Raw genomic sequence first — 124,750 nt, 5'->3', positions numbered from 1 at the left:
ATCATAGAAAAAGCAAGAGAGTTCCAGAAAAAAATTTGCTTCTGCTTTATTGACTATGCCAAAGCCTTTGACTATGTGGATCACAACAAACTGGAAATTTTGGGGGAATACCAGACCACCTCACCTGCCTCCTGAGAAATCTGTATGCAAGTCAAGAAGCAATAGTTAGAGCTAGACATGAAATTGTTAGGGGAAGCACACTGATTGAAACCGCCCACCCTGGCCAGGCACCCTAGTAACCATTTACATGAGTTGTTTTATGACAGGAGATCCTGATAAGGAATATGGAAGTAATAAGCCACCACCAACTGAAAGAGTTCGGGAAAGGTCGAAAGGAGACACTGCGTGTCTGTCCACTTCCCAGAAACCCTCTCGCTAGCATCCATCTTGGCTGAGTGATGCGTGCGCCACCAGGAAAGACTCTGAATTAGAATGATTGGCCAAAGACCACCCAGAAACTAATCCCATCACTATAAAACCGGAGACTGCGAGCCATGCGGCAGAGCAGTTCTCTTGGGTTTCCTTACCCTATTGCTCTCCACCCGGGTGCCCTTGCCCAATAAAATCTCTTGCTTTGTCAACACATGTGTCTCTTCAGACAATTCATTTCCGAGTGTTAGACAAGAGCCCAGTTTCGGGCCCTGGAAGGTGTCCCCTTCCTGCAACAAAACTACAGACTGGTTCCAAATTGGGAAAAGAGTACGTCAAGGCTGTATAGTGTCACCCTGCTTATTTAACTTCTATGCAGAGTACATTATGTGAAATTCTGGGCTGGATGAAGCACAAGCTGGAATAAAAATTGCTGGGAGAAATATCAATAACCTCAGATATGCAGATGACACCACCCTTATGGCAGAAAGTAAAGAACCAAAGAACCTCTTGATGAAAGTGAAAGAGGAGAGTGAAAGAGTTGAATTGAAACTCATCATTCAGAAAACTAAGATCATGGCACCTGGTCCCATCACTTCTTGGCAAATAGATGGGGAAACAATGGAAATAATGAGAGACTTTGTTTTTGGGGTTCCAAAATCACTGCAGATGGTGACTGCAGTCATGAAATGAAAAGACGCTTGCTCCTTGGAAGAAAAGCTATGACCAACCTAGACAACATATTCAAAAGCAGAGACATTACTTTGCCAACAAAGGTCCATTTAGTCAAAGCTACGGTTTTTCCAGTAGTCATGTATGGATGTGAGAGTTGGACTGTGAAGAAAACTGAGTGCCGAAAAATTGATTCTTTTGAACTGTGGTGTTGGAGAAGACTCTTGAGAGTCCCTTGGACTGCAAGGAGATCCAACCAGTCCATCCTAAAGGAGACCAGTCCTGGATGTTCATTGAAAGGACTGTTACTGAAACTGAAGCTCTGATACTTTGGGTACCTCATGCGAAGAACTGACTCACTGGGAAAGACTCTGATGCTGGGAAAGTTTGAAGGCTGGAGGAAAAGGGGATGACAGAGGATGAGATGGTTGGATGGCATCACCACCTCCATGAACATGAGTTAGAGTAAGCTCTGGGAGTTGGTGATGGACAGGGAAGCCAAGCCTGGTGTGATGCAGTCCATTGGGTAGCAAAGAGTTGGACTCAACTGAGCGACTGAACTGACTGACTGATCTTTTTGAGAAAAAGCCTCTTCCAGGTACAGCCTAAATGGGCATTGGTGAATGCATTCACTTATTCATTCATTTAGATGAGTTTATCAGGGAAGTGTTTTCTAAGACTGATATTTGAACAGAGACCTAGTGAATTCAAAAGAACAAGCCAATTTAAAATCTAAAGGAAGAGGGTACAAGACAGAAAGGGCGAGTGTAGCAGCCCTCAGATGGTAACATGCATAGTGTAGTCTAGGAATGGCCGATCCCAGGGTGGCTGGAGCCCATTGAGTCACGCTGAATGTGGCAGAGACAGGGCAGCTGGGTAGGGAGCAATGGGGAGAGAGGGACAGAGTCCTCAGGAGCAGATTCCTCCTGACATCCTTTCATCCACCTCTCATCCTCTGGATGAGAATCTACCAGCCAGGCGGAAGTTATCAAACCCAGTGAAACTGAGCCAAAGCAGGGGTCACCCTAGGGTGGCTACTTGAAGGGGGAGGAGACAGGGATGTTGTGAGTAGGGGGTAGGGACAACACAGACCCCTTAATCACAGGTATAGAGCATCTGTTTAGCTTTCTGTCTGTTTATACTTTTGGCTTCACACTAATCAGGGAGCTTTTATCTGAAGGATTAGACCAATGCATTCTGAATTTGGTGGTTATTATGCAGGGAAAGAAACTTTCTCTACTCTCTTAGGTTCATTAAGTAGGACATGCTAATTAAACTGATAAAAGACTGGTTAACAGGAAAAAAGAGTTTGTTTCATATGCATAAGAGTAGTTGGTGCCTTAAATGGTTAAAAGTTTATATACCTAACTTAGTAGGGAGGGCGAGAGAAGGCTTTTATGGGAAAAGCCCAATAGATTTCTTGAGGGAAGCCCAGTGGGTTTTTAGGAGAACAGGTGAGAGATAAGAAGGTTGTGGTAATGCTTGTCTACATGGGGATGCACAGTATTTCTGTCTTCTTAAGGGTCATTAAGTGGATTTATGGTATCCTCATTGCCTAGAAATTGCTGCTTTTAGTCAGATAAGGAAAGCTGGGGAAAGGTTTTTTTCTGCATCTGTTGAGTTTCAGATGTCTTCAGCTTAAAGTCACCTTTACATCCAGAAAGGATCCCCACATTTTCTAAAGTATATCTCATGGTATCTTGTACCTATTGTTCAAACAAGAAAAGTACACGTATGATTGACAGATAAAACCAGCGCTCAGTGATTAGAGGGCTGAGCAGAGAATACTTGCATTTCTATGTCCTCCGAGGACTGCTGGACAAGGAAATAGCAATCCACCCCAGTATTCTGGCCTGGAGAATTCCAAAGACAGAGGAGCCTGGTGGGCAGCAGTCCACGGGATCACATAGAGGCGCACACGACTGAGTGACTAACACTTCCCAGGACTGGAATCTGAGCTCCCAGGACTCACCCCTGGAGCGAAGAAGCAGATGGCCTGCCCCTTAGCCTGCAGGGGAGCCTTTAGCTCATAGACCCCACCTCAGCTCAGTGTCTACAGCCCCTCTCACAGCACCAGCCAGCCTCCTGGACACTGGTCCCGTCACAGGACCACCAGCAAGGCCCAGGGCTACAGATAACTTCCTCTTCCTCTCTTCCCACAGCCTCCATCACCCCACCCCTTACTCCCCGCCCCCAAGCCTAAATCCTGGCCTGTTTGTTTTCATTTCTTTTTGGCTGCTCTAGGTCTTCGTTGCTGCACGTGGGCTTTCTCCTGTTGAGGTGAGGGTGCGGGGCTGCCCTCCACTTGCGGTGCTCAGGCTTCTCATTGTGGTGGCCTCTCTCGTTGTGGAGCAGCGGCTCATCTAATATGACTGGTGTACTTTGAAGAAGAGGCACTTAGGACCCAGACACAAAAAGGAAAGACGAGGAAAAGACAGGGTCCATCTGCAAGTCAGGAAGAGAGGCCTCAGAAGAAAGCAACCCTGGGACTGGCAGCCTCCCAAACTGTGAGACTGGACGGCAAGAAGATCCAACCAGTCCACTCTAAAGGAGATCAGACATGGGTGTTCATTGGAAGGACTGATGCTGAAGCTGAAGCTCCAATACTTTGGCCACCTGATGCGAAGAGCTGACCTATTGGAAAAGACCCTGATGCTGGTATTGCAAGAAAGGGGACCCCTTCCAGGGCCTGAAAGTGGGTGTTTGTCTAACACTCGGAAATGGATTGTCCAAGGAGACACCTGTGCTGCCAAAGCAAGACATTTTATTAGTAAGGGCTCCTGGGCAGAGAGCATTAGGGTAAGGGAACCCAGGAGAACCGGTCTGCCATGTGGCTGAGTCTTGGGTTTTCTGGTGATTAGTTTCCAGTTGTCTTTAGTTAATCATTCTGATTCAGAGTCCTTCCTGGTGGTGCACATCTTGTTCAGTCAGGATGGATGCCAGCAAGGATTCTGGGAGGTAGTTGGACATGTGGTGTCTCCTTTTGATATTTCCTGAATTCTTTCAGTTGGCGGTGGCTTATTAGTTCAGAGTTCCTTACCAGGACCTCCCATCATAAAACAACTCATGCAAATGGTTACTGTGGTGCCTGGCCAGGGTGCGCGGTTTCTGTCAGTGTGCTTCCCCTAACACTGGGAAAGATAGAGGTAGGAGAAAGGGACGACAGAGGATGAGATGGCTGGATATCATCACCGACTCAATGGACATGAGTTTGAGCAAGCTCCAGGAGACAGTGAAGGACGGGGAAGCCTGGCATGCCGCAGTCCATGGGGTTGCAGAGTCGACATGACTTAGCAACTAAGTAACAACAACCGTGAGATGATAAATTTACATTGTTTAAGTTGCCTAGTCTGCGGTACTTTGTTATGGCCGCCCTAGCAAACTAAGGCAGGCCCCTACATACCCCTCTAACTCCACCTTCTCTACAAACTCCCTTTTGTCAGTTTCCAGAACTTGCCTTGCTCCCTCCCACCATGTACCATGTACAAAAGCTGTACCAAGCCAATCCCAACCTTCTCTCTCCTGCTCATTCCCACCACTGAAGTGCAATACTAACTTTCCCAGCATCCCTTGCAGTAAGTGATGGCCATATGATTGTTCATGGGTGCGTAGTTGCTCAGTCGTGTCTGACTCTGTGACTCCATGGACTGTAGCCCACCAGTTCCTCTGTCCATGGGATTTCCCAGGTAAGAACACTGGAGTGGGTTATCATTTCCTCTTCCAGGGTGGATTTTCCTGACCCAGGGATCAAACCCACATCTCCTGCATTTCCTGCATTGGCAGGCAGATTCTTTACCACTGAGCCACCTGGGAAGCCCAGTCATATGACCAGCTCTGGCCAATGAGCTGTGAGGGGAAGGATGTGAGCAGCCCTGTTGCAAAGATGTCCTGGGTTTTCTGGAGAAGTGACAGCCTTCTGTTTGGTCCTCTCTGCCTCCTGACTTTGAAAACCATCCTGGTGTTTAGAGCTAGACCCACAAGAGACCCAGTTGGAGCACAAGAAGTAACATACAGAAGATGGTGGAACAGAGAGCAGAAAAGCCTAAAAGACAGACTGCAGCAGCTAGACCAGTGCCAGCAGACACCAACTCCATATTTCCTGTTGTGGGAAAAAATAAAATGGTTTAAGCCACTGGCAGTCAGATATTCCATTTCTAACCAATGTATGACATGAGGCTTTGCACATGCTGTTCCCTGTTTCTGGAATGTTAGTCCCTTCTCTCCCCCACCTCAGCTCAAGTATCACTTTCTTGGGGAAATGTTCTGTAAGCTCCTGACCAAGTCCAGCCCCTCTGATCCACTTTCACCCTCCAATTCCCTGTCCTTCATAACACCCATTATGATGGCAACAGTAGGTGTGTTTGTATGTAATTATTTGAATGTCGGTCTTACCCTCAAAATCTCTTGAGAGCGTGACTGTATTTATATTTGTTCACTGTTGTACCTCTAGTATCTATCACTCAGTATGTGTAGAATGAATGAATGAATGAGAGTCAACAAGATGCAATCCCAGAGCATGCATTCACTCAAACTAGAGCGGTGTGAGGCACATCATTGCCATTCATGAATATGTATCTAATGAGTGAATGAATGAGTGAATGAATGGGAGAAACAAAGGCTAAAAGAAACAGCACCTGATTTCTAGGAGTTTAGAACTCACCCCAAAGCAGGACGTTTTACTGGGAATGTGCAGCCCTAGAGGCATCTGCAAGATGCTTCATGAATCAGAGGGGCAGCCTTGATACCAGACTGCTGAGAGCAGGGTTAGCAGTGGCAGATGCTGCCTGGGCTGAGTTTTGAGTGAGCTGAGTCAGATGGCAGACACAGGCGCGGAGCTCAGGGATGAGCTGGTGGAGGAGGAAGCTGCGAGGAGTTCCGCATTCACTTTTGGAGGCTGCAGCCAGCTTGCGGGGAGGTGGGGAGGACACGGAGGGGTCGGACATGGTCCTGCAGGCAGTGGGGAGCCCCCCACCCTGGAGCCTGGCGCTGGTGGACAGATCACAGTCTAGCAGTGGGAGAAATGAACCTCTGAGTCCTGCAGCTGTTAACATTCACAGTGGGTTCCTACCCTTTTAACTGGATGGTTCCGAGTCCCAGGCAGTTTTCTCCATACAGGCTGTCCCAGAAAACAGATTAACCCTGTTACTGAGGGAAACAGGGCCTGACCATTCATCAGGGACTCTGGACTTCCCTGCAGTTTCTCTTCCCCAGGCCAGACCAGAAGGCCAGGTCTCTTTAAAATCCACAGGGACCATGCTGACTCCAGTTTTCCATGCATTCACCCTCAGGGGTTATCTCCTACCTTAAAAAAAAAAAAAACCCTACTATATATAAAGTAGATAACTGACAAAGACCTTCTATATAACACAGGGAACTATACTGAATACTTTGTAATAACCTATAAGGGAAAAGAGTCTGAAGAAAAAATAGATACATGTATGTATAACTGAGTCACTTTGCTGTACACCTGAAACTAACAACACTGTAAATCCACTATTCTTCAATAATATTAATATATATATATAGCTCCTACTGAAAAAAAATCCCAGGTATCTTTTGTATGTTTGTTTTAATATTTATTTATTTTATTTGGCTACGTGGGATCTTATTTGCGGCATGTGGGGTCTTTAGCTGTGGCGTGTGAACTCTTAGTTGCGGCATTAGGGATTTCATTCTCTGACCAGGGATGGAACTCAGGACCTTGCACTGGGAGCTTGGAGTCTTAGCCAACGGACAACCTGGGAAGTTCTCCTTCTCTACTGTTTATACCCAGGCCTTTTCAGCCCCCGTAATTGCTGTGCCTCCAGCCACTGCTCTTATAGCCTATTCTCTGACCACAACCTGTATCTCCCCTTCAAAATTCTCAGTTCTGGGATTTCAGGGACAATAATCCTTTGAGCCTGAGACCCACCCCACTCCCCACAAAAATGCCATTTGTTGAAAAATCTTCTTGCTAGGTGATCAGTTATTGCTGTTTAGTTGTGTCTGACTCTTTTGCAACCCCATGGACTAAAGCCCACCAGGCTCCTCTGGCCATGGGATTTTCCAGGCAAGAATACTGGAGTGAGTTGCCATTTTCTTCTCTACTGCTTATCAGATCCTCCCCTAAATCAATGAAGGGCTGCAGTCTTTAAATAGAAAGCTGTCTGATTCCTTTTGATTATAATCTGGTAGAGGGGATTCTGGTTCCAACACTGCATTTGAATTGCAAGAATGTGTGGTGTCCTTCGACAGATGAATGGATAAAACAGAACGAGTTTTAAATTCCCTGGCAGTCCAGTGGTTAGGACTCCACACTTTGACTGCTGGAGACACCAGTTCCATTCCTGGTCCGGGAACCAATACGATGGAGCAAATATGATTCAGCTTTATTTTTTAATTTTTTAAAAAATATTAATTTATTTATGTGGTGACATTGGGTCTTAGTTGCAGCACTTGGACTCTCTAGCTCCTTGGAATGTGGGATCTTAGTTTCCCGACCAGGGATCGAACCCGCATTCCCTGCATTGCAAGGCAGATTCTTAACCGCTGGACCACAGGGAAGTCCCTGATTCAGCTTTAAAATAGGATGGAATTCTGACAAATCTCCAACATGAATGTACATTGACATTATGCTAAGTGAAATGAACCAGTCACAAAAGGACAAATACCGCATGATTCCGCATATATGAGCTACCTAGACTAGTCAGATTCATACAGACAAAGTGGAGAATAGATGCTGTAGGACTGGGGGAAGGGAGGAGAGGGGAACTGGGAGAATGGGCACCAGTTTTCAGTTGAGGATGGTGAGAAGGTTCGGGGGATGAAGGATGGTCACGGTTCCACAGCAATGTGAATATGTCCACCACTGGGAGCTCTACGCTCAGGAATGGCTAAGATGCTGGTTTTATATTCTGTGCAATTTTAAGTATTTTTAAAATGTTGTTTTTGTTTATTACTTTTGGGTGTGCTGGATCTTTGTTGTTCTGCAGGCTTTTCTCTAGCTGAGGAAATCAGACGATTCTCATCGCAGTGGCTGTTGCAGAGCCAGGGCTCTAGGGCACTCGGGCTCCAGTAGTTGCAGCAAATGGGCTCAGTAGTTGAGACTCCTGGGCTCTAGAGCCCAGGCTCAGTAGTTGTGGCACATGGGCTTAGCTACTCTGTGGCATGTGCGATCTTTCCAGCCCAGGGATTGAACCCACATCTCCTGTATTGGTAGGAGGATTCTTTACCACTGAGCCACCAGGGAAGGCCCTGTTTTGTGTAATTTAATACATTAAGAAATTAAAAACTATGAATGGGTTTAGGAGTATTTGGAACAAACAACACACACAGTTGCACGCCTATTCTGTGCAAAGCCCTGTGTAAGTCAGACCTGCACAGGAGCCCGGTGTGCTCAGCCAGAAGACAGACTTCACTGCAGAGAGGATGCAGCCGGTGCACCGCAGGCAGCTACGAAACACGGAGGTGCAGGACTATAAATAGCTGCTGAGAATAGCCGAGGCATGCCCTGACTTCCAGATCAGCTCAGCTGTTCACTGTCTGGGAGATGCCAGCACTCCCCGCCTGTTCACTGCCTGGGAGACACTTGTGTTTCCTCCTCCTCACGCCCCCACCTGTCCTGCCATGGTCCCCAGGTCCCCCTCCCTCTTGCATCTTCCCAATGGCCCCATTAGCTGAAAACCCTGGGGTCCTGCCTTGACCAGGCTTCTAGGCCACTTTTCTGGGTTGCAGCTGCAGGCATTGCAGCAGACAGTCAAGTCTGGGGTCAGAAGGGACCTCTTCACCTACTTTACAGGTGGTGAGTCTGAGGGCCAGGAGGTGAGGAGCTGTCCCCCAAGATCCACAGTCAGCTGGAGACAGAGCTGGGGGAAGATGCTCTCTGCCTCCCTCCTTCCAAACCTCACTGCCCCTTGGGTGCCAGGGCCTCCCCAGGGGACAGGCCAGGATCTGGAACGGTGGCTGAAAGTAATCTCTTTCTTTCCCCAGGTGAGGCTAGGACTCTCAGTTTGCCAGTGAGAAGTCCATCTATTCTCCCGGCCCCTACCCCAAACTAGTGCACAGATGTCTATGTGTGTGCGCGCTCAGTCGTGTCCGACTCTTTGCGGCCCCATGGACTGTAGCCCGCCAGGCTCCTCTGCCCATGGGATTTTCCAGGCAAAAATACTGAAGGGGGTTGACATTTCCTCCTCCAGAGGGTCTTCCTGACTCCTGGGTCGAATCTGCGTCTCTTGACTCTCCTGCGTCTCTTTTCTGCCAGCGCCACCTGTCCATTTAGAATTGAAGGCAGTTGAGAACGAATAGATGCGGGCAGGGTTCTCCGCCCTTCTGCCCCCTCTCCTCCAAAAAGCAGGGCACACATTTCCTTTGTGAAGTCTAGGAAGAGGGTGCAACTCGTATTCCGGAGATGGAAAGGTCAGCGTGGACATGAGTCTGCACAACCAGATCTTATAACAGAACCCCATCTGTCATCAGTTTCCCGCATGCATTTCCTAGTCATTTCTCTACAGTTTATCATCCCTTGAACCCCAAGCCTTGTTTCCTTTGTTACAATGGCATATGGACCCCGAGTCTCACCATTTCTCTGATTTTCACTTACTTTTTGTGAACTTCCATGCACATAAATATCAACAAAAATTGAGTGCCTTTTATCCTGTCAACCTGCCTTTTGCAAGTCTAATTCACAGGCCTTAAGAGTGTAGAGAAAGTTTTTCCTCCAACAAAACACACACCCAGACACCCATATCAAGAGGTAGAATATTATCATGTTCGAAAAGTCCAGTCCTGCGTGCCTCTGGTTTTTGCTTTTCTTTCAGGTGCCCTGGCTTAGTTGCTCTGAGGCATGCAAGATCTTCCTGGACCAGGGATCGAACCCATGTCTCCTGCATTGGCAGGCGGATTCTTTACCACTGAACCACCAGGGAAGCCTGATTTTTTTTAAAGTTAATTTATATTGGAGTGTATTAATAGATAATGTTGTGTTAATTTCAGATGTACAGCAAAGTGAATCAGTTAGACATATATCCCTTCTTTTAAAGATTCTTTTCCCATTATAGGCCATTACAGAGTATTGAGTAGACTTCCTATTTTTTTTGAAGCTATCTTTAAAAAAATATTTATTTAGTGCTGGATCGCTCTCTTTTTTTAAAATAATATTTATTTATTTGGCTGTGCTGGGTGTTAGTTGCTCTGTGGACTTTTCTCTAGTTGCAGAAAGTAGGGCTACTCTAATTGTAGTGCATGGGCTTCTCATTGCCATGGTTTCTCTTGTTTTGGAGTGCAGGCTCTAGAGCGTTTGGGCATCAGCAGTTGTGGTGTACAGGCTTAGTTGCCACATGGCATGTAGGATCTTCCTGGACTGGGGATCGAACCCATGTCTCCTGCATTGGCAAGTGGGTTCTTTACCACTGAGCCACCAAGGAAGCCTGGCTGTGCTGGATCTTAGTCAGGGCATGTAGGATCTAGTTCTCTTACCAGGGATTGAACTGGAGGCTCCCCTACACTGGGAGCGTTGAGTCGTAGCCACTGGACCACCAGGGAAGCGCCTAGCTACCTATTTTACATTTAGTAGCATGTATGTGTCAATTCCAAGCTCCAGTTTATCCCCTCTCCATCCTGTGTGCCTCTTCTGTAACGCATCCTGATGCTAAGCAAATCATTCTCCTGAATCTTGTGTTAATCTTTCCTTTGGTTTTCTTTACATTTGTTTTTACCTACACATGGATTCCTAAATAGTACATTACTAGGTTTGCCTGTTTTAAAATTCTATTTAAGTGGAATCTAACTCATATCCTCTGTTTCTTGCTGCTTTATCTTGTGTTTGTGAGATTACTCTATATTGATGCACGTGGCATAGTTCATAGGTTTTTCATTGTTGCATTTGAGGGCTTCCCTGGTAGCTCAGACGATAAAGTGTCTGCCTGCAATGTGGGAGACCGGGGTTCGATCCCTGGGTCAGGAAGATCCCCTGGAGAAGGGAAAGGCTACCCACTCCCAGTCTTCTGGCCTGGAGAATTCCATGGACTGTAGAGTCCATGGGGTCGCAAAGAGCTGGACACGGCTAAGCGACTTTCACTTTCACCGTTGCATAGTGTCCCATTGCGTGGTCAGCCCATTTTACAGCTGGTGAACGTTTCATTGCCTGCAGTTTTTGCCTATTACAAATGATGTTGCTCTGAATATTCCTGTACATGTCTTTCGATGCACACGTGCATGCTTAGGAGTGGGCTTCCCGGGTGGCTCGGTGGTAAAGAATCTGCCTGCCAATGCCGGAGTTGGGGGTTCAGTCCTGGGTCTGCAAGATCCCCTAGAGAAGGAAATGGCAACCCATTCCAGTATTCTTGTCTAGAAATCCCATGGACAAGAGGAGCCTGGTGGGTTACAGTCCTTGGGGTCGCAAAGAGTCAGACACGACTTAGTGACTAAACAACAGTAGTGCTTAGGAGCGGAATCACTGGGTCGTTGGTAATCCATTACTTGGTCAGTTTTTCAGTGTCGATACTATTTAGTCCTGTCATATCCTGCTGCTCCACATTCTTACATTTAAAACTGTATATCCCAGAGGAACTGAATGCTCTCAAGTCCCTGTTCTTACTCCAGGCTATGGCCCAAGCTGCTGCCCTCAGCAGTTTAAAAAAGATGTAATCTTTCTCAAGTGATCAAAGTGTTCTGGAGTTAAACAGTGCTGATAGTTGTACAACTTCGTGACTGTGCTAAAAACCACCAAACTCTGTACTTGAAAAGGGCAAATGGTACAGAGTGTGAAGTGAGTTACATTTCGATTAAATAAATTGTCTGACTTGAACTTTTGATCATCTGTGAGGTTGGCAATGGTAACATGTAGTGGTTTGAATGCTTTTTTTTCTGATTAAAATTGTATTTGAAAACTTTCATCTGTTTATAGAACATTTGTGCTTCCACTTCTTTTGCCTATTTATGCTTATATTTAGCCTGTTTTTCTGCTAGATTGTTTGCCTTTTCTTATTGATTCCTAAGGGCTATTTATATATTTTAGGTCCTAATCCTTTACTGATTATGTGTACGTGAGCTCAGTCGCTCAGTGGTGTCTGACTCTTTGCGACCCCATGGTTTGTGGCCTGCCAGGCTCCTCTGTCCATAGGATTTCCCAGACAAGAATACTGAAGTGGGTTGCCATGCCCTCTCCTTCAGGGGATCTTCCCAACCCAGGGATCAAACTATTACAAAGTCTCTTATATCTTTTTCTTTGGCAGGCAGGTTCTTTACCACTAGTGCCACCTGGGAAGTCCCCTCAGCCACAAAAGAATGAAACAAGGCCATTTGCAGCAACATCAGATCAGATCAGATCAGTCACTCAGTCATGACTCTTTGCGACCCCATGAATTGCAGCACGCCAGGCCTCCCTGTCCATCACCAACTCCTGGAGTTCACTCAGACTCACGTCCATTGAGTCAGTGATGCCATCCAGCCATCTCATCCTCTGTCGTCCCCTTCTCCGCTTGCCCCCAATCCCTCCCAGCATCAGAGTCTTTTCCAATGAGTCAACTCTTCGCATGAGGTGGCCAAAGTACTGGAGTTTCAGCTTCAGCATCATTCCTTCCAAAGAAATCCCAGGGCTGATCTCCTTCAGAATGGACTGGCTGGATCTCCTTGCAGTCCAAGGGACTCTCAAGAGTCTTCTCCAACACCACAGTTCAGAAGCATCAATTCTTCGGTGCTCAGCCTTCTTCACAGTCCAACTCTCACATCCATACATGACCACAGGAAAAACCATAGCCTTGACTAGACAAACCTTTGTTGGCAAAGTAATGTCTCTGCTTTTCAATATGCTCTCTAGGTTGGTCATAACTTTCCTTCTAAGGAGTAAGCGTCTTTTAATTTCATGGCTGCAGTCACCATCTGCAGTGATTTTGGAGCCCCCAAAAATAAAGTCTGACACTGTTTCCACTGTTTCCCCATCTATTTCCCATGAAGTGATGGGACCGGATGCCATGATCTTCGTTTTCTGAATGTTGAGCTTGAAGCCAACTTTTTCACTCTCCACTTTCACCTTCATCAAGAGGCTTTTGAGTTCTTCTTCACTTTCTGCCATAAGGGTGGTGTCATCTGCATATCTGAGGTTATTGATATTTCTCCCGGCAATCTTGATTCCAGCTTGTGTTTCTTCCAGTCCAGCATTTCTCATGATGTACTCTGCATGTAAGTTAAATAAGCAGGGTGACAATATACAGCTTTGACGTACTCCTTTTCCTATTTGGAACCAGTCTGTTGTTCCATGTCCAGTTCTAACTGTTACTTCCTGACCTGCACAGAGGTTTCTCAAGAGTCAGGTCAGGTGGTCTGGTATTCCCATCTCTTTCAGAATTTTCCACAGTTTATTGTGATCCACACAGTCAAAGGCTGTGGCATAGTCAATAAAGCAGAAATAGATGTTTTTCTGGAACTCTCTTGCTTTTTCCATGATCCAGCGGATGTGGGCAATTTGATCTCTGGTTCCTCTGCCTTTTCTAAAACCAGCTTGAACATCAGGAAGTTCACGGTTCACGTATTGCCTTTTCATTATAGGGCACTGGAATGCAAAAGTAGGAAGTCAGGGGTACCTACAGTAGCAGCAAATTACAGATCAGGTGGTCTGGTATTCCCATCTCTTTCAGAATTTTCCACAGTTTATTGTGATCCACACATACATGGATTTAAAGATTATCATAAATGAAGTAAGTCAGACAGAGAAAGACAAATGTGGTATCATATGTTAATGCATATACGTGGCATCTAGGAAAATGGTACAGACGAACATATTTGCAGGACAGGAATAGATACAGACGCAGAGGATGCGCCTGTGGACACGGGTGGGGAAGGGGAGGGCGGGACGAACTGGGAGATGAGGATCTACGTGTATACACTGTGCTGTGCTGTGCTTAGCAGATTCTTTGCAACCGCATGGACTGTAGACCACCAGACACCTCTGTCCATGGGGATTCTCCAGGCAAGAACACTGGAGGGTTCATAGATACACTATTATGTGTAAAATAGATAGCTAGCGGGAAGCCGCTGTGTGACCCAGGGAGCCCAGCCCAGTGTTCTGTGACAACCTGAAGGGCTGGGGTAGGGGTGTGGGAGGGAGCTCGAGAGGGAGGCGACACAGATACATGTTCGGCTGATTCCCATTGTGCAGCACAAACTCACTCAGTGTTGTAAAGCAATTATGCTGCAGTAAAAAGTATAAAACAGCGAGGGGCCCGCGCAAGTGTGGGGTGTGGTCCGGGACAGCATGTTCGAGCTGTTTCAGGTTTTGTTTCAGGGCCAAGATTCAGTGAACGATCTGAAGTCTGGATCCAGCCAGTTGATGAGTCTGAGAGGAGGATCCATTCGAGAGACTGCTGGGAGTTTGGTGTGCAGAACACTCAGTAAAGCAGGAGCGAAGGGTCGGAGGAGATGAGTCTATTAGCTGTTGTAGTGAAAATATGCTTCTCTTTCTCTCTCTTTTTAAATTTGTTTTTGGCCTCTCTGCCCAGCCTGTGGCTTGTGTGTTCTTAGTTCCCCTACCAGGGGTTGAACCTGGGTCCTCTGCAGTGGAAGTGCCAAGTCCTAACCATTGGCCCCCCAGGGAATCCTGAAAACAAGCCTAATGAGCAGCGTATGAGGGGACTGTTAGTAAGACTTTGTGGTAATTATGTTATTGGTCACAGGAGTTGCTGTGGCAGTAGCCACCCTGCTACCAGAGCCAAACCCTAAGAAGGTGGAGGAGGGGTTCTCTCTCCTGATGGTGGGGTGTGAGCAGTGCTGTTTCTAATTTCTGCAGCCCCTTGGGTCCTGTAACCTGGGGTGGCTGTAGGCTCAGCTTACCCCATACACCAAGCTTACTCTCCTTTGTCCCCCAATGGCTTATGTCATCTTTTACTTTCATTGAAATATAGTTCACATACTACAAAGTTCACTTTTTTTGGGGTCTTATTTATTTTAAATGAAACAAAGATGAATCTTTTAAATGATTAAAGTGTACACTCCGGGGACTTCCCTGGTGATCCAGTGGTTAAGACTTTGCACTTCGAATGCAGGGGGCACACGTTCCATCCTTGCTCGGGGAACTAAGACCCTTCAAGCTGCAAGCTGCAGCCTAACAATAAATAAATAGTAAAATTAAGGGTACAATCCAGTGGTTTGTAATACAGTCGCAAAGTTGCTGTGACTCTATTAGTTGTGTAACCATCACCACTGTCTAATTCCAAAACATTCTCTCATCACTTCAAGAGCTCGCACCTCTCTTCACCTGCTGTGGGCAGCAGCTTGGGTGATGCTGCAGCGGAGGAGCAGGGCTTCGGGAGGGCTCAGACCCTCTCCCACACTCGACTTCAAGTGAGGAGGTTTCAGGGCTGCCTTGAAGGTCGTCGGCGTCTGTATGGGGCACCCAGGCAAGCTGTGGGGATTCAGACTGGCAGGTGTGGGTGCTGGGAAGCTGCTTGGTGAGGCAGGCATGATGGAGACCAGGGTGGGATGGCAATGTCCCCGGGGGGCGGTGACATTCAGGACAGACCCGCCCACCCCCACCAATGACATCTTCCCCCCTCCCCCAGCACTGGTCTCAGCTCTGGAATCCACACTTGTGGGGTCATAGCTTAAGGGTCAGCGGTTGAAAATGCCTTGTGGGGGTGACTCCCCAAACAGTTATCACCACAGCCTGATTCTCTGAGAGAGCTTATCTTTGGGCCGAGGGAAGGTGGAGCTCTGAGGCTGAGAAAGGAAGGAGGAGGGACTGCCATCTAGAAAGCAGAGGAAGGAGGGAATATCAAGCGTTAGCAAAATTCTGCTGGGCCACGCAGACCACATGCGCTTGGTCTTGTCCTCAGCCTCCATTTGTTATCCCCACACCTCTGAGGAATTAAAGGGCTCCTTCACCACCTCCTGGATCAGTCCTGCAATGGTAAGAACTCAAAGTTTAAGAAGAACATATATTACTTTCCTGGGCTTCCTAGGTGGCTCAGTGGTAAAGAATCTATCTGCCTGCCAGGCAGGAGACACAGATTCAATCCCTGGGTCAGGAAGATCCCCTGGAGAAGGAAATGGCAACCCAGTCCAGTATTCTTGCCTGGAAAATCCCACGGACAGAGGAGCCCGGTGGGCTACAGTTTGTGGGGTCACAAAACAGTCAGACACGGCTTAGCGACTAAATATTAACAACAACAGTATTTCTTTCCCACGGAGACTTAGAAAGTGTTCCCAGGATCAGTGTCTGGAGAGTGAAAGGAAACAATTACATAGAGGAAGAAGTTGGTGTTTATCCTGTAGAAATACGGTGTGGACGATACATGTGTGTGTGCTCAGTCATGTCTGACTCTGCAATTCTATGGACTGTAGCCAGCTAGGCTCTTTTGTCCATGGAATTTCCCAGGCAGGAATACTGGAGTGGGTTGCTATTTCCTTCTCCAGCGGATCTTCCCGACCCAGGGATCAAACCTGCATCTCTTGCATCTCCTGCATTGGCAGGCAGATTCTTTACCACGGCAACGCCTGGGAAGCCCTTGGATAATATATTTGTTGTTGTTTAGTGGCTCAGTCATGTTTGACTGTTTGTGACCCCATGGACTGTAGCCCACCAGGCTCCTCTGTCCATGGGATTTCCTAGGCAAGAATACTGGAGTGGGTTGCCATTTCCTTCTCCTCTTCCCAACTCAGGGATTGAACCCAGGTCTTCTGCATTAGCAGGCGGATTCTTTACCATTGAGGTTAATTTAATTGCACAGAATATAAATGCATTGCAAAGTTATTGCTATGGGCTTTTTAATTGTTTTTCTAAGACAGCAGGCACATGACATAAAATCTGATAGTTTAATCACTTTTAAGTTTACAGTTCAGTAGCGTTAAGTACATTCACATCATTGTGCAATCATCACCTGCTTTCTGTTTTTAAAGAGCAACGTTTTGATGTGGCTAGAAAGTGCGTGACAGAGACCATCCTCCTTGGTATGGCAGGGCCCTTACCCTCCCCATACCCCCAGAAGGCAAATGTCCCCATCTTGAGAGAGGGGGCTTTCGACAGCCATCTGCTTCCACAGCTCCACCTCCACACAAAGTGAGGCTTGACCAGCCTTGCGGGGTCATTTGGGTGGATGGAGCCAAGGATGCGGAGCCCACAGACCCCACGCTGCTGGGAAGGCACCGACCCCTGACCCTGTGAGTCACCCTAGCTTGGCTGACCCTGGCTTGGCCTTGGCAGGGCTGCATGCCACCTCAGCTCCCACCCAGAGCTTTCCCAGGCTGGATAAACCAGGGCAGAGAGGGGAGAAAAGCGTCCTCAGCCTGGGAACCACTGGGGCTCCGGTCGCCCAGGGCAGCTGTCAGCTGGCCAGGCCCTGCCCTTCTTAGGACCCACGTCAGCTGCCCCCTGGCTTGTCGGGTCTGCTGCCACCCAGAGCCCCTTCGGATAAGAAGCCCTTTCACACCTGTCCAGGGGCCACGACAGCAAAGGGTGGGTCCGCCTGAATCTGCCAGAAAAACAACTCGGCCCACATTCCGCCCATGCAGGTCAGGGAATTAGCTCCGTGGCAGGAAGGACAACCTGTGGTGAGGTTTGGTTGCAGGACTACTGAACTGTGGGCTCTCAGGATTATGGTCAGGCGAGGAGGGGTGAGGTTGAGGGCAAGGAGACTCAGAGGGGCAGGTAGGGAGCCTAGAGTTGATCAAAGGTGAGACGGCTCCCTGGCCCCGTGTCAGGGAGGTTGGCAGCAGGCCTCTGCTCACTGTAGCCTGGAATAAGTTACAGGCTGGCAGCGCAACCCCATGCAACAGCTGGGTGGGGGTGAGGCGTGGCTGCTGGACAAGCCAGGGAGGGAAGTTAATTGGCCTTGACAGGCGCCAGCAGTTAAGCGGCCCTTCTCACCTGCCTATTGCTCTCCTTACTAACCTTTGCTCGGCCAGGAATCTCCCCTTCCTCCTCTGCCTGTTCCAGCCCGTCCCAAGCAGCCAAGTCTGAACTCTTAGCTCATGTCAACCCCCCTGAACTCTGAGCTGAGGCTCCAGCTTCCGCCCGCCCTGCCCTCCTCTGAGTTCACTCCCGCAGCCATCTCTCCTCAGGATTTTGGCGGGGGGAGGGTCTAACCTGTACCGCGGTGGGTTTGCTTTTAAGCCTAGGCAAGGTGATTAATGTGCATGCTGTCGTGTCCGACTCTTTGCGACCCCATGGACTGCAGCCTATCAGGCTCCTCTGTCCTTGGGGTTCTCCAGGCATGAATACTGGAGTGGGTTGCCATTTCCTTCTCCAGAGGATCTTCCCGACCCAGGGATCGAACCTGGGTCTCCTGCATTGACAGGTGGATTCTTTACCACTGCACCCCCCACCCCCCAAAAGAAACACAACCTGAATTTACCAGGTCTGTGGACTCTTGTAAGCTTTCGTCAATATTTTTGTTCTTTAAAGCATTTCAGCTCTTATGTAATACTGAACTTGGGCCATGTGTGCAAAAGTCTTAATTTCAAAACTTGGCCCTAAGATTACTGTCAGTGAAACTTACAGGATAATTTACATATAAGGGAGGAGATTGGGTCACCTGAAGAAGTGAGTCATCTAAGACAGAGACCTGTTAAGTACTTGAAGATATTTGGGAAACTTGCAGCCATTCAAGGGCTCTAGGGCTTTAGTCCCAGATAAGTCAAGGTGGATTCCAGGCATCTGTACTTAATATCCCAGGTGGATCTGATGCAGGTGATGCCAATCACCCCTGAGAAACATGGGGTCCCCTCAGAGGTGTGGCTGGAAGGTGATGGATATAGTTAAGAAAGCTGGGATCTGTCTGAAGAAAGGGAGGGAACATAGGAAAAGCCGGCACCCCTCATATCTTGTGGGCAGGAGTATAAAATCCTGTAACCTCTATGGAAAACACTTTGATAGTGCTTCAAAAATTTAAATGTAGATACTAACCTATGACTTGGCGATTCCATTTGTAGGTATATACTTGAAGACATTGAAAACAGGTACTCAAACCAATGGGTTTCCCAGGTGGCTCCGTGGTAAGGAATCTGCCTGCCAGTGCAGTGGAATTCCATCCTGGGTCAGGAAGATCCCCTGGAAGAGGAAATGACAATCCACTCCAGTATTCTTCTCTGGAGAATCCCACAGACAGGGCAGCCTGGAGGGCTTCAGTCCACGGGATTACACAGTCAGACACAAATGAGCACGAACAACTCAGTCCACTATTCAAACAAACACATGCGTGCGTGTGCATTAAGTTGCTTCAGTCGTGTCCGACTCTGCAACCCTATGGACTGTAGCCTGCCAGGCTCCTCTATGGAATTCTCCAGGCCAAAATACTGGAGTGGGTTGCCAAGCCCTCCTCCAGGGGGTCTTCCTGACCCAGGGATTAAAACTGTGTCTCTTACATCTCCTGCATTGGCAGGCAGGTTCTTTACCAGTACCACCACCACTAGCTGGGAAGCCCAAATACATGAACACATGTTTGTTGCGGAACTATTCACAATAGCCAAAAGGTGGAAAAAACCCAAGTATTCATTGAGTGATGAATGGACTTCTGTGTTACGTGAATTTCCCCCCAATAAAATAAAACAAAGGAAAAAAAATGGAGGGCGGGGTGGGGGCAGGGGAAATGTCCAGGGGAACAGATGCGCTGTGAGACAGGGAAGTCTGTTGGGCTCCCCTCCCCTCCTGGGGAGATATCCCTGCAGACTCTCCAACACCTTTGCTCTGCTTTCCTACTCACCAAGCAACCTTCTGATTATTAATGTGGTCTCCTAGGAGCTTGGTGCTGTGCTGAAAACAAGATATCTGAGCTACGGGAAGTGGCTGATACAGTCAGGAGCAGGCTGACGTCTCCTGATGAAGTACTCCTTTGACTTGGAGGAGTACCCATGCATCTCTGCTGAGCTTGCTGCCTGCGACAGAGTCAGTACAGTCCCACCTTAATACTACTGGGGTAATTGTTGCTTTGGTCAGCAAACATTTACTGAGAGATGACTCTGTGCCAGGCACTGATTTTAGGCTCTGGGAATTCAGCATTGAACGTGATGGACACAGTCCCTTCCCTCATGATGCTTACATTCAAGTGATCAAATAACACACATGATGAACTGAACACGTGTGCATGCATGCATGCATGCAAAGTTGCTTCAGTCGCGTCTAACTCTGCGAGAGCCCATGGACTGCAGCCCACCAGGCTCCTCTGTCCATGGGCTTCTCCAGACAAGAACACTGGAGTGGGTTGCCAAGCCTTCCTCCAGGGGGTCTTCCTGACTCGGGGATTAAAACTGTGTCTCTTACATCTCCTGCATTGGCAGGTGGGTTCTTTACCACTACTGCTACCTGGCAAGCCCGCACTGAACATAGTAATGGGCAAAAAGAAATAATAAATAGCAGATCTTCTCATTGTTCTCGGTCTGCGTGAGAAAATGTTTGTGTGATAATTTCTAAGAACTCACTTTCCCTTGTCTCAGCAGTGGTGACAGCTGCCTTCTCTTTCAGATGCCCTATCTCCGGCCAGTTACCAAGACATGCCAACCCAACCACACCTGCTCCCACTCATCCCTTCCCTTGCCCACCAGTGTCTCGGATAGTCTACAGCAATGAAACCCACCCAGAAGTCCTGCTCCAATTGGTTTTCATGACCATGTGATTGACCCTGAATTGAAACACGATAATGGAATGCTTCTAAATACACATTCTTCTTGGAAAATGTATGAAGTTTTTTTCTTAATTTTTTTAATGGAATCAGAGGACTTGGTTCTTGGACAGACTGTTGGTGTGAGGTAAGACGAAAAGGTTGAGTGGCCATGTTCTAACACACCCATGCTTCTTGGTCACACTTGGTTTCTAAACCCAAATAGCGTTGTCCATCCAAGGTCTGCCCTGGACTGTGAGCAGGGAATCACAACCCTATTTTTTCCTCTGGTTTCTGATGCTCCCCATCCTCAGTTACCACTTTGCAAAGTGAAGGCCCTTCCTTAGCTGACTTAGTTTAAACTTATGCAGAGGAGGGTGGGAGGGATGTGGGTAAGGTGAGCTGCACCCGGTGATGTTCTGCTCTTGGGCTGGGCCCACGGATGTGGTTCTTTGTGGAAGTCTGTCAGGCTGTGTAGGCATGATCTGAGCACTCTTCTGTAGATATATTTACTTCAAGCAAAAATGAAAATAGGGGCTTCCCTGGCGGCTCAGTGGTAAAGAATCCACCTACCAATGCAGGAGACACAGACGGGTTTGATCCCTGGTCTGGGAAGATCCCACAGGCCATGGAGCAACTAAACCTGTGTACCACAGCTACTGAGCCTGTGCTCCAGAGTCCATGCTCTGTGACAAGAGAAGCCGCCACAACAAGAAGCCTGCGCACTGCAGCTAGAGCGTAGTCCCTGCTCGCCACAACCGGAGAAAAGTCCGCGCAGCAACAAAGACCCAGGACAGCCAAAAATAAGTAAATAAATAACCTTTAAAATAGAAAACAAGGCATAGGTACTAAGAAACTTTTACAAAGATGCTTTTCTCAATGCTTTTTATGATATTAAAAATTGGAAATATCTTACATTCATGAGAGGATTGGTAAAATAACGTTTATCATATCTGCAAAACAGAATATTACATAGCCACTAGAAATGTTGACAAAAGTGTATATTTATTCACTGAGAGGTGTTGAGTAAACAATATAATATGAAATAAGTTATAAAAGAAAGTATATTTCAAAATATTAAGGAAGTGATCATCTTTGGGCAGAATATTGGTGTTAATGAAGTTAACTAATCTGAGGCACTTGTTACAAATTCCTGAGTCCCCACACCCAGAGATTCTCTTTCAGTCTTCCCCAACCCCCAACTATACATATCTATAAAATTAAATAAATAAATTTTCACTCAGTTGTGTCCGACTCTTTGTGACCCCGTGGACTGTAGCCTACCAGGCTCCTCTGTCCATGGGATTCTCCAGGCAAGAATATTGGAATGGTTTGCCATTTCCTTTTCCAAGGGATCTTCCGGACCCAGGGATTGAACCCAGGTCTCCCACATTGCAGGCAGACGCTTTACCCTCTGAGCCACCAGGGAAGCCCTACATATCTGTATATATATACATATCTATACACCTAGGTAATTGTTATGTTCCTATCCTTTTGGGGGGGCCTTGGACCCCTTTCAGAATCTGATGTAAACTATGGATTCTTGCCCCCAAAACAAATGGACACACCAAATCTTGGATACAATTTGGTGGACCATGACTTTAGTTAAGAACCCCTAGTATGGGGTGAGAGGCCGACCTCTCCTCGTTTTCCTCTCGTTCTTATTTTTTCTCGGAAGACTCTTTGCTCCCATCTCCTTAAAGGTCAAGAACCTCTGCCGGGCAGCCCAGGCCCCAGGGTCATAGCACATTCCTTTTGTGTGTTTTTGTAGGGTTCCCGGTGCCACCCAGAGGAAACCCACCTGGTGGGATGCCAGGCAGCGGGCTGGCCACGGGGCGGCCCCGAGGCCTGCTTTGAGAGCGTGCCTGTATCACCGGTGCAGGACAGCGCCCCCCGGAGTGCAGCCTTCTCCGAACCTCCTGCCTCCTCCCCTCTGGCTATATGAGTCTGAGGAAGCCATCCCCAAAGTTTTGATGCTCCTTTTTTTCTAACTTTGTATTTTGTATTGGGGTATAGCCAATTAACAAAGATGTGACAGCTTCAGGTGAGCAGTGAAGGGACTCAGCCATGCATAAACATGCAGCCATTCTCCCCCAAACTCCCCTCCCATCCAGGCTGCCACATAACACTGAGCAGCGTTCTCTGTGCTGTACAGTAGGTCCTTCTTGGTTATCCACTTTAAATATAGCAGTTTGTACACGTCTGTCTCCAACTCCCTAACTGTCCCTTCCCCCCAGCCTCTCCCCCACCTCTCCCAGCAACCACAGGTTTGGTCTCTAAGTCTGTGAGTCTCTTTCTGTTTTGTAAGTTCATTCGAATCGTGTATGTACCCAACATTGATGCTTCTTCTTGATGACAACAGAAGTCCCTCCATTCATCCTACATGTGTAGCGTGTACGACTTTACCTGTGCTGCTCTGGGCCCTACACGGAGATGAGAAAATCTCCTGCAGTAAAACAGTAATGGGGTCCAGGCCGTGGCTTGTGGTCTTTAAGGTGAGCAGCATTGTAAACTTTAGGGCCCTAAGAATATTTTATTAACATCTTACGAAGAGAGAGCCTCTTTTTGCGTGTACCTGTAAAAGTCGTGGACTCCTGGGCAGGGGCGGGCTCTGTGGCCTCTGAGGGGAAAAGAGGCCGTCCGGGAGAATCAGGACCGTTTGGGACCAGAGGCGGCGACATGACGACAAGCGGGCTCGGCCAGCAGGTGGCGTCACCGGCCGGGCTGAAAGAGCCGTTCATCCCAGGAAACCAAATCCTGCTGCTGTCCCCTGTCCTCCTTTCCAGCACGGACCTCACTCCACTACCTGCGATCCTTTCCCCGAGAGGACTCCCGCCCTGACACCCGCAGCATGGGGTCTGCATTGCCCACGGGTGTCACCATGGTGCTTCTCCCTTGACCCCCCAACCTGTCCTCAGTTCTGCCCCGGGGAGCATCTCGGTTCCAAGTTCCTGGGGGCCGCTCCTTCCGTCTCCTCCTCTTGGCTCCAGGGTGAGCTGCCAGGCAGGATGAACCCGGGAAAGGTTCATGACACAGGGCAGGACAGCTGTCTTAGCCTTGGCGTAATAACAAGAAAACCCAAACACTTTTCTTCTTCTTTTTTAATAGCTAAGATTAAAAAAAAAAAAAACACCCCAAATCCAACAACCCAAAACAATCCCTTTGAATGTGCCTGGTCCCAGGTCCCATTTCCAGTGCTGTTCTGAGTAAGCTGCCTCCCGGCAGCTCTGGGATCCTGTTCTTGGGGACAGCGCAGGGATGAGCAGAAACCATCCAGGCCTTTTTCCAGCACCTGGGACAACCAAGGACCGACTTCTCAGGGAGACCACCAGGACTGTTTTTAAGACATGTGGTTGCCCTGGGAGGAAGTTTTCCCTGGAGTCTGGGTTGAGGGCTATTTCTTGTGGAGAAACTTCATTTTATTGCCTAAAAAAAGAAAATGAGAACATTGCACCAGGCAGACGGAGGAGCCGAGTTAAAATCGTGCCCTTTTCACACCAGCTGTGGTGGGGACAACTGGGGCTCCCACACCGCCCCGAGCTTCACCCCAGGGCCCAGGAGAAGTTGGGGGCCTTCCCCTTCCTGGGCGCCCCCTGCACTCGTGCCTCCCCTGTGAGCAGGGGTCTTTTGAAGGGAAGACTGTCAGAGCTGCAGACTTTCAGTTGCTTCTGAAATGGTGACACAGGAAGCACGGACTGTCACGCCTCCCTGGGAGCCCAGCCTTGCAGGAGGCCGGCGGTCCCTTCCCAGGCACCGGCCCCCTGGGTGAGGCTCCAAGAAGGACCCCCACAGGTCCTCTGAGGCGCTGGCCTCACCGGGGCCTGCTCCCTCCCTCTCTCATGCTTTTTGCTTTCTTCTCCTCCTCCATTTCCTAGCAAGGGCCTGTTTTGGCTGGTTAAATTGCAGTCCTTGCTGAAATTTTTACATTTCCACTTTTCAGGGTCATCTGGAGACTGGCCCAGGTCTCTACTGTCAGGCCCCCTTCTCTGGTTCCACTCATCATACTTCTAAGCCCCACTCCCCAAGACTGAAGATGTGGGGGGTAAGAGTGAAAGAAGAGCAACATAGCCAGGGCCCAGGAGGGCAGGGAGAGGGCCGTGTGTCCTTAGCTTCCGCTCCGAGGACAGGGCAGAACAGGAGGGTGGTACGATGCCAACTGGGCCCAGTGGGCGCAGGCCTCAGAGTTCAGTGTCATGAGCCCCGGCCCCGGTGGCAGGAACTGGCCAAGACCCCGTGGCCCCGGGGGCTGCTGCCGGGAACCCAGACCCCTGGGCCTCACCTAGTCCCTTCAGGAACTTGTTGACACCGCTGTGTTCTCCGCTGGGAAGTGTTTCCAGGTACTCCTGGGCTCGGACCTCAAATAGACCTGTTGATGAGAGAAATCCCAACCGCTTTAGCTCCTTCTCTTGGTGCTTCTGCATGTGTTCGTTTCCTTACTGCCGCAAACAAGAGAAACCTTGCTGCTGAGACGGAGCTGCTCTATAAACATGCTCTGAATCGTTTAGAGTTAAAAGGTTTTTTTCCTGACCTTATAATTGCCCAGCCTCGTGCAGTAACTGTTTTTGGAAAGCTGTAAAGCTAGCTCGTGGGTGAAGTCCTATTTTTCCTCGACGAACACCTTCCAAGCGCCTGCACTGTTAGGCCCCTGGTTTCAGAGAAGAACCAGGTGGTCCTGGCCCTTCCCTTCTCCTTGAGATCTCCTGTAAGAGGGCCCCTGGCAAGTGGCCTGCCTCCTGGGAGCCCGGCTGCCGTCTAGGGACTCAGGAGGGCGGAGTGGGCAGGTCACCTCAGCAGGCAGGGACCTTCAGTTCTCACCCAGGGCTGGAGCCTCAGGCTACTGTCATCATCTCCCCCTGATCTTCTATCAGACAGTGATCCGTGGGTGTACCCGGCAGGTCTTCAAGTGAATTCTTTCATCAGGAGTTGTGTGCCTCCTCCTAGGCTCTAATCCACCTTCTTTTGTCTCTCTGGATACCCTCATCAGAATCATCTGAAGTATGACAGTCCCCCTTTCTGCAATGCACAGAGCTCTGGGGGTGTGGAGCTTTGCTGCCTTAGCTCAGGGTCTGCAATTGCGGGACCAGAGGATACCCAGGCCTGGGCCAGCTGCTCCCGCATCCCCGACCCTCATCACTGGGTGGCCTCTCCTCAGGGTTAATCATCTATCTCTCTGGTCCTCTGGCCTAGCTCCCACCTGGGGCAGCCTTTCCTGATATTTCTAGCTTTCAGATTCCCCAAACGACTTCAAGAGCATGGAAGAAAGAGACAGAAACGGTTTCATCCTCTTCCGCACACTTCCTGGTCCTGATCTCTAGAGGCGTGATGGAACCCAGCAACAAGGACAGGGACACTGAGGGAGACAAGGAGAACCTGAGGAGCAGGGGACGGGGTGGGTGAGTGTGTGTGTGTGTGAGGACAGAGGGCCCTCGGGCTCCCCAGGCTGGGGGGAGTCTCTGCTGTCCTCCTTCCCCACGGCCAACCCGCTGGGCGTCGGTGGCAGCACATGGAGCAAAGGGTGCGGGCCAGCCTCTCCTCCTCTGTCCAGCCCCAGGGCCCAGGGGAGAGGGGGAGGAAGGAGGGCAGAAGGGACAAGAGGAAATGGAGGAGAGACGCCACAGAGAGAGGAGGGAAAGGGTGTCCCTAAGAGTCTGGTCAAGCTGGGGAGACGAGGACAGAGGAGAACTCGCACGGGAACTGGGAGTGGGGCTCTGGGCGTGGGGAGGAGAGGGAAAGCGACACCCGAGGAGACGGCAAGGCCCCCGACCTTTGGCGTCCTGCCGGCGCAGCTCTCGCTCCTGGATGAAGCCCCGGAACGTCTGGGTCTCCATGAAGACCTCCAGGAACCGGCGGAGGCTCTTGGAAGAGACGGCTTTGCGGAAGGCCTCTCGCTGCAGCTGCAGGGTCCTCTCCTCGCGCTCGCCTGCCGTCAGGAACAGCGAGTAGTGGCCCACGATCTCCACGAAGAAGCGGACAAAGGCTTCAGACACCACCTCGTTCAAGGGGCTGGACTCAGGGCCTGAGCAGAGCAGGGGAGGACCAGGACCGCTGAGGGCGGAGGCAGAGCCTCTGGGATGAGTCAGTCAGAAAAGACAAGGATGCTATTCCAGGTTCCTGCAAGGCCGACTGTGATGATCCATGAAAGAGGTTCCCCACAGTGAGCCTGTCATTTCTTTCCTACCTTTAAACAGATTTTTTAGAGCTAAACTGGGGGTGGGGTGGGAAAGGTTTTTCCTACAACTCGCTGCTGAAGGGGATGAGCGCCAGCCTCTCTCCTGGTGCACCTCGCTGCCCATTTTCCGACTGAACCCCGTGTCAAGTGGACATGCCCATAGTTCACTGCTCCCTGACTCCAAGGACGGAGGCAGGGGTGCAGTCTGGGAGGTGGTTGAGCATTTACCTCGCTTGCCATCTGGGGGCCCATCATCCTGCTCACTAGCCAGGTCATTCCTCTGCTCCAGAATGTGTTCCAGGGCTACCTGAAGCTTCCGGGGCAGAATGGAGTCCTCATCGTCCATCTGTAAAACAGAAAAAACGGGAGTCATTGTCCCAGCATTTCCCGGGACGGTGGCTGCACCCTGGCCAGATGTACACAGCGGATTCTTCAGGGCAGGCCCGGCACGGTTCCTGGTTTAGTGGAGAGACGCAACTTCGAACCAGAGGCTTGAATCTTGATTCCACTCTTAACAAGCTACAGGAGCCTCAGCTTCCCCATTTGGTAAAACGGGTTACCTCACTGTGAAGATTAAATGCAACAAATAAGATGGCGATGAATGAAACTGAAGAAGATATAAAATAAATGGAAAGATATTCTGTGTTCATGGATTGAAAGAATAAATAGTTAAAACGGCCATGCTACTCAAAGCCATCTATAGATTCCATGCAAATTCCTATGAAAATTCTAATGATGTTTTTCACAGAAATAGAAAAAAAAAATCCTAAAATGTGTATGGAACCATAAAAGACTGAACAGCCAAAACAATCTTAGAAAAGAAGAACAAAGCCAGAGGCATCCTAATTCCTGATTTCAAACTTTATCATGGAACTATAGTAATCAAGACAGTATGGGTGTTATTGTTATTCAGTCGCTCAGTCCTGTCCAAGGCTTTGCATCCCCATGGACTGTGGCACGCCAGGCTTCCCTGTCCTCCCCTACCCTCTCCTGGAGCTTGCTCAAACTCACGTCCATTGAGTTGGTAATGCTATCTAACCATCTTATCCTCTGTTGTCCTTTTCTCCTTCTGCCTTCAGTCTTTCCCAGCATCAACTGGCATAAAAACAGAAACACAGACGAACAGTGGAGGACAGGGAGGCCTGGCGTGCTATAGTCCATGAGGCCGCAAAGAGCTGGACACGACTGAGCGACTGAACAACAATAAGATAAACAGAACAGAATCGAGAGGCCAGAAATAAACCCATTCATATACAGTCAATTAACACTTGACAAGGGAGCTGAATATTCAAGGGGAAAAGGGTGGTTGCTTAACCTAAATGGTACTGGAAAAACTAGACATACATATACGAAGGAATGAAACTGAACCCCTATCTTGTACCTCTCCCCCAGATTATGTGGATTTAAAAAAAATGGATCACAGACTTAAATGAAGACCAGAAACTGTAAAACTGCTGGAAGAAAATACAGGTGAAAAGCTATTTGACACTGATCTTGGCAACGATTTTTGGGGATATGACACCAAAAGCACAAGCCACAAAAGCAAGAATTAACAAGTCGGAGTCCACACTGAAAAGCTCCTGCACAGTAAAATGATGTCATCAAAACAGAAAGGCAGCCTCCAAAATGGGAGAAAGTAAGTACACACGCACATACGTATATACGCACGATGGAATAGTATTCAGCCACATAAGAAAGACATACCGCTTTTGTGACTACACTGACAGACCTTGAAGACATAATGCTAAGTGAGGGAGACCAGACAGCAAAAAATAAATCCTGTACGTTCTCACTTATATGTGGAATCTAAAATACTGAACTCAAAAAATTAATTAAAAAACTCAACTCATAAAAACAGAGTAGAGAGGTGGTTACCAGGGGTGAGGGGTGAGGAAAAGGGCAAATGTTGGTCAAAGGGCACAAATTTCCAGCTAGAAAATGAGTAAATTCTGAGGCATCTAATGTCTAGTTTGGTGACTATAGCTCAAGTATACTTAAAAGTTATTGAGAGAGTAAATCTTAAGTGCTATCCCCCCATACACAGGTAATTATGTGAGGGGATGGAAGGGTTAACTAATTGTATTGTGGTTCTAATTTCTCAACGTATATCAACTCATCATGTTGTACGTCTTAAATTTAAATATGTTATATGTCAATAATAGCTCAGTAAGGCTGGGAGGAATTAAATGCAACACAATTAACTTGAGAAAGTTCCCTGCACCTAAGTGGCTACTCAGTAGTTTCCCAATGCTCCACCCCGCAAGGTGGCTAATTCTTATCAAGGGGCTTTGGTCAGGGCAGATGACCAGTATGATTGAAAGCTGGCTTTATGATCTGGGTCTCAGAGCCGGAGGGCAGTGGGGATGGGCCTACCCAGAGGGCCCTTGGAAAGTGAAAGTAGATGGAGCTAATAATAAAGAACAGCATTATCATGCATAACTTTTCAGTAGCCACTCCAAGTTTATTTATTTGGCCATGCCACGGAGCACGTGGGTTCCCTCACCAGGGACTGAACTGCACCCAACCCTCATTCTCTGATAATGAAAGTAGTTTATGATCATTATAAAAAATGTATGAAAATATCAAAATAATCTAAAATTGCTCATTATCTGTCTCCTTTTCAGTCTCCCACTCTAAGACAACCAGAATTGATGTTTTGATGAGTTTTCCTTTCTATCTTTCTATATATGTGTATTTTCCCCCTCATTTCTATCCTTTAAAAAGCAAGATCAGCAAAGTAGTGTATATAATTTTTATCCTGATTTTTCCACTTTGTATTATATCATGAAATTTGTTGTCAAATATTTAAAGGCATGTTGAAAAAGGTTAAGTGTCTACAGTTATAACCTATATAAAGATTCTATCAGCAAACCATTTTGTGACAGAGCCCATGGGAATCAATCCTTTGTCCAAACCCCTCTTCTTTGGCCCCTGCCTTCTGTCCTGTCCTCAGTCAAGCCCTGGCCGGGGACTGCCCCTGCCTGCTGGCCTGCTTTGGGATTCCAGGCCCACCACAGAGCTGGAAAGGCGAGCTCTAAACATCAAAGAGGTGCAAACAGAGCAAGCAGTGGTTGAAGCTGGGTTGCTTCTTACTCACCTGCCTGAGGAACCGATTGTTGACGAGGTCGACCACCAGGACCTATGAGGTGAGGAAAAGGGACTGTTACTGTTAGCAGGGAGGGCTTCCAGCATATCGAAACGGACTGTTAACCTTCTTTCTTTCTTGGCACCCAGGGAGGCAGCCGGGTGGGGGTGGAGTAGGCCAATTGTGGTTTCCTGACATTGCCACTGAAGCCACAGATGATGAAGGGGGAGGCGGGGAAAAAGCTTTCCAGACATGCATGCTTTCAACACTGTAACCGCAAGCTAGGATACGAGTGGGCCAAAAGCTGGACTTCCTGCCCTGTTCCTGGACTGGCTAAGGCAGAGCTGCTCCAACTGTTTTTTAGCATGTGGGTCACTGAGTCAGAGAGGCTAGAGCCCCAGCTTGTTCCCATTCCACTGGATTCTGCCACCCCCGCCAGGCCTCCCCCTCCTACCTCCCAGTTACCCACTTAGTCTTGTCATTTCTCTTAATGGGATAAAAGGGGAGAGACCCAGAGGACTGGACCCAACGAGACAGTAAGCCAAGCTGCAGGTGCTGGGCTCCCACGAGTCAAGGCTTTCAGGTAAAGCACTTTCGTCCTCCTTCCTCAGAGTGAGGCTGAGACCCGGGGCCACAACTAGGGAGAGGCAAGTGAAGGGACCAGGGCACAAAACTTGGGAAGGCGGCCACTCACGGGATCACACGGTGTGGACCGCTGGCTATGACAGAGGACGAGCACGGGGGCCTGTGTGCCCACCGTCTTTCCACGACAGCAGGAACCACGGGCTCTAACACAGGAGCTGGGAGCTGAGAGGGGCTGTCCTTCCTTCTCATACCCTCTCCTGGGGGGGTGAACTGAGCCATCTGCAGGCTTACAGTGCACCCAGGAAAACCCTCTGCAGTTCACAAACACACACTCAAAGACCTGAGTCTGCTGGTTAATCTTTAACAGGACTGCAGGACCACCTGGGCAATTAGAGGCACTGCATTTCGGGACACCGGGAGGGTTCAGGCCTGGCTGTTCTGTGCAGCATCACTTAGTCCCCACGGTTCTGCTCTGACTGCTGGAAGCTCTCAGTACTGGAGACAGAAACCATTTAGAGGAAGGGGCTGGGACTCAATAATCACAGAGACGCTAAGCAGGGCTTTTCTCATTTGGATCCAGAACTCAATCCCTGAACACATTTAGCTTATTGCCTTTTTAGCTGATACAAAAAACGACCTACTTATAGGAACACAGTCCTTCTCAAGACTTTGTTATTGGCCCAAAGATGATTTCCAGTTACCATTAGCTCTTTGTGTGCTTTCTTCCCATGACAGAGGGGTGGATGGGGGAAGGGTAGGGCAGATGGCTCTTTACTGACTAGGTGTATTAAAATCGAGTAAATCGTTGGTTGGGCTCCCCTGGTGGCTCAGAGGTAAAGAATCCACCTGCCAATGCAGGAGACACAGCTTTCTATCCACGGAAGATGGAAGATCCCCTGGAGAAGGAAATGGCAGCCCACTCCAGTATCCTTGCCTGGGAAATCCCATGGACAGTGGTCTGTGGGGTCGCAAAGAGTGGGACACGACTCAACAACAGCAACAAATTGTTGACTGCAGCCTTTCTCAATGGGTGTCCATGGCTGTAGGTACATTTAGAGGGGAGACTGAGTCTGCAGTCAAGAGGTTCTGCTGAAGGTGACTTGGCAGGAGGGTGCTGACTCACAAAGCCGTGGGGTCCCGCTGCTCCCCTGACCCTGCCTGCTGGCAGAGCCACAGGCAGCCCCTTCCCCCTACCCTGGCCCCGACAGGGAGCTCACCTCCTCCAGCGGCAGCTCCCTGAGCAGCGGCAGCGAGCTGGTGAGCAGCCCGATGAGGAAGGGCGTTGGCGAGCACACGATGTCGATCATGGCGGGCGGCAGCACGGGGATGTAGGTGTGCTGCCAGGTGAAGGGGTAGATGGCCGCCACCATCGCATGGCAGCACGTGGACAGGGTGCTGCGGCGGGGAGAGAGGGGAGGAAGGGCCGCTTCAGGAGGGTGGGCCGCCTCCACGAAGACGCCAGAGAGAAGGGTTCACAAGCCAGCCACACCTCCCCCAGCCACAGAGAAGCCCCAGACAACCAAAGCCTCTTTTGCATGGGTGCTCCTTCTCTTAGTGAAGAGGCTTTGGATTGGAGCCCACGTTCTCTCCGCCAAGTGTGAACACCTAGGTGTGGTCAGGGGAGACAGGGTGCGTCCTTCAGTGTTCAGGGGCAGCCGTCCGCTCCAAATGGCTTGGTTGCGTAAAAGCGAAATTCACATACTTCTTGTCCAGAATTCAAAACACAGAAAAATAACAACGTTGAGAGACAGACTCAGTCTCTCTTAAAGCAGGATGATCACAGTGTAGCCTTGTACTGGTGAAAGCTGAGCCTGACAACTGTGTGGGATTCACAAGGCTTTGCTCCGTGCCGGCATTTGTGCTCGGTTTGTGGAGTGAACGGGTGGATTACCTGGGAGCATCGCTTTTATGTCATTTCTGCGGAGCTGCAGCACAGTGATGACTGGCGGCTTCCGAGATGAGTGAGAGCAGACTTTCTCTTCTTCCTTGAAATCGCTTCTTATCACTAAGTGAGCCTGCTCCCAGCCGTTCCCCTCTCCTCTCATCCTGATATGCTGTTTCTAAAATGCTATGGGGTTGGAAGCTCTAGAAGCTTGTTAGAAGTGTCTAATGCAAGAGTAAACCAAAGTGAGGGCCCAGTGGATTCGCCCAAGAGTATACCGGGTCATCTTCGGTTCCCTGTAACCAGCACTGCATCTGTTAGGACACCTTCTGAATGTTCGCCCTGGTTCTCAGCTGTGCTCTGTTCACGTCAAGCTGCAAGGAAGCTGAGTTCTGGATGGATGAATGCGTCTTTACTGCATTCCCATGATGCCACACACCTATAATCTCGTTGCCATAAAACTTTCCTGAGCCCATCAAAAAAATCACTTAGCTCTGGTTTACTTAAGAAGAAAAGAAATGGACTAAAAGATACTGGCTAGCAAGTGAACTCAGCCAGGCAGAACGAGACATGTACTGTATGATTCCAGTTACACGAGGGACTTAGAATCAGCAAATGCATCGAGACAGAGTAGAAGGGAAGTTAGCAGGGGCTGGAGGAAGGGAGAGGGGCACACTGTTGCTTAAAGAGGACAGAATTACAGTTGAGATGATGAAAAAGCTCTGGAAATGGAGAGCAGTGATGGCTGCAAACACTGCGAATGTGCTAAATGCCCCTGAATTCAACACTTAAAAGATTATTAAAATGGTAACATTTATGGTTATGTATATTTTACTGCAATAAAAAAGCAATCCTCCCCAAATCATTTAGATTCCTCTGAATCTAGTAAGTTCCTCTGAATCTAGCACCCCCTGAGACGTCCTTAACATATGCACTAGCCCTTGTTTTGATCCTGCTTCCATTTGGGGGCTCCTAACCTAATAAGTGAAAGTGAAAGTCGCTCAGTTGTGTCCGACTCTTGGCGAACCCATGGACTATACAGTCCGTGGAATTCTCCAGGCCAGAATACTGGAGCCAGTAGCTGTTCCCTTCTCCAGGGGATCTACCCAACCCAGGGATCGAACCCAGGTCTCCCGCATTACAGGCGAATTCTTTACCAGTTAAGCCACTAAGGAAGCCAAACCTAATAACAGCCATGTTGAATCTTGTCCATTTACCAGTATGTCTCCTGACCTTCCTGTTCTCTCTCTTAGCAAATAATCAATCTCTTGACACTCACTGGAGTCATGAGATACCTCTCAGTAGTGGAGCAGCCACATATTTCATCGATACCTGGTCTTACGTTTTCTTTCAAATGATCACCCTCAAAATGAGAAAGATGCTACCCCAATATTTTGTTTGTTATCACTATAATGCCTCTTTATTAGCTGAGTAAGGGTGAGACAGACTAAAGTTTGGACTTATACCAAGAGAGCAACATCAATAATTCAGCCAGCAGTGGGCAGTGAAGTGACTTCTGCCTTTTAAAAGATCTTCTTGAACACCATCTAGCAACTGAACAACAGACACCTCTCAATAGCACTCTGAGGTTGTAACTATTATTATTAGTAACTACTAATGGCTTCTTTCTACAACTGAAATATTAGGTTACACTATAAAAATATTAGCAAATGTAGTTTTTAAACCTGTAAGTAAACCCTATCCATTATGTTAAATTAAATCCTAAGGCATTCAGACATGACACACACTTTTTTTTTCCATTCTGTAAATCATTGTTTTCTCTCTGGATTCAATAAAGATAAAGACTTAAAAATTGTCTTGAAAAGCATAGGAGCTTTATTTTTTAAGGCATCACTTTCTACCAGATAAGTCAAGAATGTTGATACTTTTAGTGAATTGCTGATCATTTACGTTTAATTTGCTTGATCTATAGATCACTGAATGGGCTGAATTTACTTTGTTCTAAAACTTTGAAGTTTTAGGACTAAGCTGTATTTGTGTGTGGCCAGTCTACAAAGCTGATCTGCTCAAGGACTATGGGTCATAACTTAGAAAACTAGAAGGACATCATAATATGAACAAGAATAGTTGTGTGTAGAGCAAGTTTTTGCAGACTATAATTTGCACCCTATTGGGGGTCCTGAAATAATTTCAAAAACAACTGAAACAATTTCAAAAATAATTTCAAAAACAACAAAAAGAATGTAATAGAAAATAAGAGAGTATGATGCATTTTTTCCCAACTGTAAATAACTATATGTATGTATTATGTGGGGTGTATATTAGGTCTGAATATAAAATGTATTTCTAATTGTGGACTGTAGTAAAAAGGCTTGGAAGCCAATGATTTTGACTAAAGAGTTGGGGGTGAGGTGCAGTGGGGAATGGGTAGAAAGAGATGGTTGAGCTGGAATTTTGTTATGTTACACCTTTTACTGGGATGTTGGCTTTCATTTCCAAGTGGCTAGTGGGAGTTCTTTAAAAGAGACCCTAAGAAGGAATTTCCTGAAGTAAGCCTTGTGTATGAAATCCACCTCTTTTTTTTTTTTTAGCACATTTGTTATTAAGCTCCTAAACATCACTTGGAGAAAGAATGGATCATGCAGTGGTGTAGGTCGTGGACTCTGTCATCCATGGTCCCTTCAGCAAGTTTCTGAAATCCTCGCTTTTCAGTCATGGGCTCCCCAAGTGACACTGGTGGTGAAGAACCTGCCTACCAATGCAAGAGACGTAAGAGACTTGGGTTCATCCCCTGAGGTGGGAAGATCCCCTGGAGGAGAGCCTGGCAACCCATTCCATTATTCTTGCCTGTAGAATCTCATGGACAGAGGAGCCTGACCGGCCGCAGTCCATAGGATCACAAAGAATCGGACACGACTGAAGCAAGTTAGCACTTTAGTCAAGTCACTAAAGGAGAATAAAAATGCAGCACTCATGTTTAAGACTGCATTTACATTTCAGAGGTGTGGTTTAAGCATTTCTGACTCCGGGGAAGTTACAGAAGCACAGAATTTTAGACCTGGAAGCGATTTTAGAGCTCCGGGAGATGGTGAAGGACAGGGAAGCCTGGCGTGCTGCAGTCCACAGGGTCACAAAGAGTTGGGTGCTCCTGAGCAACTGAACAACAGTGAACCCCAGGCAAAAAGAAGTTAAAGTAACTTCTGCATTCAGGGTGAGGGCAGGGTGGGGAGCGAGGAGTCCTGCAGGTGGGAGAAGGTAGAGAGACACAGACTGAGGAATGCAGGCATGAAGAAGCACAGCCAGAAGCCTTGGGGTTTTTCTTGATTACTGCAATAGAAAAACAAGTCTGGGGACTTCCCCAAAGGTCCAGTGGTTAAGGCTTTGAGCTTCCAATGCAGGGGGTATGGGTTCAATCCCTGGTCAGGGAACTAACATCTCGCATGCCATGTAGCACGACTAAAAAACCCCAAATAAAAAGTTTTTTTCAAAGTCCAATTAAAAATTAAAGAAAGAAAAAGAAATCTGTGTAACTTTCTTTTTTTACCAATTCAGAGAAATGGCCTCCTGCCCGTTTGCCTTCTCTTGGCCTCAGCCCTGGAGGGAGCAGGTCTGCAGGGAGTCTCCCCTTCTTTCCACTGCTGCTGTGCTTTGTGTCTCTGGCTGAAGCCCAGGGGTCTCGGAGCGGGGGTGGGGGTGGGGGGCAGGGTGTGTGGCTCAGCTGCAGTGAGTGTGAACCAGCTGGGTGGGGAAGGTAGCTGGAACAAGTAGAGAACACGACGATAAGCAATGGCAGCACTAGATACACAGGGCAGGTAAAGAAATGTCACGGAAAGAAGAAATGCATCCATTTAACTGGAACGCAGGGAGCTGAGGGGCACCGGGACTCAGTCTGCTGTTGTCGTTTAGTCGCTAAGTCGCGTACTCAGTCTCGATGGGGACAAATGACAACTCAACGTGTCACCTGTCGGCCATGTAGGTTGGTACTACCATTGTTGATTCTGCTAACAAGTGTTTTTTGTTTGTTTGCTTTTTAAACAGTCTGATCGCTGTTGCAGCCGGGTCCCCATGTTTCCCACCTGGTTTCCACTGCCACCTTGTTAGCTGGCACCTGTCAGGGCGTCAGGAGCCACCCGAGAGGCGGGGGTTCTGGCAGTGTCGCATCCCTCTTGTTCTCCAGCTCCCTCCAATATTCTAAAACAAAATTCTGCCTCTTGAAACACTAGAAGGACAGGTCAGATTCTGCAAATAATACATCAAGTGGCAGCTGTTCCTTCCAAATAAATGGTAGAAGAGGGGCTTCCCTGGTGGTCCAGTGGTTAAGAATCCCCCTTGCAATGCAAAGCACACCAGTTTGACCCCTGGTCTGGGAAGATCCTTCATGCCACAGAGCAACTAAGCCTGTGGGCCACCCACAACTACCAAGCCTGTGCTGTAGAGCCGAGAGCCGCAACTACTGAAGCCCGTGTGCCCTAGAGCCCATGCTCTGCAACAAGAGAAGCCACTGCGATGAGAGGCCTGCACACCATGAGAGAGTAGCCTCCGTTTGCTGCAACTAGAGAAAACCTCCGTGTAACAACGAAGACCCACCTCACCCCCAAAATTAGTGAATCTTAAAAAAAATGGTGCAAGAGAAAAGAAGGGATTATTCTGAGTGTAGCTTGTTGAGATTTTATTCCCTGACCCATAAAGGCTAGAGGAGCTTCCATGGGGGTGGGCACTGCTAGGGCTGGTGGTTTCTTAGGAACATGCAAAGTACAGTCTACAGTTCTAGGGATGCTAAGGATGACTGTTCAGGCTCGCTTGCCACTTAATGTGGAGCCTTCTGAGCATCTGCTGGTTGGAGGAGAGGCAGTGTTTTTGAAGGAAGTTCTAGCAGGGAGCCCTGGCAGCTGGCTCGCATTACAGTGGGGGTGGAGGAAAGGAATGCTGGCCCCCCACAGCTGTGATCAATTTGCACAAAAGCGAGGGAGGGAGGAGATGCCCCAGTGGGAGGTTGGCTGGGCCACAAGGTTAAAAGATGGGCACAGGGGAGAAGGGTCAGATCCCAGAATGCTTTGCTACTTGGTGGTGGTTCCTGAGGGTTGAAGCATTAGTCCAGAGACACCAGGATACACTTGTGAGCACTCAGATTCTCCTGGAGAAGACGCTTCCATTCTGGCTGCTACAAAGCCCTGTGTCGTATGTGTTGTTGTTGTTTAATCGCTCAGTCGTGTCTGACTTTCAATTCCATGGACTACAGCAGGCCAGGGTTTCCTGTCCTTCACCATCTCCGGAGTTTGCTCAAGCTCACGTCCATTGAGTCAGTGATGCCATCCAACCATCTCATCCTCTGTCGTCCCCTTCTCCTCATGCCCTCAATCTTTCCCAGCATCAGGGTCCTAGCCCAATTTGCAGTTAGTTATTACTATGCTCAGCAGCCTCCCAATTCACCTAGCAACCAGAAAGAGTCAAGCGCAGAGCTTTCTCTAAGATGCTACCAGAAAAGTGAAGGATGAGTTTCCAGAGTTGGAGAGACCCCAGGAGTTTGCAGGGTGAGTCCATCAGCATCCTTTAGGATTCCAGGCAAAGCATGTCTCCCTTTGTGTGTGATTCCCAGGAACCAGAGCCAGCGGTGACTCTGATGTGGTCTGGTGCCTGCTGAGACCTAGTGGGAGGTGGCTGCCATGTTTCCATTACTGTACTTTCAGACCCTGCAGAAATGTGTCACTGAGTTAAAAAAGAACCCAGGCTGGACCTCAACAAAACTGGGTTTGCTACACTCTGTGTGATCTCAGGTAAAGCTCTTCTCCAGGCCTCAGCTTCCTCATCTGTAACATAAGGAAAGTGGGCGTTCCAGCTTTAAAGTGCCAACCACGAACTATGAGAGAGAGAGAGAAAGCCAGGAACTGTAAGTAGGAGCCAGGAGCTGAAAATGACTGACACTGAAAAAAACCCAGGCCTGGAGGGTAATTCTAGAGCTCACTGATGGAGACAGGGCAGAAAAGCAATGGTGACATCTCATTCCAAGGAATTAGGGGATATAACGTTGGAGAGTTTTTAAGTTGCCCCGGAAAGGACTACGCTTAGAGCCAGCACAGCCTGGAGGGACCTGGCCCCAGAAGAGAGCTGGAGTATGCTATATCCGAGATTCTGCTGGTGATGGGTTTGGAGTCAAAGACAATTTGTGGCTATGCTATTGTCTAAACCTTGCTTCAAAGTTATCTTGGTGTTCATAGGCAAAAAAAAAAAAAAAAAGGTAGTTAATACTTCATGTATAATCAGTCTGATGGCATTTTCCCAGCACTCTGCCGAACTAAACATAGGTGTCTCCTTGTTGGCTTCTTGAGGACCTCTGAAGTAGTACTCTAGGTGTCGGACCACCAAGATGGCGGCTACCCACACTCCCAAGTAGTCCTTGGCAAGCTCACTTGCCTGGAGAGGGTGTGCCACAAACCCAACCTTCTTCTGAAACACCATGGTGCAACTGATTGAGACAGGATACGGGGCCCCATTTAAACCTACAGAAACAGATTAAAAATGAACTAAAAGGAGCACACAACAAGATGAAGATGCACAGCTACACAGGGACTTATCTGTGTAGTCAACTGACGTTGAGGCCAAGACTCAAGCTCTACTATTTGTCCAGATTTGACCACCGAATCCCACTTGTCATTCACTAGAAGTCTGTCGTTTAGCTTCTGGTGTGAACGCACTACGGACAGATAAGTAACTTTCTCGAATATTAAAAACCGTCGTCCTGCCTAAAACTTTTACACAAATTGTTTATGTGCAGCTCTGACTCTCTTATTCAGCCTAGTGTGTAGATTTGGCCAAAACCTTGGGAACTGAAATTAATAAATGAAAAAACAAAATGTTTATCATCAGAGAAATGAAGAAAGGGGTATAGGGAAATATTTATTTAGGTTGTTATGACAACAGAACAAGTGATCACAACATTCTTTCTTTCCCATCTGCTAAACTTTGGCTTGACAGAGCCTTAAGGAACACTCAACGTCCACCGTAAAGATGAAACGGAGCAAGAATGTTATTCTAAATTTGATAGATTTTTGGCTCCACTTAAAACCCTTTTCTAACTCATACAATATTTGCCACAACTCCCAGCTATTTCCTCTCGCAGTGGGCAGACGCACTTGCAACGATGAGGAAATGAATTGTGTGGCGGGGGAGGGTGCTGGTGGCAGTGACCACAGGCCTCCGGCAGGCCAATGTTCACCCTGGGATGTCATGGGGCCACTCACTGAGTCTGCAGTGGGCCCTGTTCTCATGCCCTGCTCCATGGCCTTGAGAAGATGGGGGGCTACAGAAGGGAACCTGGAGCAGCCTACTTCTACTTCCAGCTGAGCAGGGCTAGAAATCAGGGCATGTGCAGCCCATAGAGAGCAAGTGGTGCCCACTGATGAGGATGAAAGCATGGGCTGAACTTAGGCTGAAGGCTTTCTTCAGAGGCTTTTCCAGGTCAGACGACTTGCAGCCAGCCACTGGTTTGTCATGGCCTAGCTGAAGAGTCGGACATGACTGAGAGACTTCCCTTTCACTTTTCACTTTCATGCCTTGGAGAAGGAAATGGCAACCCACTCCAGTGTTCTTGCCTGGAGAATCCCAGGGACAGCGGAGCCTGGTGGGCTGCCGTCTATGGGGTCGCACAGAGTCGGACACAACCGAAGCGACTTAGCAGCAGCAGCAGCAGCTGAAGAATGCTTCAATTCCCTAGAGCTATTTTCCCATAAATCAGAAGTAGGTGGTGGCTGACTCCTCTCAGAGGAACCCCTTAGGTGGAACAGGCTGGAGAAGAGAAGATGGGTTCCGGCTTTCTCACTCAGTAACTTCACACGCACTGTGTTCTCTGGAGGCGTTTCTGTGCTCTGATCATTAGCTAGGTCCCTATTTCACAGGTGAGCCAGACTTCCTGTGTGGGCTCTCTGTTAGGGGAGGGGGCAAGTCTGAGGGTCAGAGAGACCCCCAAAGAGGAGGCTGCGCTGAGGCCCCCTCAGAAGAAAGCACTTAAAGCTGCAAGAGGAGGTACAGATGGTGCCCTGACTTCTGAGCACAGGCTAGAGCAGAGGCCTGGGAGTCCTGGGAGAGTGGATCTGTAACATGGGGTGTATTTATTTATCTTCAACCCAGATAAGGTTAAGCGGGGTGTTAGAAGGGCACTCACAGTTAGTTACCTCAGCACCTCACCATCCTGAAGCACATACGTTTAGAATCACTCTCAGGAAATGCTATCCAGATGGTTTCTACTGAACCAGACCCCCTGGGCGAGGAGTGGGCCATGTGAGGGTGGGATCCCAGAGCATCTGAGCTGGAGGGATCCCATGGGAATCACACAGCTGGGCAGAGGAGGCAGTTGTCCCCTGGGACACAGGATGCCTGAGACGGATGAGTCCTGGGTCAGGAATGGGGGAAGGGTACTTCAGCAGGTCCGGGACCAAGATTGCTGGGTGGGCAGACACCAAGGGGTGTGGCAGACACCTGGGGCACCCCAGCCCATGGACTCAGAGGTCAGAGCTGGGAGAGACTCTGGAGGTTCCCTCAGCCACCTGCCTCAAGGGGGTCCTGGCTAGAAGGGTGGGTGGGGTGGGTGGGGTAGATGGGCCCAGGAGAGGAAAGCACAGATGTCTGAGCTTCCTCAGGAGACAATTCTGGCTGGACTGCCAAGCACGTTGTGATGGCACGTTTTTAAAAAGACTGTCCCTATGTATCTGTATAGACAGACAGCCTCACAGATACTCCTCTATTCCACCCAGACCATGGCGGCCTGCTCGCCTCCTCGTCTTCTCTGGAGCCAGCTACCCCTGTCTGATCCCAGCTCTCCCACTGACCCTTTCCTTGAGCAAAGTGACTTCACTTCTGTGTGGTTCTTAGTCTCCCGCTAACAGAACTGAACTGATGGAGCTCTCGGGAGGCTGAGAGAATGGAGGAGCTCAGCCCAGGGCAGCTCGCCGGTTCCCTACCTCAGGGCTCAGCTGTTGCTGTTCTCATCAGGTTTATGCACACTGTGCTTTCTGCCTCAGCGCTCTCAGGGCCTTTCTTTCTTTCCTCGCTTCTTCAGATCTGCACTTAACTAGTGTTGGCTGAAAAGCAAATTTATTGAGCAAGAGAGAGAACACTTGAAGCCATTTGTAATGGGACAATCACAGGCTACTTCTGGGGACAATGAGACACCAGAGCCCTAGCAATTCAGAGCTCTGAGTGGCTGGGCATGGAGAAGCCCTTGTTTCCTAAATGAGGAGACCCAGGGCCAGCAGCTGAGGACGTTCAGGCCTCCTCGCTGTCTGGGAAGGCCCCTCCCGTGGGATGAGAGCTGGACGTGCCAGCCTGAATGTTGTAAAGGGTCTGCAGTGTAATTTCGGTATTTCATACACGCATGCGAGCACATGCACACGCTGGCTCTGGACCCAAAGAGGGCACCCAAGTTATCCACATCCCTGCCCCGCTACCCAACAAAAATCCTACCTCCTCAGTGCCCCGTGGCTGGCAGCTGCTGCAAAAGAAAACAGCCAGCGGGCAGTAAGAGCCTTATGGCAAGAACAGCGTCCTGCAGCCACGGCTGGCATTTTACCCTCTTGTGGGTGTTTGCTGCTCCGAGAGACTAAATCTCTCAGGGCAGAGTGCCAGGCACCCTGGGAGGCGGGGTGATGACAGAAACCCCAAAGTCCCTCCAATCAGACCACCGCAGTGACTTGTCTCCTGCCAGGGCAGGAGGGGAGGGGGCTGGGAGGACTGAGCAGTACTCGGCAGTGGGAAGGCCCCATGCTCAGGGAGGGGTTCCTTTCATTGTCTCTCATGACAACAGCTCTGTGTGAGTCCCACCTGTCAACCCAGAAGTCTCTCCAGGGACAAGGTGGAGTGGTCAAGTCCTTCCCCAGAGGTCTCTGTCCTAAGCCCTTCCCGGTGTCTCGGCACCCAAAGCCTCTGACATATGCCCGCTGCTGCCCTGCAGGGATGCCTCTGTCTTTGATGCGGCTCCCTCCCTTTCTGTTCCCACTGTCTCCTTTCATTGTCCCTTTGTGAGAAAAATAAATGATATTATCCCTTCTCCTCCCCCCCGAAGAAAGCCTGGGTTAGAGCGGAGGGCCACGGGCCCTGGTCCCCTGCTCCTCTTGAGTCACGTTCGTCTTCTTAGATATTTGGGCAGGCTGGACCCTTCCTGAGCCTGACATCTTTAAACCAGAAGCAAGCGGCCCTTGGGACTATTTGCCCCATCTCCACTCCCTGGAGGGCCTTCCACTCCTGACCTGGGTCTTTCAGAGACCCATCACTTTCCCCTCCTCCCAAGGAAAGCCTGAGAATCCGACAACTAAAAAAAAATGGTGGAGAGTGGGGGATGGTGGGGCTTCCAGAGAATACAGAGTCACTAGAGCACTGGTGAAATCTGATCCTGGTCATGCAAGGGTTATTCCTCATCCTCAGCTTGCAGGCCCCCACCTTGAGAACTCTCTGGTCCGAATCCCCCAGTGCCCAGGGATCTTGGAGAGCTGCCCACAGCACCAGCTGCAGGCTAGAGGCAGGGCCTGCTGACAAGAGTGCACAGAGAGTACAATAACTGTGACATTAAATGTGAATAGCTAACTCTCAGGCGGGCTGGGAGCAGCCTGGGAGGAGCCCGGTGGCTGCGGTCCAACGACCGAGCGTGAGCAAGGTGACCAGATGGGCTGCGGTGGAGACAGGGCTGGATTCCATCTCCCACCACGCCTGCGGATGGACCCCACGTTCACACGCTTTGTCCTTTGCACTCTTCTTTCCCTTTTCTTCTTCTTCCCTTTTGTTTTCTAGAGTCGAGAGTCATTATTTCCTCTCCAAACCGATTTTTACATGTTTTTGGCACGGCTTCTTTCCAGATGGACTCTCAGCTGGCCTCTCCTGCTTGGCCGGCTTATCTCGAGCCAGGACCCACAACTCAGCCCTCCCTGGAGCAGCAGCCACCACTTTCGCTTCTGCGCCCTCAGTTCCAAAGAGAGGAAAGCTCTGATTCAGTATTTTGAAATGATGAAAATGCCAAGAATTCTTTTTTTTTTCTTTTTTAAAGTTCAGAATTAACCCCAACCCCTATCTGCATCTTCTTCAGGATCTTCTTTGATCTGTGACCTGGGCTTTGCCAATCACCGAACGTGACCCTAGGATGTGGGTGCACCCTGCTGGGCAGCGGGTCTGTGTGTGTGGATTCTGTTAGCCCTAGATGAAGGCACGCCTCTGGCTCTGTCTGTGCCTCACGCCTGGTCCTGCAGCCCTCCTGGGAACAGGGCCCTGCCTGCCTCTGCCGGTTCCTGGCTCTCCTCTCAGTTCCACTACCCTGAGCTGCTCTGCAGTTCCTGAAGGAACTCTTGGCCTCCCCTCTCCCTGCTGTTGTACCAACAGCTCCTTTTGCCTGGAACATGCTTTCTACTTGCTCTTGGGCTTAAGATGCAGGGAACTCGTCTTGTCTATGAATGAGAATGCTCTGCCTCTAGTCGGCCTTTACAGCAGGGTACTGGGCAGTCTCTTTACTTCTCCATCCCCACCCCCGACTGAGGCCTCTTGAAGCACAGCTCTGTCTTTTCCCCGTTTCCCCAGCACATGGTAGGGTGCCCAGAGCCTAGCAGAATGAGTGAGCAGCAGGCCAAGTACCAGATGAGCCGAGTGCAGAAGTGCAGGCTCAGCTCACTTTACACAACTCGGGGGCCTCATAAGCCTCCAGCCTCAGCTGCCTGCTGACTCTCACTCCTTCTGCAGAGGAGCTGCCTCTGAACTCCAGGCGATCCCCCACTACAGGTTCCATCCCGTGCGAGACTGACCGTCACGCAAACACTTTAGAGACAGTTCGAGACTGACCGTCGTGCAAACACTTCAGCGGAAGTTGCCAAGGTTTGATACCTGAGCTTGTCTGCGATGAAGATGATCCTCCTTTCCAGGAGCAGGGAGGCAAAAACGCAGAGCAGGTGTCGGACGCTGAGAGAGGAAAAGAGAGACTCAAAGTCCACGTGTTCGAGCCGGGAGTCCAGCGGACGGCACAGTTCAATCACCTGCCAGGGAACACGAGCGGCATGAGGGGGCCGCCTGGTCAGCCAGGCCTCTCACGCACCGGGCAGGCCTGGGGCCCTGTGGTCCTCAGCAGGGAGGCCCACTGCCAGGGGAGGAGGGAGAGAAAAACAGGAAAACCAAAGGGACTGGGGAAAGAAAGACGGCAGGAGATTGGGAAAGGAGGTACGTTTGGTAGGGACTCAGTCTCACCGTGCGTGTGAGGGTAGTTTGCGTGGAGGTGGGGAGACAGGACACAGAACCAGAGCCCCTCGGGCCATGATGGCTGGAGCCCGCCCCCTCCCACCCCATCGATGACACATGTGAGCCCCCACAGGGAGTTTTGAGGGCTGGTCCCTTGGAGTCCCACAGCAGAATGTCTGATCTCACAAGGGACTTCCAGGCTCACAAAGAAGGACCAGCAGATCCAAGCACTTCTTTCAAGGCTCCTCTCCTCTACAAGGCGATTCTTAATGAACTCAACCCCATTCCAACCCCTCCCCAGGGATGGCTCTTTCAGCTTGTATGCATAGTGTGCACGTATCTCCTCACTCTGTACTTGTTGACATGTTCTTGAGTTCATCTCAAGTCACTACTCATGTGCATGCTCTTGACGGTGAGCAGAACCTGGCTTCTGCTCTCAGCATGGCACTGGCCTGGTGCTGCACGGACAGCGGGGCTCACTAAAGTTAACATCCCCATGGCCACGTCACCTGCATCTGTATGGGGTGGTTTAGGATTCTCCAGCAGCAGGCACCCCACTCCAGTACTCTTGCCTGGAAAATCCCATGGAGGGAGGAGCCTGGTGGGCTGCAGTTCATGGGGTCGCTAAGAGTTAGACACGACTGAGCGTCTTCACTTTCACTTTTCACTTTCATGCATTGGAGAAGGAAATGGCAACCCACTCCAGTGTTCTTGCCTGGAGAATCCCAGGGACGGGGAGCCTGGTGGGCTGCCGTCTATGGAGTCGCACAGAGTTGGACACGACTGAAGCGACTTAGCAGCAGTAGCAGCAGCAGCAGGGAGACTGCTGCTCTCTGTGCTGGGAAGTTGAGCGGTTCCAGAATATTCCAGACACATCCTCGTCCTGCCCGTCCCCAGAGGTGACCCGCTTTTCCGAGGGCCTTTAGAACTGGAGACTCAAGGCTGAATGGGTCACATACAAGGACGGGAAGATGAAAACAAGCTCTGGTATCAAATCCCACCCAGCCAAGGAAAGGGACATGCTTCAAAGACTGGGATGAATAAAAAGTAGCACTTGAGCTTGTCAGAGACATTACTTTGCCAACAAAGGTCCATCTAGTCAAGGCTATGGTTTTTCCAGTAGTCGTGTATGGATGTGAGAGTTGGACTGTGAAGAAAGCTGAGCACCGAAGAATTGATGCTTTTGAACTGTGGTGTTGGAGAAGACTCTTGAGAGTCCCTTGGACTGCAAGGAGATCCAAGCAGTCCATTCTAAAGGAGATCAGCCCTGGGTGTTCTTTGGAAGGAATCATGCTAAAGCTGAAACTCCAGTACTTTGGCCACCTCATGCGAAGAGTTGACTCATTGGAAAAGACTCTGATGCTGGGAGGGATTGGGGGCAGGAGGAGAAGGGGACGACAGAGGATGAGATGACTGGATGGCATCACCGACTTGATGGACATGAGTTTGAGTGAACTCCTGGAGCTGGTGATGGACAAGGAGGCCTGGCGTGCTGCAACTCATGGGGTTGCAAAGAGTCAGACACGATTGAGCGACTGAACTGAACTGAACTGAACTGAGGTTGTCTTCCCCGAAAAGAATCTGCTTTGCATATTAAGTGGAAGTGGTGATATAGATCAAAACCCTAAAAAGGTTCAAATACGATTTATGAAGGTGGTTGGCTATTAAGAGAAGCTAAAGATGTTCACTGCCCTGGCACAGTTTTCTCATCCAGCAACCAACGGATGGATTGGACTTAGGGTGGAATTTATGACTCTCTCACAGATGGATGATCTGGGCCAGCTTGAGGAGCAAGAGGCCACCACTGAATGTGACAGCCCACTGAAAGCCAGCCTGTGGGATCACCAGGACCTGATCACTGTCAGGGCTACGCCCCCTGGGACAGGAGAGGAGTCTGATGGCATACCTCAGTTCCTGACCCGGGCAAGAAGTTCTTGACCACGATGGTTTTGCCCAGGGCTGGGAAGGGGGCTTCCATAACGCTCCTCATGAGAGGCTGGACCAGGGCAGGAGAGATGCCTCGTCGTTTTTCCACCTCATCCAAAATCTGCAAGGGACAGAAAAGTCGGGCTGCGAGGTGGAGCTCTCTTCCAGATGAAGGGGGCCTGCCACCGAGGCTGCGGAACCGTGGGGAAGCCGGGGGGTCCTCATCAGGCCAAACCTCCAGTCTCTTTCACCTTGTGCGTTAAGACCCGGATCCACCCTCTCTGCAGCCACTCTTTTCCATGTGGCCCTACAATTTCTCCCACTTACAGGGTGAAGTATAGTTCCTGCCCCCTTGACTTTGAAAACTGTCCTTCTGTCCATTTGCATTCCCCTGTGACATTGATCATGATATACGTTCTCAATGGGAAGAATAGCGCCCCCCAAGGGGGTAAAAATTGGTTGGGGGTTGGTGAAAACACTCAGGTATTGTGAGGGTTTGTGCCCTTCTAAGGGGCCAAAGTACATAAACAGATACGTGATATATCTGTAGAACTGAATTTTCTCTGGGGGGAAGCCATTAGGACAACACAAACCAAAACCAATGAGATGCCACTTGACAGCCATTGGACTGTAATAAAAAAAAACAGGTAACAGGTGTTGGTGAGGAAGTGGTGAAATTGGAACCCTCATACACTGCAGGTGGAAATGTAAACCAGTGAAGTTTTTCTTTTGAAAATAGTCTGTTTAAGAAATTAAACATATTATGACCCAGCAAATCCACTCCTAGGTATTTAACCAACGGAAATGAAAACATGTTCACACGAAAACTTGAACACGAATGTTCAAAGCAGCATTATTCATAGGAGCCAAAAAAGGAAATAATCCAAACATCCATTAACTTATGAATAATAAGCAAAACATGTTACCTATAAAATGGAATATTATTCAATACGATGGAATAAAATACTGATACATGCTACAACATGGATGATTTGAAAATTGTGCTAAGTGAAATAAGCCAGACACAAAAGGGACAAACACTATACGATTCCACTTACATGAGATCCTCGAGTCAAACTCATAAAAGAGACAGAAAGTAGAGTAGAGGGGTGGTTGCCAGGGGCTGGGGGAGGAGAGGACAGAGGGTTAGTGTTTAATGGGCACCGAATTTTAGTCTGGGGAGATGAAAGAGTTCTGCAGATGGATGATGGAGACGGTGGCACAACAAAGTGAATAAACATAATGCCCATCAACTGTACACCTAGAAATGACTGAAATGGTAAGTGTAATGTTATGTACGTTTTAGCACAGTAAAAAGAAAATAATATGACAAAAAGTTAAAAATTTCATGGGGAGGAGAGGCAATTGAGGAAAAACAATATCTAAAAAGGCTGCTCACTAGAACAGTAATGAGAACAAGTTGAGGACCACTGGGCAGGCAGGATGAGGCGGAAGTGACCACGTGCCTGTGCTAAGCCCAGGGCTTGGGAGGCAAGTAGAAACTTGCCTTACGGGTTTCTGCTCGCCTCCCTGTGCATGCATGGGACAGCTTCCTGTCTCAGGGGGGTGACAAACCCACATCCAGACTTGCAGCCTGAAGCATCAGCCAACCCCCAGCCTACTGGAAGCACAAGGGTGAGTGAGCCACGGAGTCCAGCAGAGCAGAACCCCAGAGCCCTGCCCCTCTGTGGGAGTCAATGGTGGCTGCTTTAAGCCACTGTGGTTTGTTAACACAGCATCATTGCAACGATACTTATGCTTTCTTCAGAGATTCTGAAAGCTGTTCTTATCCATTATCCTTTTGTCTTTACTGAAGGACAATTTGCCATAATGGTCCTTGCCCCTCACCTAGAAATAACCTGAGGTCTTGGAATCAGTTAGCCAAAGCTCTGTCTATGGTTCTATGCTGAATATTTGCTGTGAGGTCTTCAGCAAGTCTTCATATTATATTCTTAAAAAAATCACAGTCACAAAACTGACATGAAAATGCAGGATTGTGCATCACACGAGTATGTTAGGATGTTCGCTCGCTCTGCATCTCCTGCCCATGATGTAGCAATGCAGCTTATGTGAACTTCAGAGCTGCTGCTGGAGGCTGGCCTACCTCACAGGAGCCGTTTACTCCTAGATTCATAAGCGTTCTCACAACAATAGGGTCTCTGACCTACAGCCTCCTCTCCATGTTAAAACACACCCATGATGAAGACTGGCATAAGCAGCAATGCAAATCTGAGCCAGAGTTTGTGAGTGACTGACTGTAATGTACAATGACTATCTCCTCACGTGGAGTGAAGGCCATGACTCAGGTGACGCTGGTACCATTAATCACTTCCGACTGTGTAAAGTACAAGCTCTACCACAGCCAGAGGTCACACTGCATCAGTCTGATTCAGGCCTCCTCTGAGCTCAGAACAGGGTGGGCAGGAGCAGGAATTTTGGTTCAGAATGCTGAGGGAGTGGGGCTTTCATCCACAGACAGTAGATGCAGGACTTCAATTCTCCAAAAGAAAACCTGGACTGAAATACATGTTTAAGGACTTAAAATACATGTATAGATTAAATATTTATGTCTCATTGACAGAAGAAACAAATGTTGAGTTACACCTAATTTTTGAGACTGGCATCAGACAGCATAGTAATTTATGCCAATCCAGAATACTGGGGTGGCTGAGCCAATTCACCACGGCAATTCCTATGTCCTGATATATTGCTTCATTTTCCAAAAAGAAGGACCAAGTTATACTAAGATTTTGATAGAGGGCTTCCCTGATAGGTCAGTTGGTAAAGAATATGCCTGTAATGCAGAACACCCCAGTTCGATTCCTGGGTCCTCTGGAGAAGTGGACAGGCTACCCACTTTAGTATTCTTGGGCTTTCCTTATAGGTCAGCTGGTAAAGAATCTGCCTGTAATGTGGGAGACCTGGGTTCGATCCCTGGATTGGGAAGATCCCCTGGAGAAGGGAAAGGCTGCCCACTCCAGTATTCTGGCTTGGAGAATTCCATGGACTGTATACAGTCCATGGGGTCGCAAAAAGTCGGACATGACTGAGCGACTTTTACTTTCACTCTGACACTTAGAGTAGTCTCACAATAACAAATCTCACACACACACAACAGACACACGTAACAGACATACACCACACATAATGTGACAAAAGATAACGCTTATGAGAGGGGAAGTAAAGCACATGGAACATTCTGGGGGGAGCCTTTGCCCCTCCATCCTCAACTGCAATTAATTTGTCCTTTTCCCCTCCCTCACTTTCTGGGCCACGACCTTCATCCATTCATTTCCTGTCCCAGTGATTATCTCAGCGAGGCTCAAGGAAGGGAGGAGGAGGAAGTGGCAAGGAAAACAGGTTGGGGAATAAGAAGATAAAAAGTCCTGGGAGTTGGGGTGTCTCCTGAGTCCTCCTGGGCCCTGCAACTCCCACACGCTCCCTCCCTGCTCTGGGGCCAAAGTCCTCACCTTTGAAAAGAGGCTGAAGCATCCCAGGCGGCTCACGATGCAGTAAACTTCAGGGAGACGCTTTCCTTTGCCACCAGGCTTTTGGGAGTGAAACACAAGGAGATTACAAGTGTGACCAATCTCAGGGGAGGAAAGACCCCAGATCTTTTTAACATGGTGCCGACTGTTTCCACAAACCAGAGTTTTTGAAAATCAATAAGGTAAGCAGTTACCAATACCCCGTCTTACAGGTGGAACCACTTCTGGTTACGTAGATGTGTGTTAAAATTGTCCCAAAGGGACCAAGTCAAGAGTTTTGTGCACACAGTAGGAGCTCAATGTGGCCTACAGAACCATAAAATGAGGAATCTTGTTTACTCATATCACTTAACTTGTTTACTCATATTACTCATATCACTGTGGTTTTTCTCAAGGAATTTATTTATTCCTTATAATTATTATAACTCCAAATGAGAAATCTTTTCTAAAAATCCTTTTTGGAAACTATTAATTTTCAAAACCAAAAAGGAAAACAATCTCAATACTTAAACTCCAAAGTAATTATAGTAACAGAATTTATTATCCCACTTAACTTTTTCGATTACTATCCATACTTTTTTTATTCACTAATTTAACAAATATTTACTGAGCAGCCACTATGTGCCACACATTATTCTTGACTATATTAGCCTATGTATAACAAGACTAAAATACACTCTCAGTGGAAAATGATTTGCCACTACTGAAGGTACTCCTAAAAATGGGCCTCAAAAAGACAAGCTCTAAAATGTTTTGGCATGATCATATCACTGAAGTAAGTGTGTGACTTTTAAAGGTTAATGTTCTGAAGGAGACACTTAAATTATTTGTGTCATGAACCGTAAAGCCATCCTTCTTCGGCCCTTACCACTATTACGAAAGTTCTCTGTAAGCTCTGAGTCTGTTGAGCACACTTTATTAGAAAGGACGCCTGTCTTGAGGGGGGATGGCCATTTATTTGGCAGGGAAAGCAGTGGACAAAGTATTTTCTTTTCAAGGGAGGCAGACAGTGTTTCCATCCACAGTGAGGCTCACGTGGATCCCCAAACACTCCTTCCCATGTTTAATGACCCTGACGAACTCGATACACCTCTGGTCCCTTCTCTTGTGGCCTGTGGTGAATGAGGCCCTAGGAAGCCAGTAGGGGCTCCGCATGGAGCTCTCGCTGCCGGACAGCAGGGGATACTGACCAGCAGTCTTCGGCAGTAACCAAACCTTCTGCTCCCATCTTCTCCAGTTAAGACAAACGAGAATGTTTCACTGTGGTTGGGAAAATGAAAGGAAGTGCGTTACTCTCCGACCACAGCGCTATGAGACTAGGTATCAATTACAAGAAAAAAACTGCAGGAAACACAAACACATGGAGATTAAACAAGGAGTTTCTAAATAACCAACAGGTCACTGAAGAAATCACAGGGGAAGTCAAAAAATCTCTAGAAACAAATGACAATGAAAACACAACTCAAAACCTATGGGATGCAGCAAAAGCAGTTCTAAGAGGGAAGTTTATAGCAATACACTCCTACCTCAAGAAACAAGAAAAACATCAAATAGACAAGGTAACTTTACATCTAAAGCAACTGGAAAAAGAACAGGAAGTGTGTTAGAAAACAGAACAAAAGTTGCATCATCATGCTGAGCCACCAGGGGACATTCAGGAGGAGGCTGTCAGAAAGTGCAGCTCCCTGTCCCGCCCGTCCATCTCTGGGCTGTGGCTCCGGAGTCTCTGTCAGGGATACGGGGATCTCAAGTGTCGCTGTGTCCTGAGAGGAAGTGAGGACTTTTCTTTCCACCCTCAGCCCTCATATAATTCTATGACCTGGGCCATCCCATCGAACAGACACAGTGCTCATTGGTCCTCTCTTGGGGTGAGCCCCGGAGTGACTCAAGACTGGGGGGTATGGAGGGGAGCTGGGTAGCAGTAGGCAATGGTGGTGCCCTTCTTGGAGCTGCCCCTGGCAGCTCCCCTGGGCACCGAAGCTGCCACTGTCCTTAAAGACTGCCGGGCCAACTTCGAGGTACTCAGTGTCCCTCGAACACTTAGGATTTGGAGCCTCCTGAGTTTGGTCAGTTGTTGAGACCTCAGATTAAAAAAAAAACTTCCACCCAACAATATGGGTTAAACCAGAAATGTAAACTTATGACAATCTGAATAATGGCTAGATGTGTTGCTGCAGAAGTATTTTCACAGCACTGGACAAGGTTTTCTTAGACTATGAATTACCTTATTGCCCATCACGTCAGCTTATGAAACACATTCCAAGATGGAGTGGGAGGTCTGGGAACCTGCACATTTGGCAAAATGAGTCTTGTCTTCAGGCATGCTTTGCAAACACCCGTGGGGGAAATTTATACACTCGAGTCTGTCAGGATCACTTACCAGCAGGACTGACTTATGTACCGGGTCTGCCATCGACGACCTCTCTCTAGCTCTCACTTTAGTCTTGGCGGGGCCAGGGGAGGGCGGGGAGACACCAGCACATACCTGGTAAACTGCTGGACCGGAGTCCAGTCCTTGGCGTCAGGGAAACAGAACTGGGGGATAGCCTTCAGCTGGTCCTCAGCTTCTCTCATGAACTTGAACGACCTTTCCAGCTGCAGGGAGAAGGGCGAGAGGAGGCTGGAGAATAAGCTCCGGTGTGAGCAAGACAGACGCTCGACAGGCACACAGCCCCCATGGCCCTGAAGTCATAACTGTCGCCTTAACCTCCACGCTGAGGAGGGCTTGCAGCTCAGGCTTAAGCTATTTTCTCCCTCAGGGCAGTTTCAACTATAGTCTTATGCGGGGAACAAGGAGAAAAAATAGTGTGCTTTAGAGAAATGTTCTCTATACCTAACATTCTGGAATATAAGCATTTTAATCAATAAGGAAGAGCTGTCATAGCAACCACTTCCGAATCCGAGACTCACAAATCTGCAAGGCAGAGCCACAAACTAGTTGTCTGATGCCTGGACCTAGGCAAAGCTGGCCCTCTTCAATTTCAGCAGAGATGTTTTGCAGCCCTTCTTAGTGAATCCATCCAGGTAAATTACGTTATACAGTGAAATTTAATTCATTTCAGGAGGTCTTTGAATATCAGAATTAAAGGAAAACTAGACAGGAGGCTGACATTCTTAGAAAAAAATAAGCCCAGAGAAGTTAAGTGATTTGTCCATGATCACACAGCTAGAATGGAATCCAGGAAAGAATCAAAATGATCTTAATTTCTGTCTTCTTCTTGCTCTCTGATTTATCTGACACATCACAGACTGGAGGAATATCATCTTACTTCAAAACGGAACGAATGGATGAGGTCTGACTTAAGAGATTATATTTAAAGCCGTGACTCTGCTTGTTCTGTGTCTGAATGGGTATCTACTTCAAAAAGCACTCCATTCTGGGGAATCTGTTGGACAGCAATGCACCTGTAGTTAACCACACTGTACTGTACACCTGGAGATGTTGGGATGCTGAATTTTATGCCACATGTTGGTTTTTTTTTTTGCCTCAACTGAAAAAAAAAGGCACTCTAGGTATAAAGTTTGCAATACAAAAAAAAAAAAGTTTATAATTAGCACGCTGCTGCTGCTGCTAAGTCACTTCAGTCATGTCTGACTCTTTGTGACCCCACAGACAGCAGCCCACAGGCTCCCCTGTCCCTGGGATTCTCCAGGCATAAACACTGGAGTGGGTTGCCATTTCCTTCTCCAATGCATGAAAGTGGAAAGTGAAAGTGAAGTCGCTCAGTCATGTCTGACCCTCAGCGACCCCATGGACTACAGCCTTCCAGGCTCCTTCATCCACAGGATTTTCCAGGCAGGAGTACTGGAGTGGGGTGCCTGATAGTTTGCTTATAAATTGGTACTTCTAAAGTGCTGGGAAGAATTGTTGGCTTTTTGTTGTGTTGTTGCTGATAGGTTTACACTTGTTACATTTCCCTTATAAACAGTTAAAGAAAAAATAAACCATGATAAAATTGCCTTCAGTCATCTAAAATATCAGCTACTTGAACTGAGTGGAGTGTGAATTTCTAAAATTAGGAAATTGTAACATCTAAGTTAAAGTCTTAATATACTATTGTCAATAATTTCTTACTTTGTTTCTCATATCTTTCCATAAAGGCCTCTACCTTAAACCAGGGCTTCCCAGGTGGCCCTAGTGGTAAAGAACCCACTTGCTAATAATGTAGGAGACTTTTTAAGAGACTCAGATATGACCCCTGGGTAAGGAAGATCCCCTGCTGAAGGAAATGGCAACCCAATCCAGTATTCTTGCCTAGAGAATCCCATGCACAGAGGAGCTTGACACGCTACAGTCCATAGCGTTGCAAAGAATTGGACACGAATGAAGTGACTTAGCACAGCACCACCTTAAACCAGTCTTGCAGTTTCTGAGGTCTGTTGGCCAATGGTACTCCTTCACAGAGGATCTGCAAGCCTTCCCAAGGCCATGAAACATCAGAGAGAAGAGGTCTCTGAAGACAGCATCCAAAGGAACAGGGCATTGGGCTGATGGCTTTCAACTTGGAAACCCACTTCTAGTATGATCCTTATTCGGCCAGATCAAATTTAACTAAAGCTGCTATTGCTGCTGCTGCTGCTGCTGCTAAGTCGATTCAGTCATGCCTGACTCTGTGCGACCCCAGAGATGGCAGCCCACCAGGCTCCCCCGTCCCTGGGATTCTCCAGGCAAGAACACTGGAGTGGGTTGCCATTTCCTTCTCCAATGCATGAAAGTGAAAAGTGAAAGTGAAGTCACTCAGTTGTGTCCAACTCTTAGCAACCCCATGGACTGCAGCCCACCAGGCTCCTCCGTCCATGGGACTTTCCAGGCAAGAGTACTGGAGTAGGGTGCCATTGCCTTCTCCAAAGCTGCTACTAATATAATATTAATGCTTGAGACAACTATCGATGAAACACAGTCACCATACGTAGACTAGGAGCCAGTCATTAATTGTTCTTCAGTCTTTCTTCTTCAGAATAAACAGTCACTCTTTCTTTACTGAACTATAATGGTTTTCTCTTTCATCATGACTCAGAAGATTCCAACTGGTACTGGAACAGTCTTTGAGTTGACAATTTACTAGCTCAGACTGCTGCCAAAGCAACAGTTTTTGATTACCCTCGGACAGTCTTGCAAAGAATACCAGCCGGGTGTAGTTGTTGAGGGGATCATTAATCACCACCGAGTGACGGACCCCAAGTAACAAATAATACACAAGGAAGGAACAAAGACATTTTTCCATAGTGGAAACAGCATTAATCAGAGAACTGAAGAGCAAGCCCTGTAGGAAAGTGAGTTCCAGTGCTTTCAATATGGCCCAGTCACCACCTGAACACACCTGCCCTCAGACCACATGCATGACACCCACAAATACATACATACACATGTATGCATATACACACTCATCAACATACAAGTTATCAATTCACGTGCACATACCTGCTCGGACACACACAGGAGCACATTTACGGAAAGAGACACACAGAGAGCTCTCTCACAAATACAATCAATCGCAGATGGCTGGGAAACAGCCTCATCTCTGTGAGGTGTCATGAAAGATAACTGTGAGGTGTCAAGCATTTTAATAGAATATGCCAGGCATGATTGCTAATGCACAAATATGGAGCGGAAACCTCGATCAAGGTGTTTATAGGAGTGGGGGCTAAAACTCAAGAAAAAGTTAAAAATGAGGAGAAAGAAGAAGAAAAAGGGGCTTCTGACAGAGGGAGCAGGTGAAGGCAAGGAGATATATGTAGTAGCCTGGCATGCAAAAATGCCTACAGAGAATGATCACCAGAACATTAAAGATAAACACCTAAAGAAAAGCTGGCAGCAAGATGCATTTCCAACAGAAAGAGAGCTGCTAAACAGATCAGGGTATACCCACATAATGCGGTATTATGGAATTTCAAAAATGATGTTTTAGAATTTGTATGAAACGTGTTCGTAAATAATGATAGGTTTACAAAACATGATACGGAAATTACACAATGTCTGACCTCAGTTTTGTAAGAAAATTCTACTCTGAGAAAAGACTGGAGAAAGACAATGAAATGCCAACAACAACGACCTCTGTGGGGCTGGAGATGACTTTTTCTCTAAACATTTCTGTATTAGTCTCCCTTTCCACAGTGAATAGGCAACTTTCCATTCAAAAAAATTTTAATGTGATGTCTAGGAGGCTGGAGAGTCCACGTTGGAAACTCAAGCATTTGATAGTTAGGGTGGTTCATTAACTAATTCATGGGACACTGACTTTACTCCTGGAACACTGAGCATCACCGTATGTATAACACTGTGCTAGGCCCCGAGGGAAGTAAATAAAATAACAGGCCCATCCCTCGTGTCTTGGTGCTCCTCTGTGAGGTCCCCAACTAGACGTGGGCATACGTAGCACTGAGGTTTTCAGGGATCACCCTGGAGGAGATGGAGGAAGTGAGTCAGTGCCCATGTGGAAGGCTGGTGCCTATTGCTTATCTCCTTTACACATATTTCCATTCTAAACTCCAAGCCAAGGCCACAACTGCTCTGCTGGTCTCCAGTGGGCAGGACGGAAGGAAGAGTGGCTCAGGAGGAGGAGAGGGACAGCTGGACCCCAGGTCTTGGCAGATGTTGGGGTTATGTTTGGGTGGTGGCAGCGAAGGCAGGCTCTGAGGGGATCAGGACATGAGCGCCCTCCCCTCTTCCCGTCTCTGAGCACCACTGTGTGCACTGGACAGAGACTGGCACACTTTACCTCGTGAGTCTCTGGAGTCTCTCATGCCCACCTGTCAGAGGGTAAGCTCCCCGAGGACAGGAAACACATTCTGCTCATCTTTGTAATCCCCTGGGGCCAAGCAGAAAGCAGCTGGAATGTAATAGGGTCTCAGTAAATCCTGGCTGAGCTGCATTAGAAAGTGATGAAAGCTCTCTATCACTGATGCCAAAGCCTATGGGTCATTTATCTATGATAGGCCATGCCACTTTAGCCTTTATTGAGTGCTGTTTCATTTTAGGAGCCATGATTAATAATATAGGATGGCTTCCCAGGTGGCTCAGACAGTAAAGAATCTGCCTGCAATGCAAGAGACCCAGGTTCGATCCCTGGGTTGGGAAGGTCCTCGGAAAAGGGAGTGGCTATCCACTCCAGTATTCTTGCCTGGAGAATCCCATGGACAGAGGAGCCTGGTGGGCTACAGTTCATGGGGTTGCAAAGAGTCGGACACAACTGAGCGACTTTCACTTTAATACATGGTAAAGCCAACTCCACACAGGACTGACCCATGTGAGAATAGAACAGGATTCTTGCACACACACATACAAACAGAGGCACACAGGGCACACGGGCAGCATGGACACAAATGTGACGCTCCTTGTGCAGTCTATGGGGAAGAGGCTTCTAGGGTGGGTTGGGAAGAGATGTGGCCGGATAAGGAGATGGGGAGAGTGGATAGAATGGTACCATCAGTATAGTGATCACAGGAAGCGAGTATTTCTGTCCCTGCTTGAGTCATGCATTGGAGGCAGGAAGAGAAGGGGACAACAGAGGATGAGATGGTTGGATGGCATCACTGACTCGATGGACGTGAGTTTGAGTAAACTATGGGAGTTGGCGATGGACAGGGAGGTCTGGCGTGCTACAGTCCATGGGCTCACAAAGAGTTGGACACGACTGAGCATCTGAACTGAACTGAACTGAGTCATGCATCTCACACCCCTCAAATCTCCTAAATTCTCCAGTAGCACTGTTTTTTAATTAATATACTTTAATTAGGACCCATTTTTGAAATTCTGGACACTGAATGTTCCTTGGGCTCCTCCATCTCCCTGAACCATGAGTCCCAGTAAGATCTTCCCAAGAATGCTGCAGTCCATGGCAGGCCACGGAGCTTGGCCCACCCCATACCTTCAGCGGGAACTGCTGGGTGAGTTCGGGCACGTACGCAGCCCCAGCCTGCTTTTTGTGCAGGGACACGACCACGAAGTACTCGAAAAGTTGCCTCTCCTGGTATTCGACCAGCTCCCGGTCCAGGGACGGGTATCTTGGAGCCTGCTTCAGCCGTGACTTCACGTTGACCAGGCGCTGGCTGTGGGCTGGAGAGGGAGCAGAGAGAGAGAGCGGAGGACCGCCTGAAAATGACTCACTCCCAATGTCAAACTGCACAGAGCTGCAACAGGTTATGGAATTCCCAGCTCAAAGTACTTTTCCTAATCCTACAAAAGCGTTCCCACATTTAACAAATTAGTACAAAGTTCTTTACTGGGGATTCTTGCCAAAGTTCTAGGAGCAGCAACCCGCTGCCAGGCTAATTGGGGTGCAGAAGCCTGGAACGTGGGGCCACCATTCCACCATGGATTTGCTGTCTGGACTTGGGGCAGCGGCTTGAGTGACCCTTGGGTTCCTGTGTCAGATGGGGTGGGGACTCCTCCCTTCAGCCACTTCCTGCACCTTTCCTCTTGAGGGCTGGGACAAAATCCAGACCCCGGAGCTTTCGGAGCTGGGAGCTTTGTAAACATCCCATGTGACTCGAGTGGCAGAGACCTGCCTGGTCTAGAGCTCCCATCTGCCTTCTCTCCTGGCACCGCTCTGTGCGCTACAGTGGTCGGCCTCATTCCCGAGACGGGTCAGGGAGCAGGTGGGTGTCAGAGGCCGAAGAGGCAGGGCCACTGAGCAGATGGCTGGGTCGCCATCGCCTCGCTGAGCAGCCCTGGACTACAGCGTTCCCCGGCTTGCCCCTGGGGTTCTGAAAAGTTGTGGAAAACTCACTGAGATCTAGACTAAGATCACCAGGCTTAGGTCCACAGGGACCAATAATTTCAGCAACTTCATTTAACAGATGAGGAAGGAGAGGCCCTGGATCTCAATGATTTCCTCCAGATCACAGAGCCATTTTACAGGAGTAGGGCAAGGGCCCCAGGTCTCTGGAGTCCCAGGCCAGCATGCTGTACCTTTCACAGGTGTGAAGAACACCCATAACATAACGGATGGGTGCAGGGACAGGGAGTCACCGCAGCGGTACCTACTCTGAGTCTCTAGAGTGTAGCCAGAGGCTCAGGGACCGGACAGGCCCACCCTGGCCAGGTTCAAACACCCACGCCTTGCCCAGCAAGCTCCTGCAAGGACGCTGTGTCCCCCTCACACTCAGCAGGAAGGGCCACCTTTGCACCTTCCCCATCACCAACACGCATCCTGCACAACAACGGCTCTTCTCACCTTTCAGCTTCTCCTCGGTGTCACTGTCAGACTCGCTGTTCTCATCTGTCACTAGACAAAACAATAACAACAAATTGCAAACGTGGTTCTTTCTAATGCAGGAAACTTTTTCATGTGGTAGCACAAATCCCAGAGTTCTAGTTCAGAGGGGCTGTTTTCTTTTTTTTTCTGTTTAAAGGTCATGAACGAATTATGTCTTTGTCCAACTGCATGTGTTTCCAGATTAACTTGGCTGTACTTCAGATGGTACCTCTAGCAAATCCAGTCAAAGATATTGGTCCCTTCGGTGCAAATTAAGCAAAGAAGGTGGCTCCCCCGCTGAGGTCAGAGCATGCAGCCCTGGTTTGACATGATGGATGGACAAGAAGAGGGGAAGGGAGATCCTGTTTTCAGATTCTTGGGGGAGGAGGGACAGTGGCGGGGCCCCTACCTTTTCCTGAGTTGTTCTCTGTGGACTGGGACAGCCTCTTCACGCGTTTCTTTCCTCTCCGGGCTTCATAAATGGCATTGATTCGCAATACCAGCTGCCAGACATGGGGAGAAGGGAAGCCAGTGTGAGCAGTCTCCTCCCTGAGAGGGGCTGGGATGCCCTCACTGCCCATTCTCTTTGAGCACCCTGGCGGGCCAGGGCTGGGGGCAGGAGGTGGGGGAGACACGTCCCACTGGCCCACTGGCGTCTTTTAGTCATTCTTCTCAGCCAGATAGAAGCCCGACCCGTCAGGAGCATGGCCAGCCTCTCTGGTGGGGGGGTGGTGTTGTCTGACTCTAATGCATCCCGCAGAGACACAGAGGGAGCCATTTCACTGGCTAATGGTGTGACGGCTGCACCCTTTCTGACAGTGCCATCTCAGTGTGGTTTGGGAAGGAGCCTTTGCCCTCAAAACAAAACAATAAAAGGAAGAGACAGGAAAAAAGCTGTCCCCAGGCAGGGCCCCTTTCATGGGAACCATGCCAAAGTGTGTCTGAGCAGCAGGCAGGAAGGCAGCAGGGTTGTCGTGCCTCTTGAGTCCAAGCTCGGGTCAGCAGGGAGTCAGGCCGGCCCCTAGCACGCTGCCCTTCCTGCAGGCTGGCCGAGGCCTCTCAGGACCACCCTGGTGCTCAGGAGCTGAGCCGCTCAGCAGATGCCTTTCTAAGCGGCACAACCTCCAGGCTGACTGTGGCAGAGCCGTTGGGTGATGGAGGCCCCCGGGTCACTTTCCATCCGGCTTTACAGCATCCCCTGTAACTTCCAAGAGCAGAGGCTTCCTGGGTTCCACCTGGTTGGCAGAAAGGGAGGTCTACCCATGCATAATCGAGGCAAGCCAACTACTGATATTAAAGGCGAGCTGGCTGTAAGCTACCTTGGAAAGCTTGAAATTATTTTGTACATTGGGAAGAACAGGAGGGATGTGCTATGGTAATCTGGGTGATGTGTCCCAGGTGGGCACAGTTGCCAATACCCATCTCTAGCCTCTGCTCTTCTGATCTATTCCCTAAAGGAGCTCGCTGGCTCCTCTCTACAAGCATGGGCCTGGCAGGGCGTGGGGGGTTTATTCTCAAGGTCTCCTCGTGGTGGGTCTGGGGTCCATGCCCCCAGCTTCTGCAGAGCGCTCCTGACATGGCCCTGCTGCATCTCCGGAGACCTGCACCCTCTGGCTCCTGATGGAGAGCCCAGCCCCGGCCGTGCCCACTCTCCGTGTCGGCTTCTCTCCCTAACCAGGAATCCCACCTGAACAAGGCCTCTGCCTTCACCCCCAAAGCCCTGCCATGTGGTGGCTCTTTCTATGCTCTCAGTAGCCCGCCATCTCCTTGAGAGCACACCCCCCTGAAGTGGGCTTCTCTGCTTTTCAAGCATGTTCTGACTGGTAGGATACGACACTAACCCCATTTCTCCAGCTGTCACATAATTGAACTTTAACAGGACATAATTTTTTTTTTTGAGTGTTCTGAAAAAATATAAAGTGTTCTGTACTAGAAGTACTGGCCTCTTTAGAAGCCATTTTTAAGTTGAAAAAAAGATTTTTAACTATAAGCTCATTTGGAAGATGGTGTGTTTCAGAGAGTCATGTGGTACTTAATTCTGCTATGGTGGCTGCCAAAGAAACAGGGCTCCACACAAACCTGCTGTGTGTGCTGAGGGGGAGCTGGCTTCTCATTAGAAAGGATAGCGCCGTGATTCATGAATCCTGAGGACATCACACCGCTGAGTAAATAACTGCTCGGTTTCAGCTGCTGCGTTAATGAAGGTACAGGGTTGCTAGGAGAATACGGGGGAGGAGTGTCTCTTTCTCTCTCCCCTCCTCCACCGGGACCTTCATTCCTCTTACAGCCAAGGTGGGAGAAACCAAGGGGAGCATCCACGCTTCCAGAAGGGACTCTAAGTTACACTGTTCAGCAGAGGCAGCTGAAGGAATGCCAACCAACCCACTGTCTCATCAGTTGTGAGTAGACTGTGTAGTCCTTCTTGCTAGATCAAAACACAACAGCCAGGGTTTTGGACAGCAAATGCTTTAAGGGTCCAAAATCTGGAAGTCATGAATGTGCCTGAAAAGGAACCTTTGACTTCAAGAAAAGGATTCAGAGCATCTAGAAAGAAGCTTCATACTCAAGAGTGGGGGTAAGTCTGCTGCTGCCAAGTCGCTTCAGTCGTGTCCGACTCTGTGCGACCCCATAGACGGCAGCCCACCAGGCTCCCCTGTCCCTGGGATTCTCCAGGCAAGAACACTGGAGTGGGTTGCCATTTCCTTCTCCAATGCATGAAAGTGAAAAGTGAAAGTGAAGTCGCTCAGTCATGTCCGACTTTTCACAACTCCATGGGCTGCAGCCTACCAGGCTCCTTCATCCATGGGATTTTCCAGGCAAGAGTACTAGAGTGGGGTGCCATCTCCTTCTCCGGGGGTAAGTTTAGGTTAAGTTTAAGTAGCAAGTGATAGAGCTGAGGATTCATGAAACTTAGAATAAACTATAATTGGTCATTTGTTTCTCCAGTTCTCTTGCCTGGAGAATCCCATGGACAGAGGAGCCTGGTAGGCTGCAGTCCATGGGGTCACTAGGAGTCGGACACGACTGAGAGACTTCACTTTCACCTTTCACTTTCTTTTTTTTTTCACCTTTCACTTTCTTGCATTGGAGAAGTAAATGGCAAACCACTCCAGTGCTCTTGCCTGGAGAATTGCAGGGACGGGGGAGCCTGGTGGGCTGCCGTCTCTGGGGTCGCACAGAGTTGGACACGACTGAAGCAACTTAGCAGCAGCAGCAACAGCGGACATTTGTTTTCTTTTTAGACATTCCTTGGGACTTCCTTGGTGGTCCAGTGGTTAGGATTCTATGTTTTCAATGCAAAGGGTGTGGGTTCGATCCCTTGTTGGGGATCTAAGATCCCCCATGCTTTGTGGTGCAGCCAGAAAATAAAAAAAAATAAGCATTCCTTTGAAGAATTGTGTACTTCACCTTTATGATTAAAGTTTTAATAGGATTTTGTCGTTGTTGTGAAAGTAACAGGTAAAACAGGTGATTTTTTTCTGGATTTGGTTGTATCTGTCAAAGCTGATTTTTTTTCCAGATTTGATTATATCTGTCAAAACCTATTTGAATAAGTGCCTGGGCACTATTTAAGTGGGTGGCAACTCACTTTAATTTCAGGCAATAAACTAAGAGGAAACAAACTGCTGCTTGTAAATTAAACACATGGAAAGTGGCAGAAATAATTCTGCTTTTCCTTCTACCTCTCTACTTTCATATAATATATGCACACATATTTTCCTCTCCTTAATCAAAAAATCTTTTCTAAATAATAAAATAATATGAAGGTGGTGGAAGACAGAGGTTAAGTACTTATTAAGAGATCACACAGTCAAACTTAGAGTTGTATCAAAGCTCTTTTAACCTAAAGCTAATTCATTTGATTGTTCCTGTTTAATTCGCTAAAATGGTGAGGTTGTATAGATGTTACACTAGTTATTGTGTAATTGCACAATAATTTGTGCAATTATTCCACAATAGCAGGTCTTTGACATTACAGAGATGTGTGAGCCTTGCTAGAACAAGAAGAGGAGCAGTAAGGGTGATTCAAGACCCCACACTCTGGGGTCCCCACGAGCAGCCACAATGACAGCACAGGGCAGTGACTCAAAGACAGTCAAAAGGAGACAGAGAGCGACTCCTCCAGGGGTGAAGGAGGCTGGGATCCACGTGCTAGTGGGAACTCATCCAGCAAACGTCCGATGATCAGCGGGCAATGTGCACTGCACCCTGGGAGGGGCAAGGCAGGGCCAGGAGACGGGAGGGGAGCGAGCCCCGAGTCCTGCCCCGGGCCCTCTGGCTGCCCTCTCCCAGCCTCGAGGCTGCAGGTGTTAGGTCACCCGACTCTGATTGCCCTTACCCTTCAGAATGCACTCTTGATTATCAAGGTAACTTAATTTCACTTGAAAAAGAATGAAAGGGATGGAGGTAGTATTATGGCTCAAAATACGGATGAACCAAACTGAGTCAGGAGGGACCAGCTGGTGAAAATGTCCTTTGACTTTTAGGTCAGTGGGTCACTTTGAAAAATCGGATGAAACCTATAGACAACCCACCTCCCTTCCTTTTATCCCCTCAAACTCATCCATGCAGCTTTACATGATTTAATGCGTTTCATGATCCCCTGAAGTCCATCTGTGGACTCCGAAATGAAGAATTCCTTCTCTAAAAGTTCCTGTACTGGGGGCTTCGCTGGTGGTCCAGTGGTTGGGACTCTACCTTGCAATGCAGGGGACACTGGTTCGATCCCCCTGGTCTGGGAAGATCCCACATGCTTTGGAGCAACTAAGCCCATGCAGCATAACTACTGAGCATAAGAGCTGCAACTACAGCAGCCCGTGTGCCTGGAGTCCATGCTCCATGATGGGGGAGGGCACTGCAATGAGAAGCCAGCGTACCGCAGTGAAGAGTGGCCCCATTCACCACTAGAGAAAGCTCACAAAAGCAGCAACAAAGACCCACCACAGCCAAAACACAAAAATTTTTTAAATATATTAAAAAAAAGCTCCTGTAGGAAGTTGGTACCGAAGTGGCCAGTATAGAATGACAGGCATTGCAGGGGCTGCACTGAGCAAAAGGAAATATAACACCAAAGTAAGAAAGAGCAGCCACAGTTCATGCACACACAAGCCACTGGGCCTGTTTTGCCTTCAAGGCTGAAAAGAGCCAGAAAAGATATATATGTATATTTTAATATATATATGTTTTAAAGAGGAGAACCTTGTTCATGTAAGCTGTCCATTGTTTAATTCTTTTTTGGGCCACGCGACAGGGCACGTGGGATCTTAGTTCCCCAACCAGGGATTGAACCTGCACCACGTCCAGGGGGGCACAGAGCCTTAGCCACTGGACCATCGGGGAAGTCCCAGAAAAGATGCATTTCTGACAAGAGCTCCCTCAGCACAGGCTCCATGCGGTGCCCCTCTGCAGTGGGAGGTGATGGAGTCTGAGTCAGAGCACAGCGGAGGGGGCTCTGCTTTTGAGGCCATGAAGGAGGGAGATGTGCCCTTTTTGAGGCTGGGCATTGGAAACACAGTTTGGGATCATAAGAGTCGTTAAGCAGGGAAAGGGAGGGCTAAGAGGAAGGCTGTGTGTGTGCACGCTCAGTCACGTCCGCCTCTTTGAGATCCCATGGATTGTAGCCCGACGAGCTCCTCTGTCCATGGAATTTTCCAGGCAAGAATACTAGAGCCGGTAGCCATTTCCGTCTCCAGGGAATCTTCCTCACCCAGGGATTGAACCCATATCTCCTGCTGTGTCTCTCGCATTGTAGGCAGGCTCTTTACCATTAGCGCCACCTGGTAAGCCCTACAGGACCCCAATTATTGTGACCAAGGCCCAGCTAGCTCAGCTGCTGGCTTCCCCATGTCTACCTGGCCTGTGGTGAAGCAGGTAGGAGGGCCCAGTGATTTGATCTCTGCCCAGACTCCTCTGTAGTGTGTATGTGGGGTGTACTCCTGAACACAAAGCTTATTGCAAGCCTTACCTTGGGTATCTTTCTCTTCTTCCTACCATTCTGCAGGTCCCCGAGGTTAAAGAAAGTGTCATCAGGGCTGCTGGGGGTGGAGGGAGGGCTGATTTTGGAAGGGGACCCAGTTCCATCCCGACTCAACTTTCTTGTGTCCAGCAGTTTGAAGTTCCTCCTTTCTGAATTTTGCCGAAAAAAGGCAGGTTTGGACAAGGACTGCTGTGAGGGGAGAGGAAGAAAGAAGAGTAAATAAATACAAAGAGACCCCCTGAGAGATAAGCGGTGCTGCCAGTGACGGAGACCAAGAAGGTCAAGAGGAGAAGCTCGTCTAAGTCCCCAGGGGTACGCTGAGGCCGTCTATGCTTTAAGGGCCTAAACACTTATCATCCAATTATGGAAAAGGAGGATGATAAAGGATGCAAGTCTAATCCACTCTCTTTTCAGACAAGTGGAAACTCACCTGGCTCTATGCAGTACCTTTACAAATGAGGCTTTCTGACACCATGTACTGGGAGTTACAAGACTTAAGTTTAGCTTTATCCCTGTCACTGGCAAGGGAAATTCCTTCTAATACAAGGAATTTCACTTCTCTGAGCCTCAATATCTGATTTTTAAAAATGAGCCGTTCTAAGGTCAAAAGGCCAACAAAAACAATAAAAAATCTGCAATTTATAGAACTTATTTGTTTCTAATACATGCTACAAGTTAATGAGAAGACTAACAATTCAAAAGAAAAACAGGCAAAAGATAAGGACTGAAGGTTTACAGAAAAGGAAATATAATAATTTTCAGATACATATGAAAGATTCTTAGCTTTGCTCATCAGAAAAAAAAAAATGAAAACGCCATTGAAGAAATAGTTTTCTTTTTTTCTTGAAATCTTTATTGGAGTACAGTTGATTTAATACCATTAAGTTTCTGCTGTACAGCAAAGTGAATCCTTATTAATTAGTTATCTATTTTATATATTAATGTATATGTATCAATTTCAGTCTCCTAATTTATCCCTTCCCCCCTGATCCCCCTTAGAGAAGAGGGGGTGGCAAGGAAGCTACATGCCTTGAGCCTCGAAGATGGAGCTGACCTGGACTCAGCCAGGGTTCATTCACCCTTCCTGTCTGTGAATGCAGCTGGTGGCTTAACCCCTTCCAGTCCTCGCATGTCCCTGTCTTACTGCCCCAGGAGACCGACAGCAGGAAACCCAAAGGGTCCTTGATATAAAATATCCCACCTCATCTTTACCTATCTCAACCTCATTCCTCTGCTCGCTTACAGAGGACTCCCCCAGGAAGCACTGGGATGCCATTCACACACACATACAGTTGTTCACCTGTGCCCACAGGTACACACATTCACATGAACACTCAGACTATACACCCACAGGAATACATAGGCAGGCATGCGTGTTCTGACAACTGGGGACATTACACTAACGAACCACCGTGGCAGTGGAATGAAAGCCTTGAATTGCTTCAATGCACCACATCGTGCAAATAGCAATTTCAGTTTCAGAAAATCCGCCACTCATAGTAGAGTTGTTAGCGAAAATGGTTGTGATGAGGACTTCACACATAATTGTCCAAAATATGTTCAGAGTTGTGTACTGTGTATCTACAGAATATATCTATATAGACTTTCTCTGTTGAAATGTTAAATACGGGCATTGTGTGGACTCTGAAAATACACTAATGAATATCTAGTAAAAAAAAAAACAAAACAATGGCATACCTTGCAGGCAATACAAATCATTTTTTAAAAGAAATTAATGGCATGGGGAAATATTCATGATAAATGTAATAGAGCAGCAAAAAAGTATATACAAAAACAAATGTATATACGATATCATCCCAAATCTTTTTTTATGTACACACACACGCGCACACACACAGTATGACACGGTCTGGAAGGAAGTAAACCAGTGTCAACGGTGGTTTTCTCTGGGTGTTGGGATTACATGCAATTGTTAAAAGGCTTTTAAAACACACACACACACACACATATATACATAATAACCATCTGTTTTAGGAAAAAATACAGGTGAGTATAAATAAAAAATACAAATTCCCAATTACAGATGATTTTTTAAATTACACTTGTTGGTATTTAAAAAGAATTTTACAATGAGAATGTTCTGCTTTTAGAAAACGAGGTAATTTTTTAAAAGGACACATATTGAAAGCCTAATTCTATAGATTAAGCAAACATACATAAATAATGGTTATGCTGCAGGCACTAGTCTAAGTGGTATACAAGAATTAATTTGATTAACCTTCACAAGACCCCTCAGCTGTTCAGTCGCTCAGACATGTCCGACTCTTTGTGACCCCATGGAGTGCAGCACGCCAGGCTTCCCCGTCCTTCACCGTCTCAGAGGAGTGTATTATCATTCCCAATTTTTACCAGTGACATACGGATACACAGCGATCAGATCGTTTGCCCACAGTCACACAACTAGCAAGCAGTCTACGTGAGTTTGAACAGAGGCAGTCAGGCTCCAAGACCTGCACACTTGACCAGACACTGTCCCTACGAGCCACACGAGGTGACAGATGGTTTGTTGGTGGAAGGTGGTGTGGGTGAGCTACCCAGGTCAACTAGTGATTTTTCCCCCCTTAAGCGTCAATACATAAGAAAGAACGTTAGGTTTCCTTTATTACAAAAAATAGTTTCTACCATATTCGCTGTGCTGTTCTACGTGTGGGAATAACAAGAAAAGAAAACAGCCCCTTCTCAGGAGCTTGCCTGGTGTGTTTGTAAGCGTCAGCATCGGCCCCCAGCTGCATGTCTCTCGTATCTGAGGAAAACCTGTCCAGTCACCCCTTACCTCTCTACTAGAAAGAGGCACACTCTAGTTAAATAACCGCCCCCTCCAAGATGTCTTAGGACCTTTCTGTGGCTGGTAGAGGAGGTTGTCATGGAAAGATTGCTTCAGTAAGTTCTAAGTCCCAGATGCAGCCCAGATGTGGCAGACGCTCCATGAATACTGGTGTGCTAATGGAGGTGGTGGAGAGGTCTGCAGCTGTGCCCGAGGACGGGGACACAAACCAGACACCCAGATGTGGGAAAGCAGAGGACTGCGCATGACGCACGGTCTTCCTGATGACTTGCAAAGGCCCCAACAGCCTGCAAATATGAGTGGCAATCAGATATGCATTGGGCAACTGGGTTATCTTTTGGCAGGATAGCACCTCTGGACTTCAAGTTCTCATTGACAGGATTACTTACTGTGTTTCACTGCTTTAAAAAAATTTAATTATTGAAAATTATTAAAATTTAATTATTTTATTTTTGGTTGCACTGGGTCTTGGTTGCTGCATGCAGGCTTTCTCTAGTTGTGGCTCAGTAGTTACAACTCTCTGGGTCTAGAGTGCAGGCGCAGTAGCTGTGGTGCACAGGCTTAGTTTATCCCTGGTACATAGATTCTTTCCAGACCAGGGATTGAATTTGTGTCCCCTGCACTGCCAGGCAGATTCCAATCTACTGTACCACCAGGGAAGTCCTCTGTTGCACTGATTTAGAAGACCAAGGTTTTCTCTAGCTTGGCAGGAAGGGGAAGAAAAGAGCTGCTAAGGGACTTCCCTGGTGGTCCAGTGGATAAAACTTCACTCTCCCAGTGCAGGGGGCCTGGGTTCCATCCCTGATTGGGGAATTTGATCCTGCATGCATGCTGCAACTAACAAGCCCGCATTGCTGCAACAAACATGCTGAGAGCTGCAACTAAGATGCAGCACAGCCAAAATAAATAAACATTTGGGGAAAAAAAGAGAAAAGGGCTACTAAGCCTTTATTTTCTGACACTAGGGAGGATCACCCAGTTCTGCAGGCAGATTTGCTTTGGGTAGATGTTTTCCATTGTTCTGAAGAGGCCATGGAGTTCACTCCCTGCATGAAGTGGGGCAGAACTGAGAAAGATACGAATGGGTCAGACTGGGTGTGACAGCCTTCTTTTTCCTTTTTAAAAGATTTTTATCGGAGTATAGTGGATTTACACTGTTGTGTTAGTTTCTGCTGTACAGCAAAGTGATTCAGTTATACATATACATATATCCACTCTTTTTTAGATTCTTTCCCCATCTAGGTCACTGCAGACTATTAAGCAGAGTCCCCTGTGCTATACATAGGTCCTTATCAGTGAACCGCTTTATACACAGTAGTGTGTGTATGTCACACTCAACCTCCCAGTCTCTCCCCCACCTTTCCCCCCTGGTAACCATAGGTTCATTTACATCTATGACTCTGTCTCTGTTTTATAAATAAGTTCATTTGTACCCTTTTTTTAAGATTTCAGTTATAAGCAATATTATATGACATTTGTCTTTCTCTGATTTACTTCACTCAGCACGACAATCTCTAGGTCCATCTATGTTTACTGCAAATGGTGTTATTTTGTCCTTTTTATGACTGAGTAACATTCCATTGTATACATGTACCACACCTTCCTTTTCTATTCCTCTGTTGATGGACTTCATGACCTAGCTATTGTAAATAGTGCTACAATGACCACTGGGGCATGTATCTTTTCAAATTATGGTTTTCTCTGGATATATTCCCAGGAGTGGGATTGCTGAATCATACGGTAGCTCTATTTTTAGCTTTCTACAGAAACTTCATACTGTTTTCCATAGTGGTTGTATCAATTTACATTCCTATCAACAGTGTAAGAGGGTTCACTTTTCTTCACACCCTCTCCAGCACTTATTGTTTATAGACTTTTCTCCAAAGAAGACAGACAGATAGCCAAGAGGCACATGAAAAGATGTTCAACATCACTAATTATTAGAGAAACGGAAACCAAAACTACAATGAGGCATCGCCTCTCATCAGTCAGAATGGCCATCATCAAAAAGTCTATGGACAGCCTTCTTCTAAGCCAGACTCATTCACTGAGGGAAATGAAGGATTCCCTAAATGCTGAGCACATCCAAATTCCAGTGAAAACACAAACAACACATTTCAAAGGCAAGTAGAAACTATTTGTCAATTATTGGCTGTCATGGATTATTCCTGACCATGCTCTTTTCCATAGGAGGAGAAGACAGCAGTTAATTGGTTTTGGCAAGTACTGTAGCAATTGATTTGGGCCAGTAAGATCCAGCCTTTGTGAAAGGTTCGACCTTCCACTGTCTTGAGGAAGATTCCCTTTGTGACTATCAGGCCTTACGTGTATACCCCTCGCCCGCCAGCCAATGCTGACCTTGAGTGGAGCCTAGAGAGGAAGTTGGCTTCTTTTCTTAGGCTGGAAACAGATTCTTTTGATGGAATTTAAACTGACAATTGTAGCCTGGATTCGGTCTCCATTTAATTTCTTCAACAACTAAACCACTGTATAACAACTACTTATGAGAAACACAAAGAAACCAAATACATACTCTCTGACCTTGAGGAGTCTACAGTCTAGTTGAGGAGATATTTTTAAGAGATATTACATGACTCAATAGATGGTTAGATAGCATCACTGACTCAATGGACATGAATTTGAGCAAACCCCAGGAGATAGTGAGGGACCGGGAAGCCTGGCACGCTGTCATCTATGGGATGGCAAAGAGCTGGACACGACTTAGCGACTAAACAGCAACATGACTCAAGTCAGACTTCAAACCATCGAAGTAAGAGATTTCATAAGACGGAATTTACAAATTAGTATAAAATGAATGCTTAGCCCACTGAGTGTTACAGGAGAGCAGAGGGGAACAAGTCCCAGGGACTAAGATGGCCTGGAGGTTTTCTGAAGGAGGCATGATTGAGCTGGGCCTTACAGGACTGGAAGGGAGAGGTCCAGGCAAGAGCCAAGGGCAGAGGTGGAAATGACCTAGCGCAGGGCCGGGCAGAGCACAGCCTGTGGACCACATCTGGGCCTTACAGGACTGGAAGGGAGAGGTCCAGGCAAGAGCCAAGGGCAGAGGTGGAAATAACCTAGCGCAGGGCCGGGCAGAGCACAGCCTGTGGACCACATCTGGGCCACCGCCTGTTTCTGTACAGGCCACGAGCCAAGAACAGTTTCACTTTTAAATGACTAAATATATATATATATATATATATATTTATGTGTCATGTGAAAATTATATAAAATCAAATTTCAGTGTCTGTAAATAAAGTTTTATTGAAACACAGCCTCACTGACTGGTTTACATATAGTCTGTTGCTGCTCCACACCACAATGGCAGTGCTGAGCAATCAAAACAGAGACCATATAGTCATTCCCTGGCTCTTCAGAGAAAACATTTGCTTCTCCTGGAGCTACGACATCAGAGGCAGTTAGTAGGCTTTGGCTGTAGAGAAGATTTTATATGGAGGAACTGTGGGAAATGGGTGCCCAGGGATCCATTATGAAGAATGTGCAATGTTATGTTAAAGAATATGAATTCATACTAATGTGTTCTTTGTTTCTTTAATTTTGTCATTTCAAAAGTATACAAATGAAATCATGTAGTATGTAAACCTATGACAGTGGCTTTGTTCACTTGCCATAATTCTCTGGAGATTTATCCAGGTTGGTATACATCTTATTCCTTTTTAACGCTGAATAATATTCTATCATATAAATGTACTGCACTGTATATAACCATTCATCCACTGAAGGACATTGGGGTTGTTTCCAGCTTGGATCATTATGAATAAAACTACATGTGTTAAAGAAAAAGAATATGAATTCAGTTCCTAGGCAATGTGTTGCAGTTATCATGTATGAGAATACAGTAATATTCTCTGTATGCACATACCACAAAACTGCAAAAGGTTCAAAAAGATATTCTGAGAAAATGTCAGTATTCTTTCCTGACCTCTAGATACCCAGACAACTCTGCAGAGGTGCCCGCTAACTCATTCTTAGGGACCATTACAGAGACATTCTTGTGCATCCACAAACATATATGAGTTTGTTTTATGTCAGGACATTCTTCTTCACAGCTGTGTAACGTGGATGTACTATCCTATTTACAGCTGGGGAGAATTCTGAGCCAGACACTACAATGCTTCTTTAGGAAGCCTTGCTGAGCAGAGGGTTCCAGGAGAACTAGAAGCAGGAAGTGGAGGCAGGCCACTGACGAACAAATCCAGGAGCCTGCAGTGAGGATGCCTGGTATTCCCACGTAACCCAGAACCCCAGCCTGCTCAAGGCCACGGTGCTGGGGACCCCCTCCCTGCACCGTTTCTCTGGGGGCTCATACCTTGGCAGGTGTGTCAGGGATGGAAGAGGTGGGAGAACCTGGAAAGTTCAAGACACACTTCTTCCCGAGGCAGCGACCATGTAACTCAACGTCCTCATAAGGGTTTTCCTTCATGGGCGGATCTGTGGTCAAAGGCAATGAACAGATCAGAAACTGGAAACACCAAGGAAGCTCTCCTTATCAGATCTCTAGCCAACACCTTGGTGTCTCCTTGTGGGGATGTGTGTTGTCTTGCTATGCATTTAGCCTTCCTCTTGGTAATGGATCTCGGTTTTCACTGGGGTAAGTCTCTGTCTCCCCATTCTCAGATGTGTGAACTTAACTCCACTCCTGGTTTCAGAGCTTAAGCCAATCTGAATATTCTGAATCCTGGCCTCAGTGATCATCCTGGAAGGGCTCATATTCCAGGCCTAAGCCCACTGTTGCATGGCATTCCTGGACTCTGAAGGTGAACAGGGACCTAACCCAGTCTAGTGAGAGTGAACCTCGGGGTGTTTGCTGGGACTTGCAGGAGACAGGCTTTCCTTTTGCGCTGTAGGCAGGGACCCTGGGGAACTGACGGCAGCCATCATGGAGATCGTGGGACACCTGCTGAGAAGGGAGCTAACCTGAGAGAGCCAACTAACTCCCTTTGTTGTTTCAGCTGGGTTTTCTGTTCCTTGTAACTGAAAGCTACCCTGCCAGGCACACAATAAGGGATCTCCAGATCTCGTACCCATTTTGGATCTACTGCATTGGCAGGAACCTGTCTCTGGCAGCTTGGACTCAGTAATTCAAATAGCTCGGCTTAGTATCCCGGCTTCTTCAAGTCTCACGTTTCCTCCCACCTAGGAGTTTATTCCAGTGCTGATGACTGTGTGCATGCAGGAATGTGTGTATCTGCCCGATCTGCCCCTTGCATAGGTACACAGATGGGTTTTCCCCTCTCACCAGCTCGTTTCTTCCCCGCCCTCCTCCCACCCCAACATATGCAGACATCTCACTGAAACTGTGATCCTCCCTGAAGATTTTAACTCACCAAATCTAAATGCACACAAGCTCTGTGAATCTGAGTCCCGTTTTGGAATCAGAGAATTCTTGGGAGCGAGGTCAAAGTTACTTTTCAAATACATTTCAGTCTGAAGTTTGATGGCGTTACTGCCACACTCCTACAGTTTTGGAATGAGTATGGTAGTCTTCAGTTTTCCTGCGTTCAGTAATCACTACAATTCACCAAGAGTCTGTCACAAGCCAGATATTTTACCTACCATCTTCTCCAGTCCTCTAACAACCCTGTTAAGTATCTATCATCCTCCTTAGTTCAGAGATGAGAGAAACGAAGTTCAGAGACGCTAAGTCACCAGCTTAATGTCACACAGCTAACAAGTAGCAGAGTCAAGATTCAGCCATAGATATTAAGGCTCCAGGTCCCGTGTGTTTCCCACTGTGTCCACGCTGCCTCCCTGGCCATTCATCGCCAGCGCTTCCTCTCATTTTCTCTCACGTATTTCACCCTGGGTCACCCGTCCACCCGTCCTGGCTCTATCATTTGAGTGCATGTTTGTCTTCCAGCGTGTGTGTGTTTTAAGCAGCCAGCCCCACCTCCCTCCCCCTGCTTCTCACAGACAGACTCACGCAGACATTTCGGCCTCTTACCTAGAATGTCTTCATAGACGTTCTCCTCCGATAAAGTGCGTGTGAGCCCCAGCTTAGTCTGTGCGTACCAGTCCACCCTGCTGTTCTCAGAGGAAGACTGCAGTAAGTCTTCAAACTCATAGGACTTCCTGGGTTGTACAAGGTGGGAAGAAAAAAACCCAAGAACTTAAATCATATTAGGTTGGTTCAGAGAATATATGCCATAAAAGTTTTTTTTTTTCTTATAAAAATTTCTAATGCCAAAATCAACTCTGTTTCTTGTAAGATAGTGTGAAAATCTTCAAATATGAGACATGGCTTTTACTTGTGAGAATGTTTATGCTATTATGCCAACTAAAGATTGTAGAGTATACATTTAAATACAAACCCAACTTCGTAAGTAAACATATGTAAGGAGGAGATAAAAAAGAATGGAAGTGAAACATAGAGCTAACTCAGGACTGAGGGATGCCCTCTCTTCATTTCTGCTTTTCTGGATTTTTCAAATGTTCTACAGAACACACATTAATAACCAGAAAGGAACAGTGATGGCCAGTTCAGAGCAGAGGAGAGGCCTGGGTCCCTCCCCCTTTCTTTCACCCAAGTGGTTACAGTCAGACACCCAAAGGTCAGCTGAGGCACCCCACCGAACTCTGAGATCTGTACAAACATGGCTGGCTCTCTGTCTGGGGCCTGGCTTATTACCACCCTCCCCTCATCCTACATCCACATGGGCTGTTCTAGGATTTAATAAATTTAGACACAGATCCTGAATCCTTCATTCACAAGTTTTTCCTTCTTGGATAAACTACCTGAGCTGAAACTTAAGTGTCCTGATTTGTAGATAGTAATTAGGACAGTAGATAGGACTGTCCAAAAAATAGAAAAGAGAATGTTTATAAAATCCTTGGCACCTAATAAGCATGCAACAAATGTTAGTTATCATGGGAGGGGGGATAAATTGGGAGATTGGGATTGACATATCCACATTACTATATACAAACAAGGTAACTAATAAGAACATACTGTACAGGAAACCCCTTGGGGTTGCAGAGTTGAACCCAATTGAGTGACTGAGCACACCAGCTATTTTTATTATTGCTGTGGTGTTACTAATTATTTATGTAGCCAGTGCTCTACTTACTGAGGGAGGCACTGTGCTCAGGGTTTGATAATGAAGGACTAAAACAGTCAGAGTCCTTGCCTCAAAGAGCTTACATTCTAAGGAGGAACACATATGTTCAACCAGCTCACACGCAAATAAGTTCAATGACAGAAAAGCACAGGTTGGGAGGATATGGAGGTTCAGTTCAGGTTGGGGGATGCATTAGGGGAGGTCTCAATGAGAAAGTCACTCACTGAAGCTGAGATTTGAAGAATAAAAAGAACTTAGTCAGGGAAAGAGTGTCCCCAAAAGAGGGATGGATGTATGAGAAAGTCCTGACTAAGGTTAAAGAGACCTCGGTGCTTTTCAGGGAACGGCAGACAGACAGTCAGCTTGCTGGACTGCAGGAACAGGCTGGAGAGTGCCGTGCAACAGAAGGGCAGAAGCAGGCAGAGGCTATCTGCCTACTTGCCAAGCTTTGGGGATTTCTTGCATTTAAAATGTTTCCTTTTCCACTAGCTTCTTTCTCTTTCCTTAAACACGCATTCGACGCTCAGTCACTCAGTTGTGTCTGACTCTGTGATCCCGTGGACTGAAGCCTGCCAGGCTCTTCTGTCATTGGAACTTTTCAGGCAAGAACACTGGAGTGGGTTGCCATTTCCTTCTCCAGGGGATCTTCCTGACCCGGGGACTGAACCCGAGTCTGGATTCTTTACCGCTGTGCCACCCGGGAAGCCCAAACCTGTGTGGGGTTCCTCCATCTTAAAAAGCCTTCCTTTGAAGCAACGGCCCTTGCAGTTCTGCCATTTCTCACCTTCCTTCCTTGCCAACACTTTTAACTGGGGGGAGAGGAGAAGCAGAGGTTATTCTCTTAGTTTACCATAGTTCACTGGTTTTTCTTTCCTTTACTCTCTCAACCTGTCCGTGTACATCCTTTTTCTGAAATTCCTCCTAAAGGTCACCAGTGAGTCTCTGTTAAAACCTAACCACGCTGCTCCTTTCATTGCATGACACCACTTGGTCTGTACAGTGAAAGGCAGCAGCACTCAGAGTGCGACCCATGGTCAGGGCTGGGGTGTCAGCTCTTACCGGTCCTTGCTAAGGTAAGTACAGAAATTGACAGTAAGTGTTTACAAACTTTTCAAGCAATCTGACAGAATGGACTTACAAAAACAAACAAACAAACAAACTTACAAAACAAACAAACAAACAAACTGAGGTTTGTATACTGATGAGTTTTTTTCATTTCATACCTCTTATAATCCTTTTTTACTATATTTTACACAAGTGTTGTTCACATTGTTCAGCAAAGGAAGGGGCACACCTCTGGAGGGTCTGAGGAGGCGGATGCAAGGCGGCCCTAACTCCACACGCCGTCAGACCACTCTTCCTGGCCTGCACTGGCAGCTCTCTTCCTCTTCCTCTTTCTGGGTGTAGGAGTTTCCCAAGGCTTCTCCTCTTTAGGATCTATACTACTGACTGATTGGTTGGCTGTGCAGCTTGCAGGATCTGAGCTCCCTGACCAGGGATTGAACCCAGGCCCCAGCAGTGAAAGTGTACTCCTAACCACTAGATAACCAGGGAGTTGCCTAGGCCCTATACTTTTAATATCTGCACATCTGAATTCATCGCCCCTTATCTCCACCCCACCCTCATTCCTTAATACTTGAACTTGGCACTTAGGAGCACAAAGACAGGGTTCCAGGCTGGATCTCTATGGCCTTAAGTCAGGCTGGGAGGCTCAAACTGTCACCTGGGGTTCTGGGGCTCAGGAGCAGAAGGTCATGCCCCAAAGGAGGGGATACTGACCCACGAGCCCCTTCTTTTTCCCTTTGAGGTGTCCAACGAGGAGAGGAAGGACTGAGCTTCAGAGCTCTAGGAGAAGGGGCTGGGGGAGGGGAAGCAGGTCTGAGCTGTTTCTCTAAGATGGGAATGGGCTGTGCTGTGAACCCACCCTGAACACTTCGCAGTCCGGGTGCCGTTAGCCCAGGCTGGCAATAGCCAGCAGGTGCACTGGGGCTGGAGGTGTGGCCCAGAGCACGGTCAAGTAACTGGCCGAGAAGGGCCAGAACTCCTGGGTTTCCCCTGCTGGGCCGACCAAATTTTACATCGGCTAGAGTCCTCATCACGTACACTACATGGTAGGGAAAAGGCACACTGTTCAGAATCATTCATTCAATGCTTACTGAGAGCTGACCGAGGGCCTACCTTGGATCAGCACATTCAAACTTTACAACAACCTTGTGGCGGATATTACACGCATGTTATGCATGAAAAAACAGGTCCAGAGACCGAAGGTGAACTGTACCCAGTTACAGCAGGAGAACCTGGGAAAACTGGCTGGAGTAAGGCAAGGCAGGAGGACAGCTGCAGTCACAGGCCCCACATTAAAACAGGTGAAGCTTCCAAAGGTTTTTGTGTGGAATCGGAACTAATTTAAAAAATTTATTTGTTTATTTATTGGCTTCACGACTTGTGGGATCACAGTTCCCCAACCAGGGACTAAACCTGGGCCCTGGGCAGGGAGAGCTAACCACTGGACCGCCAGGGAATTTCCAAATTAATTCCTATATAAAATGATATTATGCATTACTGAGCACTGCCCAGGTAAGCCCTCTATCTCCCTCTATTTTCCATAATGCAACTAAACTATATGATGAAGAGATGCTACGAACCCTCATGGGGACACAGGTTGGGGGCACTTCACTGGGAGCTAAGCAGTTTCTGCCACAGCAGCAGGAAGCTCTACTCCTAGCAGCAGAGGGACAGGGTGGTGGCCACTGCCCACAGGTAGAACCTTGACTGCCTGGGATTCCAGCATGACCCTGGCCAAGCTAGGTCTTTTCTTTGATTGCAGAAGGGGGCTGCAGCTGGGCCTTGCTTTGCCTTGTAGAGAGCTCTATCATTGTCTGCTGTTAAACACCTCGCATCTCATTTGAGGTATCAATGAAGCAATATTTGTATAGGCCAAATCTTAAAATAATAAAATTATTATATTTATGAAATAGGTGGCTCCCCAGGTGACATAGTGGTCAAGAATCCACCTGCCAATGCAGGAGACACAAGGGATGCTGGTTTGATTCCTGGGTCGGGAAGATTCCCTGGAGGAGGGCATGGCAACCCACTCCAGTATTCTTGCCTGGAGAACCCCATGGACAGAAGAGCCTGGCGGGCTACAGTCCATGGAGTTGCAAAGAATTGGACACGAATGAGTGACTGAGCATGTACGCATTTATGAAATAATATTTGAGTAGTTTAAATGTTTTAATAATAAATGCCCTAACAATAAAGATGTCTGTATGCTAAAGGCTCTCCAAGTCCCAGTGGATGGCTCCCTTACTTCAAGCATATGTGACACAAGAATCTGGATCATCTGCTGGGGTTTGTTAGGATGGGATTAGCCTGTAATCCAAGTAGCTGCTGTCAGACACTCTGGGATTTCAAGCTATAATTTGAATGTTATTTATGATCTTTCCATATTTTCAAGAATAAGATGATAATACAAGGTATCAGCTGTATTTTGCATTTGATTACCAACACATAAAAGGTAACACCAGTCTAAATAGTATTAGAAAAGCCCACTTTTAAAATGTTACAAACTTCCATTAAAAAAAAAAAGGCTGATTAGAGGACAATTAATCACAGTGCAAAACTCTACTACGCAAAAGAATTCATCACAGGATTTCTTAAAAAGAAGTTCCATTTCTGTATTAAAATGTTGCTTTTCAGGTGGCTAATTCTTATACAGGAAGCCCGAAAGACAGACTTTAAAGCAACATGAAACTACTGTCCATACATGATGAAGAAGAAACCCGAAATCTTTACATGCCCCGCTTCCAGAGGCAGTGGGAAAAGAAAATTCCAACCACACAGTTCGCTTTCTCATCGTCCTGTGTTGGTAACATATTTTCAGCAACATCATAGCTTTATTAGGTGGCTGGTTCCTCCTCAGCACTGTCTCTGTCCTCTGCGGAAATACCCCTTGGTGCTGCAGCCCTGTTGTTCTGAGGCTCATTGATTAAACTAATCATCCTATCACTTAGCTGAGTCTTTTCTATGAAAATATTTTTTAACCCAGCAAAAGGTTTTAATACCTTTATTTACGTATTAACTTTAAAAGGAAATTTTGAAAGGCTAATGATAACCATATCTAGACTGGCTTCTTTCTCATTTACTCACTTCCATGTTTGTTCCACATTCAGTTGCGTGTTTCATAAAAAAGAGAAGAAAGAAAGTGAAGTCGCTCAGTCATGTCTGACTCTTTGCGATGCCCACCAGGTTCCTCCATCCATGGAATTTTCTAGGCAAGAGTACTGGAGTGGGTTGCCATTTCCTTCTCCAAGGGATCTTCCTGACCCAGGGATCAAACCCAGGTCTCCCGCATTTCTGTCAGGTGCTTTACTGTCTGAGCTACCAGGGAATGTTTCATAAGCACCTTCTTAAAGAGTGAAATTGAACTCACAGCTGGTGATGCAAAGGTAAGAAATCCCTGGGACTTCCCCGGTGGTCCAATGGTTAGGACTCCACACTTCCACTGTGGGGGACATGGGTTCGATACCTGGTTGGGGAACTAAGATCCTACATGAAATGTCGTGTGGCCAGAAACAAACTAACAAACCCCAAATCCCTGCAATTTCAAGTAGTACTTTGGACGTCATTTGTGATTTTTTCATATTTTTGTAAATGAAATACTAACGTAAGAGCTCATCCCATGTCTCCACTTATATGACATGTGGGTACTTCCCTGACAGTTCAGTGGTTAAGAATGTGCCTGCCAAGGCAGGGAACATGGGTCTGCTCCCTGGTTCAGGAAGATTCTGCATGCCTCAGGGCAGTTAAGCCCATGCTCTAGAGCCCAGAAGCCACAACTACTGAGCCTGTGCTCTGGAGCCAGTGCTCTGCAACAAGAGAAACCACTGCAATGAGGAGCCCAAGTACTGCAACTAGAAGAAAGCCCACACAGCAGTGAAAACCCAGTGCAGCCAAAAATAAACAAACAGATGACGCAGGGGAAGCTCAAAGTGAACTGCAAAGGCTGTCACCATCCATCCAAGTGTGTATGCCTTAAACCTGGAAGTCCTGTGCAGGTTCTTCTCCATTACTGCCCACGTGGAGCCAATTAACCAGAATTCTACATACACAGTATCCCTGGGACCCACCGGCTTCTTTCAGTCCCCTCTTCTAGTTACACTGCAGGGTGACCCCAGGTGTGTGATCTTCCTCCCACCCCCCACAACTACCCACCCTGTCCCCTGGTGCCCCTGCCAGTCTCCACGCTGCTGTGGAGTGGAGGGGAAAGCTCTTAAAAAACACAAATCGGACTGTGTCTCCCCCCTTCTTAAAAACCTTCAAATGCTTCCTGTTCCTCTTTAGTAACAGGCCCAACCGTTGCCTGGGCTACAGTGCTTTTTCAGAGCTGACTCTAGAGGCCCCTGGGTCTCAGCTCACACCTTCCTATCCCTCTGGCCTAACCCTTGCCTTTCACGTCCTCCAGTGGGCTCAAGCCCTTATTGCCCCCGGGTCTTTGCTTGTTTGTTCACTCAAAATGCATCCCTAATCCCGCAGCCCACCCCCGTGTCTGGGGACCTGAGGCCCTTGTACCCAAGCTGGCCCTGTTTCCACGAAAGGCTAGTTACCCCTGCTGAACATTCCCACAGCACCATCGGCTTCCTCACAGCGCTGAGAGTGGTGAATAACAGAACTAGGTGTGTAGTTCTATTACTAGCTTGTAAGTTTCATGAGGGCAGGGTCTCAGTCTACCGTGTTCCTTGCTATAACCTAATATTGCATAGAAAAAAGAAAGAAACAAAGTGAAGTCTCTCAGTCGTGTCCGACTCTTTGCGACCCCATGGACTGTAGCCTACCAGGCTCCTCCGTCCATGGAATTTTCCAGGCAAGAGTACTGGAGTGGATTGCCATTTCCTTCTCCAGGGGATCTTCCCAACTCAGGGATCGAACCCGGGTATCCTGTATTGCAAGCAGATGCTTTACCATCTGAGCCACCAGGGAAGCCCCAATACTACATAGGTATATAGCAAATATTTGTTGGCTGAATAAATGAGTGAATATTTTAAAAGTTGGTTTTAATGGCCACCTTTACTGCTTACAATTCATCCCTATTTGGGGGTAAAAAAATTTTTATCTGTATTCTGAGAGCTGATTTTTTGTCAATTTTTTGAACATATTTCGCCCCCAGAATTATTTTTGGCTGTATTTAGATCTGCTTGGATGGCCTGAGACCCAGCACCTACCTAAAACATGAGCTTGAAACCAAGGATGCCATGCTCTGAATCCCTCACCCCCACCCCCAGCTGCCACAGACCCTACTTCCCTCCATGGCAGTGGGCATCCCCAGTGGCTCAGACGGTAAAGCATCTGCCTGCAATGTGGGAGACCTGGGTTCAATCCTTGGGTTGGGAAGATCCCCTGGAGAAGGAAATGGCAACCCACTCCAGTACTCTAGCCTGGAAAATTCCATGGAAGGAGGAGCCTGGTAGGCCCCAGTCCATGGGGTCGCAAAGAGTCGGCCACGACCGAGCGCCTTCACTGTCCCTCCATGCCCGGTGACCAGGTGCAGCTCTTCCTCTTGGGAAGGGCATTCATACCACTGCTACCGACCAGGGATCCTGGCCTCCTTCACCAACAGAAATTGATCACGGACCAGACCAGCAATTCAGGCAACACTTCATTCAGGCAACTCTGCAGCAGCTGGAGCGAGAACAAACAGCAGGTTCCCTTGCTTGCTCACCCACTGGGGGAGGTGAACTGGTTCCTTATACGATGTGAGGAGAGGACTGTGTCTAGGGGTTGGGCCAGAGGGGTGACTTCGGTGTTTTGCCCATCCCTTAGGTGGTACTGTGTGCAGAAGACATGCACAGTACCCTGCTTTTGCTCCCAGTTCTTCAGAAGCGGCAGTTGCGTTTTTTGTCTCTTTGGACCTTTTGTTCAGAATTTGCCCCAACAGTGCAGTATTTTGTTGCTGAGGAGCAAGCACTGCAGCACTGTAGCAAAGGGTCCCAGGTGCCAGCCTGTCCCCAGGTGATCTGAGTAGAGGGCTAAGCCAGAGTGTGCTTATTTCAGCTCTAAGCTCTCACTCTGTTACTGGGTAGCTCCTCCGTCCCGCGCTATGGCTACACGTGTTGTGTTTCCGCTTATCTCTATCCTGGATCCAAAATAAAAAACTATCCATGGAGAAGGAAATGGCAACCCACTCTAGTATTCTTGCCTGGGAAATACCGTGGGCGGAGGAGCCTCATGGGCTGCAGTTCGTGGAGTCATAAAGGGTCAGGCACAACTGAGCGCACACACACACATGCAACCTTACTGTGGCTGTAGGAGAGACAGTCTGATACGCAACCATTAAAACTGATCACCTAAAAAAAAAATTGGAAGCAATCATTGGTGTCACAAACAGCTAAAGTCTGGAGAAGATTTTAATAGTGTTATAAGAATAAGACTTGGATATTGGTAGGTAATCTAAAAGGAACAAGCTGAATGACACTGTCAAAGTTAGTCTGGGCACCAGTCCTTCTGTCTCCTTATTACCTCTTCAAAGGATTTTCAAACCAATAAATAAAATATCAAGCTAATTTTACTCCTCTTTGGAGTTAAAAAAAATCATCTTTTACTCCAGGCCCTTATTAGGTATTGAATTGTTCAGTACAAATTCATATTGCTTTAAGGATACTGACCAAAAAAAAAATGATATTCAGATACAGACATCCTCAATGGGTACACCATATTAGATTTTCCTAATACTTTTAGGATGGGGAGGATTTTGGAAAATAAAAAGTTTATGAACAAAGATGATCTATTTCGACCATCTTCATCAAATTCAAAGCTAATATATGACATACTAAGGATAATAAAGCCTAGAAGAAAGCACTGTAAAAGAGTACAGCTGAATCACCCTGCACATTTTGACGCACGTTCAGTATATCCCCCTAAAAAAGGAAAGGGGAAAATACAGCTAACTCAGTTTATGATGGTCCTCAAAATTACCTAGAAAAGCTCTTCAGAGATCCTTTCTTTGCAAGAGATGATTATTAATTTAAAAGTAACATTGAAGCTGGGTCAAACAGAAAAATGTAACTATTTCATAGAAGAATGTTTTCCTAGAATGTTGTCAGTCATCATGGAATGCCTAAACTCTTCACAAAGAAGCAAAACCTATCTTGCAGACTGTGGAGTATGCAGGACTGTAGCTTTCTTCCTGACGTGAAAAGGCTGATTCATTGCCCTCACTTTGATACCTAACAAACACTGGAGTTTCAAAGAGAACTACTTTTCATTTTAGCTTTATCAATTTTATATATAACTTTGCTCAAATTACAGACCTTCTATGTCTCTTGCTTTTTATATAAATGCAAAAGTCTACCTTTGAAAGATTAACACAAATTGTATGCTATTTTCTGCAAAAATATGTTAAAAGTATTTTAAGCTTACAGAAAAAAAAATGACACCTTTAAAAAGATATAGCTAAAGAGATGGGACTAGTCAGACGAGAAACACTAAATGATATATTTTCAATATTTGCTTGATTAGAAATCTATAGCTTGATGTAATAAAACTATCTTGAATCATAAAAAAAAGAAAAACTATCCTTAGCCACTACTGTGCCTAATATCCATCATTTCCACCTTGTCATGAGAAATAAAACATGACAATTACTGTTCTAATGAAGAATAATGACCACTCTCTCATCTTTTTGTCTTCCAATGCAACTGCTATTGAAATTTTTAAATGAATTTGTAAAGTCAAGCTTCTCAGATGCTGTCAGAGTAACTTTTGCTCTAGATCTCAAATGAATCAAACAATTTGCCCCTTTGAAGATTTTAAAATATTGTTTTTAGGCATGGGAGAGTTGCCTCATGGATGCCACGGTGACCGAGACAGACTCATAATGACAGGGACAGACCACAGCGTGGCTGGTACATGAGAGACCAGACGCATGACAGCTGAGGGTGGCTGCCCAGCTAGACTGCTGAGGGGGTCCCCATCAGTCCTAGAGAAGACGGAAATTATAGAATTGATAATAGTACCATGTGATTTGGCAGCCACTTAATGACCGAGGTTTCATGTCCTCAAAAAGTTCTCGAAGTCTTACACCAAAGCCCCAAGGAAAGGCTGAATCTATGTGAGCCAAGATAATCAGTTGAAAAGTTGAAATTTTGGTCATCGTGGCTATTTGGTTTCAAAAAGATCCAAAAAACTCTGTCATGTGATCAAATTAAACTAAAATTTAAAAATATGAATTCAAAACATTTTGGGGATACAGACACATGTGAATTCGGGATGCTGCTTACACTTAAAAAATAACTTTTCTTGTTAAATGTCAGCCTCAAGGCATTCCTGCCAAAGTTATTAAACGTATGCCATAAAACATACATAACCAAGTTAATGCTGCTGTAGGAACCTTATCTTTGGAATTTCCTGACATGTGAGGGTTTCTCGTGTTCCATTTTAGGATTGAAGGCGTAAGTCCTTGCATTTAATTTCCTGGGGCTTTAGAGAAATGAAGAAAGAAGAGAGAAGAAGGCAAAGGAGGGAAAGGAGAGAAAAGAGGGGTAAAAAAGAGCATGAAAAAATAGGAAGAGAGAAAGAGAAGAAAAAGAAAAGGCATTTTCTCAAACCCAGAATCGGAATCCACTGGTTTGGCTCTTGCTGAGGTGGACTAATCGGCATATGAAAATAAGCTGGATACATTCTCGGCAGTGCACAGCCTGGCCGTGTAATTCTAAACCCTCTTAGCCTCAAAATCCTTAATCATTTCTTTCTTCAACTTGGCTTGGCTTTCCTGCCTCAGAGAGGACAGTAAGTCTGCCAAATTCAGAGTTAAGCCTTTTCTTTTCTTTTTTTTAAGCGACAGGACCACAATAAAGAGCATATTTTGTTTTTTAAGAGTAGAAAGCGAACATCTTGCCCTCATCACCTCCATTGTACAATTTCAAACAAAACTAGAACTCCAAAGCCAAAAGTTCTTTAAACACAGCTGATGCAACCATATCCAAATTGGCCAAAAAAAATTTCATCTTTGGACTGAAACAAAGTAACTTTAGCCGGTTTTAGAGAAAATGCTAGAGGACTGAAAAGAGCAGATGGTAGCTAAGAGAGAAAAGATAATGGGAATAACTGTTCACCAGGTTGATCTGTCTGCCCACAGATGACACAGTTCAAAGACTCCAATTTCCCAAAATGAACCTGCCCCTGGGAAAGAGGCCTTCTTTGGAGGAATAGCCCAGAAAGGGCACAGAAGGGCTTCTCTAGAGAAGCACGGGGACAGAAGCAGAAAAGTCACGAGAGCACCCAGGGCTCTCAGGTTGGCGCTGGTTTGGGAAAGACTTTAGAATTAGAGATGGATTCAAACTTTCTCAGCACATAAAGAAGGAAGCCTATAAATTCTTTTATCCTTCTCCTTCTGGATGCTCAGTCATGTCCGACTTTTTGTGACTCCATGGACTGTAGCTCGCCAGGCTCCTCTGTCCATGGGATTCTCCAAGCAAGAATATTGGAGTGGGTTGTCATGCCCTCCTCCAGGGGATCTTCCTGACCCAGGCATCAAGTCCATGTCTCTTACGTCTCCTGCATTGGCAGGCAGGTTCTTTACCACTGAGCCACCTGGGAAGCCCTCAAATTCTTTTACAGATATCACAAGACACTAATACCACAGCTGATAAAGTTAGGACAATAAAATCCATGTATAGACTAGTCCCATTTACAGAATACTTCTATAAAAATCTTAAATAGAATATTAGACTTAATAGGTCAAAGAAGAAGAACCATATGATCATATGAAGTTTCTGAGAAGTAATTTGACAAAACCCAATCCTAATTTTTAAAACTCTTAGTTTAAAAAAAAAGGATTGCCAGGGAATACTACCTTGATAGAATGAAAATGTAAATCCAGCAGGAGTGCTTGAAAGTAGAACACCAGAAGAATTATTAAAGTCAGGGTGAGACAAGGCTGCCCAGTGCTATCAGCACCATTATTTCACACTGTTATGAAAGTATTAGTGCAATATAGTAAGAGAGAGAATTTGGAGGTAAAATCAAAAAGAAAAGAACTTAAAATGATAACTCTTTGCAAACAATATTATTATATACATGGAAAGTCCAAGAGAATCAACTGATAATTAGAAACAGTAAGAAATTTCTTCAAGGGCTGTTTTAAATGAGTAGTGTATAAAACTAGTTTTCTTAAATACAAAGACTATATAATGAGAAAAAAAGATTCCATTAACAATGGCAACAAAAAGATAAAATACCATATACTTAGCAAATGGATGGAATCTCAATTAAAAGCTGACATATTTACTATGTGTGAAATTTCACAGTGATACATAGAATACTTAGAAAAAATACATCCAAGAATATTCAAGACATTTTTGAATAAGGAGAATAATCAGGAAACAAATAAGAGCTTTATAATTATTAAAAAGGAGACCAAATGATCACTTGTATATATATTACATGATAGAATATGTAGAATGTCCAAAAGAATCCACTGATTAATTATTAGCAACAATAAGAAATTTTTGTTAAGCTCTACTAGATGGTAAAATAGATTATGAGGTTAAAATATTTACAACTGTTCGGTCCTAGAAAAGAAATACATACCCTGATTAATTAAACAGAATACAGCCAGAAAAAAGTAACAGCTAACATTTATTAATCATTTACTATATACCAGACTCTGTTTTAACTTATGTTTACAAATATCTACTCATCCAATCTTCACAACAAAGCTATGAAGTGGTTACTATAATTATCTCCATTTTACAGATAAGTAAAATGAGGCTCAGACAAATTCAGTAGCTTGCCCAATGTCACACAGGTAGGATGTAGTGGAGTTAGTAAATTCTCTGGCTCTAGAGTCTTCTCTAATGCTATATTCTGCTCATCACAGCATTATTTGTAAACTGGAGACAACCTAAATGTAAATCAGCAGGGAAATGGTTTAGCCACATGATGTAAAGATGGCAGTTAAAAAAGGAAGGTGAAAAGAAAAAGGTGGCAACATGGAAATATCTCAATGATATCTTCAGTAAAACATGGCTGGTATACAGCATGATTTCATTTTTGAAAGGATATAATACATATGTATGTATTTCTAGAAACTCTAGAGTAGCCAACCCTTTTTTCCCCTAGAAGAGAACATAAGAAATTACACTTTTGGCACCCGAAGAATCCTTCCTGATAGACCATGTTGAGTAGGAAACTGATATGATTGAATCTGTATTTCCAAAAGCCTCCTGTGGCTGCTGGGAAGGACAATACTGGGGTGAGGGGGCAGGTAGATACAACGTGACTAAGGTGGCAGCAGTGGAGGAGACACAGTCAGGCTTAAGAAAATGCGTTAACACTAGAACCAAAGGACTTGCTGATGAATTAGATCAGCAGTGTGCGAAAAGAAGAGAAATTATAAATGACTCCTAGGGTTTGGGGCATAAGCAAAATGAAGGGTGATACCATTTAATCAGAGAGCCTCTATCTGGGGAGAAGATCATTTTAGTAGTGGCCTGGATTGAGAATTTAGGTTTAGACATATTAAGTCCAAGCTATTAGATAACCAAATGGGGACCCAAGCAGGAGATGACTATACAAACCAAAAGCTAGGAGAGGGTCAGGGCCAGAGACTTACGTTTGGGAATCATAAGCATGTAAGGAACATTTAAAAACATGAGAGTCGGGGAGACCAGTTTATGGGAGTGCATGTAGATGGAGGAGGGGAGACCTGATCCTGGGATGGGGTGTAGATGGGTTGAGGGGGGATGTTACTCAACAGGTAGATGGAGAGGAGGAGCAGCCAGTGAAGTGTGACTATCAGGAAAGCAGGAGGTCTAGAAGCCTACAGCAAACATAGGATTTCAAGAGGGTGTGAGTCAAGCTGGTCCACAAAGGCTGCTGCTAAGTCACCTCAGTCGTGTCCGACTCTGTGCGACCCCATGGATGGCAGCCCACCAGGCTCCCCCGTCCCTGGGATTCTCCAGGCAAGAACACTGGAGTGGGTTGCCATTTCCTTCTCCAATGCAGGAAAGTGAAAAGTGAAAGGGAAGTCGCTCAGTCGTGTCCGACTCTTAGCGACCCTGTGGACTGCAGCCTACCAGGCTCCTCCATCCATGGGATTTTCCAGGCAAGAGTACTGGAGTGGGGTGCCACTGCCTTCTCCGTCCGCAGAGGCTAAGTGAGGTCAATCAAGAAAAGCACAGAGAACTGACAAATTGGATTTAGCAAAGACGGAGGTCACAGGAGGACTTGGCCAACAGAAGTTCTAGGATTAGTAGCAAAAGCCCTACTGCAGGGAGTCAGGTTAAACCCAGGCGGGAAGCAGTGGTGACAGCAGGGACAGACAGCTATTTGGAGGAGTTTTTCCTCAGTAGAGGGTTTCCAGATTAGTATGTATCAAACCAATTAGCACATTACAGAAACAGACTAGAGATCAGGTTTCAGAACAGAAAAGAAATTGTCTCCAAAGCACAGATTTTACCTTTAAGCATTCACAGGGTTTATTATCTAAAGGTATTTTAATACTACCGAATATTTACCGTGTGAGCATCTACACGTATAAATGAGAAAACTGAGGCCTCGAGACATTAAGTAACTTGTTCCAAGTTAGACAGACTGTGAGAGGGCCAGGATAGGCCAGGCAGTGTGTTTCTAGAGTCCAAACCAAGAAAAAACACGAAAGCAAGAGGGAGGAGAGACTTGGAGCACCAGGCACAAGGTGGGGGTGGTAGTGGCAGAACGAGCATCAGTTAGTAGATCGCCAGTGTTAACACACGCTTTCATTTAACCCTTGGTTACTGTCCGAATTACAAGCACTCATTCACATCTACAGGGCGATCTTTTGAAGTGAATATTATGTTTTTCAGGACAAGGAACAAGCACAAGACACCCGTACATCAGTTACCACGTCTTCAGGTTTAATCAGTGAACCGTCTTAAGCTACGGATGGTCTCGACTAACTACAAGATCCGATGGTTTAATAAACGGGCTGAGAACAGACAGTGGCCGTGGGGCATAAAGTCACTGGTCACCTACCTGTGGTCAGCACTGGCTTTTGGTCTCCCGCTCCACAGTCTTCTGTTCACCGAGGGGGGCGGGGGAGAGGAGGGCAGGGGCGGGGGAGGTAGAGAGGGCAGAGGAGGCAGGTTCCTTCTGTCTTTCCGGAAGCGCGTGCCTAGGTTCCCATCCTTGTCCCCTTCTCCATCGTGTTTGAAAGTTCTCCGGGGTTTGGGCAAGGGGTTGATGAAGGGTTTTGTGGGGGGGTCCTCCAAGCCTCTGTACACACTCTCCAGGCTCTGGTCACAGGGCCTCCTGCACAAGCCTTTCCTTTCCTCGGCAGCCTCAAGGGTAGGCTCCCTGGTTTCGAGGTCCAAGCGGTGGGCTCTGAATTCTGAGCCGCCCCCACCCCCACGGTGCTCAGGAAGGGTGGGCGCCTCCTCGGCCTTGTCCGGCAGGCAGTGTGGGGAATAACACGTGCCTGGTAACTGGGGATCCAACCCGGCAGATCCATCCTTCAGAGCCTGCTCGAGTTTCTTGACCTGCTTCAGCACAGAGAGGCTATCGTTCTGAAAGCGCTGTTTGCCAAGCCTGGGCTCCCGGCCTCTGCCCAAGCTGGGAGCCGGCTCCCGGGCTGGCTGGCTCAGGTCCGGCCTCTGCTCAGCGTCCTGTGCTCTGACCTTTACTTTATCCCGCTCATCCTCTCTACTTTCCACGTCCAGCCTTGTTCCATTCTGAGCCTCGGTGACCCGAGCCCTCGAACCATCACTGCTTCTCCTCTCCGTCACACAGGACATCAGGTAACCCTCCTGGCCATCTGCCTTCCTGCCAGGGGCAGGCGTGGGCAACTCCCTTTTCCCTTCCCATTCTGATATCTTGTCCTTTATGCTGAGGGACGTGTGCCGGGCCTTGCCTTGGGCGGGAGGGCACGGGTCCTGAACACTGCCCAGCTGCCTCTTGCCGGCCCTGCTGGTTCCTTTAGCGCTGAGATCTGAAGCTGAGTCATTGATGATCATATCTGAGCTGAACATGTTCTGCTGAAAACAGTCCACTCTTGGCTCCAGCATCAGGTTATAGAGGCTCTCCAGGGGGCTTCTTCGGAAGGCCGGATCCTGATCAGTCTCTAGGAAAGGGATGGAGGACCTAAATGGCTGCCTTTGACAGTCTTCCCCAGTCTTTGGACTGTCCACTTTGACCCTAAACAAGAAAAACAAACATCGAGTGAGGCATTCTTAGTTATTGTTCTTCACACGTCATAGCAATTTGCTAAAACTTAGGTATAAATTGTCCGGCTTCCCTGTGGCTCAGCTGATAAAGAATCCGCCTGTGGTGCGGGAGACCTGGGTTCGATCCCTGGGTTGGGAAGATTCCCTAGAGAAGGGAAAGGCTACCCACTCCAGTATTCTGGCTTGAAGAATTCCATGGTCTGTATAGTCAGTCCATGGGGTCAAAAAGAGTCGGATATGACTGAGAGACTTTCACTTTCACTTTAAGATATAAATGTTAGATACCAGTTGCAAGCCACAAACATTGAAACCACCATTTAAAAAATCACTTTATGCTTTTCTCCTGGGGAGACAGCAAAACAGAATGAAAGGAGCTTTTGGACTGTGGCGTTCAATCGACTTGGGTGTAAATCCTAATTCAACCACTGACCAGCTGTGTGACCTTGGCTAAGTTGTTTAACTTCTCTAAACTTCAGTTTCTCATCTGTGAAATGGGAATAACAATAAACATACCTACCAAGGTGGCTGTAAACATTTAATAAGCTAGCTCATATTATGTATCTAGAACGGTGTGAGTGTACAATAAATGGCAGTTATCATTATTGTTAGCTTTTTCCCAATGAAAATAGAAGCTTCACGAGATAGATTATACCAAAAGAAGATCCTTTGGAATGATTATTTAAAAATTAAAACAAATGCCATAAGTCATGAAGTTTTCCCTAATTCTCGGCTTGATAAACTGTCCTGACTTGAGTGGGTAAAGCCACAGTGATTGGCTGCATTTGACTGGAACCTCCTCTAGAATGTGAACCCTACTAGACTGGTTTCTCCGGGAGGATAGGGATCATTTTGTTTTGTCTATGGCTTCAACCCTAGCACCCCTAACAACACCCGGCAGAGTAGGTGGTCACTAATTCTTGTTGTGTGAATAAGCGAGTAAACAAACAGATTCAGATTTCCTGCATGGCCTAGAACTGCATTGTCTGGTATGGTAGTCACTAGCCACATGTGGCTATTTAAACTAAAATCAAATTAAATCAAAGCTTTGGTTCCTCAGCTGCAGCAGCCACATATCAAGAACTCAGTAGCCAAGTGTGGGTAACAGTTACTATACTGGATGGAGTAGAAAACAATTTCCGTCACTGCAAAAAGGTCTCACTCAACACAAACGTATGAGGATATAGGCCTCCAAATGTGATTTTAGAAGATCAGTTAGTGCCATGAAGACGTTAAAAATTATTTAGAAAGAAAAACAGAAGCTCCAATACTTTGGCCACCTGATGTGAAGAGCCGACTCATTGGAAAAGACCCTGATGCTAGGAAAGATTGAAGGCAGGAGGAGAAGGGGGTGACAGAGGATGAGATGGCTGATGGCATCACCGACTCAATGAGCATGAGTTTGAGAAAGCTCTGGGAGATAGTGAAGGACAGAGAAACCTGGTGTGTTGCAGTCTACGGCATCGCAAAGAGTCAGACACGATTTAGTGACTGAACAACAACAATGAGAATGAGAGTATCGGTGTTTTGAAATGCAAAGCATTTCTTCCACCAGCAAAGGTCATGACTGAGCACAGTGACCTTAAATGTGCCAAGAAGAGCAAGCATGCATGGACCGACCTCATGGTGCACGTTTTCTAAACACACAGGCTCTTGGAAACTCCAGCTAAGGTTCACATGAGGGATGAGTAACTAGCAATTTCACGCATCCTGTTACTATCTAGCTTTCTAGTCCAGAGACTAATGGTTGTTTATATAAAGACTTCTTCCTGGCTTGAGATATTAACGTGTAAATTATGTTGTTCTTGGTTGCTTAGCATAAAATCAGAAACTTGTGAAATTGCAAACAGATTTTCATATGTTAAATATGGCTATCAAAGCAGATTTCCTTATTTAAATAATCAATTACCATTCATAATAGAGCGCTTACAAAAAAGAAACACCTTTTTAATAGTTCGGTCACCACTGAGGACATTAGCATAAATTCAAATTTTAGTCAGAATCAGAGTTAGAATCAGTTAGTTATTCTACTGAGAATTCAAAAGCCAGAAATTTAACTCCTTGCTCTTACTGTCTAGAGGCAAGATAAAGAGACAGGACACATAAAAACACAATTCAAGTTAGTTCACGCTTAGTGAGAACTGATGATATAATATATAATCATTAACATCATATGTACTATTAAATAACATTGACAGTAGATGAATATATGACTTTGGAGTTAAAGGGACCTGGGTTTGGATCTTGGTTTCATTTTTCTCACCTTACGATGAGAATACTGAAATTTTATTGGTGCAGAGGCCAAATTTATTTTGTTCGCTATGCTCAATACATAGCAGGTAGTCAATAAGTTAAAAGAGTGAAAGGATGCGTTAATATATGTAAAAGTACCCACAGTGCGGCGTACATTATAAGTCTTGATAGCAATAAATGGTAACTAGTGTTATTGTAATAGTTATAGTTATTGTCTAAGATTCCAAACATCTGGAGTGACTTTACAATCACTGAGGGTCCATCTAAAAACTGAAGAGGAAAAAAGGCTAGTCTGTTAGAAAACTACCCTGGAATTACAAAGCTCAAGCAGCATCGGGAAGGATGATGAAACCAGGGGCAGAGTGCCTTCTGCAGGTTTGCTGGATCCAAGAACTTCTCTAGTTCCTGTTTCCAGGATTCTGTGGCCCTTGAAGGGGCTCTGGACTGGGGTGCACAGCTGTGAACAGCTCAGTGATCTGTGAACAGCTCAGTGACTGCCAACTCCACCGCAGAATGTGAGACAGGGTACCGGAGGAAAGGGCTCCATCTAGGGAGAAAACAACCCTGCTAATATAAGATGGGTAAAAAGGCTAAGTGGACAGGTGCAGCTGCAAAGCTTTAGGGCTCAGCAATAATTAAAACACCTGAACAAAACATATAACCAACAAGGACCTACTGTGCAAGCACAGGGAACTCTGCTCAATGTTATGTGGCAGCCTGGATGGGTGGGAGAGTTTGGAGGAGAATGGATACATGTGTATGTATGGCTGAGTCCCTTTGCTGTTCACCTGAAATTATCACAACATTGTTCACTGGTTATACCTCAATACAAACTAAAAAGCTAAAAATAAATAAATAAAATGAAGTTTTTAAAAAAGAAAAATAAACCCTGGACTGGAAGGTACACGTGGGGACAAGGCCCGAAGTGGGCCCTGGGCGTCAGCCAAGCCTCCCCTTGCCCACTGCGGTCCTGTGCTGTTGACTGAGCACAGGGCATGGAGACGGCTTACAGGGGAGGGGGCTCATCACGACGACTTAGACCAGAAAGCTTCCTTAGTTCAGGGAGGTGGGGTTCATGAGGAAGGAAGGGCAGTGGAAAAAGGAAGGAGACTGAGAATCTTGGCCAACTTCTGCAGTCATGGGGGAGAAAAGTTCTTACTTGTCAGCCAATCTGTAGCCCAGGTTTTCAGTCCGGCTGTGGCTGCCCTTGGCTGGCCTGCACAGTCATCATGTCAACACCAAGAGGAGCTCCGAGTTGCCTGGGGGAACAGGGGGCACATTTAGTGAGTGAGCATGGCAGCAAATCCAGGGCCCACACCCCAAACTATCCCTGGCGGATTCCACCCCAGAGTAGGGGGTGACAGGATTGCACCGTATAGAATTCCTGATGCGGGGTGGGGTCAGAGGCACAGAATCCGAGGTCCACCCAGATTCAGCCCCCATGCCAACGCTTCTCATGTGTGCAAACATGTACCTGTGTGTGTGTGTCTTTTAGATAAAAGTAACCAAAAATTTTTAGAAAACATGTAACCTTAGAAAGTAAAACAAATACCAGCACAACTTGACACTCTTTCAAGGCTCTGTAAGAACCGGTGATGCGCTGCTGCTGCTGCTGCTGCTGCTAAGTCACTTCAGTCGTGTCCGACTCTGTGCGACCCCATAGACAGCAGCCCACCAGGCTCCCCCGTCCCTGGGATCCTCCAGGCAAGAACACTGGAGTGGGTTGCCATTTCCTTCTCCAACGCATGAAAGTGAAAAGTGAAAGTGAAGTCGCTCAGTCGTGTCCGACTCTTCGCGACACCATGGACTGCAGCCGACCAGGCTCCTCCATCCATGGGATTTTCCAGGCAAGAGTACTGGAGTGGGGTGCCACTGCCTTCTCTGAGTGATGTTCTAACAGACCCCAAAGAAGAGAAGAGTTGTTACTTAATTTGAAACAAGAAATAAACCACCTGCTCAAGTGGCAATGCCTACACAGAGCTATTCTATTCTGCTGCTGCCCTGGCGTTGGGTATAAACCTACTGTCTTTGGCTTTAGAGCCCTGCGTGGAGAGACTCTTTCAGAGGCTCAGAATCCAGGAGTGGCAAATGCTCAGCCACTAGGTCATCTGTCTGGTCTATGAAAACTAGGAGATGGTCCTAGCAGACCCAGGCTTCCCATGGAACATCTCAAACCTGCAAGATGCTAAGGACCACATGGGTACCAAAGGAGCAGTCTCAGTGGAGAAGCAGCAGTTTTATAAAACTTCAGGGCCTGACATCCAAATGAACTGAAGTAACTGATTAAATGTACTACTTCAATAGCAAGTCCCTACAGAACTCTGGGCAAATGAGCATGGCTTAGGTGGACGTGGCTAGGAAGATGAGACCCGTTGGCAAATGCCAACAGGATCCGCCCTGCAATTCTTCTGTAAAGCATGAACGCAAGGGACTGGGGGTCCCACCTGATGGAGAGAAGGTGACTCCTTGACTAGAGGTTTGGAGAATACTCAGATTCTGGAGATTCACACGTCTTCTCCACTGAAAGTCAAAATTGCTCAGTCATGTCCAACTCTTTGCGACCTCATGGACTATATAGTCCATGGAATTCTCCAGGCAAGAATACTGGAGTGGGTAGCCTTTCTCTTCTCCAGGGGATCTTTCCAACTCAGGGTCTTCTGCATTGCAGGCGGATTCTTTACCAACTGAGCTATCAGGGAAGCCCTAATTGAACCTCCCAGGAATCCTGCTTCCAGCTCCATCTCACATTTCCAAGATTCCTAGCCCCTCTCCCAGGATGGTTTACCTGCCAGGTGACAGGGTGGCTCCCCAAGGCCCAGCCTAGGCACCCCCTTCCCCCAAGAAACGAAAGGGCCAGGCTTTAAGACATGCATATAACTTGTAGGAATGAGGAGAGGAAGTCTAGAGGGAGAAAGAGAAAAAGAAGAATGGACATGGGCAACAAATTAAAAAGAGGGAGGTTAGGAAATGGTGAGCTGAGAAAACAGCAAGAGAAACCATGTGTTTGGGGAGGAGGACAGAGCTGGGGCCTGGGTGCGCAGGGAACCCAGCTGCCCCTTTTCCAGAGTGGCACCATGCATTTTGGGATCTGTCAGTGCTGAAAGCAAGCCTGGTTCTTGAGAGAAGCCAGGTCCCAGGGCTCCCCTCCCGTTAGAAAGGAGAGTCCTAAGAGGCCTTTGGGGGACAGGAAGAACTCAGTGCCCCTCTCATGACGCTCTGCGAAGCTTCTGGACCCTCTCCACTCTGCTGGGCAGACAGACACTGCTCTTCTGTCCTGATCCTGGCAGAGGCCCCATCGGACTCAGGATAACAGCCACTCTCCACAGCCTTCCGCGTGTTGGCACTCCGCCTCCACACAGACCAAGCCCCCTGTGAGCTAGCAACCCTTGCCGCCCACCCTCTTCTTTCAGGCTGGCACCCTCTCAGAGGTACTAGGAATAGGTGCCAGGCCCTGTGCTGGAAGCCCTGGGGATTCACAGATGAGTAAGGCACGGCATCTGTACCCGGGGAGAGAGAACCATGTCTGTGCTCGGGTCACCATCAGCCCTACAACCCCTCTTCTCCCCAAAGGGAACGGTTTCTCTGAAGTTCCCAGGAAGCCACAGCTTTTTCAAAAAGCACAAAGCCCACTGTGTCTAATGCACAGAGAACCATGGGTGAACTCTGAGGTTAAAGATCCAGAGACACACTTAAAAAACACGGGACTTAAGTGAACTTGATTCCCATCAGGCAATAATAACTTCCAGTCCGAAAACCACAGTCTCTAGAGATACAGCTGATACCCTTGTCTGAGAAGCAAGTTCAAGTGGACTTAAGGGGCTGGAACTGAGCAGGGCACGGACCCTGGAGCACACTCAGCAATCAGCTCACCATTTCTGAATTCATAGGAGAACGGAAAACGCTGCTTGAACAAAACTTTGACACTTGCCTTTTGTTTCTGATGTTTCAAGGTCATTAATTAGGTGACAAGCCTAGCCTAATTTGTTAGGTGGGAGTACTCTGTGACCTACGTTACCAAGACAAACTTCTCTATCACTTTATAGGTCTGGGATTGCAAGATGGAGCTGTTTTCCAAAGTGTGGTCCACTGAGGATCTGATCTAGTCAAATTGGGAAACTTGTCAGACCAAGTTTCCAACCAACCCAATGTACCAAAACCAACTGTCTGGGGCCGGCCTGGAACCTGCATTTAAATATGGTGAATCAAGGAATTCCCTGGTGGTCCAGTGGTTAGGACTTGGAGCTTTCACTGCTGAGGCCCACGTTTGATCCCCGGTTGGAGGAACTATTAGTAAGATCCCACAAGCCTCCCAGCACAGCCAAAACAAACAAACAAACAACAAAACCATAAATATGGTAAATCAAAGGCCTCGGGTGATTTTTACACAATCCCAAGTTTCTTTTATTTCTTGCTAGGTAATTTGGCCTTGTGATCTAAACAGGCTGATTTGCAGGAGGTATTATGAATGCATGACCAGTAATACATTTTCTCATTCAACTGCCACAAAAATACAGAACTTCCCATTCACTAGATGAGCTTAATTAGTACCAATAAACTTAATTAGAATAAAATGTCACACGAAATTTTAAAGCTAGGTGATGGGCACGTGAAGATTCATGTGTTTTGCACATACAAACATTTCCAGAAGTTTTTAAATTGTTTTACAAGTGAAAAAGATGTATTTTTTAAAGCCAACATCTATAGCTAATTATATTTTTCAATCTAGTCCATAACTGAATCCTGTTTTTCTCCTTGCTAAAGTGAATACTGTAAAATCTGTTCTTGATTCCTGTTTCTCTTTGGGCTCAATGTCAAGTTGATTGGAGGGCTCAGGTGAAGTTAAAAGGTGATGGGAGAGTCTTCTAAGCTTTTAATCTGTTAGGGACTCCCTTCAAATGTCTCAGCCTGTTACTCCTAATTACTTCTCTGAATTACCTCTACTTTTTCAAGAGAAAAAGAGTGATTATAGTGAGATGTTTCTGTGAAGTCGCTCAATCGTGTCTGACTCTTTGGATTCTATGGACTGTAGCCTACCAGGCTCCTCTGTCCATGGGATTTTCCAGGCAAGAGTACTGGAGTGGGTTGCCATTTCTCAAAAGCCCACAGAAAATTTTAACTGCTCCAGACTGACGTTAGTAGATCAAAATGCTATATTATTTTGTGACCCCTTTAAGTTTACCCACTAAGGCTTAAAATTTCAGCCTGATATCTGAAAACACTTTTTTTGAAGGGGGTTTGGAGAACTGTGAGATCGTTAATTTAAAAACAAGTATTTCCCCCAAAAAGGATCAAGATTTTCAAAGAGATGTTAAGTGTTTTTCCACAAACAGGAAGGAGGCAGTTGACTTATCAGATCTTTCCCTGAGAGCAGTTCTTACAGGAGAACCCAAGGGTGCCTGGGTAAGGAGAGGAGCAGCCCTGTGTGAAAAGAAGCGAGGAGTCCCCAGCTGGCAGATGGTAACTCCTTTAGAGCCCGGCTCGCACCTGCCGCTCTCCCTGGTTCACTGCCACTGAAGGAGCAGCAAGGGCAGGTGAAATCTACCTGCTGGAGCCAGCACCGTCTTCAATACCAGGAGCCCAGGAAGACCGCTGCTTGTGGCTGGAGGCCTGGCCTCTTCCAATGAAGCACTGCTCGTATTTTGTTCTGGGCATTAATTAATTATCCATTTGTGACATTTTAAAATTAAATAGGATGCTACTGATTGTTGATATCACCCACCAGTAATAACCTTCTTCCTTTTAGCTCTGGTGGGGTTTTGATGTTGGGAACAGGGAGATGACAGTAATATATGGTCGAAAGAAATTTTGCTCTCAAAGTCACTTAAGAAAAGAAGTTTGGATAGTACTAGTTCAGTGACTGCTATAAAAAAAATGTGGACATGTTTAAGTCACAGAGAGATGGGGTGGGGGTGAAGGGAGGAAAAACTGATTCTAAATCTTTCTTTTAAAAAAATACTTAATTTCTTTGGCTGCACAGGGTCTTAGTTGTGTGGGATCTTTGGTCTTTAGTTGTGGCATGAGAGATCTAGTTCCCTGACCAGGGATCAAATCCAGACCCCATGAAGTGGGAGCTCGACTCTTAGTCCTTGGACCACCAGGGAAGTCCCCTCCCTAAATCTTATAAAAACAGTGATTTACATAAAAATTGAAATCTGGAAATGTCAATCAACCGATGAATGGATAAACAAACAGAATGTGGTCTAGCCACACAGTACGTTTTTCAGTTCAGTGTTAAAAGGAATAAAGGGTCATTACATGCTACATGCTACAGCATGGCTGAACCGTGAAAACACACTAAGTGAAAAAAGCCAGATACAAAAGGAATATTGCATGAGTTTATATGAAAAGACCAGAATAGGTAAATCCATGGAGGGAAGGGGGAATTGGGATGATTGCTAATAGGTAAAGGTTTCTTCTGGGGCTGATGGAAGCGATCTGGAAAGAGATAGTAATGATAGCTACAGAACACTGTGAATACATCACAAATCGCTAAACTGTGCACTTTTATCTTTTAAAATTTTTTGGCTACGCCAGGCAGCATGTAAGACCTTAGTTCCCTAATCAGGGATCAAACCTTCCCCCATACTAGGGGAAGTGCGGAGTCCTAATCACTGCAGCACCAGAGAAGTCCCTAAATTGGGTACTTTTGAATGGTGAACTTTATGTGAATCATATCTCAACTGAAAATACAGTATAGGGATATTCAAAGGAAAAAAAATAAATTTGGGCAGCGGAGGAGGTGAAGTGAGGAATAAAATATATATAACTGTAATGTTCCCGTGCCTTTAGGGTTCTAAGGCTAGTATGTTGGTTCCAAAATATAGGTAAACATATATAACTTGATTCATAAAATAGACTTGAGATACTGAGTGAAAAACACAGTTTATATCATAAATGGTATCATGCTAATAAAACTAAATTTTCAGTGGTTTTTATTTCTGTTGCAAATAAAACAAGCTCTTCAGCTTTAATGATTCTAATAACTTAGTTTTATCAGCTTATAAAGAGCAGGCAACAGAACTGAGAAGAAACTATAACAATTACAGCAAAACAAAAATAGTTATTTTCTCAACTGAGTGTTTTTGTTTTTTTTTTTTAACCAAGCAGTTTGTGGGATCTCAGTTCCCTGACCAGAGATTGATCCCAGGCCATAACAGAAAGCCCAGAATCTTAACCACTGGGCCACCAGGGAACTCCCTGAGCATCAGCATACCCAGAAGGTGTCTGCTTTCAGAAAATATGTTGAGAAGGGAAAACACACACACACAATCACATAATACAACTCTTGCTGCGTCTAACTACTTAGTGAAGCTCATTCCTGAGCCTCTTGATGCTTCATTTTCATTATCTTCAAACAAACAAAAATAATTTTAAAAATTAAAACAGGCTGCTCTGGTTCTTTACATAACAGCTTTTGGGGGGAGTATTTTCACAAAAAAACAAAAGCAATTTTTTTTTTCACATTTGGAAGAAGATGGGGGATTCTGAAACAGATGAGGAATAATCGAAACCAAAGCCTACATGCTGCCTCAAAACCACACCCAAGGACCATTATTTGGGAAAATCACAGTCTGCATTCTTGGACCAAATGCTTAAACCGTGCCTCACACCATGACCAGACACCAGGTCCTCAGCACACACACCAGGTAAAGCCAAGGTAATGGCTTTTCTGTGAACCAGTCTTCCTATTTCTAGGAGTTCGGCTTTGAGCCCTGAAGATTCCCCCAAATCAAGTAAGAGTATTCAAGGAATGTTTGTTGAATGAGGGAACACATATACCATATCTTCTTATACTTAACAGATGACTGGATAAACAAAATGTGGTCGAGCCATACAATGGAGTATCGCTCAGTTGGCCCACTAGACTCCATGGGATTCTCTAGGCAAAAATACTGGAGTGGGTTGCCATTTCCTCCTCCAATGGAGTATAATTCAGCCATTTAAAAAATGAAGGACTATTACATGCTACAACATGGATGAACCTTAAAAAAGCCAGCCAGCCACAAAAGAGATGTTGTATGATTGCATCTACATGAAGTGTGCAGAACAGATAAATCCATCGAGATGGAAAGTAGATTAGTGTTGCCAGGGGCTGTGTGAGTGGGGATTGGTTAATGACTGCTAATAGGTATGGATTTTCAGGGGGGGAGGAGAGTGATGAAAATGTTCTAAAATTAGATAGTGGTGGTGATGGTTGCAATAGTTAATATGCTAAAAACACAACTGTGTATTTTAAAGGGGTTAACTTTATGGTATGTGAATTATATCTCAATGAGGCTATTATTATTATTTTTTTAATCAGCAGGGACAGCTGCTAAAAGTGAAGAGTCCTGGCCCCACCCAGACTGAGTGAATCAGACTGCTAGAACAGGGCCTAGGAATCTGCGTTTGTAAGTTTCCTGGGAAATTCACAGGCTTAAGAGTTGAACCCTGGAGTTTATTTTCCAGTCACCGTTACTGTCAGTCAGCGACAGATCCACTCTCCTTTGCCCTCTCCTTTGTAAGGCAGCCTTTTACTTTACTGTGTCTGTTTGCTCTTGTTTTTCAGAGCATCTCTGAAATCTGATGGAGGCACTGTCAGGATACGGCACGTTGCTCCTGTCCCTCGAGCCCAGGTGTAAATGCTCCAAGACGCTCTTTCACAGATCCTCCGTATACAGGCAGGCGTCAACAACAAGGCTTGTTTTCACTCTAAGGGGTGGCCTTAAGACCGAGAGCAAGATCTGAGTAATTTAAGACTTTCTATGGGTATGAATACCCAGTTACTGACAGTAATGTTTATTTTGAACAACTTGATCAGTATTTTCTTGACCCACACCTGTCCGTTTTGTGACAAATGAAACCAATGGGAATTTGTGGGCTTGAGCCTGTAGACTGGACCACACTTTGTGATGCTCTTGAGGCCAGAGATAGCAAAAGATGTTTACTGTTCTCATTTTCAGTAAACCCGGGAAGGAGTTTTCCACATCTGCAGAGCATTCTTACATACAGAGATGTATTTGGCCACCTTAGTAGGATGGAAACACATTTTTCACTTGACAATATTTGCAAATCATGCATTTCCCCTCACTCACTTACAATGTGGAAATACTTCCATATGTTGCCTTTGGCTTCACCATTTTGTGTGGGATAAAAAGCAAAAAAGTACAATTAGGTGGCCATTTTGCCTATGAACACTAAACTACTGTGCATGTAAGTAGTGTCAGCCCTCCCGAATCAAGGCTTCATTACTATTCATGTCACCTGTCTAGAAAAAGTTAGTGTGAGTTTGCCATAAACCATAACAGTAGGAGTTATGAGAGTTATAAAATATGCTAATACTGCCAAAATATGGTTTAAAATCTGGATTCAGGTATGTAGTTTTCTTTTAAATAAAAAAGTACACTTCTTTTTGCTTTTAGATATTGCTGCTAAGTCGCTTCAGGCTTGTCTGACTCTGTGTGACCCCATAGACGGTGGCCCACCAGGCTCCCCCGTCCCTGGGATTCTCCAGGCAAGAACACTGGAGTGGGTTGCCATTTCCTTCTCCAATACATGAAAGGGAAAAGTGAAAGTGAAGTTGCTCAGTCGTGTCCGACTCTTCGCGACCCCATGGCATGCAGCCTACCAGGCTCCTCCGTCCATGGGATTTTCCAGGCAAGAGTACTGGAGTGGGGTGCCATTGCCTTCTCCAGCTTTTAGGTATTACAGGTCACCAAACTGGGAAGAGTCAGGTTCTAACTTCTTTCAGCTCCCAAACAATTAAACTTGTTTTTCCTTCTGTGTTTGGCTAGGCCAGAAGCCACTTCTTATTTCTAACCTCTATAGAAGTCAAGGCCAGTGCTCCTACCATTTTTCTGATGAGGAAATCAAGCTGAGGGAAGCTGTCATTTAAGTTCATACAATAGCTCTTAAGTGACAGAACCAGGAATGAGTCTGTTTTGAGCCCAAGTCTGGTGCTCCTTAGACAGTATCTCCGTGGCCTCATATTATATTATCTAAACCAGATGCGAGTTAGATTCTAGCTCATTATTCTGGGTGCTGTTAAGTTCTTCGAGATCAGCAATTGCTTTATCCTTTTACATCATGCTGAATTTAGTAAATACTTTCTGAGTGAGCTGGGAGGGAGACTGAAGGTTTTTTTGTGGGCCTCTCTTTTCATGGTTCTGTGATTCTACATTTCTGTACTTTGGGAGTCTACCTAAAGAACGCATCTCCCATATAATCTGGTATATGGAAAACTGTACACAGAAATGTTCATGACTATCTTATTTAAAATACTGAAAACTACAAATAACTCAAGTGTCAAGCAATGTAATGATAAACTGTAATATATTCAATGAAGTATTATGAAGCAAATTAAATTATGTTTAAAACTACTATAATTCTATAGAAATAGAAAGTAGATTAGTGGTTGCCTAGGCCCAAAGTGGGTGGGTGAGAAAAAAGGGGAGTGACTGCTAACGACTTTGGAGTTTCTTTCTGGACTGATGAAAATATTCTAAAATTGACTGTGATAATGGTTGCATACCTCTGTGAACACACTAAAAACCATTAAAGTGTACACTTTAAATGGATAAATTGAACTATATGTGAATTATATCTCAATAAAGCTGTTATTTTTTAAAAGGAAATTAAGAAGCTAAAGGAAAAAAAAGACTATTACTAAATGGAGAAAATGTTCATGTTGTGATGTTAGCCAAAAGGAACAAGATCCAAAAGTTTGCACACAATATGAATAAAACATGTTTTTAAAGAGGGTGGTGGGGGGAGAAGAAATCAATTCCTATTTAAAATCTCACACGTAAGAATATGACTGGAAGGAAATATAACAAAGGATTAACAGTAGCTATCATCAGTGAAGAAACTTTGAATAATATTTTTTTGTTCACTTATCTACATTTTCAAAAATATATATATTTCCAATGTTTTGGTAATAAACATACATTATCATGGGGGTTCTCAGATGGCTCAAGAAGTAAAGAATCCACCTGCAATGCAGGAATCTCAGGAGCTGCAGGTTTGATCTCTGGGTCAGAAAGATCCCCTGGAGGAGGAAATGGCAACCCACTCCAGCATTCTTGCCTGGAAAATTCCACAGATAGAGGAGCCTGGCAGACTACAGTCTATGGGGTCGCAAAGAGTTGGACAAGACAGAGTAACTGAGCTCACACACGCATTATTGTCATTATTGGCTTCCCTGGTGGCTCAGTGGTAAAGAAACTGCCTACCAATGCAGGAGACGTGGGTTCAATCCCTGGGTTGGGAAGATGCCCTGGAGAAGTCAATGGCAACCCACTCCAGTATTCTTGCCTGGGAAATCCCGTGGACAGAGGAGCCTGGTGGGCTACAGTCAATGGGGTTGCAAAAATCAGACTCGAATTAGTGACTAAACAACATTATCACTATTGTAAATAACAGGGGAAAAATGTAAACTCTGCTGTTATCTGCGGGTGTCTGGTCTGCCCTGGTGCTCCCAACAGGCCACACAGTTGCTTTTCAGCCACAACCACAACTGCAGGGCATGGGTCTCAGCTGAGCCCATCACTTCATTACTTGTTTGGCTTTGCCACAGTATCTCCTGAACAGAAGGATAAGTGGTAGTTTATTCTCATTACCTCCTTTCCCTTAGTGACCACCAAGACTTGGATCCTGGTCTCCAATAACCACTTCCTAGTACAGAACCCATTCTTTCAGTGGGTTCAAAGAGATTATATGGGGACCTATGGCTATTAGGGAAATTGCTCATGTAATTCATTCTTCCAATTATTAGTGTTTACTTTCCACAGGGAACTAAGTGAAACTAGGGGAAATGTGAAATAAATCATTTTTCTTGCCCTCTGAGAGCTTTCATCCTCATCCTGTGAATGTCATATCATTCACATGACAATACTGTATTATATACTTGGAAGTTACTAAGAGAGGAGTAGATCTTAAATGTTTTCACAACACAAAAAAAGTTACCTGTGTGACGTCATGGATGTGTTAACTAATCGAATATGGCAATCATTTCACAACATACACATACATTGAATCATCGAGTATATACTTTAAACTTAAACAATGTGTGTGTTAGTTGCTCAGTCATGTCCAACTCTTTGCGACTTCATGGACTGCAGCCCACCAGGCTCCTCTATCCATGGAATTCTCCAGGCAAGGATATGGGAGCGGGTTGCCATTTCCTTCTCCAGGGGATCTTCCTGACCCAGGTCTCCGGCATTGCAGGCGGATGCTTTACCATGTGAGCTACTAGGGAAGGCCCTAGTACACAATGTTAAATGCCAATTAAATCTCAAAAAAAGCTGATAGAAAAAAGATGCAAACAAACGTCTCTAATACAAAACATGATACCATAAACAAAACAGGTGACAGCAGGTCCCTTTGTGTGTCTGGGCTTAGAGCGTGGGCTGAATTTCCTTTGGGGTGTATGGGTGAAAAGCACAGATGCTTGCATAATCTTCAAATGGCTAAATGTTTAAGGAAGGACAAGCCACTAAATGAAAAGCAGCACTGATTCTTTAAGGAATGACACCTAACTCATTTGCTAGATTTCCCGGCAGGAGTCAATCGAGATGGGAACTAAGGCAGAATCTGAACACAACTTGTACAGGTTTCTGAAAACGTTTACCAAATGTTACCAGAAGCAGGACAACATTAATTTTTTTTTTTTAAAGCATTTCAAGTTTACAGAACAGCTGCACGAACAGTACAGAAAACTCACATACTCTTTTATCTAAATTCACCAAGTTTTAATATTCTCCTTCAATTCAAGTGTTCTGAATTGCTCTTTTGGAGCTTCAGGGAATATGAGTGCTATCCAGCCACCAGAAGCCTTCAGTGCTTATGAATCTAAAACAAAAAAGAATTTTACAAAACCAGTTTACTGAAGTAAGTTGGCACACCCTGGTCCAAAAGACAACTCAACCACAACTCACTCCTGACCCTCCACCAGGACCTCTCAGGAGGACACTGAACTCTTTAAAACCAGATTACCAAATATTCAAGAAGAGCTAGGAAAACATAGAAAAATAAAAAAACTGAGGAGCAGAGGTGACTGGCCCTACCAGATATTCACACATACTATAAAGCCTCCACAATTAAAACAGGATGGTACTGCCATAAGAATAGATAAATAGACTGGCAGAACAGACAGTCTAGACATAGACCTAAGTACTCGTGTGTGCGTGTGAGTCACTCAGTCATGTCCGACTCTTTGCGACCCCATGTAGCCTGCCAGGCTTCTCTGTCCATGGAATTCTCCAGGCAAGAATACTGGAGTGGATTGCCATTCTCTTCTCCAGAGGATCTTCCCAACCCAGGGATGGAACCCTGGTCTCCTGCAACAGAAGCAGATTCTTTACCATCTGAGCTACAGGGAAGTCCTCCAAGTACTCATAGGACTTAATACATGATCAACGGGGTATCTTAAATCACTAGTGCAAAGATGGACTTTCTCATAAACGGGGGAATAACTGACCAGCCCAAAGGTGTTCAATAAGATCACAATGCAGATCCGATGTGCCTACGGTCCTGGTAAACTAAGGATGACCCGGGTCTTTCTCAGAGCCAGAAATGCAGCTGCAGGCAAGAGCTAGTTCCACAGAGGGGCTGCAGCCCTGAGGGGTTGACCGCAGCCCCTGAAGGATCTGACCACTGCCTGCCTTAACCCCTCAAAATCTCCAAATGCCCTCTGAACCTGCTATGATTGGAATGCAGTTTCAAAATTCTGACTTTCCCCCTGCCCTAGAGTTTATCATACATTCATACAGTACCTGATTTTCACATCATATGCACATTATAACATATATAAGCCCTCCTCCCAATTTTCAGGTGTAATTCTTGTTAGGCTTATTTTGAAGAGAAGATTAAGCTTCAGCGACTGGCCTAGGATCACAGTGTTTAAGTAGCATAACAGAGAATCTTATGATTTGTATCTTTCCACTCCAAATTTTATGTTTCTCTGCAAACCTTGTTATCTGCTCTCTTAGTACCTTCAACCAGAACCACCCATCAACATCTCTCACAAGTCTGATGCAAGAATCTGCTACTCAGTGGTGCCAGTACCCTTGGGGACAGTAACCTGAAGGCCTGACCCCTCTTCTTTCAAGGGCGGCAAGCAGGAAATAGCTTTCATTCATAACCTTTGGGAAGGTCAGGGTCAGGAAATGAATGCTGTTTTGTCCTGTGATCTGTCAGGCACTGCATTAAGTACTTAACCAACATAATCATAGAAATAATGCATCTCCCAAGAGAAATGAGGGCTTCCCAGGTGGCACTATTGGTAAAGAGTTATCCTGCCAATGCTGGAGACGCAGGTTTGATCCCTGGATTGGGAAGATCCCCTGGAGAAGGAAATAGCAACTCACTCCAGTATTCCTACCTGGAGAATTCCATGGACAGAGGAGCACAGCAGGCTACAGCCAATGGGGTCGCAAAGAGTTGGACTTTGACTGAGTGCGTGCATGCGCACATACACAAACACACACACACATAAATGAAAAAACACATCCACATATGTCCTTGTAAATTAATATTCAGAGCACATTATTTTTGATAGCCATAAAGTCTATGCACTTGGATACAGTCCAAGTGCCATCAACTGATGAATAAACAAAATGTGGTACACCCATACAATGAAATAATATTCAGCCATCAAAGGAATGAAGTACTGACATATGCTACAACATGGATAAGGAGACACTAAGCTAAAGGAATAGAAGCCAATCACAAAAGGCCACATATTGTATAAGTCCATTTATATAAGATATCTAGACCAGAGGTATCTACAGAGACAGAAAGCGAATTAGTGGTTGCTTAGGACTGAGGTAGATGGAGCTGGGGTAGGGAATGGTGGCTAAGGGGTATTGGGTTTCTTTGTCCAAATGACAAAAATGTTCTAAGACTGATGGGTGATGGTTGCACAACCGGTGAATATACTAAAAATCATTAAATTATACACTTTAAATGGATTAATTTTTATGGTATGTGAATTATTCTTCAATAAGACTGTTATTTTAAAAAGAGAGACAGGAGGAAGGAAGGGAGGGAGGGAGAGAAGAGGAGTGGGGAAGGGAAGAAGAGTGGGTAGGGGGTGGAGAGAGACAGAGACACTAAGCATCTGGCAAGCATGTACCAGGTACATATTGCTGCTGCTAAGTCGCTTCAGTCGTGTCCGACTCTGTGCGATCCCATAAGACGGCAGCCCACCAGGCTCCCCCGTCCCTGGGATTCTCCAGGCAAGAACACTGGAGTGGGTTGCCATTTCCTTCTCCAATGCATGAAAGTGAAAAGTGAAAGTGAAGTCGCTCAGTCGTGTCCGACTCTTGGCGACTTTAGCGACCCCATGGACTGTGGCCCACCAGGCTCTTCCATCCATGGGATTTTCAAGGCAAGAGTACTGGAGTGGGTTGCCATTGCCTTCTTAGGAAGCTTAATAGTATCCATGGGATTTTAAGAGAGGTGTGTAGCCCCAAAGCCCTCACTCTAGTACATCATTACCTCCTTCACAAGCACTAGCTCTAGCAAAGTAGCATGTGAATCTGAGGAACCAGGATTCTTATGAGTACAATGGTTAAGACAAATGAACACATTAGGGTTACAGAAATATAACTGGATAGTAGATCTCACAAGCACTCACTGGTGCTTGCCTACCTCACAAAGTAGCCCCTTTCCTGCAAACCGCCACTTCCCTCCTCCACGGAGGCCACAGGGACCTGGGCAGCCACGTTTGAATGATGATCCCACCCCCAGCCACAGCTGATTGGCTCTAGAGGAGGCCTAACTGAAAGTCGGGCCAATCAGGTTCTGCTGCCAGGGAGTTGGGTCAATGTGTGTGGCCAGAACACGGAAACATGGCGCTGTGAGGCAGCCATTTTCACCCTGCTGACCAAGGAGCAGAGGGAGCTGGGCTGTTGAGGAGAAGCATGATACCCGCAGAAAGAGGGCTCTGCACTCCCAGTCCAATCTGCTCTTGGGGCCAAGCTGCATTCCTGCCCACAGGTTCCACAAGGTATCTTTATACCCTTGTTTGCTTAAGCAACCAAAAGAATCCCCAGTAACACAGTGTCATGTTCAATCTACGTTCAAGTACTTTCCCAAAATGAAAAAAGAAAGCTAGTGTGCATGTGAGTTTTAAACATGAATCTGCACCCATATGGCTGAAGCTGAGCCAACTGCAGCTACTAAGGAAACCAAACCCCCATTAGCTTTGCCTCCAGCTTGGCACATAAGTTGCCTGTGATCTTATCATTCCTGTTACACAATGGAGAGTCAAGAAGTTTCTTCCTCTTCCTGGGGGCACGCATCACTGAAAGTATTGGGAACATTTGAAGCCTTAGTTCATCTTTTTAAAATCAGATGGGTAAAATAACTTAAAAAAGAATTAAAAACAATAACAATATAATTAATATAATGGAATCAAAGCCTTAGTAAGGCCATGTCATGAGAACTAATCTTTCTAAGGACCTGAACAACATATTATAAGCACTGATACAAGAGGATCTGCTGGACTCTAGGATGAAGTTTTAAATAGGACATGGTATCAGAAGGCCCACAGTTTTCTTCTTCTTAATAAAACCTCACAGAAAATACTCTGGCCTTACATTGGAGTGGGCCAATGGGAGGTCACTGTGGGTAAATGAACAAAAAAAGGAATGTGTGCCTTCTTCGGTTCTTATTTTGGATCTACAGTATACAAGAAAGCAGAGCTCACATCGCTCCCACACACTGGCAGGGACACATCTGAATGAAAAACATTTAGAGAGGTTGCATTGTCTGCACACCAGGAGAAGAGCTGAGTTGACAGTAGGAAAGGGACGGAAGAGTCCTTTTCCCATCCCTCTGTCTATTTATGGGAGTCATTTCCCTTCAGGAAATGCTGAGCCCCTCTCCCAGGACCCTGTTGGGAATGACGCCTGCACTGGCTGACCCAGCCTTCCACATCCTCCTCCCGGCCTCAGCAGCTCTCCCTCGTGACCCCCATCAGTCACTGGGAACCCAGCCTGCAAATGACAGTGCTTCTTACAGTGCTCAGTCTAGTGTGGAAATTCAAAGAGGAAAGAGGGGATAAAGATACGTAATGCAGCTAGAAAAGCCCCTGGCATGGAGAAGCTCCTTAATGAACAGAGGATGGGAGCAGGTAAGAAGGGCTAGAAATGACCACAATGTGGGCCAGGATTTTGTGGCTCATCTAGCCTCAGTCACCTGTCTGGGGGATGGCAGAGGCAAGAACAGGACTCAAGGCGCCTGTCACCCCATGTGGGACTCAATCACCTCCTCCATGCTCCTTCCTCTTCCCCAGAAAAATGTATAGACGCATGTTTCTATAAGGGGGCTTCCCAGGTGGTGGTGGCGGTTTAGTCGCTAAGTCGTGTCCTACTCTTGCGACTCCGTGGACTGTAGCCTGCCAGGTTCCTATCCATGGGATTCTCCAGGCAAGTATACTACAGTGGGTTCCTTCTCTAGGGGATCTTCCCAACCCAGGAATCGAACCTGGAGTGGGGTGCCATTTCCTTCTCCAGGGGATCTTCCTAACCCAGGAACTGAATCCTGCACTGCAGGCAGATTCTTTACCGACTGAGCTATAAGGGAAGCCCAAAATCCCAGGTGGTGCTACTGGTAAAGAACCAGCCTGCCAACGCAGGAGACTTAAGAGACATGGGTTCAGTCCTGGGTCAGGAAGATCCCCTGGAGGAGGGCATGGCAATCCACTGTGGTATTCTTGCCTGGAGAATGCCATGGTTGAAGAGCCTGGTGGACTATAGTCCATGGGGTCACAAAGAGTCGGACATGACTAAGCGATTTTAGCTCACACACACACATTTCTATAAGAAGTTATTCCAGGGGAATCTGGGTCTACTAATTACATATCCTTCTTTTCTTCTTTCTGGGGTTAGCCCTGGCCAAACCCCAAACTGAAGTTCTTCCCCCTGTCCTCTGAATTTCTCTGGATATTTTTTTTAACTTATCTATACTTGGTAACCCTAATAAACGTGCATAACCGTGTGGTATGTCTTTCACGGTTGGCCTCAATTGTTATTTATACGTTTGATTTAGGATTTCAGGTAGTTATGTGTGACACCTCAGATTAAACTGCAACAGTGAATGAATAGTCACCACTTATCGAACACTGTTTTCTAGGCAAGATTCCACACAGATTGCTTCACCAACTCCTCACACCCACTTGACAGTTGCCTTGCCTTCACAGATGTGGTAAGCAAGGCCTGGAGAGATGAACTTTCCCCAAGGCCACGTGGATGCCAAATGAATCCAGGTTGTCAGATTCAAGTCCAGGTGCCTAACACCAAGTCAAGAGCTCTGGGGGCAGGTTACAGGCCTTCCCCTCCTGGATACAGACTAGCTACTCAGGGAATTGTTTTGATTGGGTTTTATTCACCCCCTCCTCCTCTCCCAGCACACCCTGGCCCCAGGGCACCGCCTGACCAGCCTGTCCATTTCCAGAGGCAGCCCTTGGGCTGCCATTTTGGGATTTATTTTTCCCTCTGAAGGGTTTCCTCATGTTCATTTTAACCTGGCCTCACTGATACTGGGGCTTCCCTGGTGGCTCAGACAGTACAGAAATCACCAGCGGGAGACCTGGCTTTGATCCCTGGGTCGGGAAGATCTCCTGGAGGGTGTGGCAACCCACTCCAGTATTCTTGCCTGGAGAATTCCATGGACAGAGGAGGCTGGCAGGATGTAGTCCATGGGGTCGCAAAGAGTCGGACATGACCGAGCGACTATCACTCATGCATTGATCAACAGTAGTACTGAGGTGGGGAGGAGGGCCCCTGGTGGGATCTGTCCTGTGTTGTGGCCCCTGGGTACCTGGCCACTCACACCACACCAGAAGTAGCCACTTGGAGGGGATGCACAGAAGGCCATGCTTTATTTCCTTCCGGCAGCCCTCCCCGGCTCCAGCTGTGCTGCCCCAAACGCCTCACTTCCCACCTCCTCTCCCTCTCGCCTTCCGGCCCTCCTCTTCCCTTCCTCCCCGCTCAGACCCTTTCCCACCCTCTTTTTGCTGGCTTCTGTTCTCTTTCTTTCCATGAGCAGAGAGTTTCCAGCCTGGCTCCCGGCCAGCACATTTGGACAAAAGGCAGCAATCTTGGAGGGAGACGTCATCTCCCATCCCCTTTGCTGGGGCCGGCACCATGGCTCCCCGAGCTCAGAGAGGGAGCCCGGGGCTGGGACTGCTCCCACCCAACTCCCAGTTCTGGAAAGGAGCTTGAAAGATGGCGTACTGTGGGGATTAAAAGCAAAGGGTTTGGAAGCACACAGCCCCAGATTCGAACTCCAGCTCTGCTGCTTGAGAGTCATGGGACCTCGGGCCAGTTATTTTGCTCAGCCTTGGTTCTCTCTTCTGTAAAGTGGTGACAGGAACAGCTCCTGGTTTGAAAGGCTTACCCAAGATGGCACCTGGAAAACAGTGGGCACGGTGCGTGTCCTGTGAGAAGCTCAACCCAGCTTCTGTTGTTATGAACGGAACTTAATCCTGCCAAATAATACAAGTAAAAATACAGGACTTTGTTACGATATTGATATTAATAATGACAATACTAATACAACCTCCTCAACTTATCTGCAGGGCTGCAGAAAGTGTTAGTCACTCAGTTGGGTCCGACTCTCTACGACCCCATGGACTGTAGTTCGCCAGGTTCCTCTGTCCATGGAATTCTCCAGGCAAGAATACTAGAGTGGGGAGCCATTCCCTTCTCCAGGGGATCTTCCACAACCTAGGAACTGAACCCGGGTCTCCTGCATTGCAGGCAGTTTCTATATCATCTAAGTCACCTGCAGACCAGACCCAGCCTCAATTGTTTGCAAGTGTGGTAAAGCTGTAAAACCTCTCAAACATACCATTACTGTTACAGTGTAATCTGCAAAAACTGGTTTTGAAATTGGAAAAGGAGCTGACCCCATTCCCTATTCATTAAAGCCAGGGCTCAGCCTCGAAGCCACAAGTGAAAGTTAGGAGGAACCCACCCCATTAGCATGGTCTGCTCGCCCGGACTCCGCTCCCCTCCCTCCCTGTTTTCTGGCTCCTTGGAAGCTGAGGCTCCATTGCTGTTTGTTTACTATCTATGCTTGGTGTTTTGTACTCAAGTTGTGTAATGCCTGGGAATGTGCTCTGTTTTATTTAGTTAAGTTTTGAGATATGGGCAATTTTTATTTAACTAATCTGAGCCAGCATGGATGGGTTTGAAATTAATCCACAAGATCAATCAAGGAGCTCAGCACATGAGGTGCTGCTGGGAAATACACACATGTAGGAACGGTCCCTGCCCTAGAGCTAGGGATAAAAGACGCAAACCCAATCAACCAATGGCAATGAAAGATTACAACCCTTCAACACCAGAAGATTAGTTTAAAAGTCTAGGGGATGCCTGACAACATGTTTAACAAAAGCCACAATATGAGAGGGGTTTAGGGACTAAATTCAAACCACAGTGGTAAGTGTTATGAAAGAAATATCACTGGAGGAATTTAGAAGTGGGCAGGCAATGAGAGTCAGAGGGGTCACCGACTGCTTCAGAGAAGACGTAGAATCTGGTGGCCCTTTGGACTAGTTGGGAGAGTCTTTCAGGTAAGGCAAGAGCATGAAGAAAGGGGACAGTATGTCCTGCCCTGGACATGAGACTGACGGTTGGACGGCTGCTCTGGGACATGTGGAAACACGGAGAGGAGGATGGAAGGACTGGCACATGAGACTTGGAGACGTTCTGCAATCAGAAAGCGGAGGTATGGTGTGCTTCCCACAGAATATAAACAGGATACATGATAGAAGGGGCTTCCCAGGTGGCTCAGTGGTCAAGAATCTGCCTGCCAATGCAGGAGATATGGGTTCAGTCCCTGGGTGGGGAAGATCCCCTGGAGTAGGAAATGGCAACCCACTCCAGTATTCTTGCCTGGAGAATCCCATGGACAGGGCAGCCTAGAAGGCTGCAGTCCACAGGGTCACACAGAGTCAGACACAACTGAGTGACTGAGCAAGCATGTGCGTGATGGAAGATATGAACTGATATATTCAAGAGGAACATATAGATCAAGCAGCCAGAGGTAGAGATCTAAGAGTCTGGTGAGAGAACAACCCTGTGGGGGTGGAGAAGAACTGGGGATGCAGCCAAAGAACCAGTGAACGCGGACAAGCTCTCCCCGGAGGGAAAGTGAAGCCAAAGAAGAGAGTGAGGAACTGAGGTGTGGGGGTGACTTTCTCTTGACTGAGCTCTTTACCATGTTTCTTCATCTTGGTCTTCCATCTGGACAGAGAGGTCTGATGGCAGAACATCTGCCTTGGGCTTCTTTTTATTCCTCCACAATGTCTATTTGGACCAGATCTTGGTGTATTGTGGGTGCGGCGTGAATGCTTGTTGAATGAGAAGAAAAGGAATCAGTGAAGGAGATCGTCTCCAGAGACAATTAGCATAACCCAGTTGGTGTGGTGTCTCAGGGGAGGAAGCATTATTCAAAATGCTTCACAAAGGAGGGGCGTGGGCCCCAGCCTTACTGTTGACCCTTTCATGGCTGGATCTGGTTGTGGGAGTCCCAAAACAGTGGGACATCAGGAGTGACTATTCAGAGAAGCATTTCAGCCTTTTGACAAGCGGTGCAGACATGTCACTATAGCAATGTTATATCGACCGTGACCTGGGTCAGGCAAGTCACGTTAGGAAGTCATGTTAGGAAGCTCAGAAACCGAGAACAGTGAACTAGCTGTACAGTGGCTGCACCATCAGTAACGGGATGAAGTCTCTGCAGACAGTCGGGGATGGAGGCCAGATCTCAGGGACGTGAGGAGGAGCTTGTGGTCCTGCCCTGGGGGCTTGGGCAGGTGTTCTGTCTCCCCATCCTGAAAGCAGCCTTCTTCCTCTCTTGTTCTCCAGTCAACAGGCGGCCTGAACCCGGGCTGTGTACGTGTCTAGAAGCACTCTGACTCTTTTCCCTGTCACTCTTCCCTCTGTCCCAGGTCAAGGATCTTGGATTCCCTGAGTGCAGGTGAGAAGAGAGCCTGGAACAGGAACCTCTCTGGACTCTGCCTCTGCAGTGCCGGAATGGCCAAGTCTCATCACTTGGGGAAGCATCAAGAAGCCCCTCCTCTCTGATGTTTTTCTATCCTGTTAGATGCATCAGTTCAGCTGGTGGGTAAACAGAGCACTGGTCCCTGTTTGATGTCCTGGGAGCTGTGTGTGTTTATTGATTGTCACAGACACAGACGATGAAAAGGACCAGATGGAAAGGGATGTCAGGCAGCCAGGGATTTGTATGTGGGGTTGGCTGACCACACACTTCATTTCACATCTGAACGACTCCCACCTCCAGCTCAGAGCAGCGAGAGGGGAAATCCCTCTGGACCTGCAGCGAGCTAGAGACATTGCCATGGGAGAAGCCCAGCGCCCCAGCATGCTGCTTTGGTGGTCCGTGTCTTCCTAGCTGCTGCCCTGACCAAGTCAGTGCCTGAGAAACTGGTCCCACTCCAGCTGCAGGGATGCAGGTTCTACGTCTCAGGCTGCCCCAACACTCCTGCCCAGTGACCGAATCAGTGCTCTGTGGTTTCTCCCCCAGCTAACTTGTCTCCTGACCATGCAAGGCCAGTTTGAATCCTGATTTGTGGCACAATTTCCCACAAATACCTCTGCTCGGTCATCTGGGAGGTTGAGTCTGTATTTCCCAGGGACGTGAGAAGCACACATAAAATTATAGAAGGTTCTGCTTTAATGGTTCCAATCTGCTGGGAAAAGGCAGCTGTATTTTCTTCCACAGTGAGCTGTGGGAAGTAGGGACAGTGGTACCCATCTTCTCTGACTCGGTTAGTGGGAAGGAGTTGACACGCAGCACTGGGTGAGCCCCAGGACCCCTCCTCCTTCCCTGCACTCAGGTCTTTACTCTAGGGGGGAGTTAAGAAAAGCTGGGGGGCAGAGGGGTGACACGAAATCATGTCCCTGGGTTGGTACACTTAGAGCTGCAGGAAGAATGGATGGGCATGTCCAGCTCTTTGCCAGCTAGCAGTTTGCAGGGACGCTCCCAGCACAGACTGGCTGGCTGTATAGCAATTAATAATTTATTTTTTTGTTTGTTAATGGCAAAATAGCAATAGACAAGTAGAAAACAATATATACCAACCCAGACAATGTGGTAGATCATATCCTTAGATATTACCAATTCTACTATAAGAATTATTTTTATATTTAAAATTTGATATTGTCCCTTTCAAGTAAATACTTTCACGAGTACTTTAAGAAAAAAATGAAGAGAAGTGTGTTTAAATAAAACAAACAATTTATCTTTAGTGCTCCTTTTTTACTTTCCAAGTGTCCCACTTTGTATATATAGTTACTCTATCTGTTGTACAAAGTTGATTTGCAGAGAACTTAGGGCTAAATCAAGTCCAACCCTTGTGACACAGACACACAGGATTAAAAAGCAGAGACATCACTTTGCCAACAAAGGTCCATATAGTCAAAGCTATGTTTTTTTTTCCAGGAGTCATGTATGGATGTGAAAGGTGGGCCATAAAGAAGGCTGAGCACCAAAGAACTGATGCTTTCAAACTGTGGTGCTGGAGAAAACTCTTGAGAGTCCCCTGGACAACAAGGAGATCAAACCAGTCAATCCTAAAGGAAATCAACCCTGAATATTCATTGGAAGGACTGATGCTGAAGCTCCAATACTTTGGCCACCTGATGTGAAGACCGACCCCACTGGTAAAGACCCTGATGCTGGGAAAGACTGAAGACAGGAGGAGAAGGGGGTGGCAGAGGATGAGGTGGTTGGAGGGCATCACTGACTCAGTGGACATGAATTTGAGCAAATTCCAGGAGACAGTGAAGGACAAGGGAGCCTGGGGTGCTGCCGTCCATGGGGTCACAAAGAGTCAGACATGACTTTGTGACTGAACAACAGCAACGTGGCAGAGAAAGAGGAAGGCTCCTTGCATTATTTCCCTGGGCTGGCTCTTACGTGTGACCCACTCTGCCCATTCCAGGTTTCAGCCTACACCATTATGTGAACTCGTGGTTATATGAGATCAAGATTTTTGGAACACAGACTGACAGAAGAGACAATATTGGGACAATTTGTTGGATGATGAGCTATAAGCCATAGAAAAATTCTTAGAAACTCTAGTTTCAATGTTGCCTTGAAAATTTTAACAAAACTCAAAATAATAGATTGCCTCTATGAATGTACCACACAATTTCTAACTTAAATAGAAATTCATAGTAAATTCAGTGGGGAACAAGGGTAAGAGAGGTAATACTATTTTACAATTTTTGAAAAACTGAGTATCAAAATCTCATTTTATACATATACACAATGGAATATTGCTGCTGCTGCTGCTAAATCGCTTCAGTCGTGTCCGACTCTGTGCAACCCCACAGATGGCAGCCCACCAGGCTCCCCCGTCCCTGGGATTCTCCAGGCAAGAACACTGGAGTGGGGTGCCATTTCCTTCTCCAATGCATGAAAGTGAAAAGTGAAAGGGAAGTCGCTCAGTCGTGTCCAATCCTCAGCGACCCCATGGACTGCAGCCTTCCAGGCTCCTCCATCCATGGGATTTTCCAGGCAATAGTACTGGAGTGGGGTGCCATTGCTTTCTCTGACAATGGAATATTACTCAGCCATAAAAAGGAATGCATTTGAGTCATTTCTAATGAGGCGGATGAACCTAGAGCCTATTATACAGAGTGATGTAAGTCATAAAGAGAAAAATAAATATCATATACTAACACACATATATGGAATCTAGAAAGATGGTGCTGAAGAATTTATCTGCAGGGCAGCAATGGAGAAACAGACACAGAGAACAGACCTATGGACACAGGGAGAGGGGAGGAGAGGGTGAGATGTATGGAGAGAGTAACATGGAGACATACATTATCATATGTAAAACAGATAGCCAACGGGAATTTGCTGTACGTCTCAGGAAACTCAAACAGGGCTCTGTATCAACCTAGAGAGGTGAGATGGGAAGGAGGTTCAAGACGGAGGGGATACATGTATACCTATGGCTGATTCATGTGGATGTTTAATAGAAAACAACACAATTCTGTAAAGCAATTATCATTCAATTAAAAAATAAATTGGGCTTCCCTGGTGGCTCAGCTGGTAAAGAATCCACCTGCAATGTGGGAGACCTGGGTTCTATCCTTGGGTTGGGAAGATCCTCTGGACAAGGGAAAGGCTACCCACTCCTGTATTCTGCCCTGGAAAATTCCATGGACTGAATAGTCCATGGGGTCGCAAAAAGTCAGACATGACTGAGCAACTTTCACTTAAAAAATAAATAAATTAAAAAAAAAAAAATCTCATTTCATTAAAATATCCATCACTGGGCATGGATATATTCAATATACATTTGGCTTTGAAATCTTTTAATTTAGCAATTTCACCTCTGGGAATTTATATACAGAAATGTTGGAACAAGTGCTGGAGAGTATTTACAGTGGCTAAAATCAGAAGCAACTAATTACTCATCAGTAGACAGTGTGTTAAAGAAATAAAGTCAATTCATGCAAAAGAAGACTAGGTAGCTGTTAGAAAGGAAAGGACTATGTTATGTCCCACATGGAATTATTCTCACATAATACTGTTAAGTTATTCCACTTTTCTAACAAACAAACTAATATATTACATGTAAAGAAAAGAAGTCTAGGGGGATTTAATATACATACTGAACAGTGACCACCTCTGAGGAGGGAGTAAGTATGGGGAAAATTTTCACTGTGTTCTTTTTTTGTTGTTCAGTTGCTAAGTCGTGTCCAACTTTTTGCAACCCCATGGACAGCAGCTGTCCTTTTTATGTATTGCTTGGGGCTTCCCTGATGGCTCAGCTGGTAAATGATCCACCTGCAATGCAGGAGACCTGCGCTCGATCCCTGGGTGGGGAAGATCCCCTGGAGAAGGAAATGGCAACCCACTTCAATATTCTTGCCTGGGAAATCCCATGGACAGAAGACCCTCGAAGGCTTTAGTCCATGGTGTCCCAAAGAGTTGGACACACCTGAGTGACTAGCACTTAAATGTTTTATAATAAGGATAGTTTTTATAGTTTACATATAAATACATACATGTGTATATAAAAGTAATCTTAAAGTTTTACTTTTTAAAAAAAAATTTTTTTGGCCACACCATTCAGCAGGTGGGATCCCAGTTCCCTGACCAGGGATCCAACCCGTGTCCCTGCATTGGAAGCACAGAGTCCCAACCACTGGACCCCCAGGGAAATCCTCAATCTGAAAGTTTTAAAGTACACTTTTATAGAAAACAAAAAAGGAAATGTGTTTGCTACTCTGCTTGAACTGGTCTGACAGCCCTCCTGATAAGATACGCAAGCTCTTACCATCCTGCCCTCCTCTCCTGCTGAAGCGAAGCATGGATCCTCGGGTTCCCCAATACAATACAGATCCTCTTCCCTAAGCTTGCTGCAAGGCTGACTCACCCCTTCCTTCTCTAAGGCTCGGGGAGGGGGGAGTGTTGGGAGGGAACCATAACTTGACTGTTAGTAGTTCAGCCAGTTGGAAAACGGGGTCTCAGACTCATCCCTCTTTCAGCTGACCACAGGCCAAGGATGAATGTGTCAAAGGGAAGCCAATTCTGGCCTCCCGTTGGCAAAGGGCTTAACTTCTAGGCAAACTGAGCTGGGATTAATTTTTGCCCATATCGGACAATGATTTTAACACAAGGGTCAGGATGGTCTGATTCTGGCTTCCCTTCTTTTGGGGCTAAATGTAGAGAACTGAGTCAAAGGACTGAGTCACTCAGTCACTCCAGTTCCAGCACTGACTCGCCTCCCATCATTAAAGGGACAGTTGTGTCTGAGTTCCTCAGCTGGGAGGCCAGTGCAGGGGTTTCAAAGAGCCCAGGTGCCTGTGGCAGCTGTCTGGTTCTGGTGGAGGAAGAAGGGACCACGCCTGGGACACGGGAGACTGGGTATGACACAGGCCCAAGAAGGGGTCTCTGTCACTCTCGAGTAACTGTCAGACATTCCATGGACCCTCAGGAAGCAAAATAAAGGGGGCAGGTTCCAGAGAGCATGGGGGAGGCTGAGTTACCTTTGCCCACAGCCAAAGCAGCAACTGCTTGCAAGCTATATTTGAGGGTTTTGGGGAAAGCCATTGAGCCTCAAAATACTACTCCTATTATCCTATGATAGCTACTGAAATTCAGCTCTTAGAGATTTTTTCTTTTTGACTGAGACTTTATGCATGTTAAATGGCAAGCTACTTCTCCCAGCTTCTTTCCAATCTAGAAGACAGAGGTCGGAGAACATATATACTTGAATATCAGGAGGGAAATATAAAGAATCCACAGCTTAGAGGCTCAGAAATCAAGACAGACAGAACTATATGGGTCCCAGGCAGAGAGAGAAAGGTACCAAAGATTTTCAGTTTTGGCTAAGGTGAAGCACTGCATCCGATAGTATTAGACCAAGCAGACCTAACTGTAGAAGGCCTGTGATTATGCTTTTAGACTTACTGTTAAAAACTACTTTATACACATATACATACTAGCCTCTTATCTGTATCTGTTCAAGGTGGCTTTAGATCTTGATGGTGAAGGCTGACTAGCCAGCTGATTTCATTGTAAGCAACAGGCTTCCAAATTTTAAATTCTACAAGGTCTTTGTTTTTGGAATCTGCGATTTCAGTCCCCTCTGGTGACGAGCCCTCTAGGTGATGGCTAAAAGCAACCTCGCTCAACTGTGGAAGTACCTTAAAATCACCTGGGACCTTTTAAAAATACTGATACCCAGGGCCTGTTCTTAGAAATTTTGATTGACTTGGTCTGGAGCGGGGCCTGGGCATCAGTTGTTTAAAATAAACACCTCCCCTCAGCACTTAAACGTGTATTCTAAGGTGTACCCTGAGTTTAAAATGCTAAGAATTGTGATGGGAGGGCAGATGGGGTAGATTATCATTACCGCGTCGTTAAATTACCTACTCAACTTAAGACTTCTACAGTGGGCAAGCAGTGCTTTAAACTTTGGAGGGCACGTTAAGAATGCACTGACATAGATTCTGCAGCTTCACCCTTCTGCAGAAACCGACAGGAAGGGCCTGGCCAGATGAGCGGCGGAGTGCAGAACCACCCAGCTCACACCCCCTGTTCCTCTGCAACATTCCTTACGTTGCAGTGAACAGTTTTCCTGCCCTCCCTGACCTCAGCAGAGTAGAGCTCTGGTGTCTTGAGCCCCATCCTTTCCCCCACCCCTAGGAGAAGCCTTAACATTAGGTCGGAGGGCACAAAGGCCTGGACAACTGGGAGAACCGGACTTACCCAGCTAAACGGGATCCTCAAATGCTCCTTTCACTGTTTCTCTTTGGTCAGGATTTCCGAAGCCAATCTTCACAACACTCTGCCTTACCAGGTTCCTTTTCCAGACCAGTCTCAGCCCACCTGCCTATGGGCTATACCAGGATTTTCCTGCTTCCCCCTTCGTGGCTGGACACTGGGATGCTGTGCTCGCTACATTCATCAGAGTAGGTATCATCTCTTCCTCCATTGGAGTGCCCATGGCTCCTCCATAGGATTCCCTGGGCCCGCACTGCCCTATGTTGCCACTGCCCACAGGCCTGAGCTAGCTGCATTCGGCACCCCACAGAAATCCAGTATGTCCTCAAGTCATAACAGGAAGATGGTATAGGAAAATGGTCATGTGGAGATTTATCTTCCCATCTTTTGTAACACTGACAGTGAAGGTTTTTTTTTTTTTCCTCTGTTACTCTTTAGTCTTTACACAAACTTCCACATGACAAATTCCCAGTTGAGTTCAATTCCAGGAAAAAATTTGTCCTGAAAATGAATTTGTATGCTTTCTCTTGTCCAAAATCCCAAACTGTGCAATCCAGAGTATTTTTGTTTGTCTCTAAGCTGCCAGAGAATTCCGAGCCAAATTTATTGTCCAAGTGTTGTAATCTGCTAAATACAGGCCATTCAAAATCTCCATTCCTTTTGCTTTGCTCTGTTTTCTCCTGAGCGTCTCTGCATTTAGTTCTCATCTAAGTCATCTGACCCTGTCCTCAAGTCTGCCACCAGGTCCCACCTCTTTATCTCTTGGCTCTTTCCATCCACGTCACCACTGCCGTCACCCTGCGGGTCAGTAACTGCAGCTTGGGTGCTGCAAGGCCTCCGTCTCCTCCTCTCTGAGCCTCCACCCAGTAAGCAGAGTGAACTTTCTAGAATACAGAGTGATCTCCTGGCTCCTGCTTCAGGGAGATCCTTCTTCCCTCTGGGAATTACAACCATGAATTCTCCCCACACTTGCCTGTTCCTCTCCCTCCTCGGTGACACTGCACAGGCTGTTCCCTCAGCCTGAAACAACCTTCTCTGCTTTTGCTTTGTTGGTGAAGAGTTTTCAGGGCTCAGCCTGGCCTTACCTATTCTGTGGGCGTCCCTGCTCTGGGTTCCCCAAGGACACGGCACTCACGGTGAGGCCAGATGCCAACTGGATTTAGTTTTCTGTCTGACTACCCAGCTAGGATGGTAAGCGCCTGGAAGGAAGGCAGATACCTTATGCCCTTAGCCTAGCGCTTAGAGTTGCTAAGTGAATGAATACACAATACAGGAAAAAGGAAAAGAAGGCAAAGTGTTAGTCTCTCAGTCGTGTCTGACTCTTTGTGACCCCGTGGACTATTGCCCACCAGGCTTCTCTGTCCATGGGATTCCCCAGGCAAGAATACTGGAATGGGTAGCCATTCCCTTTTTTAGGGGATCTTCCCGACCCAGGGAATAAATCCAGGTCACCCATATTGCAGGTAGATTCTTTACCATCTGAGCCACCAGGGAAGCAGGGTTCGAATCTTCCAGAATAAAAGGACTGAAAGAAGGTCAGCCTTTTCACTGCCTTTCCTAAGAACAGTTACTCTTTGCCCTTGACTTCTTGTAGAATTCTGCTCATTGTAGGCAGCCCACCCCAAAGATGCTTCTGCTTCACTCCTCTGGTGTGTTTGATACTTGATGACTGGCAAGCAGAAAGGATATTGTTCTTTTCTCTTATGTAGTAACCACCGCAGATGTAAGTTTAAAAACAAAATTACTGTAGCGCCTACTACAACTCTGGGGCCATTATTACGCTGGAACATCCAGAACCTTAGAGAAGTCATAGTCCTAAAGTGTATCTCAACACCAGCTAAAAGTCCCCTGGCTCCTTCCCCAACTTGCTGTTTTAGTCGCTCGGGCCTGTCTGACTCTGTTGAGGGCATGGACCGTGGCTCGCCAGGCTCCTCTGTCCATGGCATTTCCCCGGCAAGAATACTGCAGTAGGTTGCCATTTCCTTCTCCAGGGGATCTTCCCCACCCAGGGATCGAACCAGAGTCTCCTGCATTGGCAGGAGGATTCCTTACCACTGAGCCATTGGGAAGCAGCTGGTGAAAAACAAAGTCAATGCCCTACCCCTGCCCCAATCTCTGCCCCTGGAGGGCAACGTCCAGATTCCCCACCCGATGCCCTCCAGGACAGGATTCCTCGGCTGAGGTCTAGCTCTCTGCTGTGGTTTGAATCCAGTTCCCTGTGACCCTCCTAAATATCTTTCTATCCTGTGTTGAGACTCCCCCCCTGGATTCCATCTGCTGCCAACCCCATCCTGAGGCGGAAAGCGGGAGAAATAAGATCATGCAATCATCTTCACCTTTCTGCTTTCTTAACACTACAAAAAGACTGACCACAGTGGGGGGCGGGGGGAGGTCTGGCTGCTCAGCTTTTCCCGGTTCTTGCTAAACACACACACACACTCACGCCCCTGGGACTCAGCTCGGCGGAGGGCGGGGGCTCTGCCCGGTTTCTGCTGGTTTCCCGGGCGCGGGACCACGGCCTCGGGAGCTCCCGAAAGGACGTCCGGACAACACTTTGCTCTAGTCCCGCAGATCGAGCTGCAGCGCCTCTATCCCCACGTCCGCACGCGGGAAACCCCGTCTTTGGTTTGCAGAGAGCCACTCACTTCACGGCTCCGGGTCGAGGCAGCTCTGGCCGTCGTCTTTCTCCCCCCCACAAAACCCTCTCCCCGCGCGTCCCCTCCTTGGTCCCCCCGCGTCCCCTCCAGTGTCCCCCGGCCCGGCCCTACCTCCTGGCTGGCCGCGGCTCCGCGGGCTCCGAGGCGCAGCTCGGGGGCGCTCGGGCGGGCGGGGGCGGCGCGCGGCGGGGGCCCGGGGCGCCATGGCCCGCAGTCCCCCGCGCTCTTGTCGGCCGGGCCTCTCCCCGCTCCCCGCGCTCGCGTGCCCGCCGCCTGGCCGCCGTGGGCGAGTGGAGGGCGGCCCCTTCCTCTGGCGGCGGCGGCTCTGAGCCGGGCCGCCCCCCGCCCGCCGGCGCTCAGTGAGCTCACCCGCAGCTGGCGGGCGCCCGGCCCGTTGCCACGGCAACGCCTCTCCCAGGGCAGCGCGGACCCTAGAGCGGCTCCGGTAAACAGGACCTTCTGCCGGACTCTTCCCCTCGCCCTTTTTTTGGGGGGTGGGGGTGTGGGGGGAGGAGATGGCGGCTTAACCCTTTCTTTGCTGGAGACCACCGAGTGGCCGGCTGCGTCTCCACCCGGCCGGAGGGTTTATTCGCGCTCAGCGCTCAGCCGGGCTCTGAGCCCTTGAGACAGATGCTGCGGAGTGGCCACGACACTCCCTGCCCTCAGTTCACTCCAGTCGTTGTAACGCGTTAGTGGGAGCGTCGACTGGGGTTCAGGCGCAGGACTTGGGGTGGGACGTCCGAGGCAGAGTCAGCCACCACCCTTGGCTCTGCAGCTCCAAGTCGGTCCGCACCGAGACGCTGACCGAGAAAGCCCAGGGCCCCTGAGCGCGGGGCACGAGACTCCGAACCGGGCGCCCGTGGTGGGTGGGGGGGTGGGGGTCAGGAAAAGCTTCCTAGAGGAAAAGTGACTTTATGGCGCCTGCTGCCACCGCTCGCAGAGGACAAAAGATCAGGGGACAAAGCTTGATCTTTTGATTTTGATTTAGAACTGCCAAAGAAGAAGTCCACGTGAAAATGCTGTGGGCCGTGCCGGGACCGCGGAAAGTTGATGAGCAGGAGTTCCCTGCTGAAAGGAAGATGGAGCTGGCAGTGTGACTTGTGGGTGTGGGGGAAGGCTCCACGCCCATCTCTATCTCCCAGGAAAGTCATTCTTGTCTTCAGTCCTCGGATTCCTAAAAGGCGGAACTAAAGCCTAAGCAAGGCAAGAGAAGGGAAAGAGAATGAATTCAGAGAAGAGGTGTGCAGGAGAGAGGGGAAAGAAAAAGGATTGTAGAAAGTGGGGAACGTTAGATACCGCCCAGGCAGTTCCTACAGACAGAGGACCTGAGGTCTGAGGGGCTTATTCAGATATCACAGTTACAAAGATGGAAAAGCTGTCTCCTCCTTTGCTGAGAGGTTTGCTCATTCTACAAGATCTTT

At 47.0% G+C, this 124,750-nt stretch overlaps 1 protein-coding gene and 2 long non-coding RNA genes across 8 annotated transcripts; 2 read left to right on the top strand and 1 right to left on the bottom strand.

The window, feature by feature from the left end:
* The first annotated feature begins 15,780 nt into the window (after nucleotides 1-15,780).
* On the top strand, nucleotides 15,781-20,682 carry LOC147373687 (uncharacterized). Its single transcript, XR_015161985.1, has 3 exons — nucleotides 15,781-15,919; nucleotides 19,745-19,891; nucleotides 20,468-20,682. It is a non-coding gene; the product is annotated as an uncharacterized LOC147373687 (long non-coding RNA).
* A 3,007-nt stretch (nucleotides 20,683-23,689) lies between these two features.
* DENND2A (DENN domain containing 2A) lies at nucleotides 23,690-123,673 on the bottom strand. Of its 6 annotated transcripts, none has more exons than XM_086395236.1 (21): nucleotides 123,441-123,597; nucleotides 111,790-111,877; nucleotides 93,566-93,665; nucleotides 88,970-90,127; nucleotides 73,846-73,973; nucleotides 72,211-72,332; nucleotides 65,063-65,263; nucleotides 59,507-59,600; nucleotides 59,077-59,127; nucleotides 57,769-57,956; nucleotides 52,386-52,495; nucleotides 51,091-51,160; nucleotides 49,883-49,960; nucleotides 46,393-46,533; nucleotides 44,139-44,287; nucleotides 31,660-31,837; nucleotides 29,870-29,911; nucleotides 27,001-27,118; nucleotides 26,368-26,619; nucleotides 24,883-24,969; nucleotides 23,690-24,029 (listed from the first exon to the last, which is right to left on the bottom strand). In XM_086395236.1, the coding sequence occupies exons 4-21, from the start codon at nucleotides 89,995-89,997 to the stop codon at nucleotides 23,998-24,000; spliced, it is 3,069 nt and encodes a 1,022-aa protein (XP_086251362.1). In that variant the 5' UTR covers nucleotides 89,998-90,127; nucleotides 93,566-93,665; nucleotides 111,790-111,877; nucleotides 123,441-123,597; the 3' UTR covers nucleotides 23,690-23,997. The 6 variants fall into 6 exon arrangements, with proteins under 6 accessions (XP_086251362.1, XP_086251358.1, XP_086251361.1 ...); XM_086395232.1 differs by lacking the exon at nucleotides 123,441-123,597 and adding an exon at nucleotides 113,617-113,840; XM_086395235.1 differs by lacking the exon at nucleotides 111,790-111,877 and having other exon boundaries at nucleotides 123,441-123,672.
* On the top strand, nucleotides 112,970-117,684 carry LOC147373686 (uncharacterized). Its single transcript, XR_015161986.1, has 3 exons — nucleotides 112,970-113,124; nucleotides 114,350-114,521; nucleotides 115,864-117,684. It is a non-coding gene; the product is annotated as an uncharacterized LOC147373686 (long non-coding RNA).
* Nucleotides 123,674-124,750: the final 1,077 nt, after the last annotated feature.

Source organism: Bos grunniens, chromosome 4, assembly GCF_055505025.1.
Source record: "Bos grunniens cultivar Pamir isolate PY7600 chromosome 4, Bosgru_T2T1.0, whole genome shotgun sequence".
NCBI classification, from domain to species: Eukaryota; Metazoa; Chordata; class Mammalia; order Artiodactyla; family Bovidae; genus Bos; species Bos grunniens.
Note: the sequence above shows the minus strand (reverse complement) of the source record. Positions and strands in the feature narration are given on the sequence as shown.

Coding starts and splice junctions, on each gene's coding strand:
- DENND2A (XM_086395237.1), bottom strand. CDS start 89,997: ATGCTGGAGCCAAGAGTGGACTGTTTTCAGCAGAACATGTTCAGCTCA. Junction 65,264..72,210: donor TCCCTGACACACCTGCCAAG/GTATGAGCCCCC, acceptor CTCCCCTCACAG/CAGTCCTTGTCCAAACCTGC. Junction 51,161..52,385: donor CCGGTCCAGCAGTTTACCAG/GTATGTGCTGGT, acceptor TCCCAACCACAG/TGAAACATTCTCGTTTGTCT.